This window comes from Lonchura striata, chromosome 11 (genome assembly GCF_046129695.1).
Source record: "Lonchura striata isolate bLonStr1 chromosome 11, bLonStr1.mat, whole genome shotgun sequence".
Classification (NCBI taxonomy): domain Eukaryota; kingdom Metazoa; phylum Chordata; class Aves; order Passeriformes; family Estrildidae; genus Lonchura; species Lonchura striata.
This window is the reverse complement of record NC_134613.1, coordinates 21,575,058-21,696,953: the sequence shown is the minus strand read 5'-3', so window position 1 is coordinate 21,696,953 and position 121,896 is coordinate 21,575,058. Positions and strand designations below refer to the sequence as shown.

The 121,896-nt window shown below is 45.8% G+C and overlaps 2 protein-coding genes across 4 annotated transcripts; both read right to left on the bottom strand.

The window, feature by feature from the left end:
- Nucleotides 1-212: 212 nt before the first annotated feature.
- LRRK1 (leucine rich repeat kinase 1) lies at nucleotides 213-70,605 on the bottom strand. Of its 2 annotated transcripts, none has more exons than XM_021552571.3 (33): nucleotides 70,417-70,605; nucleotides 54,114-54,277; nucleotides 53,068-53,239; nucleotides 50,621-50,803; nucleotides 49,859-50,007; nucleotides 44,989-45,215; nucleotides 44,372-44,499; nucleotides 44,072-44,235; nucleotides 43,220-43,357; nucleotides 39,507-39,619; nucleotides 38,324-38,400; nucleotides 35,023-35,152; nucleotides 34,376-34,488; nucleotides 33,234-33,448; nucleotides 31,096-31,260; nucleotides 29,016-29,188; nucleotides 26,968-27,088; nucleotides 26,567-26,726; nucleotides 25,690-25,966; nucleotides 22,566-22,737; nucleotides 21,041-21,204; nucleotides 19,756-19,895; nucleotides 18,106-18,355; nucleotides 16,506-16,672; nucleotides 15,238-15,435; nucleotides 14,302-14,579; nucleotides 13,925-14,119; nucleotides 13,000-13,151; nucleotides 11,318-11,435; nucleotides 9,930-10,046; nucleotides 4,064-4,896; nucleotides 3,410-3,511; nucleotides 213-1,615 (listed from the first exon to the last, which is right to left on the bottom strand). In XM_021552571.3, the coding sequence occupies exons 1-33, from the start codon at nucleotides 70,481-70,483 to the stop codon at nucleotides 1,438-1,440; spliced, it is 6,000 nt and encodes a 1,999-aa protein (XP_021408246.2). In that variant the 5' UTR covers nucleotides 70,484-70,605; the 3' UTR covers nucleotides 213-1,437. The 2 variants fall into 2 exon arrangements, with proteins under 2 accessions (XP_021408246.2, XP_021408247.2); XM_021552572.3 differs by lacking the exon at nucleotides 70,417-70,605 and adding an exon at nucleotides 69,480-70,279.
- A 7,132-nt stretch (nucleotides 70,606-77,737) lies between these two features.
- ALDH1A3 (aldehyde dehydrogenase 1 family member A3) lies at nucleotides 77,738-109,108 on the bottom strand. Of its 2 annotated transcripts, XM_021552569.2 has the most exons (13): nucleotides 108,936-109,108; nucleotides 105,509-105,613; nucleotides 99,928-100,068; nucleotides 97,665-97,794; nucleotides 96,372-96,433; nucleotides 93,403-93,531; nucleotides 90,998-91,111; nucleotides 88,458-88,560; nucleotides 87,318-87,502; nucleotides 82,188-82,352; nucleotides 80,507-80,664; nucleotides 79,147-79,221; nucleotides 77,738-77,810 (listed from the first exon to the last, which is right to left on the bottom strand). In XM_021552569.2, the coding sequence occupies exons 1-13, from the start codon at nucleotides 109,032-109,034 to the stop codon at nucleotides 77,738-77,740; spliced, it is 1,539 nt and encodes a 512-aa protein (XP_021408244.1). In that variant the 5' UTR covers nucleotides 109,035-109,108. The 2 variants fall into 2 exon arrangements, with proteins under 2 accessions (XP_021408244.1, XP_021408245.1); XM_021552570.2 differs by lacking the exons at nucleotides 93,403-93,531; nucleotides 96,372-96,433; nucleotides 97,665-97,794.
- Between the last annotated feature and the right edge of the window lie 12,788 nt (nucleotides 109,109-121,896).

The window sequence follows — 121,896 nt, the reverse complement described above, 5'->3', positions numbered from 1 at the left end:
AGAGGGAAATTTTGTTGCTGCCATACCTGATCATGAGCTGCTGGAGAGGCACAGGGTGACAGCCACAGGCAAGGCCAGGTGTGGAGACAGTCTGTATTCACAGCCCTGATTCCAGCTGTGCTCATCACAACCAGCACTTGAATCACGCTGCAAACCCCAAACACCCAGTGCCAGTTGGATTTCCAATAAAAACCACCAATGCAGTGCCATCCTGGGGAGGAATCAGTTTATTTTAAGATACACTCTGTTTCTAAAGAAGGGTATTTTAGCAGCCTGCAACAGAAATGTGAACCAGAGGGTTAACCTGCCCGTTCGGCCTTGGCCAGCCTTGCCGATGCTCACACAAAATTCTTGGGATAAAAAAAAAAAAAGAAAGGTCCAAAATTCAAACTGTACACCTTTATACAGGGTGCTTAGCTGGGGGCACTTTTTACACTGCTGTACATGCTTGGGATAATGAAGTGCAATTGGATTTAGAGCCAATCCAGCATCCCAGGCCACTAATGAAGATAAAATACAGGTTGTGGTGGGCAGAAGCTGCACAGATACACAGGCAAACTGAGCTTATTGTGTTCCTGCTGCTCCAGAGTGCATTTCCCAAGAGAAAGGAGTGGAGCAGAGACAGCTTATAAACCTTCCTGGTCAGGGGCTCCCTTCTCTTCTATCAGGAATATCTGTCACACCCAGTGGCTTTGCTCTCCATCAGCTCCATTGACAAGCCAGCAGTGCCATGAGCCAGCTCACTCATCCTGGTGCAGCGTTCCTGGCAGGTTGTTTTGGGCTCACTCACAGGAGCACTGCACCACTACAGCTTTCAGGAATGAGAAATGCAGTGGCCAGCCACAGCTTCTCACTGGTTCCTACACCAGGGTGTCTCTACACAGGGACTACACCTGAATTAGGACACACACCCTAACTGAAGGATTTGCAGGGAGGTGGGAAACAGCCCAACAGTGCCCACAGGGTTTCCAGCAGATACAATCCTCCTGGGGACAGGGTGAATCAGCCCACAGAGCCCGCACTGCCGGCCAGCAGGCAGCCGGGACTGAAATGTGCTCAGGCTCCCAGGGCAGAGCCCACGGAGCTCTCCTGGCTGACACACACACAACAGCAGCAGCAGCAGCCAGGGCATGCTGAAGGTGAGGAAGGAATTCAAAACGGGGAAGAACAAACTGGAAATCGGGGGATGAGCAGAACTGCAGCCACCTTTGCTTTCAATATTACAGGGGAGCGTGTGATGGAGCAGGGAGCTGAGAGCTGGCCCAGCTCCAGCCCTGTCCCAGCCTTGCTCACAGCAGCTTCTTCATTCCCCAGAAGCCCTGGTGGGGCTCTGGGAACCCCACAGTGCTCACTAGCAGCAAACCAGACACACAATCCCCCCATCAGCCCTGGTGTGGGCCGTGTCTCTGAGTCCAGGACGGTGCGGCACCACGGGCACTACCTTCTCTTGCGCATGCAGGTCTCCAGCCTGCCCAGCTCCTCGTAGGCCTGGTAGAAAATGTCAAAGTCTCTGGCACTCCAGCCCCTCCAGACAGCCAGGCACCGCTCCGTGTTCTCCTTCTCAAAGCAGCACACAACCGTGTCCTTCCCCACGAGAGCCGCATCCACCAGTGCCCTGGGGAAGGGAGCAGAGAGGGAAGGGGATTACAGGGAAGGGCATCACAGGGAAGGGCAGCTCTGCGAGCACAGCACTGCTTCGTGAGCTTCCTTTCCAGCTACACGAGCTTTTTACAAGCTGCAAATCCTTCAGCAAGGAGAACGTAACAAAGAGAGGGATCAGAAACTGTGTCACGTCAAAACCGAGCAGCTCAGTGACATGGGAAAAGGTTTTTAAAGGGATTCAGGTGCCTAAATATGCAGGTGGGGGGCTTAAGTCTGCCATGGTATTTGAAGTTGCTGCTAATCTCCTGATTTGCTAAATCCACAGACTCGTGTTCCTGCTGCCAGCTGGGCATTTTCAGAGCAGCTCCATCGTAACACAGCTGACAGGCTGCTGAGAGCTCCCACAGCCTGGAATAAAGCATGGAAGTGAGATGGAGCTGCCTGTGTCAGCTCAGGGGCTGAGCCCCGAGCCCAGAGCAGCAGGCACAGCTGTGGCAGCACTCAGGGATCCATGTGGTCCGTGCTGTATGTGCTTCCCTTCATGTCTCTGTTGAAGCTGGCCCTGCAGGGACCTCAGAGGGAGGTGGCTGGGCAGACAGTGACACTTCTCCTTTGCAGGGTCCACAGGACAGGACTCCAGCCCTCACTGGGCTCCTTCTACCACTCCCATAGCAGGTGGAGAAGGTTGGTCCCTAAGTGTTTCCCCAGAAGGGTGCCCAGCTGGGAGCCACAGGACTGTCCTTGGCCACTGGTTTTTATCACAAACTGCCCCTAGAAAGCCCCCTCCCTTTCCTCCCCTCCCTGACCTGCTCTGCCATTTGAGCAGCCCCTTCCCTTTCCTCCCCTTCTGCTCTTCATCCTGCTGCTCACACAGGGAGGGTCACTGGCCATGGTGCCTGGTCCAGCCAGGCAGCAGGGCAGGACAGGTGTGAGATGTGCTATCACTTTGCCTGAACTCCACACTCAATCCAAGTTAAGCAAAACCAACCAAGAGTACCTGTGGCCAATAAAGAGAATTCTCTCCTCCCAGCTAACTGATAAAGACACTCAGTTCTGAGTAGAGGAAATGGCAGGAGCTTTTGATCTCCTGCTGTGTTTACCTGGTGGTAATAAACGATCATTTATAATCCTTAGCACTGCTTAACCTGCATTTGTTTGGACATAAATAGTACAATCCCAGACCAGCATTTAAGTGATCGGCAGGAACACCCCCACCTCTCCAGCAGCTATTTATTTCCTTGACTCTCCTTCACTGTATGAAACATTTTAAATTAACGTATATAACTGCTCTCCCCTGTGCTCCAGGAGCCGTCCCCCGGCCTGTCACTGCCCACAGCACAAAGGTGCTCATTTAGAGCCAGAACATCAACCTGACCCATGTGAATGCAGCCACAGACAAGCGCCGTGCTCTGCATAAATACACCTCTTGTTCTGAGCGCGGGGCCGACTCTGCCAAGCTGCTCTGACCTTCTGCCAGGTGCCCTCAGAGCAAAGGGAGCCAGCACCAGGCAGGATCAGGCCAACTCTACCACATTGTGCACTGTCCTGTCTGTGTCATTACGGGGTGTTCAGTCTCTGTGGACTTCGGAGACCAGGCTGTAGTCACAGAGCCTTCTCCTCGCTGTCTGCCCCGCTCTAAGAGTGTGCCCACACTTTGATGTGCAACCAGCAACTGTGTTCTCCCACTGGGAATTCCACAGAGGCTGCTGGAAGCCAGGAGGAAGCTCCCAAGGGCTCTGAGGGCCTGCAGAGCCCCCTGTGGCCCCCCAGCCCCCCTGTGCCCCCAGGTGTGCCCAGCCAGCCTCACCCGTAGGGAGCCAGCTCCCCCGCCTTCAGCACCGCGATCACTCTGCCCCGCTGCGTGCCCGATTCCTTCTCCAGCCCGATAACGATGATGTCCCCTCCTCTCCTGGAAGAGAAACAAGGGAGAGGTCACATCCTCAGCACTGGGCATGTTGTCAGCTGAAGATCCATGCTGGATACCCATCCTCTGCTCCATGCCCACCTATAGCCATGGGGAGGAGGCACCCTGATGCCACAGGGGAATCCTGAATTCACTGCAGTGAGAGATCCTGTGACAAGCCAATTCAGCTTCCCAGAGGGTCCCATCAGCTCCACAGGAGGCAGCAGGACTTGCCAGGCAAGGAGGCTGCCTGCTGTTCTTTGTTTCCTCAGTAGCTGGAGAAACATGGCTTGGAGTCTGATCACCCCCTTCTCATTCTGCTGAAACCAACCCAGCAAGGCCATCCACGTGGCTGCTCTGCTCAACACTGCATACTTCCAAAAGGCATAGAAAATCCATGTTCCATGGTACTGGGAACAGAATTTCTTAATGATAACTTGACTTTGTGGCCAGGTGAATCATACTGGGAATGCAAAAGCTGCTGAATTAGCCTGAGTTAATCTCATGTTCAGCCAGCAGAGATTTTGACTAAGTTGCCTGGTTAAGTGACCCACTTACCTGGGGATCCAGATGAGGTCTTTTACAGGAAGAATCTTGACTGCTTGGAGATGCTCTGTGTTATCACACGCAGGCAAAGCATCATGATCCATGGAAGCTTTCAGCTCGTGGAATTTCTCAGACTCCTCAAAATCCGTGAAGGGTGCACTGGAAGAGCTCAAGGGTGAGCTGGGCAGGCTGGAGGGGCAGCGAGTTACCGCGTTGGGCGGCGAGGAGGAGTAGGAAGACACAGAGCAGTAATCGGTGAGCGAGTCCTGGTGGTTCAGGATCTGGGTGCCCACGTCCGGGCTGTACACGATGCTCATGTCCCCCGGGGGGCTGCTCTCCATCGCCTCGTGGCTCAGGGGGGCTGTGGCCGGGATGGCGGCCGAGGGCTGCTGGATGGTGAACATGTCTCTGAGGGGGCTGCAGTCCCCGCAGAAGTAGCGCGCGCAGAGCTGGTAGCTGGTGGCGTGGTACATCACCAGGAAGTTGCTTGTATCGTCCAGACACCAGACCACCTCCTCGCCGTGGCACTCGGAGTTGCAGGCGATGGATGTGATGACGGAGGGCGGGCTGAAGGCCTCCAGCCTCCTGCTGATCTCCATGGAGGCGCAGCTGACGACGAGGACCCCGGGGCCGTTGCTGTACCACACCTCGGCCCCGCTGTTGGTGACCTCCATGGCCCTCACCGGGTACGGGTTCTGCCGCGGGTCGCTGTCGGAGATGTTGAACTTGGACCTGTTTGCTGTGTGGGAGCACAGGTAGGAGCAGTTGTCCCCTGGCAGGCCCTGGGACACTGAAAACACGGCTACGAGTCCATCTGACAAGCCAGCCAGCACCACATATGAGTTCTGTGAGAAAGAGAGAAAAATTTCATGGAATTGTAGAACGGTTGGGTTGGAAGGAACCTAAAAGATCATCTCATTCCATCCCTCTGCCTTGGGCAGGGACACCTTTCACTAGACCAGGCTGCTCCAAGCCCCATCCAACCTTGCCATGAACACTTCCAGGGAGAGGGAGTCCACAACTTCTCTGTGCCAGGACCTTACCACCCTCATAGCAAAGAATTTTTTCCTATTTCTTTACTTCTCTATAATAGAAGAGTTTTCATCCCCAGAAGCTCTGCCTGCTTCTCACATTCTGCAAGAACACGAGTAACTCACCCCAGAACAGCGATAACACAACATAAAAAGAAGTCATTCCCTAGAAGCTGTCGCAGAGCCACACTCCTTTCACCCAGTATTACCTCTCTCTTTACTGGCAAGGGTGGACAGATGGACCTGGCATCCTGCCCTGAAGGTTAGCAAATTCAAGCTGGAGTATGTTCAGAGACAGCCATCATGATCCTAGGAAACCAGCTGTAGAAATCTGGCTCACTTCCAAAAAGGAGTACAACCATTGCTATCAATGTAGGTAGGAGAGGAATGGAAGAAATGCAGTAAAAATGGAAAGAGGGAGCAAATATTCTCACAAACAAGAGCATCCAGGGATTGCTCCACATCCAGAGTCTGCTGCTCTGAGAGCTCAGCTCCTCCCAGGGATGTGCTCTGGGTCTGGGATCCCTGGCAGCTCAGACATCCCAGCCAAGGGCACAGAAGCAGCAGCAGCTCACCAAAGCACCTGCCAAGTGCCATGAACAATTCTGTAGGTGCGTAAAACCTGTCCCTAAATGTACAGATGTGTTGGACACAGCTCCAGCTCCATAGCCATGCATCCCTCGTGTCCCAGGGGCAGGAGCTGCTGAGAAGGCCACGCCTCAGCAACTCCTCCAGTTAATCCCAGCGGGGCAAAATGCTGTTAAACAGACTGGGAAATTGATCTCTTGGGAACAAAACTTCCCGTGACCTTGGGCCTCTACCAGAAACTCCCCCATCTGTGAAGCAGATAAAACAATACTTACCTCAAAGGCCTTTCTATTTCCTCCCTGTGGAGCAATAAATTCTAAAAAAAGACCATTTAACCCAGGACTTCTTTACTGTCTGGACTAAGCACAGCTAATCAAACAGAAGCAGACAGAGCAGCACAGAGCTGACACAACCTCTCCCCTCCTCAGCCTCTCCACAGTGGAAAGCCCTGCCTTTGGCATGCCCAGGGTGCCAGTGAGATGGGCTGAGGGCTCAGTCACCCTTTGCTGGGAATGCCAAAATTAAATTAAGGCATCCCTGTGCTCTTCCAGGGATCTTGATGCTGGCAGGCTTGGACAATAGTTCCCAGGCTGTAAATCCACAGAAAAATCAGTATCTTGATTTGCCCCAGCTATTGAGGGGCAGGTAGTGCTGGGTAAGTGTTATTTAATTGACAGCTCTGATTGTAAGGCTCATTTTGAGTCCTGGACAAAGAGACACTCTCTGCACACCAAGTATGAGTAAAACCATGAGAGTACTGAGCCCCTGTGACTAATCCAAATCACAGCAGAATTTTACTGTAATGGGAAAAACTAGGAAAGCAAGTGGAAAGTTGTGAAACGGGGCTTGGACTAACTCAGTCCAGTCCCAATTCTCTAACCACTAATTAAAAGAAACCCCAACGACCTGCAGTGCTCAGTGCCATGTTCCTGCTGCCATGTGGATCTGGTGCAAAGGCTCCTGGAAGTGGCTTTGCCAAGGAGTTGCATCAGTAGGTTGGATCATGGCACAATGCTTTGCACAAGCTGGGTTTTGCGTTACTTTTTCTTTGGAAGGGAGTTCAATTACTTAAAACTGAATAAAACAAAGCAGAGCAGCCCACATTTCTCTGGTAAAAAGTGGTCCAACTTTTTCAGTCTGAAGGACCCCGTACAAGAGGCATTTCTTACTAGAAATGGAAAATTTAAATTGAAATGGGAACATCAGATAGAAACTGTAATGTGGGTATGTCAACTTGAACTGCTCCTAGCATGACACAGGCCACTATTAAAATCTTCAGAGATTATAATTTTGTCTCATTTGATTTGATAACGCTGAATTATCCAAGCATAGTCTTCACAAAAAAGGATTTTGAATTCCTTGATTAGTGTCAGCTACTACAGAACAGAATCCCTATTCCCTTTTGGGTTCCACACGCCAAATTTCCCTGGCACTGAGCAGCCAGCACCATAACCAGGCAGAGGTGGGTCACTGACTCCCTCCTGGTGTTAACAGTGGAGGGATAACAATGCCAAATCCTCGCCTGTCTGGGATGGAACAATGGTGGAAGCAAATTTGGAAGGTATTTTTTCCATTGGAGTATTTATTGCTTTCTGTCTTGGCTATCAGGACCTGTTTCTATCCAGCCATTGCTGTTATCTCCCAGAGAGATAAGAAACAAGGAGCAGGAATTCAAATGCTGAGAAATGCCCTCAACCTGCCATCCCTCATGTGACTGAGCTGAGGGAATGACCAATTCTACAGCAGACCATGTCAAAAACCACCCCACAGATGCCATAATTAATTCTTGCCAGATTTTATCCAGTGCCTGTGAGGCAAAACCCCCCTGATCAGGGTATTCCAGCAGCAACCAAAGGCAGGCAGGGCTGCAGCCTCCAGAAACCTTAAGTAACTTTCTCAGAATTCATTTTCAACATTTGGGCTCCACGAGGAGCCAACAAAAACACAGAGCAACAAAACTGCATTTGAAGGCCCCGTGCTGCCAGCAGCCCCGCCGTGCCAGGAGGAAGGCCCCGAGCGGGGCCGTGCCGTGCTGCGATGAGCGGGGATGAGCCGGCTCCAGACGTGCTGTCCCACTGCCAGCAGGTCAGCAGAAATGGCAAAGAATCCTACACCAGGGCCTGGTCACCTCCTCCTCCTCCTCCTCTTGTCCCTGCAGGGTCTGGCACTGCTGGCTGCAGCCTTTAAATGCAGCTTTTGTTTCCACGTGTTCCAGGTTTCTGCACGAGGCCGAAGATTTGCACCCATTCAGGTTTCTCTCTCCCTCCACATCTCTTCATAAGAAAGCTGCAAACCAAGGCAGAATGTGTCTTGGTTTGTCCTTTTTAACCTGCTTATTTGCTAATCTGTTTTCTTTTTTCTTCTGAAAATTGTATTGTTTACGAAAAACAATCATCCTGGTGACAAAAGGCATGCAACAAAAAGCTTAAATTGTACAAGACTTCTCCTTGGCGGGTGAGTTTCAGATTCTGGGCCCCCCTTGCCTGCTTTCAAATTTCCATGATGCTTCCTTTGGATGAGAAACCAAGTTTTGGAAACTATTTCTTTTGGATCAACCTTCCCAAGGCAGTCGTAAAGAATTCCCCTTCCCAGCAACATCTCTTGGCAATTCTCTGACTAAAAGTTACCTCACATCTCACCAGCTAAAGGCTTTCTTCCCAGGGAAATGCAATTCTCTTCTCCAGTGACAGCAGTGACTGTGATAACTCTGATAGAGCTTGCTGGCCAGGCAGTGAGTGTGACAAGTGTAAGCTTTCCACAGAGGTTTTTTGGAAGAACTGGCTGGTTTAGTTCTTGCCAGCCTGGTCTGCACATCCCCAGGCTGCTGCTCTGGCCATTTCACTGCCAAACTCATACATAGGAAGGAGAGAGGAAAAAGTAAGTCCAATAAACTAAGAAGGAGTGAGCTAAAGGGAGGTGGATTTCTGCAAGGTTGGGTAGGGTCGGGGGAGGAAGGGAGGTGTCTAGACTCAATATTGCTATTGTAGGGCCTGGCATTATTTATGACATTTTCTAGGCAAGCCACAAACTGGAAATAGAAACCAGGAGACATAAAGCCACTCGTAACCCCTGAGGAATGGCTTTGCAAGCTGTGTGACAGTGGAAAAGCTGAAAGCAAAAGACTCCTTCGACTGTCCTGGATGGAACCTCAGCCAGCATGAAAAAGAAATTTGCCCTACACATCAGAAATGAAACTCCACAGTGGACAAATGCTGCAGATCTGGGAGCCAAGGAAAGCCAATAGATGCAGAGACATCCAGCCCTATGCCAACTTTACATCAATGCCCTACTTTAGCCCTACTTACACCATGTTTGGAAGTGCAGCAGCACACCTTACACAAACCATCTGCCTCAGACTCAGTCCATGCAGCAATCCCAGCAGATGAGCCAGAAATGGACAATGGCTCAGGACAGGCCTGGTATAAACCAGCAGCTCTGAGAGCTGCCTCGTGCTGAGCTCTCAGATACATCCCAGTCTGCTGGCATTTGCAAAGACTACACAGCTACCAGTAATGTTGGAACATAATTATATGTTTTCACTTGAGGTGGCTGTAAGCAAACCGGAGGTAATTTAGTTGGAAAACAGTTTTTATACATTTCCCAAGGCTTGCCTGCAATAGGCATCCAGGTCAGATTTCTCCTGCCAGAAATGGGATGGTGGCAATTCCATTGCTAGGCAGATAACATATAACTTCCTTTAATGCCCATAAGAGTAATTATCCATGTTACCCATAAGAGCATTAACCAAACCAGCTGTATTATCCAAGTGTTCTCATTCAAAACCAAAACAGGAGTGTGGCTGAGCCCAGATAACATTTAAGGATGACTGTGCACACAAATGACAGCACACAGCCCAGGAAAACAGTGGGTACAAGAGGTCGGATGTACCCACGTCCTGCATCAGCACTTAACAAATCTCTATTCTAATTATTGCTTCATGTCTTCTCCACTTTGCTTGATCAGCCTAAACCTTGTGTTCCAGTGAAGTGGAAACGCAGCTGGAACACTTCCTTGCCGAGGAATTTGATCTGTTTTGACTACTCTCCCAGCAGGTTTGGAAGTGCCAGCTTTGGTCCCCTGACTCAGGTTCTTGCCCGCACCTCTGTCCTCTGGCAGAGGCAGAAAGACCTGGAAACCTTCTCCTTGCAGTGCCAAAATGTTCCAGGGCATTGCAAAGTCTCTCAGCACCAGCTGAGTGTGGCAGCTTGGCCCAGCAGCAGAGTCTCATTACTGCCCTTTTCCTTTGGGCTGTTCCTTACCCTTTTGACAAGAGGCATCACCAGGAAGCAGCTCACAGTGGCAGGAGTATCTAAACCCTTCAGTGGAGTCTTTAATGGACACATGCCCTGCAATCCATACACAGAAATCTTCTGGTCCTGTGAAAGAGCACATCAAATTCTGTAAATTCAAACCACCTCCCTGCTTTTCATATCTTGATACCTGAGCAAGATCTAATTGGTTCCAAAACTAGTTTTTGTTTGTGTTTTTTGATATCCAAAGTGTGAATTTCTGTTTTCCATGGAGAGTCTTTGGCATGCAGGTAGAAAATGGGTGTGGGTGCTGCATTCTCCAGAAAAGGGTGTGGACAATATATGCATTATCCAAAAGTCACCAAAAATCACCAGTGTAGGGATTTTATCACCACATCCAAAAGCAGCATCTGACAACCCTGAGTGCAAAAATCCCAAACAACAAGTGAAGCAGGTTGGATGTTACTTTGCATTAACCTGTCCATTCAACGGACATTACATTTTATATGGAATCACACCTGCCACACACCTCCTAAATCTACTGTACGGACCGAGAGCACCCAGCAACACTTTTCATTCTGATCTAAAAGGCGGAAATACAACACTTTAAGATCTTTGAATTTTAATTTTTCTATACTTACTATTATATTAAAAAAAAAAGAGTATTTGAGCTTTACCTCTATTTGAGAACAGAAAAAGTCAAAATACCTTATTTTCTTATGGGGAGAAAAAAAATCTATACACACAGCATCCATGCCAGGGCAGAGTGAAATATCCAACACAAATTATTTACTCAGTGAGTGTAGCCTTTTTTCCCCCTACTATAAAATACTGAACTTCAGGAACATTTAAATTTTTTGCTGTTTTTTCTTTGTTTTGTGTGAAATGATTGTGTCAGAACTGGCTGACACTTAGCAGCCCTTTTTGATGGGTGGACAGGGGCTCTGGGGGATAAATCAGCCACTCTTATCTTTTTAGCTGCCATTCTCCATGGTGAACACAAAACTCGGGTACCCATTTCCCACCAACCTTCAAATCCCACAGGCCTCTTTCAAAACCCCACCCTTAAATGCATGTTTTCTGTCCCTGCCTCCCTTTATCACCCACAGATAAGGACATTTCCCAGATGAGCCCCTGGGCACAGACTGCTCCAGCCCAGAGTTTCCCCTGGAAAGCCGAGGTTCCCACGATCGCTCGGGGCTCTGGGAGGCACAGTCTGGATCTGCGTGTCAGGTAGAAACAAAACACCTGGAGACAGCAGATGCAAAATCACACTGCCCATCTGAGACACCCTTTGTCTCACACACTCTTGGCTTTACTAATTTAACAGGCCCTTTCTCTTCGTTAGTGTCTCCCCTAACGAGGCCCCTCTTGAGGGGAGCACAGGCAATGCTCACCTCCGTGGCTGCCCACAGGGAATTCTGAAATTTGAGTTGGCAGCATAGCTTCATTCCTGGGCAGCTCATCCTCTGCACTTCCATGACTCCTTTCTCCAGGTTGACCACCGTGTAGTTCCTGAAAGAAGCAAGCAACAATTTCAGCCAGCCAGCATTCCTCCTGCATGGGGCTGAGGGACTTGTGGCACTTGTGGCCAAGCCACAACACAACTGCCCAGATGTGGATAATGCTGAAAGGATCTACACCCCTCCAAACTCCTCATTTGACAGAAAAGAAAGATGTGCCATGGCTCTTCCTCAGGGGCAGATGTGCAATTGCTCCTGTGAAGATTTACACTCAGCTCTCTGACTTTGCACAGGGTTAGGAGGATGTATGTGGTCTGTTCCTGTAATTGAGCTGTGAGACAAACAGATCCAGCTGAACAGCAGTAATTAATAGCTGGGAAGTCTCAGCCCATCTTGCCCATTAGGTTCTCAAGGGAATAGCTGCTCTCCAAGTTCATTGCCTTGCTATTATCTGGCTTCATTGTTATTCCAGAACATAAACAGAGGAGCATTATTCTACAGAGCAAAAATCTGTAACCTAATAAAATTATTTATAAATATGACTAATTAGTAGCTTTTTGTAGCTAAAAGGATTTTGTCTGTTTGGGGAAGTTTATTGATTTTGGATGTTTGAAGAATAACTGGATATTCACAACCACATCTGTGAGTCCCAGATGTTTTACCAACTGTGGCACAAGCAATTACACATCCTGATATCTGTCACATGTGAGTAAACTTGTTATTCAGCAGTTTCCAGCAAGTGGATTGTCCAGTCAGGAAGCAGATTCACTGAGATATATTGCTGTGAATATTTGGACAACATCCATGTATTCAAAATACATCTGGGAGTGCCATGTGCTTCACCAGTTCAGCAGGAAAAGTTACACTGCTTGCACTGAACAACTGACCAAGGACCACAAATGGCAAATCAAATAGTTGAGCAACAAATCACGTGCCTTTCCCATTAGCGTAATAGTTAAAAATAATGAACATATTAATATAAAATTTAGATCAGTTTGTGCATGTTTCCAAATAAGACTGAGGCTATAAAAATCAGCAGCATCCATAAAAATGAACCTAAACTAGCTGAAGGTCACATGTGACTGAGCAAAATGCCATCACCTCAGTCACAATTTAATAACATTTTAAGCACATGCCTTCAGTCCAGAACACATTTTACTGGCAGTGCACACTTGGATGCACACACAGCTCCAGGCATGTGGTTAACTCCCGATGATTGCAATAGGATTTAAGCATGTGCTTAATTGCTTTGCAGAAGAGAGATAGAACTGCAGCTTCAATTAGGAAGGGTTTAGTGTTAAATGGCCTCATTAGGAAAGGCAGAACACGTCTGTTCTCATGTGCAAATGCTTCATCCTGTGTGTGTGAATCATTACACTGCCCTAATCTTCTCCCCATATTAACTGAAGCAGAGTTAAGCTCATTAAATATCCTTTATAAAGCAACCACTGTTCCCAATTAAAAGAGTTTGGGAAAACAGTGTTCACTGTATTCTTGGCGTTCATCCAAGTTCACTTTCACCTTCTTTACCTCCCTCCCAGAGGCAGAAGTGAAGATGCTGAAGGATTAAAAAGGAAAAAGAAAAAAAAAGGAATTGCTTATGTGAGCTGTCTCACCTGGTGTCCTCCTTCCCATCCCAGAGCACCACCGTGTACTCCTGCCCCGGGGAGCAGAAGAAGGAAGACTGCTTCCCACAGGGCAGCAGGTACATAAACGTTGCAAAGGTTGGATCTTTCATCTGCCCCACCACAGAGATGGCCAGGGGACGCTGAGGGGAAGGAAAAGAGAAAGGCACATCACACAGCATGAAACAGGAGAACCACAATAAACAGGAGGTTCAACAGGGCCAAGCACAAGGTCTTGCACCTGGATCAGGGCAATCCCAAGCACAAGCACAGGCTAGGTGTCTCTGGAACTGGATTATATCTAAGGTTCCTTCCAACCCAAACCATTTTCTGATTCTATGATTATTTATTAAAGATTGGTCTGTCATTCTCTTACACATTTTACTGATTCATTTCTTCAGGCTTACGAATTTTGGAAGCTGACCCATTGCATGATTGTGTAGATATTTGAGAGTCAGGCTGACCTTTGTTTGAAGGACAGCAGCTCTAAAACACCAACTGAAATTAATGAAGAATGTAACGCGGCATAATCCTTTTCTTGCACTTTGAAGCTTTTTCTTCCTTATACCTCCTTTTATAATCTTTGGGATTTTGAAGTCTTTGTAGTTGCACTCACAGCATGACACTGGAGATGTTTCTAGAAATTATGGGTAATGTCTTGCCCTGGTGAAATCAGCGGCCTAACTGCCACCGACATCAAGGGACCTTCTAACCACCACAGATGTTTAAGGCCACAAATCTGTCATCATTCCATTCATAAAACTCACATTTAAGTCAACAGAAATTCTGGGCCAAATCAGCAGGAGGGATAAATGGGCAATGGAGCTGCTGTGCTGCACCAGGAGCAAGCTCAGCCCTCCTGCACAAAGAGGGGCAACCAGCTCAGAGAACACAGCTCAGGAGGGTGGTCTTGTACCTTCTCTGGCTTAGTGTCCCAACACTCCATCATGAGAGCCTGCAACCTGTAGAGCTGCACCTCCTCGGGCTGCCCGAGGACAGGACGGATCCCTTTGGACAGCTTCTTTGCAATCTGGAGCTGGTGTTGTCCCAGCACAGGCCGCTGCCCCGAGAGCAGCTCGTACAGGACCATCCCATAGGAGAACATGTCCACCTAGACCAGAAACAGAGGGAAAATCAAGGCAAGGCTCCGTTGGTGGGCGGAGAGGAGAGCAAGGCAGGCCACAGTGGAAAAGCCAGTGCCAACCCCCACGCAAGGAGAAGGGAACTGAGCCACAGGATGGTGCCAGCCCCCAGTGCCACCACAGGGCTGCCCCACAGCCCCCCCCCAGTCACCTTCTCGTCGTAGACGATGCGGGGCCGGATCTCGGGGGCCTGGTAGCCCGGCGTGCCCTCCACGCCCAGCGCGCCCTCGTGGAACGACTGCCGCGAGATGCCGTAGTCGGAGAGCTTGATGTTGACGTGCTCCCTGACATCCAGGGACCACACCAAGATATTGTCCGACTTGAGGTCGCAGAAGATGATGTTCTTCTTGTGCAGGTAGGCCAGGCCTGTGGCGATCTGGTAGGCTATTTTGTGTGTCAGCATGTGTCCCAGCGGCACAAAGGAGGACCCTGGCACAAAGGAACAGCCCGTCTCCAGCTCCTGTCATTGCCATAACTGCTTCTTCTTCCCCCTCTCTCCTTCTCTTTTTAACTCCAGAGCAAAAACTGACAACCTTTTGAAACATCACTCAGTGGCACCATTTGAAATGACACTGTTTATGTTACTGTACGTGTCTGACAGTCCTATTAGATTCTTTTTTTAAACCCTTTCACTTCTAGGCCACTAAATCTTCTGGTGAAAATTAGCGTTTGACTGAAAGTTGACATGAAGCCAAGGTGCCAAGAGGGTCAGATGGCTTCAACTTATCTTGGAATTAGTGTTGTTCATTTGACAATGACAGCAATACAGATAATGATGAGATAATTTAGAGTACCAAACACCCATCTGCAGGGGGAAAACCACAGCACCATCCATGCAGCACTGAAGAGAGATGCACTCCATAATAATGTGCAGAGAAATTGAAAATCCAGGTCTCCAAAGTAGTTCTGAGAATCCTGAGCATCAATTTTTACTAGGCTCCCAAAAGCACAATACAAGAACAATTCCATCCCTCCCACTTCCCTTAGTGTGGAAAAAAAAAAATCCCCTCCAGCAAATCAAGCAGTAATTTAAACACCACTGCCCATGTGTCAGTGGGAGAGGGGTGGGGGCAGAGCCTGGCTTTACCTTTGGAGTTCTCAGCCAGGACAGTGGTGAGGCTGCCCAGCGGGGCCAGCTCCAGGGCGAAGCAGAGCGGGTGGATGCTGATGCCTATGAGGGACACGATGCAGGGGTGCTGCAGGGAGTGCAGCATGCTGGCTTCCTGACGGAACTCCGAGAAGTTCTTCATGGCATCCATGGCCCGCAGGTGCTTCAGCATGGTATCTGGCAAGAGACACAATCCCCCCTTGTCATTGCCCAGCTCAGGAAATGAGTCACAAACTCTTTGGAGGTGATCACTGAGGGAGGGCTGCAGGAGGAAGGCAGCTGGTGGGATTATGTCGACAGCAAGGCTTTAAGTTGAATCCTTATGCTGATGTATGAGCCACTAAGAGACACTGGCTATACGCAGGATCTGTCTGGTGCCTCAGAAAGCAAGAGCTCTCTTGGTCCTTAAACACCAGGCTCAGGGGTGTGTCTGGCACATGCTGTTCTCACATATCCCCTGGAGGACTTTGGAAAACCCGTGCTCCCAGCAGGGAATCTGTGTCAATGGCCCACTGCAGACCCTTTGCTGGAAGGGCTCTTCCCTACAGTTTCCCAGCTTCCTTGCCAGAAGAGACACTCATCACAGTAATGGTCCTGCTGCCACTGCACACCACAGGCTGCTCAGGCAGGTTGGCTCTTCCCGAAGGTGATTTGTCACTGAGACAGCAGCTGGCCTCCCTCACAGCTCAGGGATTCACCACATCCTCCCCTGACAAAAATGAGGAATGTGAGGCACTTTCTCCTTTCCTCTGTGCATGGACTGAGGCTCTGCTGCAAAGCTGGGCTCCACAGGAGAGCCCATCCCTGCCTGGAGAAGCTGGTGGGCTCAGAAGGATTCCCAGTTTGCTTCCTCCAACCACTGGCACAGAGTTGGTAAAACACTAATTCAGAGGAGGGGACTCACAATGCAAACCCAAGCAAACCCACACTTCTCATGGCCAAATAGCATGGGAACAGGAGTTGAAATCTCACCCCCCTTCCCAATCAAGGGCTCTGTCTTGGCACCCTGTAAATCCAACCTCTGATCTGCAGGAGAGAAGCCTCCTGCAGTGCCAGTGACCTTCATCATTACTCATGAAGAACTCTCAGATGCATCCTCCTCCTCCACTGAAACCCATCAGTTTTGCTATCTATTTCCATGCTGTGTTTAATCAGGTGCTGTCAGCACTTTGCTGACTCTTTGGTCTTAGCTTGGGATCCCAGACTGCAGATTCCCAAATTCCTGACACCAAATGTGTGCACTGTACCTGCAGCTGAAGTGGGAGAACCCTTGCATTTTTTAATCTGAAATCTCTTCACAGCCACTGGTTTTCCTTGGTATCGTGCCCGATATATAACAGTTCCACTTCCACCCTGGCCAAGAACGTTGTTTTCATTTTCACTGCATTCCAGTTTGCTATTTTCCAGGAACAGTCTGCCAAACAGAAATTGGGGGTTTTTAATTAAAGTTTCAAAGAAATAGCAAATTAATGTTTTTAATGTGATTTCCATTTTCACAAATGCCTAATAGGTTCTTGCCTTATCTACCAAGAGGACTGGACCACCTGAACTACCTTGGTCATCTCAGTGCAAATCCATGCTGGCTCACGTTGTGCAACAGATTTCCCACAGAAAAAAAGTAATTTGAGCAAAGAAGCACAAAAAGAAGCACAAAGAAGCTTTTTACTAATTTAACCCACAAGAATCAGACAGATCTGGAAAGCATGTACACTCCTTTTCCAAGCAGATGACACAGATACTGATACTTGTACTATTTATCTGTATTAATGATTTTCTTTTTTGCTTCATTTACCTCCTGTTCCTCTTTTTTCCACCGAGGCAGGACAGGATGTTTATGAACAGCCCCACATTCTGAAACCTGATTATTCAAATCAGCTTAGTGTTCCCAGGCTGCAATTCATCATTTCCCCACTCTCCCAGAGACTACTTTTACAGCTGTTCACACTTCAAACATCTCCACTCACCTCGCACCTGCCAAATAAATCTGCAGGAGATAACAGTGTGAGGAGGACTGGTGTGATGAGCTGATGGGGTGTTTGCCCAGAAAGAATTACCCCAACAAAGCAACAGGGGCCAGTGAGAGCACAGAGAGCTCTGACAGCAGCCAACAGGACCTGGTCTAGAGGTCCTGCATTGGGCACTCAGAGGTCTGAGAGAGCAGGAGCCAAAGGGGACACTGCTCTCCTGTCCTGCCTGCTCTCAGGTCTCCTGCTCTGCACATCAAGTAATGAGGGGTGTAAGACTGAGCCCATCTGGGAATGCACTTAAGCAGCTTAAAGATTTGGCAGTGCTGCAGTGGGTAGGGAAGAGTTCCTTCAGCTGTTCAGGCCTGCCACACACCCAACATATCCAGCAGTCCAAAGCTGAGCAGGAACCCCAGCTCAGTGTGAGTCCCCCTGTGGTGTCCATAAACTCACCCACCTACAGGCCCTACAAAATTAAGGCCATTTCAGTGCCAATTTTGTGATGCAGCAGCACTTCTTTTTTGTTTTGCCACATTAAAATCTCCTTTTGTGGGATCCCAGAAAGGCTCCAACTACAGAAAGTCCTGGCCAGAGTTCTGGGCAATGCAGGACAGCTGTGGCTTTAAAAAGGGACTTTCACATTGCACCACAGTGATCTCAAAGGACCCCTGGTGTGATGACTCGGTCAGCACACAGATATTGTCTAAGCAAGCTGCTGAACACCAGGGGTGCAGCTCAGGATGAGCTGCCAGAGCACGGATTGAGAGCAGATGGATTTATTTCCTGTGGTCAGCACGTCCCTCTGGCAGAGGCGACTCAGGAAAAGGGCCCAACCAAATCACACAGGTACACTGAAACTCAACCAAAGGCTATCACACGTTACCTGGCAGGAAAATCGGTCATGAAAAGCTCTGGGACCAGCTCTTGGAGCGACACAGGGATGTCAGGGTGGTTAGGACAGGTGATGTAGTCCAGCTCGATGGCGGTCAGGACACAATCCTCCATGTTGAAGTACTGCGCGTCCTCCGCCCTCTCGCCGCCCTCGCGCTGCTCCGGCCTGGCAGCTGCACAGATGTGGCAGGGCACATACTGCTCCATCAGCAACGTGCCATCGCTCTCCATGGCTGTGAGGGCTTCAGAGAGAGCAAACAAACAGGAAACAACGTCATCCACGCCAGCTGAGAGGGAACAACAGCTCCGAGTGTATTCCAGTGTCCGCAGCACGACCTGGACCCGCCGGCTGGAAATGGTCACGCTCACACAGCAGCAGTTTGCTGCAGGGTACTGACTGGAATAGAAAATAGCTTTGCAAAGTAGACAGGACAGTGCTGGGGAGACAGGGCTGTGGACAAAACCCAGCACTCACCCTGCTCTGGTCACAGGTAATGCACAGGCTTGCGAGGCAAATGTACTCAGGACTAGCAAGAATTATCAGTGTATGAATAAAGCATTGGAGAGACCCTTCTGCTTGCTGGGTGTATCTGTCTCTGCCCAGACTGCAAACTGCCAGGTGGCTTGAGGTGGGAATGGGGCTGGGAGCAGGTTGGCAGGCACAGCACACGGAGCTCAGCACTCACCTGCAGCACCCAGGCTGGGAACACAGGCCCTGTGGGGTCCCTCATGGGCAAGGTGCTCAGCCCCTCCAAGAGAAATGTGGGTTCTACCATGATTAAGCCTTTGGGAGGTTCACACCTTTCCCGTAATTACAGAGAGATTTTGTGGTGACGGGTTCTGTTAAATCCCCACAATTAGGGTGAACACAGGCTGAAGCCTTTGAAGTCGTGGCTCTTCTCAAGCTTCACTGATTAACTTTAGCATTATTTTAATCCAAAGGCAAATAAAATGTTATTTTATCTTTAGAACATGTAGAATGTGAGTATGTGAGAGTGCACCACTGTTTCCTCTACAGAGCCTCCAATTAAGAGACTTTGGCACTGCTTTCTAGACCAGGGTAGGACGACAAAGAGCACTTCAGATTTTGTTTTGGTTTCAAACAAAGAGTATTGGGGCTGCAAAGAGCCTGCTGGGTAACAGCAGGATCTGTGCTGAGCACAGGAAAAGCAGCTGCAGGAGTCAAGGAAGTTACCTTGGCATGGAGTCCTTGGTACCATATTCACTTAAGCCTCTCATATCAGAATTTTGTAACACATAGAAAGTTAGAAATGATGGGCAAATCCTCATCCCAGCTGATGCCAAAATGAGTTCAAGGGACAGCACCAAGCAGTTTAGGCCAAACCCTAGCCCTGATACAAGCACTGGATGAATCTCTTGAACTCCTGCAAGTCCTGTTTGAACTGCAATGTTTCACCTGTGACAGACTGGAAGACACAATGTCTAGAGCAAAGGGTGTTGGCAACTAATCTTGATCTGTCTGCAGGTTTATTAGCTTTTATCAAACGTTATTGGCTTGAGACTGTCAGAGCCTGAGGGGTCTTCAATTAACACACAATACTGTGCACCTGGAGAGCTCTGTCAAAGAACCCTCTGTTGAAAAGATGGAACACTGCACAGAAAATTACAGCTTTTCTCTTACCAGGGAACCACTGGTCTATCAAAGAGTTGACATGATCTGTGATGAATGCCATGGCTGAAAAGTCTCTCGCTTCTGACTGGGAAATTATTTTAATTCCACCACTTTTTTTCTTTTTCCAGTTCACATCAGAAGACTCAACACTGTGTGAGAAAGCCAAAAGATAGACCTGTGAAGCTTTTCTGAAGTATCAGTGTCAACAAACTTTCTTTCTGGCAAGAGACCTGAGTTACATAATAAACACAGATCATGAGTCATCGAAACACAAAGCAATCTAGCTTCGACGGTGATTTTCAACTCAGTCTGTTCTGAAAATGAGTTTCAGAAGAGAATTGCACAGAAATGCCAGTTCCTCACAAAGGGTAACTGCTATAGAAGGTCAGGCCTAGGGAAAACTGTGGCCTAAGCAAGCTGAGTATGAGAGCTTTGACAGAAATGCCCTATACAGAATGATGGCAGGTTGGGAGTTGTAAAATCAGTAATAAAATTCCAGTGGAATAATAATGATATTTCCAGAAACCGTTAGGAAAAGTTTATGAACATAATTTTTGCACAATTCCCATGGAAGTTCAACTCCCTGAAATACATAGGGAGCTAACAGCATGACCACTACCACAGTCCAGAATTCAGGATTCCAGCCTGTGGTTTGCAGTGTCTGGGTTCAAGTCTCTACTGAGCTTGGAAACTTGGGAAGGTCACTGTTTCCTTCTGGCCTCCAACCATGCAACAGCACCAATGGTTCCTCACAGTCCTGCCAGGGACTGAAGGAGCAAACGTCTTAAATGTCTGCATTTGTGAAACAACATGGACAGGAGGTTTTCCCCAGGCTTGCAGCCAGCAGACATTCTGCCTTGGCCAGGTTGAGGCATTTGTCCACAATCCCTGCTGCACAGAAGCACCTCCATTGACCTGGATTACTGCCACAAAGTGGTGAAGTTTTAAGATTCAGTGGAAAATTCATTGAGGTAAGGAAATCTTTGCATGTGAAAATGCACAATTGTAAGCTGCCAGAGCCCTAGTCTGAATTTCACTTTCTGTTCTCAGGCCTCTTCCAGTTCGTGGCTGCAACAACAGATAAGGTTGATACATTCAGACTTGCCAAATAATCAGTTATTTGTCATTTCTGTCAGCAGTTGTTACCAGATGAGTTATGTCCAATAGAAGAGCCTCCTCTTCTGATGAGTGAGCCCACAGCCTGGGTCAGGCCCATTCATCTCCATTCAGCTGATGTGTCTCATACACTCTATTAGTCCCCTGTCACACATGCTGCATTATGAACACAAATTACCTAAGATAGCCTCCATCAAAGGTAACGAACAGACCTTCCTGCCAGTAAACAGTGTGAGTCCTTTTGACTCGGAACGTGCTGCAGCGGTTCCTTTGGGTGCCTGTGAAGCTGTAGATGGTCACCTTTTTGTTTCTTGTCTTCGTGTTCTTCTTGTTTTCAAAGAGCTGAAACAACCAGAAAAGCATGAAAATTGTGCTGAAATTTCTCGTAAGGATGTGAGTTTTGCCTGTTTTAATCAGGCAAGAAAGTAATTTCTTTTTCACAGGTGCTGTTGTACCTTTTCCAGTAAAAGTGACTTCTGCTCATATAAAATTTTGTGATGGAATGGAAATACATGTGGTAAAATTGATTTTTCCACAGTGGAAATATTTTTCATGCCACTCAAAAAAGAACAATTTCATATCAGTGCATAAAGCTAATTCTATAACTGCGACATTTGCTGTATTTATTCTACATTCACAAAAGTCTTATAAACCTAAAGCACTAAATGTTCTAGTGAATGATGAAGTCTGCCCTCAATGCAGAGAGTTAACTTTTCCACCTGTTTTAGTGGGAGGAAGATGGCTCTTCTCCAAGACACTTCAAACCAGCAAAATGTATTTCTGTTTTAAAACCAAGAAGTTAATCTGCAGGACTCCGCTGGACTCATTGCTCCAACATTTATTTGCCTGCAGACAGGTCTGACGCCTGGCATCCTTTCCACTCCCTTCATGAGGACTGGATGAAGCCCCTAGGAAAGGTGCTCTAGGATTATGTAGTGCCCAGGAGGATGTAAGCAAGGGATTGCCAAGACAGCCCATTAAAAGAGGTAAAGTTATTAAATGGCTTGAGAAGCCTGGAATACAGAGGACGTTCCAAAAACAGGTATCATGTTTTCCATGTTTTGCACATCACTGACAGACCACAGTTTAATGGAGAGCTGCTAAGAAGATACCAGAACAGTACTATAAATATTTTGCAGATATTTATTACAGTTTCAGATAGAAACTGCTGCAAACACATCTGCAACAACATCAAAATTCACTGAGCTCTCAGAAGCTTAATGTCACTTATTGCACTTGCACTAATGGGGTGCCTCATTAAGGCAACAGTCATGTAATTTTCTTCCCATTTAAACCCATAGAGATTCAGATATTTGCCTTTGCTGGAGCTATTCCAGATCTCCTCTGGCAAAGGCGTGAGGGAGTCTGCCCTGGTGGAATGGTCATGGACAAGAGCCACAGGCAGAACTCCAATTACTTGTAATTGGAAGATGCTGGAGGAACTGAGACCTTCCAGGGGATCACGTTATAAAGAGGCTGTGAAGAACTCAACTTTTCTCCCCCAGTGCCAATGTGTCATTCTCAATGACACCTACTGCAAAAACAGAATCAGACTTTCAGTGCAGAGCCTCGTCTCTCCCATTTTACTCAAATAATGGTACTGAAGTCTGTGTCAGAAGCGAGCGGGATGTGAAGAGACATCCCACTCACACTGAACCCCTTCAGCTGTCTGCTTTTGTTTGCAGACAGACACAGTAACCTACCTGGAGGTCCATCTCTGCCAGGCTAATTAACATCCGGGCTATGAACCTTTGCCAAAAGCCAACGGGGACAAAACTCATCTTGAAGACCCTCTGGACCGTGTTTGCGGTCTGGTGGCAGAGCCCGTGGATATCTAACGCTGGCTTGGTAGGAAGCAGATGTGGGAGGAGGTAGCTGAAACACATCAAGTTCAACAGCTCAGATTCTAGCTACAGCTTTTAACAGTGAGTACATTGTTAGCAGATAATAGGGCGATTCAGTCTCCAAAGAGATTTTTAATGGCACAGCCTACTGCATATAAAAAAGCTTTTAGACTAAAATGCTGCAGCAATACATGGAGAAATTAATTTACACTATGAAAGCAAGCAGAGGCAAAACAGACATTACATAATTCAGCCAGGGCTATTGGAAAGGGCTAAAATTGATGTAATGAGCATTTGTATACTCACAAATTAAATGCATTAAAATATAAGAGTCATTAGAACAGCTGTGATGTCGAGACTCATTTTTTTGGTACTATTCTGCCCTGGTAGTAAGCAGGGAATTAAGAGCTGTGGAACAGGAGATCAGTGCAAAAAACAAACTCCAGCAGCTCAGGTTCTGGAAGCCCAGAAGTGGGAGGAAAGGAGTTTCAGGCTGCAGGGACTGGGCTGCTCTGCCTCAACCCAGCCCCAGAATGAAAGCACCTCATGGGTCAGCATGACAGGGATTCCTGCAGCTCCATCCTGCAGCTCCATCCTGCAGCTGATGGATCCCTGTCACATCCTTGACAAACCTCCAGAGCAAGTGCTCACTTTGCCAGGCTATTGCCAGCAGAGAAATCACTTGTCTAGCTCAGATTCGTCTGCAATCAGATTGCTAGGTACTTTGCCCAAGTGTGAAGGAGACTTGATGTTATCTGTGCCTGACCAGTCAGCAGTAGCAGAGTTATACTGGTGTAGGGGACCACAATGTTTTCAAATTATTTTCAGATTTCCCAGTAATCCCAGAATATTCATTTGTCCTGATCTTTCATATTTGAGAAGTTAAACGTCCTGGAACACTGCAGCTGTTTTGAAAACCATGAGCTTATGGCTTTCAAAACTTGCCAGTAAATCTCCTGTCAGTGATACTCTTCTGTACCAAACACATCCCAGGACACCTGTACAATCTAAAATGTTATTTGCTTATAAGCAAACACACTGCTGTTTTATCAGTGCTGGGCCTGAGAAAATGCGTTGGCATCTGGGGCTCATCGTTGATGGGCACAACGACAGCAACAAGGCACATGGCCAAGAGACCTGACCAAAATAACACTGGCAGAGACTCAACACAACCAGAACTAATGCTGGGTCAGAATCCACTGCTTTAAAGCCTCTCATGTTTTCTCTCTAGCAGCTGCAGGATTCTGTAAAATCTGAAATATCAGCTCAGAAAAAACGGCCATCATTAGACAACAGCTCTCTCCATGAGTCACACGTGATGACATATTACATGATCAAATTATCTGTTCCATGAAACATCTGTGGAATGTAAAACTGGCAAAAGTTTCAATTATAAACTCCAGTAAGAATGGTCATGCTTTTAAGTGTATTTTAAGAAGCAGAACACAGTTAAGTTACATGCACCTTAGGCAGAAAAGCAGAGTGCAACAAACTAAAACTTCTTGCTCTATAAACGTAGTGGATGCATCATCAGACAGCCAATAAATTTTCTCCAGCACATCCAAGAAAAGGTCTAGGAGTATAAGAAGGGCCAATGAGGCCCTTCTGGGCCACAACTATCTAGTGGATTATAACACAGATGGTGATTCTACGCTCTTGAACAACAGCCAATGCAAATTTTGAAAATATGTGAAACATGCCCCCATCTACCCTTTCAGAACAAAAACTGGCAGCTGCTTTCTCTACTGACTGCACAGAAACCCTATCTGGCAATCTAGACAATAATTGCAGCAGCACAGTAACAAATAACTGCTCTGTGTCTGGCTAGTACATTAAATTAATCCAACCTGCTATAGCTACAGCCCGTCAGTGGGAAGAATATTCTGCTAATGTGGCTTGGATCGCTCAGAAAAACATTGGGCAGGCCATGAAAAAGCCGTTTCCTTGCTCCCAAGGCACAGACAATATAATTGCCCTGGTGAAAAATGGCAGATAGCGACAAGGAGTCCAAAAGGCATTTTGGACTGAGCAGAAACATTGCTGCTTTATCTGTGTTAAGCCTGAGAAAATTTGTTGGCATCCGGGACTGGATAAGTGACAGACATAATGACAGCACAGAGAATGCTGCACTTGTGCTGGCATTCAGAGCTCCCCAGAGGCTCAGGGCGATGCAGCCGCGCTGTCCTGCAAGGGCAAGGAAGTGAAATGCAAATGCCACATCAAAAGTGCAACACAGCTCTGGTCTCACCGCTAGCCCAACAACAGGGCTGTCGCCAAGCAGATGGGAGAGAGAAAAATTGCAGGGAACTCTGCCCAGAGGAAAAGGGACTGGGGGGCAGAGGGGAGGAGGACTCATTAACATTTAAAGAGAATGAGGTTTCTTAGACCATTTCTAGGAAAACTATTGATCAACACCTATTGAGGTTAAAAATCAAGTAAATCACATTGTTGCCGCAGCTACGCTTTCCCAATTTCACCAGGAATAAAATGCTGCTGCTTTCAGGGCTGACACAAGTATTGATTACTCAAAGTTTTCTGCTACACTGAAGCGAGAATCCTTCACTGGAAACAGGCAATTTCAGCCCATCTATATTTCAGGCCTGGCAGCTGTGGCCTCACATCCTCTCCCAGCCTCAGCTGCGCCGGCTGAGCCCCTACAGCTTCCACCTGCTCGTGGCCACATCCCCAGCGGTGTCTCTGCCCCTCTGGGCTGGTGGCTGAGCCTGTCACAGCCTCAATGCACCCACTGGACAAAGACTGCTCTGGGAAAGCTTTCACACGGGCTGGTTTGGCCCAGAGGATGCTCAGTGCAGGAAACACAGCCCCAAGGGATGGGTGTGTTCCATGACACTGCTGAATGCCCTCAGATATCTTCTCAACCCTGTCAAGACAACCACTTAAGAGTGGCAAAGCCTGTTAATATCCACTGACTAAATGGCCGTTCTTCTCCAGGCTGAATAAATCTCTCTCATTATCAACATACCTGTTATTGGCCACAGGCAGGGCGATCTCAAACTTGGCCAAGAACTGGAAGTACTGCTCTTCAGTCTGCTCGGTGAAACCTGTCCCAACCAGCAGCATCCTGAGGTCCTCTGCTCTGATGACTCCATTCTTAGCTACAGACTTGGAGCTCTTGATGTTGAAAATCCTCTGTAGACACTCTGAGAGCCAGACAGGGTCAAGGAAGTAGAGGTTCCTCAGGCCATGGCTCGTGTCTGGGAAGTGCAGCAGTGTCCCTGTTTCTATGAGAAAATTAATGGCTGCAAAAAAGTAAAGAACTGGGGGTTAGCAATAGACCAGGAAACCATGTAAGACTATGAGGCAGTTTGTGCAGTTTTATGCATTCCAGATACATCCAGCACGCAGCCAAGCTAAGGGAGTAACATCTATCTGAGGAGTGCTGCTATCTGACACTCCACTTGTAAAACCCATATCTCACTTCTTCACAGCCAGTATTTCTGTTCCCATGACACCTCCCCTTCACCCTCCTCCTACCATCCTCACAAGGCAAGGCTCTCTCTGCCTCCTGCAGAGCAAGGCCTCCATAAAGATCACAAATTTGGGGTCCTACAGAGAAGCCAGACTTGAAACTATGGCAATCCTGACTCTACACAGACTAGAAATGAGACACAGCTTGTTAAAAAAAAAAACAACAAAAAAACCCCCCACACTAAATTAAATCAGTAACCTCAGACAACCTTAGAAAATTCCCAGTCCTGTCCCCAAAGTTCCACTACTAATTTTATATCTTACCAATTTCCAAAGTCACTTCTGGTGTAATTTGCATTTACTATTTGTGGAATGTTTCAATTGGACATACATATTAATTTCCAAGAAACTACTGGTCTGCTCTGACCTACCAGTTTGCAAGTCTTCATAGTCTTTGATATCATTTCCAGGTGTTTGCTCGATCATCAGCTCTATTTGTCTGTCTGTTAAATATTGCACATCATCATTCTGACTTCTTCTATGCTGTTCTGCAAGGACAGCTTCTTGGAGGCTGAGGTAACTCCTTGGTATCTGCAAGCCATGTGAGAAAACCAGCAGGATCAGGATCAGCCAGTAAGGTATGAACTGGCTGACATCTTCCTTCCACAGGGATCTTTTAGTGCTGTCTTCTCCCAGAGCCAGACTGCCATTTTAAATATTCACGTGGCTCCTGCATCAATCCCTTACTCTGTCAATAACTCCCAAAGCTCACCTCCCAAGCCTCCCAAAATCCCTGCTTTGGTAAGGATCACCAAGACAGTTCAGTTCTCACCAATCTCCCTGCAAGTTTCTGGGAGCAAATTGAGCTGCCAACATCCTTCATGTTGCAGGTGACGTGAAAAATCAGCTGCCGCAGTCCCTCGAGGCCTTCCAGAGTCTTACACGAGAGCTCACTGCAAAAGGCATGCAAGGGGAAGGTTATCAATCCTTATCAGCACATTGGCTTCCTTTCCAGGCTCACTTTCTCTTATCACTGACTTTAAATTTCCTGTGTCAGCTGAATGGGAGGAAGGCTGTCAGTGAGTATTTTTAGAATACTTTAGAGAAAACACACAGAGTCGCCTGGAAAAGATGTATCAGGCCACATCTGTATTAGCCCAACCTCTGCTCTGCTTGCTTCACTCCCTGCACTGCTGTCCCCTGTGCACTGGGATGTCTGGGGACATCCCTGGCAGCCAGACCAAAATCATCCCCCTCTGTCCCTCCTGAGCCACACACATCCTGCAAGGGGCTGTGGGGAGGAGGAAAGTTCTGTGCCCCAGCAGCCTCTGGAGTCAAGTTCAGTCCTCCCTGCCCCAGATCAAAGAGGCAGGATGATGACTACCAGACACCTTTTCCACCCTCATTCCGGTCCTTGATCAGCTGGATCCTGCAATCTGGGAATTGATGCTTAAATCCTAAAAGCTGGCCTTCATTATCTCTTCAACAGCTAAAAACCTGCTCTCTTCAACTCCTACTAGTTTTAAGCTTTTTGTGGGCTGGAAAAGAACAGCTCTGTTCCACTTTCCCCAACAAAGGGTCTTTCTAACTGATCCTACACATGTTCCCATGGCAGACAGAAAATCCTTCTTTAATGAAAATATGCTTTATCTTAAACCTCAGCCCTGCATGGTGCTGGGAAGTGTGCAGCTCACTGGGATGCTGGTTGACCCTGACCACTTACAGAAGCACCCAGGGTCACCCACAGAAGGATTTCACTCCTCCAGCCCCAGAGCTTAATACCATGCTTATTCCAGGTGGATGATGGGGTGTGGAGAGGCACAGGAGGAAGGAGGTCTTAAATCAGGCTAGGAAAAAATGCAAGGGAAAAGGAAGGTGAAGAGAAATGTTCAGGATGCCTGTCAGGGTGAAAGAAAGTTCCCTTGAGAAAGAATGATCGAGATTGCGTTGTGATGCTCTGAAGTGACAGCAAAAGAGGCTTGAGGTGACACAAAAAAAGTTTTCTCCTTCTCATGGTGAGTCTTTGAGCCTCACAGTGGGCCCCTGGTGCTTCTTCTAATGGGGAAGAGCTGGCTGGGATGCCTGACAGTGCCTGCAGAGCAGTGTGTGGGAGGTCAGCTGATGCCTTTGCCAAGCAGCAGATGGGGAGTGCTGGGGACATCACAGTGCCCTTCCTCACTTGCCAGCTGCCACCTGCTCTTGCCCCAGGCAGTTACTTTTACATTGTTTGGTGCCAGCCTGCTGCATCCACGTTCACCTCCTGGCTCACAGGCACACTCTGTTCCAAGCTGGAGCAGCCTCCTCTTCCCAAGGGCATTCTCTTGGAGCAGTGTCAGACAGTGTGGCCTGAGTGACACACACCTCCCAGGCAGCCCCAGCCCTCTGTTGTGACACCTGGAGATGGATGGGACAGGTTTGGACTGCCAGGGGCTCAGGGGACTGACCCCTCCTTGCTCAGCCACGTGAGCCATGTTTCCATGTCAGGTACCACCCACAGCCTCCCCTCAGCAATGGCCCTGGCACCCTCCCTGTGACAGTCACGCTCTCACAGCATTAATTAGTCAATCTGCACCTTCTCTCCTTGTGACTAATGTGTCACCATTGAACAGGGAGAAACCTGAGTGAAGGGGAAGCAGTAAACAGGCTGGTCAAGGTCATGACTTTAGAGCTTCCAGCTCTCAGACTCATCATCAACCCCCTGAGCAACACTGACCTTCTCTCCCATTATAATATATTATCTCAGTCAAAAATAGATGAAATGCAATGCTGACGAGTCTCTAAATTGGTTCCGTTGCCAAGGAGATCAAGTATCTCAAAATCACTAAAATGTCATAAAACAAAGAGTAAGTGACTGAACTTCACAAAGGCACAAGTACTCACTGCAGGTGCTTGAAGGTGATATCTGGGAAGCCAGTTGCTCTGGATCCAGAGGGAGAGCGACACAGAGCCAGGACATAGGCCCTCAGGGTTGCTATCCTCTCCACACGGAATTTCGTTTCAATCAAATCAAGGTGTGTTCCTACCACCAGCACCACGGAGTTTGGAGCCTTGGCCTGCAAGAGAAAACACCGGCAGTGATCTCATCCAGATTACATCAGTGAGGACAGGTGAAAAGTGTAGTATTTAAGAGGAGGGAGTCATACATATTAATAAAATGGAATACCTATATATATTTATAGAATAAAGGCAACCTGTCATGGCAGCTTGACAACAGCTACGAGTGATCTGGGTATTACAGAAGTTCTGCAGAGCATGGCTCAATCATCTGCTGCTACTGCAGAGCAGGAGACTGTCCCTTTGGGTTTTTACATCATGGTTTAACACAAAGGGAGTTGCTGTGAGTCAGTAAAATGAAGGGAACCATGTCTGCCCAAAGTTAACTTAACCTGCAGCCAGAAGATCTGACATCCTGAAAAAGGCTGATCTGGAATGGATACCTGGGGAAGTCACACAAACTTTTTCACTGGAGGTACATAGCGAGATGAGATAAACTTCTAGAAAAGTCTCAATCTACTTAATCCTGAATCAGAGCAAAGGAATTGATTTAGTGATCTTGTGGTTTCTTCCAACCCTTCCATGAGTGTTTTACGACCCTGGAAGGTATCCAGATCTCAGGGAAAATGTTGCCAAATACAATGGGATTGCACAGGGATTAAGCAGGGATCATTTGCCCATCCAAATGACTTTGACCACAGAAGAATACTCAGAGGCAGAAAGATTTCCTTCTTTGCAGACATCCATTTCCCTCCTGTGATGCCCACTGAACTCTCCCAACCTGAGTGACACCGAACAAGCCCAGGAGTGGTGGCTGCACCAAGCCACACCAAAGGGCCCCCTGGCCCAGTATGGAGCCAGCCCCCTGGCTGCTGCTGGAGGCTGATGGAGAGCACAGGCACAGGGCAGGATGGAAAGATGTTCCCTGGTGTGTTCTCCCAGTACGCAGCAGCCTGCAGCTCACTGACTTCCTCAGCACAAGGGAGTATCTCAGAATTAACTGATGGAGTTTTCATTCACCAGTTTGTCTTTCCAATTTCTGGTAACCCCAGCACACTTTATTTCCAGCAAATTCTATAGGTTAGCCATCCAGTGTGTTTAAGATACTTCCCATTGTTTGCTTCAAACTACAATTTCACTTGTTCTCTCCCAATTCTATTGTAAAGGATCACGAACAAAGACTCTTTTATGGTTTTCTCCTTCCCCATCATGCCTACATAAAGCTCTGTGCACTTTTCCCTTCTTTTAACCATCATGATCATATTTCTGTGCATTTTTCCTGATGTTACTATGTGCTTGCTGTAACATGCGTTTTTGAAATATAATAATTTTCCTTTCAGCTTTGTTACCTGGTTTGGGTTTTTGATTGCTGCTGACCATTAATATTTTGATAATTACAAGATGTTTGTTTTTCGAGAGGCACACATTTTTGTGCATTTAATGTTAAAATAATTATCAAATCATAAAGAGTTACAGGCAATTATGAACATGGTGTTGGAAAAATCAATCCACAGCAATTAATCAGCTGTGAGTCTAAATGAGAGCTGTTTTGGAAATACCCTCCAGCTTACCTGAATCTAAAGTGTTAAAAAATATAACCTCAAGACTAATGTGCGTCTAACCCACACAAGAAAGAAAATGCTTCAAACCCCCCTTGGAGCACAGTGTGGTCAAACACTAATTCCAAAATAAGTATGTTCAGCCTTACTTAGCAAGGGTTTATAAATCAGCTTTTGTTTCGTTCTCTGCTGTGTGTGAGGGAGAACAAAGCAAATGATAAATTTAAACCATTAAATATAGCGATACGCCTACAGCGTAATGGAAAATGAATTCCAAATGCTGTGCAAAATTCATAGCTTGGGGAGCTTTTAAAAGCAGAGCAAAAAGAATCTGCAATATCACATATCTGTGTGCTGAGCTGCTACTTGATAAATAGATATCCCAGAGCCCACCAGTGACTTCTTACCTCAATGTTCAGCAACCAGAACTGTAAGTTTGCCACAGCTTCTTCCCCCAGTGCCAAGTTCCAGACCACTATGTACAATGCTTTGTCTGTGAAGAAACACTGATTGACTGTAGACATGCTTGCTGGGCCTCCAATATCCCAGACATTGAACTCCACTGAATCAACCTACTTAGACAAAGAGAAGTGTTCAAATCAAACCGTGGCAGTAAATCACTGGGAGATAATAGCTGAAGTATAAACCTACGCCTGCATAATGTATGACACAAGAAGGGGTTCAATGTCCTAATTGTGCCTCCAGGAAAGATAAATCAACAAGCAATTGTTAAGCATGGCTACCACTTCCCCACAGGAAATCAAGACTAATTACTTGCTGCTAAAACGATAGAGGTGCCCTTGATGCTGGTAAAACTCCAGTTAATGCTGTGGATTCTCCAGTCCAAACAAGGATCTCATTCTGAGCCCTTAATTTCCCTGCATCTGTAATAAAAACTGTTTCATCCTTGCCTGTGCCATACTCCACAAGACCACTGAAGCTGCTTATCTGCCACTGCTGTGGGGAACAGGAAACCCCTGCTGAAATCACTTCCACTGAGCTCAGACCGAGCTGAGCCAAGCAGAAGGGAGATGCTCAGGAGATGGGAAGCTTCACAGGCCTTCCATAAACACCTCCTACATGTTGCTCCCAGGCTTCTGACGTCTGTGCCACGCCAGAGATGGGCCAGAATCACAGTTGCTGTGAATCAGACTCACTGATTTCTGGGGGAATGCTTAAATGGAGGCCTCTCCAGTTCTGGCTCTCTTCCCAGTATCCCTGCACCCATTCCTCTGTGCAGCCCCATGACAGCAGTAAGAGGGAGCCTGGCTCTCTGCTTCAATGCTATTCAGGCTCCCAGCTGCAAGCAGGAAGTACCTGCACACCTGGGAAGTTCTGTCCCTAAATCACTTGGCCCTGGAGAGTCAAAAACCCTGAGACTGAACACAAAACCAAACCCTCCTCCAGCCACCATCCTCAGAGCATCACATAACACCCAGTGGGCTCTGTTCAGGGGACTGGGGCCAGGTCCTGACTGATCCCACGTGGAAGTTACCCTATGAGATTTCAGCCAGGAGCTCAGTATCTCAGCAGGGCTCTGATTCTGTGCAATCTGTGTGAAGTCTCCCAAAAACAGCTGGAAGAACTTCCATATTGTTGAAACCGAGCTCTAACCAGGACAAGGACTGCTTTGTTCATCCAAAAGACCTTCAGCTGTGAGTGTGTGTGTGGACAGACAGACTCGGAGATAGGGATAAAAGCCCGTTCATTGTCTTGATTCCACTCCAGGTCCCTGGTGCTGTCTACACTTTTATTCAATTACTCTTCAACACAAAATGCACAAATCCCTTCTCCCACCAAATTCTACCCTTCAAGGAGTCAGCCTGTGTTGCTCTTTTCTTTCTGTCTCTAGCCTTGCACTCTTTGCTGTGGAACAGCTGAACACAGCAGGCTCCTCTCCCCTTTCCAAAACAGTCTGGCGGTCATTGCTCTCATCTGGGAAAGGGGAGTGATGTGTTTGCCACCCCTCAGCTCTGACAAGACCTCAGGATGAATTCTGCAACCTCTAATCCCTGGGCTACTCTGCAGGCAGTGGACAGGGCCACCTACAAATGCTTGGATTAAATCAGCTCTCCAAATGAGTTCAGTATGACACACTCCATGAATGAGCCACCTGAGATCTGGGTGTTTAAGATATGCCTTAGACATCCCTGCATCACACCTTCTACCTTTATCCCTCACCTAGGACAGGTCTGGTACCAACAAAGTCCAGCTTTAGGTACTGATGTCCCAAATGAAAGCACAAGCTGCTGCAGAGAAGGTGACTTAAAGCACGCTGTCAAAATTAGTGTCTGCTTGAGGCAGGAGAGCCAGAATTTCAGCCTAGCCAACACACAGCTCTCTTCAGAATACAGTCAGGAAAACAGAACTGCCCTCTAGTACCAGCTGGAAACAAAACAGAATTGCAACGGGTCTAAAACCACATCCTACTGGCGAGGCAATGGAAACTGCTCTTTGCAAAAGGACAATTTCAAATTTCAGCCCGCACGGACCCCGCAGGGCTCCCACATCCCACCAGTCCTGCAGATCTCCGACCGCTTTTCACCTTTGCCTTGTGCCCCACGGGTTTGGGGAGCTCCCACTTGGTTGTGCGGATGGTGGCATCGCTGTGCATCATCTGGGGCACCTTCCCTGTCTGCAGGATCTCCACCAGCGTGGACTTGCCCTGCCGGGGGGGGCCGATGACGATCATCTTCATCAGCTTGCACTTCTCGGCGCGCCGCAGCTGCGCCCGTAAATACGCCAGCACCGTCTTGGGGCCTGCGAGCGGCACAGAACGGGGTGGGCACTGCAGCCACCAGCACCCAGGGACAGAACAGGGTGGGCACTGCAGCCACCAGCACCCAGGGACAGAATGGGGTGGGCACTGCAGCCACTAGCACCCAGGCACAGCACTGACCCCACCCCGCACACACACACCGTGCCTGTCAACTCATGCTTCCCCTGAGGTCTGGCTGTGGGCTGAGAATAAACAAAGAAACCTCCAGCACACAGACCTGAGACAGAGACCCCAGGAAAAGGTCACTGCTCGGAGGCTCCACAATGGAGCACTGTAAGGAGAAACAAATGCTGGGGCTCCTGTGCTTCAGAAGCTGAAAGGAAACATAAAATACTAATTCAGTATTGGAAAATACTCAGTTTTTCCCTCTGCTTTTATGTTTCCAGTTAAAGTGAGATTGAGGTTTCAACAGTATACTGCTGGAGCAGGAATAATTCCTAATAACTTTGCTCCCACAGGATTTTCTGATTAAAATGCAAAAAAGAAAAAAAAAAAGAAAAAGAGACAGCACTGTAATAGATCCAAAAACCTAGCAGTTCACAATAAAGTCACTTCAATGGGACTGTGACTGCTCATCCTAAACACTTCAGTCTTTAGAGAGACCATCTAAATATCCTAAAATATCCACATTCAGGAAGCAAGCCACAGAATTTATGCATACTGCAAATGAAACACTGCATTTATAAGTCATAATTTTAAATTATCATCTGCCTTAAATTGACTATTACAGCCAGAGCTTAGCACTGATAATCAAATTTGTAAATACGAGTAGGTTTCCCTGTGCAATTCCAGTTAACCCCATGAGGGCTCAGGCATTCACTCTCTGTTCCTGCTCTTGACCATTAAGAGGAAGAGATTTTATTGCACATTCAGTCAATTTAATAAAGAATACACAGTATTGGCCTTACCCTCTTTTCTGATCTCTGCAGGAACATTACTGATATTTAGTTCCTCGATATCCAGCTGCCAGAGATTAGCCAGCTGTCCAAGTTCTGGAGGAAGCTCTCGGATACCAGGGTTACTGTACAAAAACAAATAAATCTACCAACAACCAGGCTTTGTGTGTAAGTAGCTGCTCTCACGGACTCTCAGATTACACTATTCTATCCTTGCAGAAATCTTCCATTAACATTTTAATAAGACTACTCAGCACTTTAATAGCAATTTCCATCCTAAAAGTGATGTATAACCTCAATTTATCCTCTGAGGCAGACAAATGCAATCATCTTTGCTGGATAGTTGAGGAAATAAAGGCAAAAATGATGAGTTATTGAATGTAGCACTACAGAAACTGACAGCAGAAAGCCAGAATGAACTAGAGGCACATTAGATTCCCAGGCCTGTGTTCAAAGCATTAGATCATCTTCCCTAACTCAAAAGACCAGCCTCCTCCTTATCTAAAGCAAACCATGGGCACAGCTCTAACAAGGGGCTGACTATTTCCAGCTTTCTGACTTCAAAAGTGCTGGACACCAGGGGTGGGGCTCCACAGAAGACTGGTCACTAAAACAACATGGAAATAACACTGCAAAGATTTTCCAGGACATGGACTTACTTTCCTAAATAAAGCTCTGTTAAACCTTTCAGGAGGCAAACAGACTGTGGGACAGAGTCCAGCTGATTGTCATTCAGATAAAGAACCTCCAGAGAATCGCTCAGAAATGCTGGAAACTCCAAAAAAGGACCTGGAACGAGACAGGAAACAAAATGCACCTTTTAAAAAAGAAACAACAAAGCAGGCATCAAGGCTCTGAACCAAGAGCTTCACCTGAACTTTGTAGGCAGGACATGAGGTCATGTCCATTGGCAGGAGCCACCAGCAAGCAAGAGCAGAAAAGCAAATGGCTGTCAGTGACAATGAAACACCAATGTTCACATCTCAACGTCCTAAAGTCACAGTGCTAGAAGGTGACAGTGTCCAGGACTTATGGGGTGCTGAGGGAGGAACTCCAAGCCTGCCAAAACAGCTCTGGGGATGAGTGGTAACACCCTGTGAACTACCCCTATTGCAGCCTAACAGCTGGCACTGAGAGAGCATCCCATGGGCACAACTGGGTCTCAACATGGCACTGAAAGGCCACACCCACTTCTCAATGTGTTTTTTTTTTCCATATTACCTGAGAAAAGCCAGTCAGAATTTATGTTCAGGCCCCCATGCTGCATCCCACAGTAATTTATGGTGGATCAAAGTCAGTAACAACAGGGAAGAAAACCCAAACTGGAGATGAGAGACTGATCTATGCTGTCTCTAAAACATGTTGGTGTTTGTTCCTCTGTTTTATTTTAGATAGAAGGACTCAGGGAACTTCCTCCATGCCTGAGGAGCATCTTGTGTATTTTGAGAGAAACCAAAGCAGTAAGAGCATCAACTGCATGGCTGAGTTGCTGCTGCTGGAGAGGTTCAAACAAAGGGAAGTTCTTCAAGTCCCAAAGAGCACCAATTCACTCCAGAAATGGCACCTGGGATAGCAGCACAAAAAGCTGCCATGGACTGTGTTGCTGTATTGAGGGTGTCACATTTACCTACCAAAGAGCATCCTGAAATGAAGGAAAACCAGGCAGGTTTTGAGTCTGAATAGGAAAATACAACCAGCACCATCTGCTGCCTCTATGGTCAATCAAAGCAACTCCCTGAGATGCAAGACTCTTCCTTCCTGAGAGATGGGACAGTTCCACTTCCACCAAAATCTTTCTTTACAAAGAAGACGTGAGGAACTGTAATTAGACTTAGTCAAAAAGAGGAAAAAAAAACTGGAAGAGGTTTTCTCAGGAGAAAACTCCCCAGTTCTTATAATAACACCACTTGCAGCCTGAGCTGTGATCAGAAAAGGAGCAAGATGAGAGTCCCACAGTCTGCAGGGGTGTTTCATATACCTGACAGGACTGCCTGGTGTGGGCAGTGTCACAGTCTGCCTTTTGAGTTTTCAAATTAAAAAATCATCTTTGGGATTATTTTAGGAGAACAACAGGCTTATTCATGGATACAACTCACTTCCTTTCTGGCTCATCGCTGGACTTAAACTTTGCATTGTTGCTCTTCAGTAGGTACCTGGGCACAGACAGATTTAGCCCTCTTGGACATGTAGGAGCAAACTCCTAAAATAGCAGCAATACTCTGAATTTACCAAAGAGTCCCAGGTGGAAAGGAGTGTACTATATTGGAAGCAAGCTCGAGGTGTTTATGAATTGTAATTATTTATTCATGAGTTATTTATGATTTCTCTGGCTTCAGCTCAAATTTTCTTTTAGAGAACTGTAGAAAAATTAAAAAAAATCCCATCTTGAAAATGTATTTTTGGACGAATAAACGCTACCAACATGCATGTGCAAGAAGTTATTCTGAGACTTATCAATCAAGTATTGCAAGCACCATAAATTATTCTCTTTAAATAACCTAGACTTCAGTAAACAGCTTTGTTGGTAAATCATATGAAAACCTGTCCACCCCCATCTCACCAGGAGACTTCTGTGAGCAGCTGATGTACTCCAGCTCCTGTTTTCTCTTGATGTTTAAATTCTTGGCCACATCCTCTCGTCTCACCAAGCTACACTTGGCACAGGAACAGAGAGAGAAGGATGAGCTGGCTTTGCTCTGTCTCTGTGGCTGCTCATCCATGGCACCAGCCAGGTGGGCTACTCTGTGCCCCCTGCTACCTGAGGCCACCTGAGGCATCTCCAGATTGCACCAGGGTGCAAAGTGGCTGTTCAAATGTCACTGATGCAGAGCCCATCCTCTTCTGCTTTCTGCAGGGGGTTATGCTGTGTCTGTATCACATAGAGATATTCATTAGGACAGCAATTCCCTTTTAGAGCTGGTTTCAGCTGCCTTCACCTGCTGCTCCTGCCCTTTTTTCCTCTCTGGGAAATGCTGTTGCAGCACTTCACAGCAAAGCTCTGAGGATATGTCAGACTCCACAGATCCATAAGGTTCAGACTCCTTTTCCAGTTGTTCCATAGTCCAACAATGTCACAGCACTTCTATTTCCATTTCCTGCCTGTGAAACAGCACAGACCAAACTCTTCTCCCCCTCGAGGGGCAACACACCTCACTCAGCACAGTAGCCTCCACTGCCATGGACAGGAAAATGAGGCAGGATCAGCCTGGCCAGAGGTCCAGGTAGAGCCTCTGCCTCCCAGAGCAGCCAGCTGGAGGCGAGGATCTGCAGCCTGAACCTGCAGCTATGGCTGCACATGGTTCATTTACCAATTTCACCTCAGGCACAGTTTTCAGGGGAACTGAGGGAAGGATTTGCTGCAGGAGGGCCTCTTCCACCAGCAGTCGAGGGCTGCTGGGATGTGATGCTGGCTCTGTCTCACTCTGTGACTGGCAAGGAATGCTTAGAGCCAGGCATTCTGCAGGCAGCCAGAATGAGAAAACTCCCCAAGTGCTTTAAAATAAAACAACAAACAAAAGAAATGCAGATGAATCCCACAGAGAGCAGGAAGCAGTGCAGTATCTTCTGATATCCCTTTGTTCTCTCTGGGATTTCACGTGCATTTCATCAGCTCTGCCCCAAACTGAGGGTACAAATCACAGGCAGGGGAAAATGTGCCATTTACAAAGCAACAAAAACAATCCTAAGAGTCAAAGGGATAATTATGGATTAATTTCCTTTCAATATGCCACTTAATGCTCTGGCTAAAAGGCATAATCTTCATGAAGGAGCAAAAGAAACAGGTTTCACTCCATCTTTCTATATTGGTGGGATCAACCAGCTGCATAATTTCTTTAGAAACATTTTATCTGAACATATTTCCTCTTAATGAAATGTAGTTGCACTTCAAATTGCAGAGGACTCTGCTCTGCTTTTCCTCCAGCCAAACTGCAGATTCCTGCTCACCTAGCATTGCCTTACCTGCCTCGGGGCCACCACGCACCCTGTTCTTCGTGGTGAAAAAGGGGATCCTCTTCGTTTTAAACCCCTCATCACTCCTGTGGGTCAAAGAAAACAAGGACTCATGGGGAAAAGATCTCAGAAAGGTGCTGAGCTACATGGGGAAGAGCCTGACCATGCTCACAGCTCTCACACGATCCCACCTGCTCTGGAGAGATGGGATTGAAACCTGCTGTGCAATCAGACTTCCACTTGTCCAGCCCTGTGGTTTTCTCCTGGCAAATCAACAGAGCTCCTCAAGGCAGTGCTCCCAGCTCCCAGGGCAGGAGCACTTGACCCCTGGCTTTATGGGTGTCAGGGTTAAGTGGTTGTCAAACAGCAAATTGAAGGAGTTTCACCAGAAGCGCTGGAGAACCGACCTGCTGCCACTGCCCGCCTTCCCCAGGAGTCAAGGAGAACATGACCAACCAGCATGACTTTGGAAATGCACTGGGACATTCAAAAAGTGGTAATTTGTCTTTTGCAAGTGGCACAGAAACTCCTAAGGACTCCAAAAACTATGTTGGACAGGCACCCAAATGAGAAGATATCAGCATGACACAATTCAGTGCAATTTTGGACATGATAAAGGACCTTTAACTCTCTATGTTAAACATCCCTACTGGAATTTCTAAACAGAAGAACATCACTCATTTACTGGATGAGCTTATTAACATCAGTCTTAGAATCACAGAATTCTTTAGGATGGAAATCTTCTCTATGAACTTGCAGCTGGTTATACTCCATTTAAAAAACAAAGACTTTCCATTTTTTCCATAACAATACTCCCACACGAACTAATAACTGCAGTCCAGCCAGATGGTTTATGGTTAAGACATGATCCCCACAAACTTGTATTTGTAGTGATGAACCACACACTGGGCTGAAGAAATTCCTACATGCTCAGAAATTAAAATGCCATTATCAATAATCTATCCACTTAATAAATGATACAGTGTGTTAAATGCCCAAAGAATTCAGCAAAGGATAATTCATCACTGTCACAGACACACAATATATTTGGGGACATGGTATGTGGGTATCAATGCCTTCTATGCAGGTGATTAATTCTCTCCTGACACCCTTTGTGTTACACAAGGGATTGGGTTTGCTATTATTTCTTCAGCTTTTGTTTTCTTAGCCAAATCTTGAAAGCAACACTTACTTCCCAAGCTGGTTTTTTGAAAGATCCAGCGACTTAAGTTGTTTGCAATTCCACTTATCCTGCGAAGGCAATGTAACTAACTGATTTCCCAGCAGCTTCAGGGACACCAAAGCCTAGGAGAGGAATAGCCTGGAGTTAGGGAGCACCAAACACACAGAAAGAGCTTTTTAAGCATGGCTATTAAATAACAGAAACATGAAGAAAGTACATCTTATTCATCAGAACATCCTGTCCATGCTGCCCAGCATGCAAACATTTCCTCCCTGTCCCCAGCAAGTTCTGCACGGAGCAGCACTGCTCACTCCAGGGAGATTATTGCTCCACTTGCTGACAGATGCACTTGGAAACAGCCCATGCAGGAGGACATCTTACTTCTTAGTGAGGAAACCTTTCCAAGTGGAAAAGAACACTCTGATTTACCAACACAGGATGCCACGTAGGGACTACAAATATATGTCATAAATGTGTGTGTCTGTACAGAGTGGGCTTACACCTGCAGTACATGCACAAAATCGAGGTGCAGAACATGAACCACTTCACACAAGGAAAAGTTCCGATTGCTTTTTTATGACATCTCTATTAAAATGGACAGGATTTGTATTCACTTTCTGAGATTTATACAAGTTACACTTCTCCTTTTTTTTTCTCCTCTGAGCAGAGACAAAAATTTTAAGAACAAGTGAAACTTGACTGATACCATACAGTTAACACCATAGAGATAGGACTCAGCTGGAAATAACAAGTTAAACATAAGATCTCCTTTGAATTTAACTGAAATATAAAAGAAAAAAATGCAGTTCCCATTCAGCTTTGTAAACTTTATGCTCTTCCATCTGCCCTTAATAATGCTGAGGCTCAAATGATCATTTTCGTTTGGCTGAAAATCCAATTTTCCACTGAAAAACAGTGTTGTCTGTAGAGTTTCCGACCAGGTTTATCCAGCAAGTCCCCCCACCATGAAAAACTGAGATAAAGCAGAATGTCAGCTGAATTATCTCCTGCCAGAAGTACAGCAATATTAATGAATTATACCCCATGGAAATCATGTTTTACCAGCAGAGACTTCAGCGTCAAGTGTGTTAAATGTTTTATGTGCTCCACGTTAATATAAAAGGTTCATGCCCCTTTTCATCAAGCAGGATTAACAGGGTCTCACAAAGCAGTTTGTTGGCTTCCTCCCCTTTTTTTAAGACTGGAAAAATATGAGGTGTTCATGTGACATAAGTGATGGACAACCAGCAGTGGCTGGAATGGGAATTACTGTGCACAACGCTCCCTCTAGTGATGGAGAGGGGCGGAACTGGGCTTTGCTGGCATCCGGGGAAGGTGAAGGGAATACAAAGCTGCAGACAGAGTGAGCCACCGAAAGGAGAGGGAAAACTGTGAAACTGAAAACTGACAGCCAATGCTTTTGCCATCATTCGTGCTCCCCTGGAAGGAGGGCCCAGGCTGTCCTTGGCTCTCGGTGTGGGGCTCTCTCCAAGTGTCAGCATGGGGCTGTGCAAGGACAATGCCTCAGACTTCTCCCCCAAACACCACCCCTGGGCAGGGGGAGGGAGCAGAGGGAGGCTGCATATCTCAGAATTAGCACAAACTGTGCTCTGTGGGCTCTAACTGGGGTGTTTCTTTTTCAGTCACTGTGTCTGTGTGCCCCCAGACACTGACCAAGGCCACTCTCCAGGGAGCTGAGAGCCTGGGCACCTTCTCTCCAGTGGTTCTGTGCATGGGGGGAGAATTAGTGACTGTCAGCTGGCTGTGGTTCTTCATGACTGAAACTCTGGAGATCTCTAATCCTTTTAATTGCCTCTTCTCTCTAATTTTCCATTTTTACTGCTTTTCAGTGTGAGAACAGGGGCCTCCAGAAGGGACACAAGAGCAGTGGCAGACAAGCTTCCTTCACAGCTGCTATCACAGCATGCAAAAGGGTGTGAGATGACATTTGAGTGAAGGGATTGCAGCATCCAGATTAAGGTGCCTCAGTCAGGCCATGATGTGGAAAAGCTGACCAGAGTCTTATCGAGTAACTCCACCCAGAGGGGGCCAGGTGTCTTCAGGAGAAGCAAAATAGGAAGAAGAAAACTAGTCTAAAGAACTAAGACATGGCTTGGTTGGCTCCTTTAGAAGGAAACAGCCAAGAAAGCTGGAAGGTTTCTGTTTCTCTCAACACCACGTTTCTGGAATACACATGGTATTAAGGACTGAGCTGGTCCCAGTCTTGAAGTTCCTCTGCAAACAATGCAAAGGCCAGTGATAAACTACACTACACTGCAGCTACAGTGACAAATGGCTGTGCCATGACATGTGCTTTCAAGTCACAGGCCTCCTCTGCTGTCTGCTTTTCCCAGGGAGAAAGCAGTTCACTGCTGTTCCTACACAAAAATAATACATTATCTGTAGGAATACTTCACTTCCCATTTCTCCCCCTTCCCACATCTGCTTCTGGAGAGGGCTGGAGCATGAGCACAGCATGTGCACCCACAGCAATTCTACAATTGTTCACCCACAGCAACTCTACAATCAAGGAGTAGCCCAAGCCAGGGGTTCCTCCAGGCATGGGGTTTTACCTTCAATTGCTCACCACACTCTGGCCCTCAGGGCACTGAAAATGCGTGGCATTTATTTCTTTTATGAATAAAATGCTGAAGAGATACAGATAAAAACTGACACTATTTAGGGCAGCCAAGGCTCACTAACTTTGAGAACATCAGCAAAGATTGTGCTGAGATCTCTCCCTTTGCACTCTCTGAGCAGCAGCACCCAAGAATTGTACCCTGGAAGCACCACCTAGTGTTTAATATCTGCCATGGTGGCTCCCACCCCCTGGGATGGTTCTCAAAGCATTCAGAGAAACCAAGTTTTGGAGACAATAGTCCATAGGATTTGTTCTGTTTCAGGAGAAATGCCAATTGGAAACAAACGGCCACCAGAGAGCAAAACCAAATGTGCAGAGATCACTGGAAAGAACTGAGGGAACTCAACCCTCTTGGTCCAGCAGGAGTAAAAGGCACCTTTGCAGCAGATCCTGAGATCAAGACTGGACATGGATATGAACCATCACTTCTGCATCCTTCCTACAGAGGCCAGTAGGAAAAAACATGGAACTTCTTCACACAGATTTACCTCTGTTTCTCTCTCCACAAGCCCGAGTTTCACAATCTTGCAGGGAAGCTCGGAGGAAACCCCAAGTTCTGCTTAGTTTCACATCACCACTATGTGAAAGCAGAAATTCTGAAGAATTTTGACAGAAACCCATGGATCTGTGGTGTCCACAGGAAAGAATTATTTAATCTACAGCCTTTGAGATTACAGAGGTCCCAGGTAGCACTGTTTAGGCTATTCAAACATGTTATTTTCAGCACAGAAAGACTAACTCCTAATTACACAACACTTTTTTCAAGAAAATGCACAACTATTTGCGAGTGCACTTGAGTACATCAATATTTCAATGGCTGGAGCTTGGAGCTACAATGCAGGGCTTGTCTTCCAAATTGTGCTCCCAAATTCTGCAAACCACAGACATCCAGAGAGTTCTCAGAAGTTCTGTGTCAGAAACTAGATATATCTTACTGGATGAGGGCCTGAATGTGGTGATTCAGGGGGTGACAGCTAGTTCAAACCAGCACATGGGCTTCTACCTTACCCAGGCAGCCAGTTTCAGGTCTGAGTCTGTATTAGGAAAAATAATGTGAGAACTATGAAGAAATGACACTTACTTCAAGCTGGAAGAGTCCTGCTGGAACTTCTTTCAGTGAATTCTCAGAAAAATCCACTTCTCTCAGGTGATTTTTCCAGAACACAGTCAATGCATCAGGTAGGAATTCCAGTGCGTTTCTAGAAGCTTTACAACATTTCTGGAAAACATAAAAAGCCCCACACTTACAGAGCAGCAATTAGCTCTTTAAATAATGTGTTAGATCAGCTGTCACATGTCAAAAGCTTTAATAAGCTAATTCTAGGTGGTTTCTTTAGACACCTTAATCTAGATAAACTATTTGGCATGCAGACACATAGGCTTGATAAGGAGATGCACTCAACTGCTGGTCAAATTCCTCGGTGGGCAAAAATATTCAAAAAACTCTTTTGAAAATCACCCACCCCTATTTGCTTTTCAACCACAAACAAACATTTCCCCAGAGGATACTGTTCCCTTGCTGCCCCTGTAAAAATGAGGAATAAAGTCACTGTGATGGTTGTGGATACAGATGTCCTAGTTTGCCATGGGTTTGGGCAAAGCTACTTCTGGTGAAAGTTGGGTGTTTTGTAAAATGATCCTAACAATACTTCTGCTCAGTGGAACTACAGAGAAATTTAATAAATCCATGTAAGACACATTTCTAAAACTTCTCCACCAATGCCATCAACATGGTGAGAACAGTGTGGAACCTCAGAAATATTGCATCTGAAACCCATCAACCAAATTTGGTTTATGGGGCAGGGGCACTCCTACAGAACAGCCTTTTAAGCCTCTGACAGCTTTTTAAGCATCACAGTCAATTTTTTTTTCTTTTTGCATAGTTTCAACAGTTTTTTTCAGCCTCTACCTCTGTTAGAGCAGTTCAACTTACCAGGGGGCAGGCCCAGGGATCTGGAAACACTTTCAGCTGATTTCTGGAAACATTCAGTATGTTTAGGGACTTGAAGCAGTATAGAAAAACGGTTGGAAGTTCCACCAACCTGTTGTCAGAGATGTCAAACTCCTGCAGCTTCCTTAAGCCAATCCAATTAGTTGCTGGAAAACATGAAACATTGTGGCCTTGGTATAAGCACAAGAGCTTTTAAGCCATATAAGCCATTATTTTAACATTTTGGGGTTCTTCCCTGTGGCCCAGCCTTGAAATACAAGCCAAACACTGGACTGTACGTACTGTTTTCCTCGTCAAATAACTTCTCCATATAGTTTTTGGAAGCGATGAGTTTTTTAAGGTTTTTAAGATGTAGGATTCCAGTAGGGAGAGTAGAGAGCCTGTTGCTGGATACATCGACCTCAAGTAACCTGAGAGTACAGAAAATCTCAGTCAGGCATCAGTAAAACACTAGCAAAGCCTACTGTTGCCATAGACATCTGTTTTACCAGGACAGCTTCAGTCCTGAATGAAAGCAGCTGAAGTGTGCCTCACAAGGCAAAGCATAAAACCTTAATTAGAAAATTAACCCTCCCAGGGAACAGGGAGAGGTGCTCTGGATAGACAGCAGATTAAATCTTTGGTATCAGCCAGTAAATGTCACTCTGAGCCAGCTTAGAGGAATGGGGCTCACCAGAGCTGGAGAAAAGCAGAAGCAACATGAGACAGCACAGGAATAAAAGTCTCCACAACTGTCCTGACAACAAACTTGGAAACCCTGAGAATGCAGAGGGGCAAATCCTAAGCTAAACCTCGCAGACCAAGAAGCTCCTGCAATGTGCTCTGCCCTTACAGAGTCTCCCTCAAGCCCAGTTTGAGGCTGCTCTCCCTGCAGGCTCAGCTTGGTGTGGAGCACACACCTGGTACAGATGATCTCATCAGAGGACTGCACACTGGGTAACTCTGTCAGCTGGTTGTCAGCCAGGCTCAGCTTCCTCAGGTTGATCAGCCCCCATGGGATCACAGAGGGGAGGGACACCAGGCAATTGGCAGAGAGATCAAGCTCAGTTATCTGACAGGAGATATCGATCAGCCAGTCTAGATCCACCCAGGGCAATTTGAGGTTTGACCAGTTCACACACAAAGCCTGCATGTGTCAGAGAGAAAAGAGAAAACCACATTAGTGAAATCCCAGTTGGTCTCAGCCTGTGCTACACCACTGGGAATCTGGCAGAGCAGAGCACAGGCCATAAACATTTTGCTCACTTTCCAATCTGCTTCTAGGAATTAAACTGACTCAGAGATTAAATCATGCCTGGATATCAGCAGCCCCTGCTGTATCTGCTCCATGAGTTCACTCCGAAGACCATGAGCAAGCTCAAGCAGGGAACCTGGGCCTCTTCACCAGTCCATATTATTCAGGGTCCAGCTTGGCCAGAAGAAAGTGTGAACACATAGTGGTCATCAATGCAAAGAAATAACCCAAGGCTTCATTTTCAAGATCATCTCATTGCATTCTAATCCTTGTCTTGAAATGCACATTTAAAAAATTTTATTTCCAAAATGTTTTCATAAACTTGTTGGTTTTGACATTACTCATTCCAAAACCAGACTCAATTGAATAATTTTTAATTCTCCACCAGGAGGCAGCAAGAACCCAACAGCAAATTTAATTTGCTTTCTTTTCCAATGCCCAGTATTTAGCTCTTTGGATTTTAACCCCAAATTTAGAATTCAAAGGAATGTATTTGAGGAAGGGAGAAAAAGGAAATAAAGGCCTATCTCAAATACTTATTTGAGACTCAGGACTGGCCATGTAGATCAGACAGTTCAAATGTTTTGGAGAATGGAACAAAGGGTAAGTACAAACAGATGCACTTTTTAGATATTGACAGTAGTTGTACTTAGTGTAGACACTGTGCTTTTCAAACCTTCACTCGTCATGCCTCAGGACAGCCCTGCAAATACAAATGGAAATATTATGCCCATTGTGCCACTGGGGAAACCAAGGCAGGGAGCTCCAGCTGTTTGTTCCAAGCTACATCCACTGCCATGCCACAAGGCACCCCTGTAAATCACCACAACCCAGAAGCAACAAGAAATCAAATTAAGCAGAGTCTCCACTACCACTGCAAATTGCATAGCACCCAATGGGAGCTGCACTGCAAAGCTTTCACTCTCACACCAAACATATCCTGTTTTACTGACAGATTTCCCATTCTGCATATTTAACAGCTTCCTGCTTAGAAACTCTTGGTTTAAATTCAGTATGCAGTTTTCTGAACTTTTCTCTCACCTGTAAAATGTACTACAAATCCCTTGGCTTAGAAAAGAAATACTTGTCCTTGAGTACACAAACAGTGCAGTAAAAATACCACCTTACAGCCTTCTTTTAGGGGCTGCAAGCAGGACTTTGTGTCTGTGCTGCTCCTCTTTGCAGACTGATAAACCATCTCAGTTTTGCATTACGATTGCTGTGTATCATTTCCCTCAAAAATGCAGATGCATGGCCTCAGGGTATTTAATATGATAAGGAGATACCTGTAGAATGCAGATAATGACTTCTCAAATCACAGACAAGATTGTGAAATCCAGCACCTGCTATCAGTGCTGTGGGTTGGTGTCCTGTATCCAAGGCAACTTTTTGAATCCCAGCAATCAGTGCCCTCCTTCCCATCCAGAGACAAGGACTGACAGTCTCTGAAAACTGGGGACCAGCCAAACCTGACTATCTGACTTAGACAGAGAACCAAATTCAGCTGGTACCACTAACCTGGTATCAATGGAGTTACCTTAGGGGTTTGATTGGCTCAGGACTCTGCAGTGAAAATGTTAATTAAGTGAAAAAAATCCTGACAGCAGTGCCACAAAGAGAGGGGATTTACTCCCCAACTCATACTTCATCATCTGCACTGTTTTCCCAGAAAAGCTGTTTCTCTGATGCCAAAGGTCTGTGATGCCAAACTCGCAGAGCTCAGGGCTCAGCCCAACCCTTCTCAGTCTGGGGCTGGTGGTGAACTCTGTGCTAAACCAGGGACAGAGTTCAGAGGATGTTAGCTCAGGGCCGACTGCAGGCAGCTCACTGCTCTTCAGAAGGCCAAGGAAAACCTCTGCAGACTCCACTCTCCTGCCAAAGGAAGAATTTCTCAATACAAGCCCTGAAGACTAAATTGAAATCTACTGCAGCAATGCCAAGGGATGCACTGAGGCAAAGGACTGGAAATTGTGCAGGAGCAAGAAACCCCACTGCTCTTTGGCAAAGGATCAACTATAAATATGAAAAATATTTACTTAAATCTGAGGCTGTCTGGTAAGGTGATTAAGAAAGGCTGTTGTGCATTTCTCCTAAATGACGTGACGTGCTCCAGAACCTCACTCCTGCTGCAGATGGGATAATCTGAGGACAGGGATCTGTTCCCTCCATCAACAGCCCTGCTCTGAATCTTGTGTGGGACTGCTGCAGGGCTCTGTGCTGCTGCTGATGTAAGTGAGATTACCAGGATAAAGAAATGAGAGGAGGATCCCACACATACATACATTTGTATGCTTGAATAGAAAATTATTGGTAAACTATTTCCTAGGGAAAATACAGCAGACAAAGCTCTTCTCTGGCCTGTAATGGAAAAATTAAATATATCTCACACTGCACACACTGGAAAATTACATTTATCTCTCTGCTGACTACATCGGCTGAAGTTTGGAATCTGTGTCTGGCCACTTCATTGCAAAGGCTCTCTTTGGCATTTGTTACCTGTTCCTGTAAAAATGGATCACTTCCCCTCTTTAGCAGAACTGTGGTTTGCTGTGGGTATAAATTTATGCCAGGAAAGAACACAAAAAGGAGAAACAGATATTAGAAAAATGAGATGTAAGTTCTCTTGCCTGAGAAAGGGCAGCTGTGCTGGGTGCAAGGGCTGTCTGGAAGGTGTGGCAGCCAAACCAGCTCTCAGGCACATTTTATGCATAACTCTGCATTCACTGCTGCAAAATCGATTGGAGCTCAGCTGTGCTCAAGTGTTTCCACTCAGAGATAGCACAGAAGGCACAAACCCTCCTGAAGTTCTGGGCTCACTCTGAAATGATCAGTGCTTGGCTTGCCCTCCCTATCCAAGGGGAGAACTTTGTGACATCCAGCTGGCTGCCACACATGTCCCAGTCTCCACACAGCCCAGTTTTGCTTCCTCCCAGTGCAAAATCTATCTCAGGATGAACCCTCTGAGACAAGGAGACAGCGCCGAGGCAGTTTGTCTGCAGCTGCCACAAAGCTCTGTTTTAAGAAGTTATCAGGGTGTGTGAGTGTCACTTCCCAAAGATCTGAGCTCTGCAGACAAACTAGGACAGATCCTCCCAAATCTGCCCCAGTCTGCCAAAATTAATTCAAAGAAAAAGCATTAAATAAGTAAACATATTAAAAATAAACAGCTACTAGGAGAATCAAGGTCAAGATTCTGTGCTTTTTCTCTGCTTTTTTTCTTTTTCTTTTTAAACCAGGGCCTTCTGGCAATTAGCTGATGTTTGAAGACTGCTCTCTTCTTTGCTCAGGGTGTGACAACAGCAAAGCTGAGTCATTTTTAGAGCAGCTAAGTTAAATATTTCCAGCAAATTCACATGGAAAACAGACCTCTTCCCTGTGATTCAAACATTTATTCCAAACTTATTCAAGCTGAATTCTCCAGTTGGATTTCTTTTTTCCTTCTTAAAGACATTTTATCAACTCTTATCCACATCTAAAATTCAGATTCTTTTTGTTTATCTGTCAACAAAATTCAGACTAGCACAAGGAGTGCTCGAAATCTACTGAGTGAGCCTAAAGCAGTCAAGTTCACTTACGTGGTCTAACACTCAGGCTAACAACAGGAACCCAGTGAGAGGATTCTGGCAGAAAAACAGAGAATGGAGAAGTCTGTAAATCTACTAAAACCTCTCTCCTTATTTTTACTTAACACCAAAGCAGAACCAACAGCCTGCAATGCTACAACCTGAGCAGACAGATACTCAACTGGATGGATGAAGGATATCTTTTCACTGCAAAATGTTTGTGACCTGATGAAAACTGTAAGCATTGAAAGCTCAGGGATCTGATGCTTCTATTCAGTGTGAGTTAAACTACATGTTGAGGCAAAAAAATTAAAATACCTGGTAATAAACTGCTGAAGAACAGTATAAATAATACAAAATATTGTGTGCCTCCCTATAAAGTAGTAACAATACCAATGTGAGACACTTTTTTACTGCTGAGGATCTGAAGTAGGGAAGATACTCAGTAGATCATTGCTTTGCTGATGCTCCTTGTTAACAAAAAGCCACCCAAGCCCATTTTTACCTTTGTCTGACACAGAAGGGTTCCCATGCTCAGCTCTGTGCCATGCCAACACTTGGGGACACCACAGAGCTTGTGGCATCACCCTGCACAACAGAAACCTAAAGGGAGTGATGACCCTGGTGGCACAGAGGGGATCTGTGCTAGAAGCAGCTCAGCTTCTTCTCTTTAAGGCTTTGGGCCCAAAACTGGTGTTTCCTCTCCCTAGCACACCCTGGCTCACATTTAAATTACCCGACAGAAGCTGTTGCTGTGTCTTGCACAGTGATGCCACTCAAAGCCTTGATGTTTCACACCCTGTAATTCAGCACCAAAGCCACTTGCAGGGCTTTCTAAAAGGGCAGCAAACCACAAGGCTCTTAGTTGATGAGAAGAATCAGCAGCCACATGGCATGCAAGGACAATTATCAAGTATTAACATGATGCCCCTTCAAAACAACATCTCCTCAGGCAGATAAATTGTTACTTACTGTTTTTGCTGGAGCACTACCTGGTAGTGGGGTTGTCTCAATGAAATACTTCCTCAGAAGGTGTTTGCTGGATTCAGGACTGTCCATCAGGATGTAGGAACAAAAGAAAGCTCCATTCCGCAGCAAAAACACGGCTATATCTTCATTCCCTTGGGAGAAAAGCAGACTGTTTGCTCCCTTCACATCGGGTAAATGAACCAGCAAGGAGCTGAACAGAAATCCTGGGAAATAACCACTTCTGAAAAAAAACAACTGTGGGGTTGTGCAAAAAGGAAACTGAACTGTGTAAAGTCTGTTTCCTCCAGCAGCAGGACTCAGTTTGGTCAAACTGAGACAGCAAAGACACTGTGTAAAAGTGCTGGCCCAGGCTCTTTCTTTTTTCTCTTTATTCCCATCTTATTAAACTATACACACAGCTGTCCTTTGAAGTGCAAATTATTCAGCCTAAATCAAGCATGTGTCCCAGAGTGTCCATAACAATAATGCTTTCACTTGCAAGGATTTTGGTTTTTAAGGGTCTTTTCCCTAGGAGTTTATAGAGGAAAGTTCAGCCTCTCAGTATTTAGAGCAATCTAACTTCCCAAGGCCCTGACTCCAATTTGGCTGAGTCGGCAGATTCAGAGCCAACTTTACTTTAATTCATCCTGCTGGAAATCCAACTCCAGACAAGCCATGGATACCATCCTGTGTGTGAACAGCTCAGCCCATTCTTTGAAGACCTGGCAGAAAAGGGGCAGAACGTGGAAGCTTGCAAATACAGACCTGCCTTTATAGCAGCGTAGAGGGGCAGGCGGATGAGGACGGGGAATTCGTTCCTCCTGACTGCACAGCTCTCTGGGTCAGCACTGTAGGCACGGATCAGGAGCTTGACAATCTCCAAATGGCCCTGCTGGCAGGCTATGGCCAGCATCCAGTTCAGGAGCTGCTGGCAAGTATTAGGACCTACTGAAAACATAAAAAACGTGACTTAGTTGGTGCCACTGGGCTGTGATGTGTGAGGATTTGGGACAGGGTGAAGCTCCCGATGACAAAAGGAACAGATTCCACTGCAAAAGTGTGTTAGAAAAGGGTCCTAAGATGGTCAGGCACAAAGTTTTCAGCTTTGCTTAGTGTAACTGTTGTTCTTTACCCAACCAGCCAATGGGTGAAATTTGTCTGTCCCTGACCTAAGCATTCATAAGGCAGCAACATGCTGCTAAAACACCACCAGATAAATAAACATCTGACCCCAAAAAGGAATAATGAGGACTGTCTTTGCATCCAGATCCAAGCAGACATTAGATCCAACACCTGAGACTGGCCACTTCTTCCAAGTTCATGAGAGGGGATACAAAGAATGGGGAAAACCAGGTAATCTTTCATGTTATTGGATGAATAAAACAAAACAAAACAAAAAAAAATCTTCAGTCAACAAAAAAGGAATTGTTTTAGCTTGTTTTTGCTGCAACCTGAAGTCTCCCACAAAAACTTTCATTTCCCCTTCAAGTATTTCATTTCAGGTCAATTCTTTACTATTAATTCATAGTAAAGTCAGACAAATGTCATTTAAGGCTAAAAACTAAAACACCATGTTCTGATTTTGGCATGAATTTGCTGATGTTTTAGTCATTCTCAAACTGCTTTTTTTTTCAGAAATAACGTTTTCCTGTAGAACACCACTTTCCTCTAGCTGTGCCTAATTCTGTAACTCAATAACCAGGACAGAATTGTCTCTGCTAACAATAAGCAGTCCCCAAATCTCCTCTGATTCCCTGTAATACCTCCATATACTTTACAAATTCACATCCTGTCTGAAACACTTACAGGAACATCCAAGTTTTACATGTCAAGGCTTTTTTGCAGCTTATCCATGTGGAAATTACATCTCTCTTTGCATTCTTAACAACTCCACTAAATCCCTCATCCTCCTGGTACAAAAAATGGGCTCCACTTAAGCTGTAAGCCACAAGTAGTTCTCACTGTTCCAGGGAGAATCACTGCAGTGCAAAAGCCAAATTGCAAATTTAGGCAATTTATACCTAAGCCCTGTGATTGGTTTCTCTGTAACTTCCCAAGAAAACAGCTGGAAGGTCCTGCATTAAAATTTCTGAAAGCTGCTGTTTGTACAGAGCTCCTCCCCTGGCCCCCCCGAAGAAAGAGTTGGAGAGAATTTGGTCACTTCTAAACTGAGCTAAGTTTCCAGAAACTACTTAAGTCACTTTTCATTACTCAGTGTATTATATTAATATAATTTAATTTTTGCTACTAGGTTACACAGCTTCCTTTCTGGCTGAAGGTAATATTGCATTTAACTGCATTCCCCAAACAGGAACATTTATTTTGCTTACCAGTGTTCCAACAGGACACCAAATAAGCAGGTTTCCCAACAGGTTATTCCTGTTCTCAGTGAGGCCACTGGCAACTATTTAGCCCCAGTGAGGAGCTAGAGCTATATTCAGGTTAAATATTGCAGAAGGCAGCTTAGATCTTGTGCTACTGCAGTGTTTGAGTCAAGGATTTACCCCAGATGTTATGCAGGACTTCTGGACCCCAAATGCATGTAAGGTTCCAGGGAGAAGCAGCTGCCAAGCTCACAGAACACCGAAAGAGCAACAGGGACCCAAACACAGCTCCTGGTCCTGAGTCAGAGTTGTGCTCTGCCCCCCACCCCTACTGCTACCTTAGGAATCGTGTCCGAGTCAAAAAACTGTCTCTGCTCCAAAATAATTCCTATAATAAAACTTAAGTAAAATATAATTATTATTCTAAAGAAGGAATTCCCCTGAAAGTCAAAACAAAATGTCAAGCAAAGAACGAAGTGGGCGCCAGCTGTGCACCCAAAGTGTCCCTGACCAGTCAGGCCACTCTCTGCCAGCACCACTGAGACTGTTGGATCAGCAGTGGGATGATGCTGCATCCTGGAAATCCCCTAATCTCACTGTAGGGTCTGGGATGTTACCCAGCTGTGAGGCCTGACAGGAACGAACTGTCTCAATGGCATCTTCCTCCACTTCCAGTCTGCAAACATGGAATATTTTTATGTATGTGTTTCTCTTCCCCAGGAGGAAAGTTTCCTTCAAGCACAGCAGAGATCTGATCCCTCCATGCACTTTCCCATGACTAAACCCCTCCCTTTCCTAGGAATGCCAAAAACCCCAAATGCCTGCTTGGAGCTGTAGCACACAGCTCCTGAAAAACCCGAGGAGAGGCAGGGTCAGCCCAGGGCTTACCACGCAGGGAATCCAGCAGCTCTTTCACGATGTCCTTGTGCCCAAAATACGCAGCCACCACTGCTGCATTGTCATCGTTGGGCTCTGTTGGTAACACCACCAACGCCTCCTTCAGCAGGTACCTCACTGCCTGCAGATCCCCATATGCTGCTGCAATGCCTAAAAGCTGACACTGGTGAAGGAAACACAGCAGAAGAAACTCTGTTAAAGGCAGCAGGCAGAGAAAGAGCATTTCTAGAGCTGGATGGGTTTATTTGTGCCCACGCCAAGGCATGTCCACTGTCGCCGTGGTTAATTGGGAATGTCATAAACACTAGTGGCCATTGTAATCACTGTTGATAAATTTATTATGTTAATCTGTTGGGGTTTGTACTTTAATTTTTTGTATGGTTTTTCACATAATTTGTTGGCCTTTGTATTTTAGTTTTTTGTATTGTTTTTCACATAAGTGCCTGAGGCACAGAACAGTGAGTATAAACTCATTTTTCATAGACCAACAGAAAAAGCATTTGCACAGTTCAGCTGCAAAATGCAGTATTACCTGTTTTGGAGACGGCCACTATGGTTGGACTTGACATGCAGGGACCCTCCCAAAACACCCACATCAGCTCTGTGCAAAGAGCAGGCTCAAAAGGCAGAGCAGAGCAGATGGCACAGAGTTTGTGATAAAATTCCACACACAGGCAGTAAAATCTTCCCAGAAGGCCACTAATGATCTTTGCACTGATGGGGGAATACATTTTTTTGGTAAATCTATAAACAGCTTCCTTTTTACAGGGAAAAATGCATTTCCCTGTTTTGGTGACCACAGCAGCAGCACCCCTTCTCACACAGCCTGTGTTCCTACAGACACTGCTCCCTGTGGTCTGTCTCATCATCCTGATCTGTGTTTTCAAGGGCAAACAGAGTCCCTGAGCATGTTTCTGCGGCGTCCCACACAACCAATTGGATTTTTTCCATGAAAAAAACAACAGAAGACAGCAGCATCTTGAAACTTTGGCATCTTTGCCAATAAAATCTGAGAGAGAGCAATAACCCAACCCAACCTTTTCCACTTGCAGCGCAGTCTCCTCACAGGACAACCTAATCAACTCTTGGGCCTTGCTGGTGTCCCCAGCTTTGTAGGCATCCTGGATGCTTTCTGTCACAGGGGTCTGGGTGACAGAGACGTCGCCACTTGTGGACTGTTTGCCACCCATGTCCACAGTTCCTGCAGGAAAAACAGCAAAGAGAAGTCAGGGAGAAGCGCCTGCTTTTCACCCGTGCACAGCTGCAAGGTCAGTGAATCCTGGGAATAAAAGAAGTTGGTGATTTTCAGTGGAATTATTTATTGTATGCAATTAAAAAAAAAAAAAAGAAGAGCCTGATAAAGGAAAGTGATAAAATACCAAAGTACTTCCCAACAGGGACATGAAGCTGAGAGGGACAGAGTTCCCCAATGGCTCCTAGAGGTGGTTTCCAAAGGAAGTGTGGAAGCTCACACACAGGAACCTTCATCTGCCTGGCACACTCCTCCTCCTGCTGAGGAACCAGGGAAGAGAAGGAATTGCATAGGACTGGTACCTGCAGGAATTCTGACAAAGTCAGTAATTTGAAAGGCAAATCTGGCATTACTGGCCTTGCTTTAGTCACACTTCACTCCTGACCAACAGCCTGATAAAATCCCACTGTCCTCCAGAATTTTCAATCAGAATTTTAGGCACCTCTACAAGTGTAAAATAAAAGAAATTGGAAATATTTACTCTGGGGAAAAAAAAAAAAAAAACAAACAGTAAAAGGAGATTTTTGCAAGATGCCCAGTGTCACCTTAATCAATTCTGGAGAACCTCCTAGACCAGTCTTTCTTTTCCTAAATGGTGTTGGGAGCCAGAAGAGCTTTTATGTGTCAGAGATTAAAAGCTGCAGCCATTAGAGAAATGCTTTGGTGGGTGGCTAATGAGGTAGGCAGGAAGTCTCACACCCAACCATTCCCCAACTACCAGTACAGGGAAAGTTGCATTAAAGTCACTGAAATACAAGATCTTTTCAGGTCCGCTCCTGAATAACAATCAAGACAGAGGAAAATAGCCTTTCCTACTTGAAAACAAAATGTATTCTCCCGTTAAAATATCATGAACTATTATTGCTTATTTGCAACTGATTAATACAGCACTTAAGCCCACAGTTCTTCACATGTATTAAAGAAGGATTTATTTATTTTTTAAATAGACACATATGTCATGCAGGGCCTTTTTTAATGCAGCCTGGAAAGAGAAGTAAATTTGGTGCAATCTATAACTGTCAGTAAATATCTTTGAATAAAGCAGTCTGAATCACCAGTAGGTTCTGACTAACACGTCTCATCAATTATTTAAACAAAGCTCAAATCACTCAGACATTGGAGATGGCTCCAGAGCTTGGTGCCATTAGAAGTGTGCCCTCACCAATAACCTTTCCCAGATGATGCAGAACCTGTGAAGGACAAGGAGCAGAAATCAAGACCCATGAAAGTGGGATTAAATTACAGCACAATAAACAGCATCTCAGAGTACACATTAATGGGTGAAGTGTTTCCATAATTCTGTAATTTTAGGGAGTACTTGGGAAAATAAATTCTTCCTGCATTTGGTTCACTCTTTTAAAGCAGACCACACACCTATAAGGGATCAGTAAGAATATCCCATATGATTTAATCTTCATTTTCATGGACACCAAAGATAGGGAAAAATATTCTTAGGCAAGTATATTTAAAAGATGATAGAAGGGAGAACTTTAGAGCAAAGTAGTTCTCCAGTCAAAACAACTCAGAACTGGACTAAGAAATTTCAAGAAGTACAGATCCAAGCAAACACTGCAGTTACTGGAACAAGCAGCCTCCCCACTTGGCACCCTGTGATGAAATCCTGAACCTAGAGAGAAGCTCTGGAATTCCCCTAGGAGGAAAAAATGCCTCACATCAGAGATACAAAACAGCTGGAAAGCTCCTCAGCTTCCTGCTCAAGGAGGACAGCAGGCCAGGGCTAACAGAGCAGAGCAACTTCAATCTGCTTCCTAAAAATTGCAGAAAGGAGGGACAAATTTTACTCAATTCCAGCCTCAATCCTGATTTTGGGGACTGTCACTCAAGGCCCACACCTGCAGCCACTCCAGATGTAAAAGCACATCCTTTCTGCCAAAGGATTGAGCAGGACCATCTCTCTCTGATTTTAAATCATGGCCTGGGAGGGTGGAGGTACAAGAATCTCAGGGTCAGAGATCCATCAGATCCTGGTGTCACATTCCCCTCGAGCAGAGAGGTCTCCAGCCACCCTCCCAGAGACAGAACCCTCCTTAAAGGAGCATTTTCCACCTCTCCTGCTGGAGCTGCCCCACTCCAACCAGCTCAAGAAGGGTCACAGGGTTGTAACTAAAGGAAGGAGGAACTCTGTCTGCTTGACCCAAATCCCAAGATCACTTCTGTGTTTTGCCAAATGACTACTTCACAAAATAACTCAGCCAGTGTGCTGGGCTTCCCCTTACATTTTTGCCCTCCCCAGAATTTTGGAAGTCCTTTGTAGTGCAATGGCTCAGCCACAACCCCTGGTGCCACCAGCACTGGAAAAACATGGGCTGGCCATGAGTTAGGTGCAGAATTCTGAGATCTCCAGGAACTAGAAGGTCACAGCTGGCTCTATGGAGTTTATTCCCAGAAGAATCTTCAGTATATTCATTTTAGTCCTTAAACTCAATTTCAGTCTTGTTTTAGGCAAATTTGTATTGATCAAATCAAAACTGCTAAGTTTTGAATATCTGAACATTCATCAAGTAGAATTTAATAAAGGTTTCACTGAGTGTAAGAAATCTGGGCAATTCTACTGTTTGAAACCAATATTTTTATACTAAATATTCTTGGCAGCAAGATAATGCTACTCATCTCTCAAATTTCTTACACCAAAACTTCTTTCTATGATTCCATTCTGCAGGGTAAATTGACCTCCTGCCTTAGGCCTGAGGGAAGAAGCTGCCAAAGGTCTCCAGCAAGAAACAGTCCTTGTGACTATCAGCTGAAAGACTGAAAACAGCAAAAGTGGTGAGATACAGGTAAAAAAGTTTGCCCTTAGCCAACAGCTGTACTCACAAGTGCTGCCAGATTTGAGTAGAGCTTTCAGAGGTTAAATGAGAGAAGGTTGTCTATCCATTCCCAAATTCCCAAAAAGTACAAATGCCATCCAAGGCAAAGCTAAACGTCTCAGCAACAAAATTACCCAGTTCACAGAAGACTTCCTGGTGACTTAGTAAATGATATACTGGCTTCTGAAATACTAGGGCAAATTAAGAAGCAGCATATTCTATAAGGTTAATTTACACTCACCAGTGGGGGGAAAAGAAATAAGGAAAACTACATTTTACTGACTAAAGGCTGGTTTATTTCTACAAGATGCATGACTGACCTATCATCAGCAGTGGCATTCGTGTAGGCTGGGAATAAAGTTTTGCCAATACATGCACCAGCCATTTTTAGCAGAAATCTGGGCCGAAATCCAAAGAAATCCTGCTCTGCTTTTAACCTCATATGTCTCCTGCTCCTTGCCTGAGCTCTTCATGGCTCTCCTGTCAGAGTCACCTCACTCCCACCCAGCCTTGAGCAACGTGAAAAATAGGAGAGCAATACTGGAGCTCAATAACACTGAACCTCTGCTTTTGGACTTGATTGTGCAACACGCTGAGCCTTTGAGCCCAGATGCAGCAGGGTTTTTAATTCTTAGATTTTATGGATTTAGGAACCAGCTCGTGCATGTTGCACGACAGGGTCTGTGTTCCTGCAGAATGCACATCCTGTGTGCAAGAGATTATATCCCAGCAGGACTTCTTGGGTATTCCTGTACTATCCAAGAAACTCCAGAAACTTTACACACCTGGTGCCAGCTTTTTTAGTTTCTGCTTTATGGCACACAGATATGGGCAGTTCCTGTGCTGGCACAGGTTCCTCTGAGAGTACTGCCATAAAGCATCACCAAAAAGCAGATTAATGAAGCCTATTTGAACTGAGGAACCTGTGGGTTTGCTTCCTCTAACACCTTTGAACATCTATGAAAATAAAGCAATGGGGTTTAGTCCTTAATATGCAGCCTCTGCATCTCTGCATCATATTTGTTTAACCTCTCCATAGATCCACAGCCTCTTTTCTTTTCTTGCTTTCTACTAAAAAAGCTGTAAGCGAACCCAGGGCTGTTTGTGAGGGGAAAAGGGGAGGCATCTGCTGACACTAAAAATGAATCTATTCCTGGCACAACAGCTTGTACAAAAACAACTAACTTTAGAATTATTTCTCTCTTCATTTCAATGATTTATGCTTTGGAAATATTTTTTATGTTTGGCTTTGCTGTAACAACCCTTTATAAAAGCTAAGGGCAAGACTAGTTTTCTTTTAAAAAATATTGCAATGAAACCAGAGGTTATCAATAAAAAAAGCAATGTTATTTTATTGCCATTAAAAGGGCACAAGGTATCACTTTTAGAGTGCAACAGACTGGTAGTCCAGCTCAGAGAAACAAAATAAAAATAAGCCTTTTTAGTAATAAAGAGTACCATGAGAATTTAGGGTCATGTGTAGTTAGACCCTGTCACAGGCCTTATTATTACAGCAGGTGAAAACAAACCCTCTGAAATTTCTAAATTGACAGTATGCCATTAGTAAAAGGGGAGGGTTTGCAGGTCAGTGCTGTGAATCAGCAAACAGCTGCATAACAAAGCAGCACAATGCACAGATGATTATTGTCTTTATGGCCCAAATCACTGCATCTCTGACACCTAAACTCACAAGAGTTTGTAAATGCCACATTAGGCCCTTCCATAACCAGCAGATCTAATCAGCAACTAAGTAGGATATTTTTATTTAGCAGAGGAAGATATAAATTAGATGCTCTGCCCAGGATAAATCAGGAAGCTAACCTCCTCCAAAACCAGCATTACAATAATAATACAACTTGAAAACTGCTACTGACCTTGTCATAATGTGTGCAGGTATTTCCAGAGCCCGGAGCAAATCAAGCTGATGCTTTAACACAGCATCCCCCGCGGCGATGCCCAATCCAGCTGTTAATTCCTGGGACTGATAACCACCCACCTCTGCTCCAGCACCAGCAGCTCCTGCAGTGGCCACTGGATGGAATGGCTGGCTGGCTGCTCCTTTGTCTGAATTAACTACCACAGCTTAGCCCTGACAGATATTTTCATCTCCATGTCCCATTACAGTGAAATCCAAGCCTCTGGTGCAGAGGATGTGGGGATGGGGGTGGGCAGGGAGGCTGAGCTCAGACATTAATTCCTCAACAGCACCAGATGGCTACAGCTAACCCTCACCAGCTTAATCTTTTGCCATTTTGACTTCTGAGCACTGCCACTCCACAGCTAAAAAATGGAACAGGGATGAGGTTGAAGATGTGCTGAATATTTAAAGCCAGCACCTACAAACACTCCAAAACTCACCGGTGTCACTGAACATTTTTCAATACTACTCCACAAAAGCTCTGCCCAGCTGCTTTGCAAAATTAATGGAAAGCCATGTTATTTCTGAGTCTCTGCAACAGATTGATGCATCTTGAGCTGCTTTGGAAAACTTTAGGTTAACAAACTGAGCAGCAGCCAACAGGAAGCCTCCAGTGATTTCAAATGATGATGGATCTGCCCTACATTGCACTTTCCAATTAGATAGGTAAGAAAAATTTTTAAGTCCTCTGTAAATTTTTGAGATACTGAAAAATACCATCCCAAACCAGGAAGAAAACCCAAGCCCCTGGGTTTTTTTACCCTAGTGGGTAAAAATGCTTTATAAAGCAAAGGTATCTTTTGTGTTCCTTCTCTAATTAGCCAACACTTCAAGGTTTCCTTTTTTTAAAAAAGTTAAAAGATTTTGCTCATTCATTTCTTAGAAGATAAAGCCACAGACCAAGATCTCTTGTGCCCCCCACCTGCCCAAATTGCCAGAAGCTGCCTCAAAACCATCCTGCAGCAAGAAGCCAGTGATCTGCTTCAAATTTTATCAGATTTAGGTAAAATACATGTGGCTCAACCAATTCTGCTTTAAAATGTTCCTGTCAGGATTCAAAAGTGGCCAGAACTACCAATAAATCTCCCTGTGAGAAGGCACTGAGAACAAGGTGGTTTATCTGGGAAGTTCCAAAATCCCTACTGGAGGGCCTGTGCCAGAACTGGGTCATGGCCCCTCTGACCCTAATTAATATTTCCCATAAAAAATGGGATGTGACAGCTTCTCAGGACAGTGGGAGCCCTCCACACACTTTTTCTACCTATTTCCTGTGGTTCCATTTCCCCCAAACATCCATTATTTCAGCTAATTAAAGGAGTGGCTCTGCACTAAGCTCTGCACTAAGCTCTGCCTGCCAAAGGCACTGGAAAAGATTATGTACTGAACACAAAAGCCACCCACATCTACAACAGAGCTCACAATCAATGCTCACTGCCCCAAAAGGAGACTTAAAACCCCAAAAGAAACCAGATATGGAACACAGAGGAATGCTTCAAAGGCAAAAATCCAGCGCTGAAGGGATTTTTTTCACTATTACTGCAGATTTTTGAGAGTATTTTGAAATTGTATGTGCCAGCACCACACATGCATTGTGCTGATCTGCACTGAACATTTTCCAGCAAGCACCCAGGGCATGCTGACAATTTTAGGTACACTTGTGTCAAGTGAACAATTATCACCAGAATCATTGGAAATTTTCTATTTATAACATTTTTAACCTGCAAAGAAAAAAAGCATTTGGTAATGCAAGCCTGAAAGGAAAATATTAAGTCCCGGGTGGAAAAATGCTCTGGATTCCTGCCTTTTCTCTGGGCTCCACAACAGAGTTATGAGAAACAGACGCTTCCAAAGGCTTTAGTTCCACACTTACACAATCATTTTTTCATCATCCAGGATAATGAGGGAAGGGAGAACAGAAAAGCCTCAAATCCTGGTAACACCAAGACTCAGCAGTATCTGGGCAGTGCCAGCACTGCCAGATCTGGGCAGGCTCCTGCATTTGTGTGTGCACCTCCCAAATTCCCGGGACTCTGGGAATTGTTTGTGCTGTCCAAGAAGTTAAAATGGAACTGAGCTGGTTATTCTTTGCTGAAGTACAAAAGAGGCTGCACAAAGGCACTACAAGGCAATGGGGTCGGAGAGAGCACAAAGAATTACACTGGAATATGAGTGTCAGAACAAACCTCTCATGGCACTGTGCAAACCAGGCTGGAAGTGTAAAATAGATCCAGGGTCACTAATGATACCTGCAGCTATCCATGGAAAAGGAACAAGGGGTTGGGACATGAGAGGACAGGATGTTCTCCACTGGTTGGTTGTGAAGAGCAGTTCCACTTCCACTGCTGTGGGCTGTACCTGGTGGGAGAGGAGCAGGATTCCCTCTGGGCAGGGAAGGAATGGGGCAGGGATGTCCTCCAGAAAGCACAGGACAAAAACTGGCTCTCACAGAGGGTGAGAATACCCCCAACCCTCCAGCAATGCCCTCTTTGGGGTGCAAAGCATCAGCAAAGCCCACAGAGAACAGTGATGCTGTTACTTCCACCCCCAAAGAGAAGCTATTGAGAGCTCCAAGTGGCCAGAGAGATGCTGTATTGAAAATACAAATGACTCAGCTCTGGAGTGAAAGTTTCTATTTTTGTCTTTTGGCCTCAGTGATTTGGTTCCCATCCTACAGCTTGAATCATTCAAAAATGTGCTTCTGCAGGCAAGGCCAGCTATGCCACTCTTGCTTTCCAAATTTTAAATTGGAAGATATACATTAAGCATGCAGAAGCATGACAACACTTTTGGATTTTCTTTGTGTCCGCTTCCAGGCATGGCTGGAAATGAAGGATTGTTAAATGGTGAAAGGTGTCTCCAGGGAGACCACTCCTGTCCAACTGAATCAGATATTACAGCCATGAAACCAAACCAAGATTGGATTTCATCTGAAACGTCACAAAATAAAATTTCATGGCTAACTTTCTTTTGAACCTTTTCCTTTTCCCTAAGCTTTCATCAGAAGGGAAAAAATCCCACACACCAATGTTTTCTCTCTTTCAGAGAAATAATTTGCTCCAAATTCTTCTTCTAAAGAAATTAAAATATTAATTGTTCACCTTGGGGAAGCATTATCTCATGGCCAGCCTACTTCTGCTGCTTAGACACATATTTAAAACTTGCTTTAGAAGAAGGAAATGCTTTTAGGCCCAGCTCTAAGAGGCCACATGTGGGGGGCTGAGGAGGGATTTGCTGTGTGTGAGGGAGAGGAAGATGGGCCCAAGGTCTCTGCTCAGGTCTCTTCTTAGCACTAATATTCTACCAGCTCCATCCAGCAATCCCACACCTTCTCTGAGTTGGGAAAAGCAGCTCCTAAGCTTGTGCTTCACATTAGTAACACATGTAAATACCTTCCTCAACAAAAAACACTCTTACAGCACTGCAACCCCACTGCTGGTCAAAAGTAAGAGCACAAATGCAGCCAAAATCTGTCTCTCCAGAAAGACAGAAGGTGCAGGAGTGTGACACCAGGACACTGACCCACACAATCCCTCCAGCTACTTTGACTAAAGTTTGGAGAATGAGAGAATATTTTTTAGTAAAAGAACTGATAGGTTCAGGTGATACATCTAAGGGAAGAAGCCTTTCAAGAGATTTGAGGGGGCAAACATCCCACGCAGCAAAATCCAAGCTTAGCACATGTTAGACACAGTTCAACGAGCTTCTTTACTGCGCCTGCTTGACTAATAAAATACTCCTTGCTACCCTCACTTCTCATTTATCACTAAGACAACCACTCTGGACCAGTTTAAGTGAAAGTGTTGCATGCAGAGAAAAAGAAAATGCAATCAAGATATTGGATATGATTGGCATGAAGAGACTTGAAGGGACAATTTGGCAACAGCAGAGCCAAGGGAAGCGCAGACCTGGGAAGAGCACCAGGAGAAAAGGGATGGATAGGTTATTCTGGAAAAGAAAACAAAAAATCCACACAAAACAGTGAAGAAAGTGGGGCTTCACTCCAGCCTCTACTGAACTCGGTGTGAGCACTTCCCACTTCTGACTGTCCTCCCACAGGAGACAGAGAAGATCCTGGTTTCCAGGACAGGCTGGCTCAGAGGGAGGATCACCTGAACAGCTCTGTCTGCAGCAGAAGAGAAACCTGATGGAAAGGCCTCTGCTGTTAGCCCAGACAGCCCCAGAGCTTTAATGGGGCTACCAAAAAACCCATAAAACCTTCCCCTACTTGTGACAAAACCTGCAAGTGGCAGAAATGCCTGCTTTTGCAAGGAGGTATTTTGTCTTCCTGGGAATAGCAGCAGCCATTTCAGTGAAGGGAGGACAAGGACTCTGCTTGGCAGGCTCCTGTGTCCACGCTGTGTCCCCACTGCAGCTCACAGCATTTTTGGATGTCTGCTGCAAGGCAGAGACAGCAAAATGAGGAAGGGCACAGTTCATCCCCTTCCCATTAGCCTTGGACAAACTCCAATCCATTGCATCCAAGAACCTGGTCCTATCCATGCAAATGGCTTTGATTTGGCAGCTTTTACTCCCACCCTCCACTGTGAGAAAGGTCCAAGGTGCAAAACATGGGAGAATTACGACCAGGATTACAAGCTCACTTAACGAGCCAGGCATTTTGTTTTGCAGATTATGAGATCTGAAAAGGGATCCTGTCCATTAGTGTTGTAAAAAAAAAAAAATTAAAATGTTCCTGTTTGATGCAAAAATAAAAGCACTTTCAAAGGCTCTTTCATGTGAAAGACAGAAAGACGTGCAGGCAGATTCTGGAGGAGGTCTTGTCTTCAGCAATTACCAGCACTCTTTTTGAATCCTACTCCCCAGACAGAACTTTTATATGAAGTAGATAATTTACACTGCAGAGTGTATCAGCTCCAAACCTTGTGGCTTTTCAATTAAACAGCAATAACCTCCAGTCCAAAAACTCCTTAACCAAGACAGGAATAAAACAAACAACCCAAAACCAATTAACTGCAGGTGAAGCAATTCCAAAGACATACTTGCTTTTAAAGGATTTAATTTTGAACTCTTCTCAGGTAGGCATGTCAGTTTTCCAAGCAATATTTTGATCATTAAAACAAGAAGTGATGCAATTTCCACAGTGACCACAAACATACCAAGAATATTTGAGCTAAATTTATCCAGACTTCTTGTTTGAGTCACTGCTTTGGTTCGTTATTTTTCCATGATTTTCAGCTATGCACAGAGAGGAGCTGGGGACAGCCTGGGACTGAGTTTTCCCCAGCAGTATCTGAAATGCCACCCTTGATGCCTGGGAGCCACACTTTGACTATCAGAGAGGAAATGAAGCTGCTCCTCCAGCTCCCAGCCCCAGGTTCCTGCTCCTTCCCGCTCGCCTCCTACCTCCCACTCTTCCTGTGGCAGACTGACCCCTCACCCCTGGGTGACTCTAATGGGGCTTGTCTCTGCTGATGAGAAGTTCCTGAAGTTCACCAGGGATCTGCTGCCCTCTCCAACTGGAGAGGGAGAGCCAAAACAGAGAGGATCTGCCCCAGGTTTCCCACTGTGCATCTCTGTGGCAGACCCCAAGTGCTGCAAGCAACACAAACTGCTGAGTCCCTGAGCCCCTCTGACTGCAGAAGGGATTTTGGAAGGGTGAGAGCTTTTCCTAAAACTTAAAGACTTTTTAAATAGGTCCTCTAAAGTGAGGGTAAGGTACACACTAAAAAACATTGAGACACTTCTGTTGTGAAAATATCAGCAGCTTACATAAAAGAGCTGCTGTTGTGGTGATACATAATCATGCAAATAAGCAATGGCTGACCCACTAATGAGCACACAGATTTGGATTAAGGGGAGGAATTAAATATCAGCCTGACTTGATGTAAAATCTGAAACAGAACCTATTAAGAGACAGACTCCATGGTTGAGTCACCGTCCCCTGGGGGAGTTTAAAAGCTGTGTAGATGTGGCACCTGGGGACACGGTTTAAGGGTGGGCTTGGCAGTGCTGGAGGAACACTTGGACTCAGTGACCTTGAAGGTCTTTTCCAGCCTTAAAAATTCCACGATTCTAACGATTCTATGATTTTATACAGCAGATTGGGAGTTGAATAGTATAAAATCCATCTCTCCCCCACCATCTGCAATGCAAACAGCTCCTCCCAGCTCGCTGCCTTCTGCAAGCACAGTCCTGACAGCCCCATTATTGATCAGAGCAGTGAAAAACAAACAAACCACAGACTTAATGCTGTAAGGATCCCTGAAGATCCCATTATGTCAGTGCAAAGAATGTAATGGGTTTTGGATAAGGCCCCCATAGGCTCTGGGGAGGATAAAACCCCATAATTCATAGCATTTTCTTAATGCAACTATAAAATCACCTGCAACATCTCTGTCAAAACACTGTATCAATTACAGGCCTGGTAAAGGCTGAGCTGGTGTGAACACTATCAATTGCTTTTTTCCCACTGAAACAGAGGACAGCAGTTCCATGACCCCAGAATCAACCCTCACCTGAAAGCTCCCTCATAAATCACACCTCAGGAACACTGTAAAGAACTCCCTGTGTACAAGTGCTAAGGGCAAAGGATTTTCTTTGCTAACTTATCACCTTATCTTTGGTATTTTCCAGGCTTCTTGATAGAGTTGTCATAAGTTACATTTCAATGTAATACACCACAAATACATTTTAACGTGAAGGTGTAAAAATAAAGCTGTAAAACAGCAGATAATTCCAGATGCAGCTCAGTTGAAGATCAATGCTTTACTGCTGCCTGTAAATCAAACTGGCTTTCAGGTCAGACTCTCTGCTCAATTAACTTCCCAAGGTCTTTACTGCACCACTGGCTCTCCCAGCAGCTCTGCCCTCCTTGATACAGCCCTCAAGTTCAAGAGCAGGCTGGCTTTGATGGTTTTTGTCAGGAAAATTGTAAATGCCTCAGCATTCCTTGCCCCTTTTTGACACACAGGTTGGTTTGGAAAGATGTTGTAACACCCAGCTCAGCACAGGAGGGCAGGTTTAACCACAGGCATGCTCAGCTGCAGACCAGCCTTCCGCAGGAGCCCTCGGCCCCTTGTGAGATTGCACCACTTCTGTATGAAGAGTTTATTTAAATATTTAAAAATACAAGCCTATTACTGCCTTACTGGTGTACTTCCTATTCCTACTGAGCATTTCCTACTTCTCCTTCTGCAGGGCACTCTGCAATCAGACTGACTCACGTACAAAACCTGTTCTATTTTCTGCTTTTTTAGCTTATCGGAACCTTTTCAGTCTGCTGTTTGGACTTGAATTTACTCACAGCTTAACAAACAGGAAGAAAACCAAAAAACCTTCCAGGCTGACTTAGTCTGATTATAGAGAACTTCACATGACTGACACACTCTGCAGCTCTCCAGTGCTCTGTGTGCTCAGTTCACCTCCCAGATCCTCAGATCCTCTCCTTGTCCTTCTCACCCCACCCCACAAAACACTCAGGGTAATGTTACTACAGGAAGGTGAGTGGATGGAAAAAGCAGGACAGGGGCTGTGAGTAGATTTTTCCCGTTACTCAGTACAATGTGCCCCAAGGCCCAGCTCCTAGTCCTGTCCCCACACATGGCTGATGGGAAGGTTTTAAGGTTTACATGGTGATTTCATGAGGAACAAACTGCTATCAGTGGTGCTGATTTTCCATTCCTCCTCTATTCAGCGGGAAAGATTTTTAAACAAAGTTATTCACACCGCCAGTTCCTGCCCTTCACATTTAAGGCAACAAAGGTGCAGAACTGTGAGGAAATCATAGAATCAGAGAACAGGCTGAGCTAGAAGGGACCCATCAGGACCAGTAAGTCCACCTCTGCACATATCCTGCCCTGATGCCAGCCAAGAACAAAGCTGGAGGCACAAAGTGTGTCCCAGGAGGATAAACTGCTCCATTTGCTCTTGGCCAACCTTGAAGTGTCACCACCCAAACTGTTGTGAAACTTTCCCTGTAAAATTGCACTTGCTCCTGAGCAGTCCCTCCTGTTAAACGAATCTAACTTTTCCACTTCAACTCTTGCTCACACCAGAGCCTTTTCCAGGATCCAGGAAGCAGCAGGGCAGGAGCAGCTTTCCCTGTGAGTCAGATCTGAGCTGAGCCATGGGTGGGGTTGCAAAGGTCCCTTCCATTGTGGGCAGATTCTTTGTGATAAAATAGAAAGCCCTGTGAGCTGCAGGGTCACCACAGCACCTGCAAGGCACAACTTTAGGAGCCTCTGGTCCACTCCAAATGACAACTCCAGTCCTATGTTCTGGTTATTTGTTTGGTCCCTTTTCCAGGCACACTGTCCATGTCAATCTGTGCTTCCCTGGACAGTGGGAAGTCATCAAGTTACAACTGATTTGCCTCAAAAGAAGTTGTGAAAGTGCATTTAGTTAATATCTGCAAAGCTACTATAAAGCTCCAGGCAGCTCTCCTTGGCATTGTTGTCCCTAATTATGTAATGTTAGACACCTTTCACCATAACACCCCTCTTCAGGGCTCATTTCTAGATTTAGCAGGGGAGAAGAGACACCCTCTGGCATGTTTGAAAGATAATCCAATCCCACCTCTGAGACACACACCAGTGGCATATGAATGTCCTGGGACTTTGAATAAAATTCCCAGTAAGAAGGAGATAAGCTTTTTAAACAGAAGTACCCTTATGTTTCAGAAGACAATGATTGTTCTACACCTCTGAGGAGCTCCTAGAAAACCACACAAGAATTAAATCCTAGCTATGAAATTTTGTAAGATTCAAAGAAATCAATCAGCCCATAGAAAGGCAAAGAATCTTTATGCTTTTCTACACATTCATAAAGTGATGCCTTTGGGCTTCCATTGTACTTCCTACAAAATTCCCATCATGTCACCTCCTCTGTATTATGCAGAGCTCTTTAACCAAGTTTTTTAAAAAACCCAGACCCTGTACTTCATGAGAGACTGCAGCCACCCCCATATCCCTGCTCAGTTTCTTTTAATTAGGACAAGATGAACAAATCCAGGAGAGGGGGAAGCAGGGTTTGAGGAGGCAAGGGAGATGCTGAGTACACCCACAAGGGAGCCTCACTCATCCTGTGTTCTGGTGACAAGTCTCTGAGGGCTTGGTCAGCACCACCAGGTCAAGCCCAGCACCATCCCCAGAGGGCAAAGAGTGTCCAGGTCTGACACACAGCTCACCCATGCCATGGGAAAGCTGGCATCCTGCTGGGATGCAGGGAAAGCTGGCATCCTCTGCTGGGATACAGGGAAATCACTGGCAACCAGGAGGAACAGCAGAGCAGACACCTGAGCAAGGTGAGCCCCTGCACCCTGTGTTGCATTTTCTAACTAAGAAGGATGCTGAGTGTGATTTTTCTCCACATACAATTGGCCAGGGCTTTATAGCTGCCAGGGAAAAAAAAACTCCTGAAAAATTCTAAGGCTTCAGATAATGAAGGTGCACAGGGAATTGCTGGAAGGGGCCTCCAGCCATGCTGATCCAGCTGACCCACCCCAGAGCCCCCAGCACCACCGTGCTCTGGTTAAATCCCCCACAAGCCAGTCCCTCCTGCCTGACAAAAACAAAAAGACTCCAAACTCTGAGCACTAACGAGGTCATTGGTAGGAAAGAAATGATCCGGGATTTCACTCCCATTCCCAGCAGCTTCTGCTGAATGGGAGCAGGAGGCTGCATCCACAGTTCCTCACCGGTGTAAACAATGGGCTGGCATGAGGAGGCTGAATGAGTCACCGTGCTCCTGCTTCAGCCCCTGTAATGGGATCTGAGCCAGAACAAGGACCAGTAACTTAAGGAGTGGACCAGTTAGCTAATGACAATCATTCTTGGCAGGACCAAAACAGTGAGTTTAAGCATGTACAAAACCCTTACAATGAGCAAATCCACCAAAGCAGTACTGGTGCCTTGTACAGGGATCTTAAGCTTTACAAGGATCCCTTTCCCAGTTTTCCAGCACTGTAGACTATTTTAATATAACCCAGATATATCCATATAGAAGAGTCTACCAGAGATTTGCATGCTTCCAGCTAACCAGTTTAACTGAATATAATTACATAACAGCAACGTGTAATAAAGTTCTCTGAAAAAAATCTGAATTCAAAATGTAAAAAATTTCACTATCCCACTTTCCACTTCATTATTCACTCCTACAATAATTTATTTATTGTATCTTTACACAGAGAGAAAACTTGCCAGATCACTACTGCAGAACAAAGATTTAGCAATTCTGAACAGTTGTGAACCGTTAGCGCAGATTAAAATTCTTTTCATGGTTTATAGCTTAGTATTCAAGTGGAGATAATTTCTTCCAGAGAGAAACTCAGAAGACAGAATTTAAGAATTTAAAAAATATTCAATAACCAAGTGTTACAGAAAGGTACAGTCCTAATTGCCAACAGCAAACAGAAAAATCAGTATCACAGAACAAGCAGAATACGTACGGAGAAAGGAAAGAGTTCCCAGAGCTCCCTGTGACGCTGGTGAGGAATGTCTTCAGACAAGACAAGGAGGCCTCTGAATAAACTACCAGGTTTTGCTTCATAGTTGCTGATAAAATCCAAAATAAGGCTGCAAAAACATTAGCTTCTGCTGGAGCCTGCTTACTCACTACAAAGCGTCAAACACACCTTCTTCCCACACTTCAAACGCAGATGCTGCCTCCTAATGAAGCACTTGCTGCAAGGGGGGAACACCGTTACACAAGAACAGGAGGCTATTTCTTGCTGCAGAAACATAACTGGGGTTTGACTCAGAGAAAGGCAGCAGTGCCTGGGAGCTGAGGGTTGCAGTGAGAGAAACCATCCAAAAATAATTTGCCTGCTCAGGAAAAAAAAAAAAAATTCACAGGAAGCAACCTGAAGCATATGTCCCTTCTAAAAGGAGAATTTCTTTATTACATAAACACAAATGTTCTAATCTAGCCCAACATAAAATCACTGCAAGCCACTGAATAGGAGCTGAGGGTAAAACTGGAGCAGGTTAATATCTGTTCAGGCTGAGAAGAGATGCTCTGATTTTAGCAGCTTTCATATCCTGAATGCCCATTGCATCAGTGACTGGGAACATATTTGCATTCACACACTGAAAAAGCACAGATCTTGTAAAACATATTTAGGAACTGGGGAGACATGATACATATATTGACTAATTCCGTAGGCCTTTGGAGAACATCCATCTTCAGGGGAATGCTATTCTTACCACCTCCATAGTTCAATATCACTCTCCCTGGAAATAAAATTCCAGACTGTAAATTTTCAAAGATCAGGGCTGAAAAAACTTTCACATTTTTAAACTTCATCAGAGCCCAGTGGCTACCAAGTTGTCTTAGAACCTTTTGTTCCCAATCTGAACAGGAAAGAAACAAATCCTGCTATTTACCATTCTGTGGATCCATGTTGCTCTCCCTGCAAACAGTGGATTCCTCCGTTCCCACACACCAGTACATTCTGGGTGGCAGTTGTGAAGGCCCCACAGACAAACTTTCCACAGCACTTCAGACTGAGCAGTGTTGTCAAAGCTGGATGATCCCCATCATGTGAATGCAGGAGCAGAGGCTGCTAGTGAGCACCATCCTGAAGAAACATCATTTATTCTGTTTAAAAATAAACAACAAAACAAATTAATCATTCCACTGTAGAAATAGTGAGATGTTTATTCCTCTCTACTATTAACACAGTTGTCCAAATGTCACACAGCAGAAATACTCTTATCCTATAAATATAATTATTTTCATAATAGCTTTGTTAAGAGCATAACATGAATTAACAGAGGGGACTAACAATTTCTGCATTACAGAAAGATAATGTTCCTAATTTTTCACCACCAAAGCTGCTCAGTCTTTGGGCAGAGGACAAGGGGGTGGACAGGGGTCACAGCTGCAGTTTCAGATTCTCCACAAGCTGGTGTAAAGGCAGACCATTGAAACCCTGCAGTGCAGCTGGAAAAATCCTAAATGCAACCTCAAAACCTCTCCCATCCACAAAGACAACCACAGCTCTTGTAAGACTGTGAGAAACTGAAAAACACTGATGTGGTTACTGAGATAATCCTCTGTAGGAAAGAGAAGAGGGTGAAGAGAAACACACCAGCTCTTGTCCCCTCTGCCAGTCCTTTTTGAGAACTCTCTCACCCTGGAAGCATCAGGCTTCTTCACTCAGGGAGGCAAATCAGGCCCTCAGGAGCTATTAAAGGTTGGCTTCTTGTGAACTGCCTGGTATAACAGGCAGCAGAAAATTGCACAGCTCAGTCTCCCGAGGCACTTCCAACTCCTTCCCTTTTCACAGTGGCACAACCACCCTTCAACCTCTTCGTACAGAGGCTCAGGCTCCTGGAGGATTTGCAGTGTTTGTCCAACCAGCATCAGAGCTCCTTCATTTTCTGCTTTCAGTTTCAGTCAGTAAACGCCTCTCAGATGTGACATGATGCACCTCAACTGACTCCTACTGGTTCTTCTCAAGTCTGGTGTGTGATGATGAAGTTCTGATTTGAGGCTCTAGCTCAGCAAAGCTCATAACCCACCTCCCACTCCAGCCAGCAAGGCCCAAGACCCTCCCTGACTCTCGCTGAGCAGAGCTGACTTCCTGAACTGGGATCAAAGGCCAAGGGGAATATAAAAATATGCTGATCCATCACTACTATCCGGGAAGCTTTCTGCTCCTCCCTCCTTACACAGGGTTTCAGCCAACAACACTAAAAATCACTACATCCTGTTTCAGTTGTTTTTAGGCAAATATTTGAATTTTAGGTGCACTCAGCTTCTGCTGACCTTGACTTTGCAGTGCCTGGCAGCAGCAAAAAAGATTGGCACCCCTGTGCCCTAGTCTGGGCACAGGGTGCTGCAGGAGGCTGAGATGGAGGTGATCCTAATCCCAGATCCAAGCCCACAAAGTGGTGAATTGCACTGTGTTGGTGAAGGACTGAATTCTGCCCTGGAACTGGTGCTGGTGCTTCTCTCCTGGCCTCAGCTTCCCTTGACAACGCTGGCAGGAGGAGCTGGGACCACACATTCCTCCATGCCACAGGTGGGATGGCCCAGGCAGAGGTGTCAGGAAGGCTCTCACACCTCCCCAGAGCTGTCCAGGGTGTTCACTCTGGCAGTGGAGGGGATGTGATGCTTCCAGCAGCTGCCTGCCCTGTGCCCTTGATGCACTGAGCAGCTCCAGGGAGAGTAAACACTTCCCCATGCACACTCTGGCCCACCAGCTCTGCAGCAGATGATGGTTTCTGAGGCACTTCCTTGCTCTGAGACGGGGACAAACCATGTGCACCTACAGCAACTGTACAAGAAACACTGAATGGGGGCTAGCATGGACCCCTGAGGCTTGAAAACCACTCCACTCCTGATTTTTTGCTGTCTACTCAGCCTATTCCCCAGGCTGAAACTTTCCTCTTATAAAGTGAAAGGAAAAATAATTTTTAGGAAAAATAGTGGTGTGGTTCTGGTAATCAGTTCCTTTAACTGCAAGTAACTGAATGCTGTAGCCATGTATATGACTGCCACACAGCGCCCATGTAATGAGGATTTCTGTATTTCAGGACCTTTTTGTATAAATTTTTTTAAAACCCCTACAGAACTTTACCTTAAGCAAGGTGCACTTGCTGTAAGGTTACAACTGTAACGTGCAAACACCACACGTATTTGATTTAGAGAGTCTATGTGCTCTGCAGAGTCTCGTTCAGAAGGAGAGGGGCCATGCAGAATACACCTGAACAGGTGTAAATGGGATTTACATCCCATTTCACACATTCCCAGCCCTGACACCTCCTACTGCACACACCTGAACCACCCACTCCCCTCCCCTTCACCATCCCGCCCTGTCTGACCCTGTGCATTGTGCCTAAAAACAGGCTGCCAGAAACATCGCGGTTAGCCGAAAATGGCTTGCTAATTGATAAAAACCCCTGATAAAACTTCAGTGCTTTACCCAAACCACCTGTTGTTTCTGGCAGTCCCACTGGGGCCCGAGAGGCCCAGGTGGAAGGCGCTGGGGCTCTCCCGCCCGGTGCCCACGGCGAGCCTGGGGCCGCGGTGCCAGCCCAGGGACCCCCTGCCCGCCCAGGGACCGCGTCCCTCGTCCCGGCTGAGCAGCGAGAACAAAACCATCCCCTTCTCGCACAGCCCGGCCGGCTGGGGGGTCACCAGGCGCTACACCCCGTTTTGGGGGGTCTCTCAAGCCTTTCCAGCCGCTTCCCAGCGGGCTGAGGCGTCCCCTCACAGCGCGTCCCGCCGGGCGGGGCGGCCGCGCCGCTCCCGCGAGCTTCTCTCTGAACTTTCATTTTCTTCAAAAACAAACTCCCGCTCGCTTTCCCCCTCATTTCCACCTGCAAAGCCCCGGCAGCCCCCCACTCCGACTGCCCCGGCAGCGGGGCAGGTGCCCGAGAAGCGGCAGCAAAGCCACGGTACCTCCGCGCCCCGGGCCGGCGCTCCGGGCGCTGCCGCCGCCTCCTCCTCGCCGCCCGCGCCCCGCTCGCTCCGCGGCCCGGGAGCGGAGGGAGCCCGGCGGCAAAGGCAGCGGGACAGCGGCTCCTCCTCCGGCCCCGCGGCCAAGGGCGAGTCCCCGGCACGGCCCCTCGCTGCCCCGAGGGCAGGGCTGGCCCGCGGCAGGATGGAGCTCCTTCCCCCGAGCCGACCCACACGCCCGCCCGCCCCCGGGCAGCCCTCGGGCTCCGAGGGTTGAGCTGTGTGGGCAATGCCAGCGTGGGAGTGGCGGTGGCTGGGGAAGAGCGCTCCCGCAGTCCCGCAGGGCCCGGCCTTACCGCGGCGCTCTTTGAAAGTTGCTCCTTCCCCGACCGCGGCGAGCTCGGTGCTCGCTGGAAGAGCAGAGCGAGGTTGCCCCCTCGCTTCGGAAGGAGCCGGCCCTTCCCCAGGCTGACCCGTTCCTCTCCAGGAGCCTGACAAGCCAGGGATTGCTCCGTTTACCCCACTCGTCGGATCAACTAAGGGAAAAAAAACCCAATATTTCCGCGTGCCTTTTGCTTTGCTGTTCGCAGCCATTCTATAAATTAAACACAGAGGATGTTTTTAGCCTGCTCGGTACCCAGCGATGGGTCACTGCTGGTCACCCGGGGGTGGATGTGCGCGCACAGAACGGCTGCGGGAGCCTGGGGGTTCCTTTGGATGGCACAGATGGGTGTTACCGGTGCTTTTCCCTGTGTTCAGGCCACCATCACTCTGCGTCCAGTTGCAGGCATAGGTAGAGAGCTAGAACGTACCAACACTATTGTTTTCTGGCTTTTAACACAGTTAAAAAACAGCGTTACCTGTTTTCAGCACCTTTCCACTTCTTAGCCAGCCTGCTCCCTTTTATGCCTCACAGCCCAGCTCTTATCCAGACCTTTCTTACCTCATTTTTAGCACAATGTTTGAAAACACCCTAAATTAACTTTTTCCTTTATTATGATAGAGCCTCTAATTTCCTCTGGCAATAATTTACCCACATATTCAAGCTAATTTCCCGCTTTTTCCCCTCCCCAAATCTCATCCCACTCTTCCTTTTGTCTCCATTGATTGTGTCACTCACAGTAATGCCTCTGTATCTTCAGCCTTTCCTTCTCTGGAGTCTGAAAGCTTCTGAGTGATGCTGTCAGTGAGTGGAAAATTCAAGGAGTTTGGCTTGGCCTGTGTAGGGAGCCCATAGGAATTTCTCACACATCAGATGGGAAGAGAGTTAAAAGACAATGGAATGTTCTTGCTCTGTATCTACATTGCAGATGAGAGAAATAAAACTGGGCTGGGAACACATTCAGCAGAGCCACACTGGTGCTGGATGTGTCTCAAGGGGTTTAGGGAGCAGCCAGAGCAAGGCAGGAAGCCCCATCTGGCTGCAGGAGCCAGAATGTCTTGAAACACTTCATTTTGAGGCTCACCTCAGAAGGAAAAGAGGATCCATCCAACTTTGTGCTTGCCCCTGCCAGCTGCAGCTCTGCTCTCCTCCCTCTGCTTATGGTAAATGGCACAACTCAAGCTTTTATGTGCAGAACTCTGACTACACTTAGCACTGCACTGTTAAAATTGGCTGATTCTTCCCAAATTGCAAAACTTAATCCAAGCGCAGATTCCCTCAGTCTCCCAGTGAGATACTAATCCTCAGATACACCTGTTTCACAAAGTTAAACATTTATTAGGAACAAGAACTATTACAAAAATGATATCCATAGTCTAAATATATACATGAGGTTTAAACATAAGATTTTCATGTACCTTTAGCTATAAAAATACATTAGATTAACTGTATCCTAATTTATAAATATAGTTCTTTTCTTTAAAAAAACAACTAGTATTCATATGAAAGCCTTACTGTGCAATGGAGGAATATACATACCCTCTAAGGGGCTATTTTAAAGTTAGTGTCTAGTGTTACATAACTTACAAAATTCAGTGTGTAGAGTCAAACCCTGATTTATACAATAAGAGATACGCTGACTTTTTAAAAACTTGATAGGGGGGAAAGAAAGTGAAATATATATCATACATATAAAGCCAGAAGAGAAGGATTTTAAGAATTTCAGATTATTTCAGTTTCCACCACTGTTTATCAAAAACACAGAGATACATCAAGATAAACAGCCTTTTACTGTTTGCCTCACCTCTCTGCAGCCCAAGGAAACCCTCAGGTGGGCAAGACTAAAACGTTTGTCTGAGAAGATGTTTGCACTCTTAAGTGTATTACAAAAATAGAAATTTATTTACAATGATCCCATTTGGCCTTTCATGGGGAAGGGAGGACATTTTCATCACTGGATGGGGAGATTTTCCTGCCTCACACCCTGTAGGAGGACAGGCTCCTGGTTACACTGTTGGAGGTATGTCATGTCAGAAATAAAGTGATGTTGAAGTGCAATTTCAACATTCACCAACTAATAAGGAAGTTTAGGCTCATGCAAACTTTTTTCCTTACTTATCACCGCCCACCTTCCTTCCTCCTCCAAAAAAAGCTCCACTCATGCAACAGAATTTGTTGCTGTCTGAGCCTATCTGTGAGCAAAGGAAGGTACTGGCTAATCTTGGCTTGCAGCAGAGGAGAGGTTAGACCTGCATTTCTGCTTCAAGCTCTGACATCTGGAGCAGCAATCCTCATCAGTGCTCCCTGGAGATCTGCTGATAAGCCATAAGGAACCTCAGTGGGTTTGTTCTCAGAGGACAATCCCAGAGGGATCAGCTGAACTTCCTAACAAGCTGTCACCACTAACTTTTGCAGACCTGGGACTGGCTGTGCCTTTGCCAGGGTTCTCCAGCAGAGTCAGGAGGAGAGGAGGAGGGAAAGCAGTGAACCCAGGAACTGAAGACAGCCTGTGGCTTGTCGTTCATCTCATGATAATGAATCTCATAATAATGTCTGGGCATGCAAAGAAGTTACTGCAGGAGGTGCTAAGGCATGAGCTTGGTGTGACAGCTACTCCATGGACAGCTGTGAGCAAGGGACAATCCAAGGCAGTTTTCTCAGTGAAGGATCAGCTACTCTGTGCTGGCCATGAGATGACAGCACTCACAGGGACAGTGCCTGCGAAGCTGCTGACAAACTGAAGTCCAGCCACAGCTTATTCCATGGTAACTGGCTTGTACACCCTCCTCTTTAGCACTCAGGTGTGCTTGGGAGCACCTGCCTCTTCACACTACACTTCCAGGAATGTATTTTAAGCTACATTCATACAGGATAAAGAAGCAGTGTGAAGAGCTTCTGAGTTTTACTCTCATAGTAATAGTCCTGGCTCAAAAAACAAAGAGATGTTCAAAAAGCCTGAAAGTTGCAGAGAAAGAGAGTGCAGGACAGAGCTTCCTGCAGCTCTTCTGCTCCCTCCCCCACATCAGGACTGGTATGGGACATTTTCTGTGGGGTATCTACCATACTACATGCTCAGCATCCAACTCGGTGTCACCATGGTAAGTGCAGTGCAAATTCCCCTTGAGAAAAGTGCTGTAGTGAAGGTTTGAGATACAACTGTGACTCACTGGGAGCCAGAAGGGTCAGCAAGTCAGGAACTTGCATTTGCAGCATGTGTAGTGTGTGCACACCCAAACATCAGGTTCCAAGGACACTTGAAAGTCTGGCTCTGTTGGGTGACATAGTGGCCCCAAAGGAGTCCTCTAGGAAACCCACAAATCTCATTCAGGGCTAAAATATCACCGGGATGGAGAATGCACATATCTTTAGAGAGACCGTGATAGCTCTTTCAAAGAGAATTTCCTTACAGATCCTTCCATGAAAGCTTGCACTCCCATTCCAAACTCCAGCTGCAATCTTCACACAAACTCCACCAGCTCCAGTCAAGTTGTTCTAACCCTTACCACTCAAGTCCATCTCTGCCAAGGGAAGCCCAAGTGCCTCTGAAGGTATCTGCCAGTACCTCTGGTGGTACCAGCAGTCTCTCTAACATGCCAGTGATGTCCCTGTCCTTCAGGGGTACAGTTGGGAAGCAGATGTCCTGCCAACACTGTGACTGACCAGCTTTTGAGTCACAGGGAGCAGGCAGATGTACAGCCAGGGACTTGTGGAGTACAAGTGTGTCCTGCCAGTAGAACCAGAGTCAGTGAATCAGTTTTTGAAGAGCCAGTTGGCAAAATGCAGCCCAGCAGATTCAGTGTTTCTAGAGGAATAAAGACAGGTGTTTCCATTTTCCTTCCCACCCCTCCCCTCCCCCTTGTCTGAACACGTCCCCCATGTGTCACATTCAGAGTGTCAGCATTTCAGGCCTCCTGTTCTCATGGACTCTTCTGGGAGAGTTTAATGGTGACTGTTTTCACTTCGGTGTATTCTGCCAAAGCATACTCCCCACTGCAAAAGAAAAGAGGAGGAAAGGGACAAACAGTTTTTGAATGTTAATGTCCCTGAGAGAAGAGAGCTGTACTCATGTGCATTTTTGACATCAGGTCATTAAAACCAGATCTGAACAATTTACACCAGCTATCCACTTGTCCCACCACCTCTAATAACCACCAAGTACATGCACATAAGTACATACAATTACACCCTGTTGTGAGAGAAACACAGAATGCTTTGGTCACTGTAACCCACAGGATGACACTTGTGACCCTGCCTATGCAAACTAAGTGCTGCTGTGAGAAGCCATACAAGAGACAGCCACATACACACAGCTATTGGTGCTTTGACAGCAATTAAAGTTATTTTTTCACCAAAAGAAAGCTTCTATCTACAAGATACCATGTCATCAGGAGGGCACAGATGCTCCAGAAATGCATATTGATGAGAGAGCCCACCACTGCATTATGTCTTGGTTGGTGACAACTGGCTCTGTTCCCATGACCTTCCCATGGGAAACCTCTGACATCCTTTAATTAGCCAGGCAGTCAGGCAAAGCAAACCATAAGGTCTCAATATATATCTGTGTCCCATCTGAGGATTCATTTATTTGCTGTGCTTAGCAAATGAGGCATGTGAACGTCTCAGAGCAGCAGATGTACCAGAACAGTTACTGGAAATGGTTTCTGGGATTAAATCTGGCTTGTGAAAGAAAAGGTGTGTTAGATTCCTTTGAGGAGTCTGCTGAATGGTTTAAGCAATCCTGTCTCCTATACAAGATGAAAATTAAGATTTAAGACAGTGTCTCAGCTCTGTGACTAACTCATGGAGTGACCTTGGTTTGAAAATGTCAGCTTTAGTAACTGTTAAGAGCTGAAGTGTCTGGTAGCCTCTCTGTAACACCAGGCTGGGAAAGAGGGACAGAGGGTTCTTGTGTAATTAGCAGCAACCTTGGAAGGTGGGATGGAGAATGATTTGGGAGATTATTCCTTCCCACCTGAACAAGGAGCAATGATACAGCAGCCGGGAGAGGCACGGATACCACCATGCAGGTTTGGGGTGGGTCCCCAGCCATGGTGCCATACTTCTCCTTTTATCTAAAAATCTAACTAGTATGGAAAAACGCTTCCAAGTGGACTTGACTGAACTGCAGATATTAAAAGCTTATAAAGCAGATGAAGGTGGTCCTAAAGGAATGCTTTACATCCACGCTCTACTGGCTTAGCACCTCCCTGTGGAGCATGCTGCAAGCCTGATTAAACTTTAAAAGCAAATTCAACAGTGTTTTCACAGTCACAAATGTTATTGCATTCACCACCCACACAGAAACAAAATGCTGAGCAAAACTTACAGTTCTCTGCCATTGCCTGACATTTTAAAGCCACCAAAAGGAGCCTGAGCATAGAGAGCATTGTAACAGTTGATCCTACAATAAAAACATCAATTTTAAAAAGACAATTCAATACCAAGGAAAGGCAAGATGATGACAACAGCAACAATACAATAAAAGTCTGAAATCTCTCAATTTTCTCTGTCATACACTTGAGAAATCAGATTTTTGCAATAAAATCTTCTTTTGCTGCAGAAACAGAAAACATCTGAGTAGTTCGCAGTCTGACCTACATCTCACCTCATATCCTATAATGGCAAAGACATCCATGTTTGAGCTAGAATTTATACCATGTTCAGAGTCATGATTAAAATAAATAGTTCAGGCTATTCCCTAATTTGTTAAGCACATTCTGTAATGAACATGTTTACTCAGAAAGCTGTCTAAACACTCACAATGAGGCCCCAGCATCCCCTTCCAGGTATAGAAAATATTTGGACTGTATCAGACAATTGTGTCACAGTAAAATAAAAGCCCTGGGCCTATTTCTATGGATACTTGGTAGAAAAAGCTGATGCAGACACTTCCCCAGCATCTTAGTATGATCAAATGACTGAAGGTCATACAACACAGGTATGGCTTGTGCTGGAAGTGTGCACCTCCATGTTCAGCACATGTATCCTTCAAAGCTCAACATCCCATTTTTATGTAAGTATTTGAGGCTGATTCTTCTGGTGCCAACTCTTAAAATTAATCCTCTGCATCAGAATCAGATACCAGATCAATTTACTGTCTTGAGTGGGAAAGAAATCAGGATTCCATCTTTAAAACCATTCTAATATAAAATAAGAAATTTTGTATGCAAAAATAGCTGCTTTTTCTTTGTGACAGTGGTGTGTTGCCATCTACTGTCCAAACTGGTTTGTGCAGCAAAATCCCATCTGGTGCTAGCTAAAGATCATGAGAATTGCTTTTTGCTACATACAGGGTTTTGGAAGGCACAATGTCTGGTGGAACTTACTACAACCCCAACAAAGAAATACCTCGACTGAAGGAAAACCCAGTCCATTTCTCAACAGGCTGCCTGGGCCTCACCACTTCATTTTGAGGAATGGATGTTGCTTCTGAGCAGAACATGAAGAATTAGGCAGGCTACTAATACATCTTAGCTGCAGCATTTAGAGAATCACAGATATTCTGATTTGGGACGGACCCACAAGGATCATGAAGTTCAACTCTTGAATGAATGGCACGTACGCGGATGGAGCCCACAACCTTATCAGCAATTTTATTATCTTACCAACATGATTGCAAGTCCAAAATTCCTCTCTCCTCACAGGAAACAAAGCCCCAGCCCACCCTCTGTTCCCAGCCTGCTCACCAGACTGTTCCTGACTGCAGAGCTGAAGCCAGGGTTAAGGCTCTGTCCAGGTTCTTGGTGAACACCGCAGCCGTGAGTCCATACTCGGTGCTGTTGGCTCTTCTTATCACCTCTTCTATACTCTTGAACTTCATAATTGGCTGAACTGGCCCAAAAATCTGCAGATATCAATTAAACTTTAGTACAGGAAAGCATCTGCTAATCATGGTCATTTTGAAGTAACCAGAATCAGATGCTATGTTTGGATAATATATTTAAAATGTTATATCTTAGCCTTCTAGGGGTCACTGATATAGTGTCTTAAAAACTAATTAAACTTCAAATGAAGCATTATGATGTGCTGAAGTAGTTAATAAATGTTAAGATCCAACAAGTAATGGATCATCTGTAACAATCAAAATAAGCAGAGTTAGATCTGGACAAGTTACAAATGATTCATCCTTACTCTATTTACAACTCTCCTTTTGAACTCTGAAGCTGAGTGTGCTCAAGTAACAATTAATTTATTTCAAGGACTGCAAGTTTTCTTCCTTGGTTTTAACCCTGATTTTGTCACTGTATGCATTTTATTTGCATGCAGTGCATTAACCACATCTATGTTTGACCACAAACTTGACTTCCCAGGCTGCCAGTAGAGGCAACAGCCATACAGAAGGCGTCCCAAATTTTGGGATGGAGTCTCTCATCAGGTACAATATCAAAGGTGGAGCCCCTTCTTGGTCTGCAGGCTCTCACAGCACAATAAAGCCCATTGAATATGAGAAACAGATTAATTGGGGTCACTTTCAAGCTCATACAAGGGTTTATAAATGCCTTTGTTTTGGGATATCCAGGTTCTTATGTGGAGCCTTAATCCTAGGCAAAGGATGAACGTGCATTTGCAACAAAACTGCCAGTGAATGGAACTGGATAAGCTTTGTGAATCATGGCTTGGGATTTGGAGTCAGTTCATTAAGAAAAGGTTTGTCATGGGAATTTCAGCTCTTTTTCTCTCTATTTTTAGCATGTAACTCATGCCCTGACTGACTGATATCTTTCCCAGGTTCCTTAGAGATTCTGTGGCAGATCTGAGACATTTAAACATCTTGCCAGGAGTGAACAGCAAGCAGCCTCATAAAAAGCACTAGGCTAAACTTTAAACTACAAATGCCAGTTAGACTTTGGCAACTATTTATTTTCCATTAGGGAACATGATGAAAAGTAGATTAACTTCTCAAAGGAATATCACAGCATCTAATCATATGCAGCTTGTTCAACATTTCTGGATATGAATAATGAAAGCCAGAGTATTAGATCTGCACTTAGCTGGCTTTGACCATGTTTTCATATAGGAAAGAAATAGTCAGTCTCAGGAGATTTTGCCATGAGAATGGAATCTGGGATTGTTTCAGATGCTAAGGCTGTTTCAGAGCACTTCAATGGCTGTTCCTTTCCTCCTTACCAGCATCAGATCCCAGAGTTCTTTTCCCATCTTTCTGCAATAAAGCAACTTACAAAAGTAGTGGAGCAAGAACACACATTTCACTGGCAACTACAGGGTAAATAATTGCTCCAGCCTGCCACAGTGTCAGTTATTTTTACTGGGTTACTTATATTTAAAATTAAGGATTCAGATAGAACCCCCTCATCACCACTATTTCTGATTCTGAAGCAGCATCTTTCTAGGTGATTCATACTGTACCTCTTCTTTGGCAATTCTCATGTTGTCAGTGACCTCTGAAAACACTGTAGGTTTTATAAACAGGCCTCTGTCTTCAATGGCAAGACCTCCACACTCCAGCTTAGCCCCTTCTTTCTTCCCACTTTCTATCAGCTCCAGGATTTTATCAAATTGTCTTTGGTCAATCTGTCAGACACAAAAGGAAAAGAAACAAACAGCAACATCTTTATTATCATGGTTCCAGAGAGGAGTCATGGAATGTGGCCCAGGGGCACGTTTGCAGGGCACTGTCAAACTGGGTCAGTTTATAGCTCACTTTAGGATGTGGCAGTCAGGGAGTGAGCAGGGAGAAAGAGAAGACATGGGCATAGCTCTGAGCCACAGAAAACAGAAGGTGAAGTGACATGCAACAGTTTAATCTAATCTAATAGTTTGCTGCCACATGGAGGGGTCTCCCCCCTTTCCCTTCCTCTCTGTCCTGGATGTGTGCTCCCACAGCTCACCTCACTTGAGCTCTGGGATTTGCTCACCTTCTCCAAGCACTGGCTCATCTCAGTAGCAGTATGGGAACTGCCTGAGATGGATCAGAGAGCTCAGCAAGGGATCTGACCAGCAAAAGAATCAGTACAGGAGAGGGAGGACCAGGATCTAAGAACTATTAACTCAGTTTTGCTGCAGTGTGCAGCTTCACCTGCAGCTCTCCATCCCCAGCTGGAAGACCCCAGCAAGCTCTGCCTCTATTTCCTTCCACAGTGCACACTACATGAACAACCTCAAGAAAAGCCCTGTTGGTGGGGTGACTTCACACCAACTGCTGCACCAAAGCCTTGCTTTTAAAATCAGAATCACTTTTCACAGTTCTTAGAAACTGGTATAATCCTACAATTTTTTCTTTCTCACATTTAACTACCTTTTCTAACTCCTCCTCCTAACTATGGAGTAATCTCAAATAGTGTCAGCCTTTAACCAGGGATTTCTGTAGGGGTGGGGAAAGGCCAGCCCAGTGACAGGACCCTGAAGCTGCACAGCTGCACCAGGTCTTGGAGGACACATCATGTACTCCACAAGCACAGTGTGTCCTGTGCTGGGAAGAGGTGCAGAAGCCCACAGCACTTCCACTCGCTGCTGACCCTTCTTCCATGCTCCATGTGCAGCAGTGGGCTACAGAACTGCAGGTTTCAAACAAACAGACCTGGCTCTTGACATGATGTGGAATTAAGTGATGAAACTCCTCATAACAGCTCACTGGAGATGGTAAAACACATTCAGAGATGTTGTTAAAAAGAAAAACTCAATAAAGAGCTTGACAAATTTATTGAGGTGATTAAAGAAAAGACTCCACCCACTGGTACAAGGTGTCCTGGAAGGCTGAGGGATTATTCTGATTGCCAGGTATCTCCAGATGCTTGTTCTGGCTCAATCCCCCTCCCTAGGCATCTGGTTTTATTTCAGCAGGGCCAGTTGCCAGTTGGGACTGTTTACACAGAGTGTTCCACACTTGACTCCTCCAGATTAGAGCCTATATCCTGTCCCTAGTTAATCCTGGCCACACACAATCCAAGTTTTCATGCTTTTAGACAAATATCAAAGGGGCAGGAGGGTGTCCTTGGGATACTTGTGGTACACAGTGGAAACAGAGCCCAGCACATCTCCAGGCAAACAGATGTGTGAGTAGCATGTGCACTGTGGGCAATGTGTCCTAAGTGCTTTTGTTCTCTCATGTGTTAAGGTGCTACCCAAGGACACAATTTATGCTACTGCCTGAAGAAATGTGTGTCCTCCTTTAGGATACAGTGTCATACAGAGTTTGGCAGGTGTCAAACACATTGTCTGTTTGTCTGGTTGCTTAGTTGCCAAGTGTAAATAATTTGAAAATATCTGCAAGTGCTTTCCATCCTGGCATGTCTGTGATCCAGACCAATCCAGTCCATCCACTTCACATCACAGAAAACAAAACAAGGATATTTATACAGCTGTAACTTGTTGCAAGGCAAACTACAGTTAGATGAAAAGACAGTGGGGAAAGAAAACATTTGTAAAAATGACATGCAAGGGTGGAACTGTTTGTCATTGTAACTAGAGCTTGCAAGGCTTGTTTAAATTCTGTCCCCTACTCCACTATTATTTATGGTTCAAGCATTGAATTCTATTAAAAACACATGATCTGGTAAAGCAAATTCTACTATTTGTTCATCTAATTCAATAGAGAAGGAAGCTTTTGAGGATCACTGCAATACTGAAAATCCAAGAACCCCCAAATCTTCATCTCTTGCTTCATTTCAGTCAAGACCACAAGGAGAATTTTTTCCATGTGCAAACCTAGTGTTTGTAATCCTACAAAATAGCCCACAACTGTGTCCAACAGGCTGTTGGACACAACCCTTTTTACTTAAATGTTTTGTTTTCACACTTTAATTCTAAAGTGCATGTCTACAGCATAAGGAAAATATTCACTGCCTTATAAATCAAATTATATGTTTTGGGCTGAATAATTACTGACTAACAAGTACCACAGTTAGTGCTTGTTTTATTTCTGTAGACTAGGTCTTGCAGTCCACAAATCCCAGTATTTGGGCTCTAAAATAACAAAACTAGTCTAGTCTTGTTAGAATGTAATCCCTGTTCTAGTGCCCCAGGATGTCAGTCTCATCTAATGCAATTTGCTGTTCACAGTTGTACAATGCACTGGTTGACCAGTTTGCCATCTGTGCAGATTTACTTTATTGCTTCCCATGATACAGCTCCCAGGAATCCAAAGTTTAAAAATGCCTGCATTTGAGGTTGGCACTCTACTCAAACAGTCCTGAGCACCCCTCAGGTTTCTTGTGGTGTCCTTTGAATTCCAGCCAGTCAGCACTGCCAGACACATGTGAGTTTTGGAGAAGTCTCATCAGAGGCATGCCTCATTTCTGTCTAAATTTAATGCTGTTTAAAGTTGACCTAACTTTAATCAGAGCAGTACAGTTTATATCAGCATAACCCAATAACTGCAGCTGACACAGTCTTTTCCCCACTGCCATGCCATAAGCATCTATGCCAGTGAACAGTAATCCACATCAGGGATTTCTTCCTCACTTCCAAAAAGGCTGGATTAGACCTGAATCAGCCAGTTCCCCAATATAGTGCAGTGCAATGTAGGAACAAACAACTGCATATGGGAACACTTTTCTGGGACTAGCTTATATCAACTTCAAGTTCTTGTGGAACAGGATTGTCATCACCTACAGCTGATGCAGGACCAAAGAGATCATGAGCTACAACCACTGTCAGCCTGAAGATTGGCTTCAACCCCTTCCCCTTGTTGGGTTCTAAGCTGGTGACCATCCCACAATGGGATCTGTGCAGCATTGTTGTGATACTGTTGTGTATGTTCACCCTGACTTACACCAAAGGAGAATGAAAGAAACAGACTGGATCTAAAGCATCTGATGGGGAGAGATGAAGAAGAAAAATTATTTTTCCTGGTGATTCTTCCCTTATCTATCAGATCAAGATAAAAAAACCCTCACAGGCACACAGGTTACTTCAGGAACAGGAGGCGGGGGAAATTATCTGGAAGCTTCACATTTGAAGAGTAACTTGTGGACAGGTGTGAATTTTTGCTGCTTTCAGAGGTATTTTTAAGTCCTTGTGACACTGCATCAATTCTCTCCTCTGCTTAAATTTCTGTATGTGCCCACAACATAAGCTCCAGAGAGTGAGGAGCCATAGCTACAGAGGAAGTGGCTGTCCCTTTGAACTGGCAACCACATAAAAGCTTTTGGATTTACAGTTTCCTCCCACTCCCTCAACACCTTCCCATCCTGGTCTTCACAGTTGCATACACAGAAGTTCAGGTGTGTGTGGGTGTGCTCTCTCCTACAAGTCTAACAGGTAAGCCAGAGCAGGTAAAGAGAACAGATGGGCCATAGTTAAAATCTGACCAGACACTGCTATTCCAACTCACTGTTACCCTTAATTGCAGGTCTGTATGCAAAGGGTCTGCCTTGAGCCACAGCAGTGATCCCAGAGGATGGAGCTGTGCCATAGCTGGAAGTGCTCTGGAGCTGTGCACCCTGGAAGTGCACTGCCAGCCTGGCAGAAGCTGGGAACACTGATGAAGTTAAACAAGCAGCCCAGTTCAACATGCTCCAACCATTGCAGGGTGTTTCACCCTTTAAAATTCACAACTGAATGGATTCAGGAGCTATTCTCATGAAATCAATGTTTGAGGGTCAGCTCATCTCTGCTGGAACCAGTCTCAACATGGGATTCTTTTCCTAAGAGTCCTGAGCAGTTTGAAATCTCTAGGCAAGCTACAGGGCTGGATGCAGCCTCAGCATGAGCAGGGGATGTCCATGATCTTATTTTCCCTGCATGAGGGCAAGCAATGAGGTTTTGCCATGCATGAATCATGTGCAGCTTCAGATCCAGATAAGGAGAGGCAGATGTCCTCAGAGCCACCCCTTCTCTGAGGGAACCTACAGAGACATCAAGGAAAAAAAACCCACAGTGCAGTACTGAGAAAAAGAGGCCTTGGCTGGGAAACTTGCTTTATTTTTGGTACCAAACAGTGGGCCTGTTAGGAGATCTGACCTAAGGATCATCTTCCCCCAGAGTTCTCCATCACAACTCAGATTGCCTCAAAAGGAAAAACTAAGAGGAAGGCTCTGGAAGTATTGAGGAGGCTGGTTCTGACAGCAGTTTGGCATGTTTCTTCCTCCTAATTCAGCTGAAACTTTTCCAAAGGATCAGAAAGGCAGCAGAGGAGGAGAGGGAAAGTGAGGACTCAGGAGTCTCTGGGCTCTAACTGCTTGTCATCACCCACACAGCCAAGGAGCTGAATAGCCATTTAACTGCACTCTTCTGCACAGAGCTATGGCTCACTGCAACATGCTTTGTGTTACTGCACCAGGGAGACAGCCCCTTCCATAAAGCTGGATAAGAACTGAATTAAATACATTTGTGTTTTTAAAAAATTACAACATAACATTTCAACAGTTGTGATTAATTGATATTTAAAATAGAGAGGAAAAATAAAGCCACGATACATTACTCACCCCTCGGCACTTCTGCTGGGACCGCATCCGTAAGGATAATATTTACACAAGGAAAATTATACAAAACCACAACCAAAAACCAAACAACAACTTTTCTCAGACACACAGTTACCTGGGGCCCTTGTTCAGTTCTGGCATCAAAGGGGTCTCCAACCAGTCTCTTCTTGGCAAACTCCACGCTGCGCTTGACGAACTCGGGGTAGATCTGCTCCTCCACGAAGACGCGGGAGGCAGCTGTGCAGCACTGCCCCTGGTTGAAGAACACGCCTTGGTGGGCACATTCCACTGCCAAGTCCACTGTGAAAAGACCCAGGAGGGAAAAGTGTTACCACATGCACAGTTCCAGCATTCCAGTGTTGCCAGACTTGTTGTTTTTCCCTTCTCTTTGGAAAACCTCCTTTAAAAATGCTGACAATGGTCCACACCCATGGAAGGCACTCACAGGGCCTCACTGCCCCCAAACCAGATCTTTTATTGTATCCACCTCCCTTCCTGCCTTTTGTCTTGAGGTCTAGTTGGTCATAGTTCCTGATACTTTCTTCCACAAGGACTCGCTGAAGGCAGTGACCAGTTTTTCTTGCTCTGGGAATTCTTGCTACCATGCATTGGTTCTTAAAGACAAGTTTCAGTCATGATTGTTCAGAAAACAGCATGCCAGCTTTGGCCAGCTCCTTGCAATGCTCACAATTAGCAGCTGGCACAAATACCACTGATTTTCAATGTGTGCTGTAAAGGACGGGAGAGGATTTTCCAACCATTTTGGTGGTCACAGGTTACATATATCTCCTAGTACTACTGAGTCATGTAACAAAATTGCAATGAAACACACAACGTGAGCCCTGCAGACCATCAGGGTGGAGGTGAAGGCTGGATTAGATCAGGTCCTACAAAATTCCCCTGTCACGGGAATGTCTGCAGAGGGGCTGCTTTGCGTAAAACTGCTCTCCCCAGTGCTTGGCTCAGGCTTTGCAGCAAACCAAAGAGAAAGCCCACAAATAGCAAACACCCAAGTGCAAGATTTAACTACAACTGCAGCCATCCCAAAGGAAGGCAACACAGGCCATGGGAACAATCCCCACGTTGGAGAAGAGCTTCAGGAATGCAGAACTATATCCTGTCCTTGGGCAGAGGTTTCCTCCAGCCTTTGGGGTGGAAAAACCAGTCCTGTGAACTGCCAGAGGACAGCAGAGACACACAAACCCCACCACCCTGGATCCTCTTACAGCAAGCACAGCCAGCAGCCCATACTCACAGTCTGCATCTGCACACACAATGCAGGGGTTTTTCCCTCCCAGCTCTAATGTCACCCTTTTGAGGTTGCTTTTAGAAGCAGCTTCTTTGATCAGTTTTCCAACCTGTATCAGACACAAAGAGGACACGAGTTGTTTCCCCTAAAAATCTCGAGTGTGATTCCATTTCAACAAAGGTGGAAGAGCCTGGTTGGCAGCTGCAGCAGGTAGAGGCCTGGGAGACCACTCTGAAATGCTTTGAGTTTCCTGCTGCTGTGATCTGTTGGGTCAAAACCCGCCCCAGAATTAGGGACTGGTTTAGGCAGGTCTGAAAGGGCAGGCTGTGTGGGAGAACTACATCTGTATCCTGAAGGGAAGTTATTTACTCTGTTTTCAGAATTTCGTAAACTAATTCTGTTAGAAACAGTATGAATTAAAACTCTTCAGGACCTTTAGTTTTTAGGGCAGGGTAATTTCTTAAGAATGATGTAATATTTGAATATTTGAATTTGCTCATATTATAACTATGTTCTTGTATTTTACCTTGGCACAGGGAAACCTTACCTTTACTTTTGACTAAAACTACTCTTGCCCTGGTGTGGAGCTGTGAGGAAGGAAAGCATGGGGTAGCTCTCTGGTAATCACAGGTCTGCATTTCTCAAGGTTTGCCCTTGTTACTCAAGCATGACTCCTGAACTTAGGAGAGACCATCTCTAGTCACTCAGAGCTTAGGCCTAGAGACAGCAGAAATAAGTGATGCTTCCCAGCTTTGCAAGAGGCATTACTGCAGGCTGGCTGGCCAAAGAGGAGTGAGTTAATAACCTAAGAGAAGAGATCTATATGGGAAAATTCTTGTGGAGTTTAAGATCAGGATTTCCAAGCCAGCACTGAGCCCAAGCTGGGGCTTAATAATTAAGTCAAAATATATTTTGAATTAGCTTCACTTCCTGGCTCAGAAACAGTAGCATTGTGCTGCAAATGCTGCAGAGATGCAGCTGAACTCACAGATGGGTGGAGGGGGAAGAAAACACTTCTAAATTACACATGCATTAGCAAAGGATCTGTCTCCCTTAGTGTTTCCTGCACACCCATGGATTAGGAGACAAGCACAGTGTCTACAGGAATTTTTTTGCCTACAGGCTCCAGCAGCTGAGATTTTCCTTCTGCCACTAATCCACTGGATAGTCCTTTTTCATTAAAAACCCAAACAGATTCATGTGGGCTGGATGAGTTTATAAGCTCCATTGTTTTCACACTGCTAATGTCTCATCTGGGCTAAAAGTTTCTGATCTAGGATTTGGAGACAAGTATGTAACTGAGGAAACTCCAAGATCAGACCAACTATCAAGAGAGAAAAAGCTCACAATGAACTTCTACTTTATTGTGTTCCGTTTGTTCCCATGATCCCTGTATAGAAATAGAGGCTTAGCACACCTTTTCCTGTGGGATAAGCACAGGATGTGCACAAAGCCACTAGATGGTAGTGTTGGTAAATGCTGCAGCTTTTGAGTGTTTGGAGTTACCTTTACCGACCAGGAACACCTTTCAAGGTAATTTGTCATCATTATGTATTCACATCACACTCTGCAATTACGAGGGCAGACACAAGAATGGATGAATTCAGCAAATGCTCAACGAGAATAGTGTTCCTCAAAGAAGTAACAGGCTGAATTTGCCTCAGCTGCCCCCACTGGTGTGAGCATTTCCATTCTTTGGACACCTGCCTCTATTCTAGAGGTGCAGATCTACTACAAGAAACATCTAAAACAGTCCACGGAAAAATGTTCACTTTTCTAAGCAAGTTTCTGTTTTGAGAATTTTCAGCAGTGATTACTGCAGTCAGATTTGTTTGCATGTCTCAATTCCTCTCAATTCCATGGTCTTGGCCAAGCCATATGCATTTTTCCCATGTAGGTATGGAAGAGGATAGCTGGAGGTGATTGATAGTGCAGAGGTCTTGGGGCCACCCCTCTCATAAACAAGCCAGACACATCTATTTACAGGAAAAAAAATCTAAATAGAAGGTGCTTTACTGTGCAGGTCTCAGAATGAAGCTCAAATGTTAATCCCCTCCACGTCAGCAGAGAAGGCCTTGGGCACGAAGCCATGTTTTTATTTAAGTCCTAGTTTCTCAGAGGTAACTAAAGCCAAGGAAGAATTGTTCAGGGCTCTGACTGACATGTTTTCCAGTTGCAGGGCAGGACTGGCAGGCAAACATGCCCAGAAGCTCCACTGGGTCAATGACATGATGTTAAATCACTGCCAGCCTGCCCTGTAGACTGCCTTCCCTTACGTCAGAGCCCTTTTACTTACAGCTCTTACAGAAATGTGGTGGTTTGGCAAAACCCAGCTCTCAAGAGATGCGGGATTATTACAAGCACAAGGATCTGAATTAGGCAAATACCAAACACTTCTGAGAAATCCTGTCACATAGAATGTGACAGAGGAAGTGTTGGTTATACAGAGGTCACTGACATTTCATAGGTCCAGTCTTACCTGGATGACAGTTTACAAGAGAATGCAAAGAGGAACAGCAGGTGTCTTTGAGAAATCTATCACCTACCTTGGTTGATCCAGTAAAAGCAATTTTATCAATGCTGTCATGGGTAGAAATTGCAGCTCCAGCTGTGGGGCCATAGCCTGGTACAATGTTCACCACCCCGGGAGGGAAACCCACCTGAAACAGTTTAAAAACAGCTCTGTAGGGAATTTGAGAGCACAGCTCATTTCTCAGGAAGCCTGGATTAGTTGTACTATGCTCCTCTGAGCTCTTACCAGATACATCCCTGTTTTCCAGACTTTCCAGTAACATGGCTGCATGCTACCAGCTGGAGTAGACGTGGGTGAAGCTAACAGCCATGCTTAGGAAATGCCAAGTTTCAGTAAGAATTCTTGGAGAAGTCCTAGTTTCAAGTCAAAAGAGAGTGAGTCTTTTGGCCAAACTTGGCCCCCAGCTACTGCAGTGCAGCTGCAGCCAAAGGGTAAATGAATGGAAGTTTGTTTTGAACAAAGGTTGACATTTGTGGTTCTTCAGGGACCAGAGGGATTAAGAAGTCAGTAAAACCTCACTAGATGATGGGGCTAATAAAACAGGAGTACAAAAGCAGATGGTAACAAGACTTATGCAAGTTTCCACCACATTTACAACCTAGATTTGCCAACTAGTAATTTTGCCAAAATAGACAAATGGCAAAACTTCAGGTGAAATTCTAGTACAAGAAGAACTGAGGGACTTGGTTTGGTTTTACTTTCTGAAACAAGAGTTTCAAGGATTATTGCTCTTCTAGGTTAGCCTTCCCTTACTACTCATAGCACAAAGTTGTTTTCCCTGCAATTTCCAATGATGAAGGTCCAGAATATAACACATTTGCTTCATTTCCAATGACTTTTTAATACAAAATCTCAATAAATGCCACTTTTTAATAGAGAAAAAAAAAGAAAGCAATTGTTTATGTACTGTCTGCAAAAAAATTATCCTCACAAGACTTTTTCTCCCCATTTTTTCTTTTCATAAATTGGAAGGGCAGTCTCATTTCTTCTATGGATGTGACAATGACAAAAATGCATTTAATGGAGTTTGCATCTTGGCTAATGAGTTTTCAAGCAAATACTGCACATCAAACTGTGCAAGTAATGATGTTTGGAGTCAGCAGCAAAGCCACAAGGAAGTAAAAAATTGGTTCAGAATACCCTGAGCCAAATTTTTTTTTCTGTTTTTCAGCAAAAATGAAAGCCAAGTATTTTTGGTTGGCCAAAAATTATTTCATTGAACGTAACACATAGCTTTGTGTGTGTGGTAACATCTTCTACATCCTTTTAAAGATGAAAACAAAAAAACTTAACACATTTTTCTTAAAAACTTAAAAGAATTTAGCTAATTTTGGGCAGAGAAAGGAGCATCTTCAAATAAAATCATTGTGCACTAATTACACTTCTGCCTTGAAGGACAACAGCAACATTAGAATTTGAGCTGAAAAAATTGAATGGTGGTTTTTTGTGGGGAATGCTATGCCAGAGTCAAAAACAGCAGTGGTGTGGCAGGGCTCACTAGAAGTCATGACAATTGCACCCTGTGCTCACTCACTCATCTTGTGTAATCTCATTAAGCCAAGTAACTGTAGGAGATACTTAACTGGTATTATTTTTCCACTTCCTTTCCTGATGGAAGAGCCCTAAGTGTCAATTATCAACATATCTTTGTTTTCTTCCAGGCTAAGCCAAGAAAGGACAAAATCATCATTTGACTGAGCCTAACAAACAGACTGAGAGGGAAAAGTCCAATCTACAACTCCTTTAGTTTTCCTCAGTCAGTCACACCCATAGCTATAGGAAGCTGATGTATTGAGCAGTGCTGGAAGGTTCTGTGCCCTTCCCACCTACTCTGTACAATTAACAGACCTGCTGGCACACAAGATCCTACCTGACAAGCCCTAAACCAGCATTTTAAAATCCCAATCTATCATCTTGCTTTTATTTCAGTTGACTTTACAGGCTAGACACAACTAAATTGTTCTATGAACCACAGAAATTACAAGGAATTGTTTTCCAGGGCACTCTGTCTTGGTTGAATTATCCCACTTAAAAACAACAAACAACATGGCTGTCTAATCACATTCTTTTTTTGTTCCATTGTCTAATAAAACTGAGCTTTTGTCTTTCCCTCATTTGGGAGAGGGGAAGACAAGGTAGGGGAAGAAAAGCATCTTTTTTTCTCTCTGCAGCTTCCTGAGAAAAATGCACAGGTTTTGTGATGTTTGCCACCTCCCAGCCAATCACAAAGGCCTTTGTAAAAAAAGACTGAAGACAGAGGTTGTTCTCACTTTCTTTTGTGAGCCCATTAAAGCTGGAAGTCTGTTTGTTATGCTCAGACTCTTTAAAACCTAAAAATCTGGACAGCCAATTCAAAACACAGCCTTGCTTATGACCTTAAGAGAGCAGAACCTCGAGGGGCTGTTGAGATCTCCTCACCTCCTTGATCAGAGAGCCAATGTAGAGCGACGTGAGCGGAGTTTGCTCAGCTGGCTTAACCACCAGAGTGTTTCCACAGCACAGAGCTGGTGCCATCTTCCAAACCAGCATCAGCAGGGGGAAGTTCCACTGCAAGAACACAAGTCACTGGTCAGATCAGCCTGCCACAGTCACCTACTCACTTCCATGCAGCCTTTTTCCAGCTCAGGCAGGAAAGGAACTGGGAGGAAAGCCACAAAGAGGAGCGTCTGTTTATAATACTGTGTTTGCTTGGGCTAAGGAATAACAACTTCCTTGATTTCCCCCTGAGATCCCTGACATTGCTGGCAGTCCTTACATTAATCCTGTAAGCTGGACAACCTTCTGCACGATGTGACCTCATTCTTTCAAGAAGTTTGATCACATTTTGTGTAGGATTTTGGCTCTTTACAGATACTGTGTTGGAGGCAGTTTCCTGATACATCACTTCTGTACAGCATCTGTATGTGGGGAATTACAGAATGCAACTACTCATTGAAAAAAACCTTTTTTTCTCTGTTAAGCACTAGCTGAGTAGTTAGGAGTTATATAACATCATTCAGTTCCAGTTTATAAATAGGAAGCTGCAGTGAGTTGTTCAGTCATGGAAATCTAGGGGAGGTCTCATACTCCCTTCATATTGTAAATTGTTCCTTTCCAATTCCTTTTCTAATTTGGAATTAGGAACCAGTCCACATCAGTTTTCTCTGTGCTAATCTCTTTCATGGTCATGTATATTTGGGGATCTTGTAATCTAAGCAAGAAGTGGAAAATCTAGCTCACTTTGAATCTCAGAAAGGTCATTTGGCAGCAGAAAAGATTTTTTCATTAAAAATAATTAATGCTGCTTCAGGGATGATGGAAGCAGGCCAACAGCAAGGGGACTTCTTGTCAAAACTCAAGCCAAGGCCCTTCAGCTATCAGCAAAGAAGCCAAGTATGTCAGGAATCCACAAATTCACACTTACAAATAAATTAGCAGTGTAGCTTTTGAGCCATGAGTTCTATTCTAACCCTGAGACAAAGCAGAATTTGGTCTCCAGTGTTATCTTCAACTTGCTTCACCCATTTCCCCAGACCTGTTCCATTTCAGTGATCTTCTCCAATGGCCACATCCCATAATTTGCCCATTTGTCTTTTTCTCCTAAGTTTTCTTGGAGGCCTGGCAGCTTGAGCCATTTACACCTACACTACTTTCTACAGTTTCAGAGCATGAAATAGCTCCATTAGGAGCTTTCTGCTGCAGAGTGGCTGGTGAAAGTAACAGTACAGGACTCCAGGGATGCCTCACGATATCACCTTGGGATAAAAATCAGCCATATGCTGCACTCCCTAAGAATTTCTCTAGCTAAATAAAAATATAATGTTATTTAAATATAGTCAAGCCACAAGAGAAATGGAGGCCCTGTTAATTGGTATAGGAAAACATAGCCAGAACTTTTTTCAATCAAGTAGGAAATACAAACCCACAGGCTGTTGGTGTTATCAAGATTGAACTGAGAAAAAAATTGGAGAAGATTTGTTCTAAATAAACTGAAGACAGATGTGGTTTTGTTGACCCCAAACATTCTTTATACAAACACAGCGTTGATCTTAAGTCAAATTTGTTTCTGTGCTTTCAGTTGTATTTATTGCTGGTCTAGGGTCAACCTGAGATCTTACAAGCCCCACTCTGTCCCCTACAGTGACCTTCCAAAGCATCCCTCATGTAGGCTTTTAAAGGGATATTTTCCAAAGCACTGCTGAGTGCCAAAGGTGGCTGACAGTGACAGGGAAATACCTTTTAACTGGTGATCAGTGTGAGGAACCTGAGATTTTGATCTTAAGTCATAAATTCTGCTCAGCAGAAGTCACATTGCTTGCTCAGCCAGAAAAGCTGAGCAGTCACCAAGAGAAATGTTTGATAACCTGCTTTGCCTCACCCTGAACACTGCCAAAGAGACCATGTCCTCTCATCACCTGGGGTACAAATTGAGTCCTGCTGAAGGAAAAAGCAGAATTTCCCCAGACATCTCTGGGATCTGGTCCAGAGCTGGTATTCCCAGGGTCCAGCAAATCCAATGTCCCACATGCATTTCTTTCAGTCTTTAGTCTTATCTCAAAGGTCAAAAGTCTTCATGAACTCTTACTGGTCCAAGTACCATATAATCATAGAACATCCTGAGTTGAAAGGGATCCACTGGGATCATCAAATTCCAACTCCTGGACCTACACAGGACAGCACCAAGGATCCCACCACAGGTCTGAGAGCATTGTCCAAATAAGTCTTGAGCTCTGGCAGCCTTGGTGCTGTACCCAAACAGAGACTCTTGACACAGCACCATTTGCTTCACAAACTGTAGGATACCACATTCAAAGCATTTTACAACCAGACAGGAACAAAATCTGTCTCCCATGAGCTGTAAAGTCTTCCTGGCTGTCTGTTGAAACAGAGCAAGCAACACATGCTAACACTGGAGGCATTCCAAGAGCTAGCCACATCGTCCCCTCAGCAGAGAATAAGACCTCAAGGAAAAGAAAACTCTATTCAGTGAGATTTAATCCCAGAAAGCTCAGAAAGCAGCCAGACATAATTAATTGATAATGGATATGATTTAAAACCCAAAACTATGCATCAGCACGAGGCAGCAGAAAGCCAGCACTCCTCATGACGAGATGGTTGTCCCAGCAGTGTGAGAGTCAGAGCTCTGACTGGTCTCTGGTGACTGGTGTCAGCCTCGGAGAGCAACAGAGCATCTGATTAGGAGACCCACCCTTCCACTGCAGAGCACTTCTGTTGCCAAGAGCAATTGGCATGGGGGTAAAACACAAAACTACATCAGGCCACTGAGATGGGAGTTCCCTGCAGAACAGCTGTGCTAAGCCAGCCAGCAAATGGCTGCAGGGTAGGATGGAGTGCACAAGGAATTTCCAGTTCTGTGGGAGATGCAGGGCACCAGCACTGTCACTTACTGGAGTTATGGCTCCACAGACACCCATCGGCTCGTGCCGGGTGAAGCAGACAAAATTTTCATCTGCAAGACAAGAGAGTAAAAGGGGACAAAACAGTCAAAATCCTCATTTTACAGAATGCGTGCGAGGCAGCTGCACACAAACAGGTTGGGGACAGAACTAAACCCCTGTTAGACAGAGAACACTGTCTGTTCCTCCTGACTCATGCCTTTGGGACACCCCAGTCAGATGAAGATCTGAGTACAGGTCTTGTCCCAGCTTGAAAGCCAAACACCACTCACAGTCACACAGGAACCTTTTAAAACCAGGGTTCAGTTCCTTCTGCAAACTCCCGGTGTTGAGGCTGAGGGGAGGATAACTCTTTGTCACACTGAAGAGTAAACAAGTTTTGTTCAGACTGTGTCCTACTGAAAAACACAAAGCACTTGTCTCCCCGAGGGAGAGAGTTTTAAAACCCATTTTATACAGGAATCCTGTTCAGTGTGACAGGAATTACACTCCTGGTAAGAAATCATAAAAAGATGAAACTCTGGAACTAAAGTAGTACCATTCACCTTAAAATACTGCTGTTACTTTTCAAAGAGAAAGCAGGAAGAACATTTGCCTTTCAAATTCATTCTTGCTGAACACCTAGTTTCATTTGGGAAGATGTGACAGAGAGCAAGAGCATTCAAATCAGGACAAACAAGTGATTTCAAATCAGAACAAACAAGCAGTGTCCAGACAAGCAAAGCTTTACACCACTCTGAATGAGGGTGACAAATCTCAGTTTATATGACTGACATGCTGCCTTTGCTGTCTGCACAGGCTGAACTAGCTCAGCCTTCCAGAGCCCTTCCTCTGGTGACTAATTTCTGTCTGCAGTGTCTGTCCTTCACACAGCCTCAGTGATCACCCACATGCAGGGACAAAAGAGGCCAAATTGTAAATACCCCATATTGCCCATCATGCCACAAGGACATCCATTCTCTTAATTGTTCTCACCAAAACCATATTTGAACTTTTATACCTGGACCAAAATGTTCACTCTGTGTGACTGCTCTGACCAAAAGCTTCTCTGTTAAAAATGAAACAGAAGAGCCCACACATTATTTTCCAGAGATCTATCCAGGCATTAACTACGTTCTCCCATTAGTTTCAATATTCAAACACATCTGCTTAAAATGCATCCTGAGATAGAAAGGAAGTGCAGGCTATTTTTGCAGGTTTTCAGAAGCCAGCCTTTCCATGGATCTCCTTCCCCCTCAAGCCTGATCCCATCCCAGCTCTGAAAATGTGTCTGAAGGTACTCACCCACTGGAATAGTTCTGCCCTGAATTTTATCAGCCCATCCAGCATAGTACCGCAGTGTTTTTATACAGCCCTCCAGGTCAATGAAATAAGCCTGCAGAAAAGGTTTTCCTGTGTCCATTGTTTCCAGAGTCTGAAAAAAACCAATTTGCAAACAATGTCAGAGAAATCTTTTCTTAAAAAAGAGCTTTTAAAAACCCTCTTCTCAGCTTTATTGTGCCTTGTTCTGAAGACGTAGAATGTTCTTCCCTCTTATTATATTTAGAGAATGAGCTTGTTAATACAAATAATGCAGAAGGGAAAGCAGACACAGTAACTCTCATGTGTACAGGAATTGCTTTGTTCAGGGGCACCTTCCAGAAGCCTCTAGCAGGTGAGTGTGGGTGGGATACAGGCTGGGGTCTGGGGCACTGGTCAGAAACAATATGAGCATCATGACTTCACCCTAACTGACCTTCCAACACAGATGTTCTGGAGTCCAGATGGTGTCACTGAAGTCAGGCAGAGCTACTTCCCCTCTATTAGAAAAAAATCTTAATTTTCTACTTTATAAGCCTAAACCCAACCTCTGAAAAGCCTCTTTTGTCCAATGATAAACATACTTTTTACAGAGTTCTGGTAACCTTTGGGCTCATATCTGTGCTGAGCCCAGGGCAAGGCAGAAGTTGCCCCACTGAAGCTGCACTGGTGCTGATCAGCTCTAAACAAAGTCCAGGCTGAGCCTGTGTCCTTCACACTGTTCTGGACATTAGCTCAGGGAATGCTTTGTTCTCCATGCTCAGGTCATTAAATGGGATATTGGTGCAAATGGCCAGCACATCCATAAAGGAAGTACTATCCCTTGGTAGATTGAAACATCTTTGTTTACACATGAAGTCATACCCTGTCATGCTCCACAGACATTAGGGTCCAAACAGCACTTGAACAGACATTCCTCTTGGAATGGCAAGAATTGTTATCCACTGAATGTCTGCTAAAACAACTGATTTTTATAAGTCATTGCTCAGCACACAGCCAGGACAGCCAGGGCTGGTTTTCTGCAGTGCAAACAGCAATGCCAAACAAGCCCTCCCAGAGAGAAGGACAGTAGAAAGCTTGAAGTGTTTTCTGGTTAAGGGAAAAGGGGGGTGCTCCAAAGTCACATCAAAAAGTGAGCAAAAAATAAACAGTTTATTCACACACACACACACATATATGTATTCTTTTCTTCTCTCTTACTTGCTGCCCAGAACTGTCTTCAGAATGGAATGTTTTGTTTTTGCCCTGCTGAAACTGAAAGCTGTCATGTGGTTGAGTGACACTGTGTTGGGGAAAGAGACTCAGCTCAAAACAGTCACACAGGTACAGGCTCCTGAGCACATCCCACAGATGTCAATTCCCACTGACCTCAGCAGGGCACTGGCTCAGTTACCTGCACATCTGACAGCATGGAATGTCATAAATGCCTTTCCCTGAAAGTAAAAGTGCAGCACTGAACTGGAGAGTGCTGGGATCCAAGAGCTTAGGTGTGGATGGACAGCAGCCCCAAGCTGAGGATCTCTGGGTGGCATTTGGAAAGATGTACAAGGCTGTAGAGTCCCAAGGCTTCTACCAACTGAGAACACTTTAGCTCAGGTTCTTATCCCTTTGTTCTGCACCAGCAGGACTCCTCCAGGACAGAATCATGAAGCCATTAGCAACAGTTCTTCAGTGCAAAAGTCCAAGTTAACACAGCTTCACAGATATAAAGAGATTTTCCTGAGCCAGAACATTCAATAGGGAAAGAAACAGTTCCCACTTATACACATTTTAAACTTTGGATGATATCCAGCAAGAGAAAGATTCTCTTCCCCACCCTCCATTTTAAGGGAAGGAATTTGCACAGAAGTCAAATACACCTGCATTTTTGTAATAAAGAATGAGTCAGTTGTGGTGGTTTGATATGATTTGGTTGTTTGGGTGTATTTTTCTAAATAAGAGCTGGGAGACAGCTATAAACATCAATGTTAAAACAAAAAATATTGCTTTGAAAATTTAAGTATTAATATATTTAATCACTTCAATAACTAGCTAAAGTTCTGCAAAAGTCAGCTATGTAGAACTGACAGCCTACAGTTCTGCCTAAAATCCTGCAGAAAAGGAACAAAGCCATGACTCCTGTATGGAGTCTTCTGCCCTTCATGAAGAGAGGGAAAAGAAAAATATTAGGTAGATATGGATACACCAGAGGGATGAAGCAGAGTTGTGAGCCAACTGTTGCTGGCTTATCACTGCTCCCAGTACTCACTGCCAGGATGACTCTGTCCCGCTCCAGGAGATCAGCCAGCTTGTGCAGGAGTCGTCCTCTGCTTGGGGCATCCATCTGTCTCCACGGAGAGCCCCTCTGGAACGCTGCCTTCGCTGCCTCCACTGCATTATCCACATCAGGCTACACAACACACACACAAGAAAACCTCAGGTAACAAGGAAGGAGCTGGACAATGGCACAGAGTGCCCCCCAGGGTGCTTCCTGGCTGGTGCTGTGGTGGCCAAAACCAAGTTGTCCAACAAAACCATTTTCATGTCATTCCTGGATTTGAGTTCAAGCCTGGAATATGTTTTATGTTTGGCCTGGGCTCATAAACAACCTTGAGGTCTGAATACCAATTGGGTCTTTCAAGGGTAATTTAATGTAACTGACTTGTTTATAAAATAATCCAGAATCGTGTTCCTGCCAATACAGGATGTGACACTGGGGGAGGATGAAGAATCATGACAGGCCACTGGCCTACATGAATTAGCCTCCTCTAAACAAGTGTGGGCAGGAAAATCCCCCATGAGATCAAGATTTTACCCAGGGAAGTAATTACAGCTCAGATCCCACCATCCAGTTCCCCTGGAGCCCATGCCAAGGCAGTTAACACACTGAAAAAATCACCCTTAGAGCCTAGAACACATTCCCAGAACGTTTCCACCAGATGGGAAAGGTTTTGCTGTTCAGTGTTCTGACAAAGATGTTTCCCCTACACACACTGAGTGCCATTGTCCCTTCATCTCCCAACAGCTTTACCATCCTCTGGACCAAATCCAACTCTGCTTAACAAAGTTCCTAACCAGAGGGGGAGAAAGTTTCTCTCTTCTCACACCATCACCCCTGGAGCTTTATTCATTTGCTCTGGCCATGGTAAGACCTGGACTCCTCCCACCACCTTGCATACATTGATTAAAAAAGTGAAGCCAAGGAATCCAATGGAATCTATGGGAACACTGCCACCAACAACCACAAGGCCAAGGCTGTACCCCAAGCATTGATAAAGCTTTGGACAGATTCCCGCTGTATGTACGGTCTGGCACAGCCCAAGCATCACTTCAGCTGATGGAGAACGTGCACCTCACTGCAATATCTGGCTCCAAAGGGTGGGGAAGGGGGAAGGGAGTCAGACCTTGATCATTCCTCCCAGCACTTCACCAGTTGCTCTCATCTTTTCCTAATTGTATCCAGACAAGACTTGAGGAAAGGTAATGAGCCTCTGCACTGATCCAACAAGGTCTGGCCACATCCCCCTCATGGGAGGGCATGTGTGGTGCTCAATCAAGAAAAAATGTTGTAGGGAGACACGCTGCCTTCATGGTCAAAACTACAAGTCATCACCCAAGGCAATGGCACCTCACATTAAACTTGGCACCATTTCTTTACAAAGAGATCACACAGCTTTGAAACAGTCTGACCTATACTGTCAGGAAAAGAATTCCATCCTTTTGGAAGAGCACAGATGGGAAGCCATTGGAGGAAACTTGTGCTGTCAAAGGATGGCTCTGGTTCAGCAAGGGCTGCTGGTGGGGCAGAGGTGTGCAGAGCCACTGAGCACACACAGGCAGGTCCTACCTGGGGCCGGCCCGTCACCCACAGCCACAACAGGGCTTTGAATGGCTCACTCTGCTGGAGTTGATCTGGATTCAGCTTGGCACATCACAAAAGCCAGAAGGCACCACCAGCCACTGCACACTCATGTATCCCCCATCCTGCCTGCTGGAATGAAGGCTTAAACTGAAAGAAGGCAATATTTTATGTGACAGAGCAGGCAAAGGAACATAAGTGTGTCAGGTTTAAACAAGCCTTTCCTTAACAGCAATTAATTAGTTCAGCAACCAGGCTGGGAGCACAGATGTGCAGGGAACTGGGTCTGCAGTGGCACAATGCCCTTGGTACGAGGGTCTTCCCTCCACCCTGGCACTCAGAACAGGAGTGAGATGACTGTGTGGGAAGAGGATTTCAGTGCATGCCCAAATCTTCCCCAACCTCTAAAAATGGGAGCACACGAACCCTGCTGCAGTGCCTGTAGAGACAAAAATGAAGACAACCATCTTTCTCAGACATTCTGGGTACAAATAGTGGTTTAGAGCATGCAGTCACTGTCACACAGGCAAACAAGCTTTCCCTAAACACCCTCCTGGTAGCAGCACCAAGTGATGTCCTGAGAGCCTTTCTGCACAGCCTCAATAGGCCTGAGAGACCAGCAAAAACAAGGAAATCCTTCAGGAAGGCTGAAATGCCATTCTTAATCCATCCTGTTATGACTAGGCATTAGGGGAGTCTGAATGGCATGTTCATTGCAGGCATGTTGCAATAGGTAGGCACAAGGTGTGACAAAGTGACTCTGAACTGTCAGGGTGCCAGGAACACCCTGTGGTGCACAAAACCACAGTAGGAGGAGATCCATGCATCCTGGTGCTCCACTCGGATCTATAACAGATTTAATGAGCATTACATAAAAAGCTCCACCAAGAATATTAAGATTGCAAAGTCTTTACAGTGTTGGGAAATGCCTGCAAACCTTCATACCCACCTGGGGTGTTTGAATTATGATACAACCCCCAGTTACACAATCACATACCTTCCCCCCAAACAAACTGAACACTGTTCTTTGTTCTGAGCTGCCTTGTCCATCTTCCTCCTCTACCTCAAGGCCTGCTCATTGCTGCTCCTTTTTTTCCCATCCTCCTTTCCTCTCTCCTGCCCCAACAGCAGGCTGCAGAGCACAGTGAAGACCATCACCCCACTGGCTCTGTGAGTGGGGAAAACACCTGCAAAAAAGCCTTGCTCTGCTTCAATCTCAGGGTGCCCCAGAGTGCTCCAAGTGTGGAGACATGCCAGGAGTACAGCACACCCACTGGGGACCCTCTTTCTTCAATTCACCTAATGACTTCTTCAAAAAGCCTCCCCTGTGCACATCTTTGGAAAGACACTCTTCTGACACAGGGCATGAGCATGTCACAGTTTTTTAGTTACAAGAGGTTCCCTGACCTGCTCCCCTGCAAACAGTCCACAGATTTAATTGCTTTAAGTTCCAAACTTGAATTTAAAACAGCTACAAACACCATCCTAACAGCCTGAAACGTCCAAAATTGTTATGGAGGGCATTGCAAGTCTGCTGTGGTCTTACCTCAGTCTGCCACTACAATCTGAAGGGGACAGGCTGAACAAATCCTTCTCACAACCCTTCAAAGATCCACATGAGATTGAACTGTTTAGAAATGATCATGACAGAAACTTGACAGTCACAGCTGTGGACCTGAAGCCAATGCTCTGAGGCAACTGAGCTGGGCACTCCTTTGAGGAAGGAGCACTTTTCCCCTGTTCCTGATGGACATCAGGAAGCTGCTAGAAGGAAAAAGCCTGTCCCCAAGTGTTAGGGACAGCACCAGAGTTACTCTTTTTTGTATTATCAGCCTGGCAAGCAGTTGGACACTAAGCTTTTATTTGTGAGGTATATTCCAGCATCCAGTGGAAATATCCACCATTTTATTTTCAGGGTGTCTTTTTCCACACAGACTTTTCTTTATCCCTCAACTGTCCCATCAAGGACAATTCTGTAACTAAAGAATAGACAACAAAACCTTTGCTTCTAGGCTTATAAAGAATTGGCCAAGTTTCAGCACCAGACTAAGCTATCATCACTGAGATATCAGCTGCCAAATTTCCACCCCTCACGTGCAGCCTAAGCAAAACACTCTGCATGGCCAGGGAAGGGCAGGTTTCTGTTCAGGGTTTGGGAAGGGGAGTTTTGCTCCCAGCCTGCTGTGAAGGCAAAACCAAACATTGGCAGAGCACAGCTGAAGCCAGTAGCAGGAGCTGCCACCCCTGCAGTGGCACTGGCCAGCACAGCAAGTACAGTGGCACATGGGGACAAGGCACTGGAAAGCACCACTGAACACAGCTCACACACCTCACCAATTCCTGTGGTGACTCCAGCAGACTGGAGGTACAACCCCACGAGGGGATGAACCAGAGCAAGGGAAGCCTCAGGGACCTCAGTTTGCCAGAAGAGAGTAGGACATGGTCAAGTGTCACCAGAAGGCAAACAGCTATTTGGGGATGGTTATCACACATCACTCTTTAATCCAGATCCAGGTCTAATCCCCACTCACTGTCCTGGAAAAATCTAGTCAGAGCAAAATATTGTTTTAAAAGATGAGATGTACAGAAGAGGCTTTCAGCACCCAAAGCACAGCTAGCTTACATTTTTGGCTGCAATTTTCACTAAGAAATCAATCACCTATACTGAGGATTCAGGGGAAGAGAGCTCCACTGACTGGAAAAGCTCCACTTCCTGCAAGCCAGAAGCTGAACTCAGACAGGGACAAATCTCAAGGAGGCAAAACTGGCCTGTTAGTTCTGTATAACAATTTTTTTTAGCCAACACTGAGAAGCAGGCACAAACTGCTCATGTAATACTCTACAGCTGATTGAGGAGACACTTAGCTCAGGGAACAATAACAACGTCATGGTTTCTGCCTATCAAAATACAGTTGCATCAGAGTCAGCTTCAATTCCACTGTTTACATGCCACTGCAATTAAACACAGTTGTGTCCTACCCAGTCAGGATAAAGAAATGACACATAATGTTTGGTTCTGCCTCAATGTGTAATTGCCCCACGGATGCACAGATCCCCAGTGGCAGTAAGTCTTGGAGGCTGCCTCACAAGCACTGGACAAGCTTAAATATTATGAAAAAGATGTAAGTGCAGGCAGAAATGGCCACGCTGCCCATCACTTACTGCCCACAGCAACGAGCTACCAAAGCCCTGGCACAGGCCAGCAGCTGTGAATCACCTTCCCATGACTTCCTGCACAAAGCCAGATGTTGGCCCAGCTCTTTTCCATAGGTCAGACCAGTTGGCCCATACACGATGAGCTGTTTTGGACAAAAAAAGTGTCATATGTTCCTCACCTCAGGCTGTTACCAAACCCAAGCAGTTACATCTCAGGTTACTCTGCAGCACACCAGGGCCAGCCAGGGACTACTAAAGCTCTTGAGATACTGGTTTGGTTTTAGTGAGAGCTGCCACATCTGTGCAGGAGGCCAGAACCCACAATATCAGCTGGAAAAGCAGCACCACATCTCCAGCAGCAAGTGGTCAATGTTTGTATGACCGAGCATAAATTCCCCCAAGCACTCATGTTATTTGTGTTTAAAAATGGGGAGTTTCAGTTCAGTGTCTCCAACAGGCTGCCCTGCAGCTGGGGTATAAACCACCCCCAACACAGAGCCCAAATCCTTTCGGGGTGAGCACACACCATCATTGCTATTTCCTCAGGCTGGCTACTTCCTTCCAGTCTGTGGCACAAGAATGATGCTCATCCTCATTCCTCTGACAGTGTTCAGCAGCCAGTTCCTACCAGGGAAAGTGCTTCTGACAAGCTGGCCAGGATTGATGCCACCCAGCCCATGTACTTCTTGAGCAGCACATCCAGTGTCCCAGACCTCCAGCTCAGGCTGGCCAGATGGACGTTGTTGTTAAAAGCCAGCTTTTCCTTTATGTGCTTCCCTACAAAAAGAAATCCCCTGGAAAATGTCTTTTGCACTGCTTGTCCAACAACACTTACCTTATCTCCTTCCTCAATGTCACAAATTTTTTGCAGCGTTGAAGGGTTGTAGGTGGGGAACTTCTTTCCACTTGTAGACTCGTGCCATTCATTGTTAATAAATATCTGAAGAGAGAGCAAGGGGAGTGGGATGGGCAGGAGAAAGAAAAACTGATATAGACAAAAAAAACCCACAAGTGCACCTCAAAGGTCCAGAGTCTCTTCAGCTTCCATCCATGGCAGAGTCAAGTGTGCTCAGTCTCTCTCCAAGGGACACTGCTGGCAATACAGAAGCATTTCTCCAAACTTTGTGCACCCAGTTAGTTTTGAGCCAGAGGAAGGCAGAGCACAGGTTCCACAGAGAACAGCACTGGGATTTGGCAGTGAGAAACGGGCAGTTTTTGAAATACATCTCCATGGGAACAGCAAGCAGACACCAAGAGAAACTTGTATAGTTGAGGCAGAAGGAGCCCCTTGTTACATGTTGCTGTACAATTATTATTTGGCCGTTGGTGCCCTGCCCTGGGCTACCTCCACAGCTTGATCCCCCTCCAGCAGTGTCCACAGGAGGAGGCTCTGGCTCGGTTCTACCCCACCATGCCTCGTCACAGGCCAGATCAAGCCTCCCACGTCACTTAGAGTCATCTGTGACAAGATTTAAGTGTTTCAAAATATTGCATTTCCAGAGCAAGAACAAACAGTCCCAGCATTGCGTAACTGAAAATGCATTAAATACTGGAGTGTTGTTACTCACTGTAAACAGAACATGAATACCTATATACAATTAATTGATTCAACATGCATCTTATCCACGCTGTGATCTGACTTGGCAGTGTTATATTTTATAAATATACTTTAAATAAGATTAGATGAAGTAATCTTTATTAGTAGCCTGCTAGTGGCTGCAAGCTAGTACTTTTATTTGGAAGCCATCCACATTTGCAATCTTGTTTATGAGTCTCTACACACCACCAGGAGATTAATGTTGCATCTCTTACATTCGGAATTCCCACTGCTTTGGGTCATAGTTTTCTTTCCTTGGGCAGTTTTTCCTGAAAGGAATTTTTCTTATTATTACTGCATAAAGTATCCAAAGTATAATTGGTGTAGAAGCTGCACTGCTGGACCCACCTGTTTCACACAGGCTGAGAAAAAGAAAATTTCACAAAAAAATGTTGCCAAGCGAAGTCAAAAGAAAAGATACAACGTTAGAAATATTAACTCCAGTTTAGGATATGAGTGCTCCCAAACTACTCTGTTATCCAAGTGCTACATTTTAACATTTACACATTTTAACCTCAGCTTTTCTTTATTTCCCTAATGAAGAAAAGTTGCATTATAAATGTGGGAAATATGACAGGAACCATAAAATTAAAGTATCAGGTATATGCTCACAAACTAAGGGCTGGAGAAGAATACTGATTTTTCCTTTGCATTCAACATTAATTCTGTGGGAAAGTGATGTTCCTACCAAGCAGTAAAACACAAGAGTGACAGGATCAGGCTGTTTTAAATGTAACATATACACTACCATCATTCTGAGAATCCACCACACATCACGAGTCCTTGGTGCCAGGAGTTGAAATCAAATTGAACAGTATATCCCCAGTTCATGCTTCATAGCCAGAATTTGAGACAAGGAATTGTGGACAGATCACTTCCATCACACATCCATGACAAGCACTAAGCTGCTCTATAAGAAAGATCTTTGTTGAAAGACTTTGCCTGTCCCCCAGCCCCATAACTGGTAGAACCAAAAATAAAAATCTCCTCTAAGCAGAAGGAAGCATGCTGTCAGCTGTAAACATCTGGTGAAACTCGGAGCTTGCACAAAACCCCTCACAGTTTTATGAAAATTGACTGCTGCTCATTATTTTCTCAGATGCACTGGGAGCATCAGATCAAACATCATACTCACACTTTTAATTTATGTTGGTTTCCACTTTAAGGATTCTACCTTGACTCGTTTAGTGCTCACAGTCTCTGGCAAAACTGTGGAGCATAAACTGTGTGTTTGAAAACATACACGGCTGCAGGATAAGATCCCTAAGGAGTGTTTAAAAGTGTTCACAACAATAAAAATAACAAAAACCAGAACATTTAGATGTTTAAGAAGAACTCAAATGGCCGTGTCCATTTTGGACGCAGGAAAGAGCTGTTTGCGCAGCATTACGCCATTCTGCAATCAGCAGCTGCAGATCCAATTTACTGCTATCTGACAAATAAAGAGTAGATAAATTTTGGATGTTAAAAAATTAATCTAGCCCACTGATTGCTCCTAATTGCTAGTCTGTTTCAGTACTTTGGATGCATAATTCAAATCAACACTTCGCCGGATAAGCTATCGCTGTTCACTCCTTTTTGCTACAAGGGAATAAGCTTCAAATTTTGTTTTTTCTCAATACTTAACACAAGAATGCAACAGCAACACACTCATTCAGCCCCTCCAGCTCTTTTAGTCCAGGCACAAAGTTGAAATTATAGCAGCCAAGGCTCCTCGGCAGTAACCAGCCGGGACGCTCTCCCCACCGTGCAAGGCAGCGGGTCAGGCTGTTGTGGAACAAAAAGCGACTCGGCGATCGCAGAGCTACAGCTGCACTGGGAGCAGGGATTTCTGCAGCCCTGCTCTGCTCCAAGCCAGCCCCACCTCTGAGGGACAGCGATATGAAGCTTAGGAGCCTTTGGTTTATACCAAAAGGTCAGGAGCGACTGTTTAAAGGGAAACTCAATGGAGAGGTGAGGGTTTGTGTGGGCTCAGTGCCCGACTCCTCATCCCGTGGGGACGCCATGGAGTTGGGACCAAGAGCCACCAACACGAGCGCTGCTCCTCTCGTGGAGCTGCAGGATGGCTCCAGTGCCACGGCAGAGCCTTTCCCAAGGCCCAGTCCTGCCGGACACCACCCAAACCCACCACTGGCACCAAGCCACCTCCCCGCAGGGGAGCTGTGGGTCAAGGACGCTTGAACACAACCCAGAAGCGGCTCTGAGGGATAAAGCCTTCCTCGCCCTGCCCAGGCTCACCCCATCCAAATCGGATTGTGCTGAGCGCCAGCCGGGAGCTGGAGGCGTTCATGGATGGGTTAGGAGGGGAAGATGGTGTCAGGCACCACAGCAGGGAGAGGAGCCCAGGGCACCTAGGGCAGAGCAACAGCTTTGGCGGAGTTATTTGATTAAAAAGAAAAAGGTAGGTTTTGGGCATTATGGACTGGGACAAGTGCTGCTCCATTAGAAACGCCACTGTCATCTCCTTGCTCAACCTCAACCCCCCATAAACCTACTATCTCAGACAGCAGAAGGAACAAAAGAAGCTAAGAAAAAAAACCACTGAGGGCGAAAATTTTGTATTAAAAATATAACATCTCACCACCACCCTGACTCCACCAAATACATCAGCGACACCACGGCGAAGCCCACCCGCCGCCCAGCGCCCCATGCCTGGCAGGCTCACCTTGGTGTATTTCACCTCCAGGCTGCGCAGGGGCCGCGGCAGCGGGGGCACTTTCCTGTCGGGCTGCCCGTTCTCCACGGCGCCGTTGAGGGCTGCCATGGCCCCGCCGTCGAGCCCGCGCGCCTTCTGCCCGCTGACAGCGCCCGCGCCGCCTTAAGAGCGCCGCGCGAGCCGCCCGCCCGCCCCCATTGGCCGCCGCCCCCGCCCCGCGCGCCGGCCCCGCCCCGCGCCCCGCCCCGGCCCCTCGCGCGGCCGCAGGTGACGGGCGGCGCCGCGGGGTCCCCACAGCGCTCCCGCCCGCTGTCCCCACAGGGCTCACAAGGGCGGCTCGCAGGATCCCAAAGGACACCCCTCAGCATCCCAAAGGGCTCTCCACGGGGTTGCAAGGGATTCTACTCAATGTCTCAAGGGATTCTCCTCAGGCTATTAACTGTTCCCCGCAGGGCTGTCCACAGAATCCCAAAGGGCTCCCACCGGGTTCCCCTCAGGGGTCCCACACAGTCCCTCAGGGCTCCCCAAAGGGCTCGGACATTGCTCGCTCGGGGCTCGCCGTGGTGTCCCCGCAGTGCTCCCCTCAGTGCTCGTGCAGGGCTCCCTCAGAGCTCCAGGCAGGGATCTGACATTGCTGCCCACAGGACTCCGCAGGGCTCCCCATGGGCTCCCCGCAGCCGGGGGCAGTGAGGGAGGGGAGCAGGGTGTGCCCAGATGGGCTCTGGGGAGTAGAGCAGCCACCCTGGCCAAAGGGTGGCACTGGAGTGGGCGTGGGAGGATGTGCCCTCTGCTGCCTTGTGCCTCTGCATCTCACCCAAACCCACCCAGATGTCATTAATGGGAGGACTCTTGCAAGGGTTTCCATGGGAGTAACACCACTGTCTCCCAGCAATAAGGGCCTTTTTCTGCTATTCCTGGTGTTCTGACATCCTTACCTATGCCTCATCCTTCACTCAGTGCCTCTGGAGATCTTTCCAGGACTGATAGTAAGAGAAGAACATGACATCAAATGTGTGCTGTGCATCTGACAGCAGCTGCTCCACATTCCTGTGTGTGTGCAGGAGTCTGGGACCAGTTTGCCCATCCCAGTCTGACTATCCCAGTCAAAGGACTCCAGCCGGCTGGGGCAGGACCAGACCCTTCCACTGGAAAGTCCTACACTGATAACAGCATATTCGTGTCCCACTGGGGTGGAAATACTCAGCCAACCTCCAGCATGGTGCTCATAGTAGTGTACTTGGAGTGTCGAGAAAGATGCTGTCTTTCGAGAAGTCTTAAAGGATATGGAACATGTCTTAAGTGACAGAACTAGGCTCTGAGCCTGAACAAGTTCATTATGTATTGCTTAACTTTATTCTGCATAAAATATGTGTAAGTCTTTGCAGGCTGAGGGCCAGGACACTCAGAGCACCCTCACACCCCCACACACATGGAAGATAATATAACATATTTTCCATATAACAAGTGGCAAGATGCCAGAAGTTATCTTCCAAAATGTTCTGCAGAATCTGTAATCCCCAGCAATAGTCAGCGCTTTGCTGTTAGAATGCTTAAAAATACTCAGAGCTTCCAAAGGCAGATAGCCTGTGATATCACAGTGGCGTAGATTTAGTGCTGATTCAGGAGGGAAACTACCCCCACTGCCTGCAGCTTGCAGGATTGCAGAATGTTTTTGGAAGTCCTCTGCCCAGGTGAAAACCTATCTGATGGTGATTGGTGCAGAAATGCTTATTTCTAAGCTGTCCATTTTTAACTGTCCAGTTGCTATTTCCCATAAAAGCTACAAATCAAATGTACCCCCAGCTAGAAGAAATCTCTTAGCCATATCCCAGCGTATTCCTAGTCCCAGTGGAGTTTATCCATTTCTGTCTGTACCTTGCCCACAGAAACACTCAGTGGAAGTGGAAATTCCTTTTGCAATTAGAGGACAAAATATCAGGATGAGGAGAATGATGAATAAGAAGTTCCAGAACAAGTGGTGTCTAAAGAGTCATTCCAGTGGGTTGTCTCATGTGGAATGACCTTGTCTCTTATCTCTGATGAGGAAGATTTTATACAAGACACTCCTGGGAAAATTATTGCCTCTTCAAGTTAATGTTGGTGCAGTGTGAGATACATCTAAGGCAGAAATTCCATGGACAGGGTTTGGGGATGTGTAAGACTTTTAAAAGGTTGTACAAAGTGAATGAATGGTGAGTCAGCAACATATGAACGAGCTGAAATAATAGACTTCAATGGATACACATAGCTGTGTGCAGTGTTTCCTCTGATAACGTCACAGGAAGAGTAACAGAATGTTCTGCTGTCAAAGAGTCTTGTGGACACTGACTGGTCCCTTGTTGGGCAAACTCAATCCTGGCATAAGGGGAAAGTCCACCAGCCCCAGAAGAGATGTGTCTTTTGTCACCAGATGTGTCTTTTGTCACCAGATGTGTCTTTTGTGCTTCTATCAGATCACAAGGGAGGAAATACTCACGTTAACAGACTTTTGAGTGGGAGAAGCCCTAAAAGCATCAGCAGAGCCCTGATCAGAACAAACGTGAGACATTTTACATTCATTCCTGTGCCTCAGGAAGGGCATGCCATCACTAGGATAGAGGGACTGAAAAAATGGGTTTTACCTAAGTTTGTAAGAGTTGATCAGTGTGTTGGAAACACAAGCAGGAGGAAGAGCGTCCGTCTATGAGAGGTCACGTCACTACTGAGTTACCCTGTTGTGTTCTCCTGTCACAGAGATCTCGGCAGTGTGTCCTTAACCTGCTGCAGTGACAGCAATGGCTGTGGATTGCCTGGAGCTGCTCTGCAGAGCTGCATCTCACAGCGAGTTTTTACACTGCCAGTACACCTGCTCTGCTCTGCCAAGCAGAACAAAGATCACCTTCCCACTGTTGGGATGGACATGTGCACTCTTAAATCTGCCACCGTGAGTGAGACCTGACCACAGCTCTCTGTGCTGTCCTGCCTGCCTGGGCCAAGCACAGTCCTAGGACATGTTCCTACTATGATGTTGCTGTCTCCCTGTCTTTAAGGAAGCATGTAGGAATTAATTTCTCTTACTTCCCAACCTTATTTAACCTTAATTAATTCCCCTTAATGAAGGGGATATTGCTGGTGGTAACTTCTCCAAATACACTCTGACGTATCTTATGCCCTGGCTCCAGCCCAGAAGTGCAGGGAATTGTATACAGATGGTCAGTGAAGACATCTCCAGATTACCTGGAAATAGGGTGTTTCTAGACCCTAGATCCTGTCCCATGGATGAAGACAGACTTGGCAGTGGGGCACATATTAGAGAGCTGTGTTTGCCCAGCCAGTGGTGCTGTAGCCATTGACAGATATTCTACAAATTGATCAATTGATATTCCAAAGATTTTATTTTTTTCACCAAGACCTCAGCCTGTGCTTCCAGCTGACCAGAAGTGCTGTAGCTGTGTAGAGCACTCAACCTGGCACAGAACCAAAGCTTATCCCACTTATTTTCCATATACCCTGAAGCCCATGCACACACAAACATAAATACGTGTGTGAAACAATATACTCTGAAAGGCTACTGAGGCTCTACGCTCCAGCATTCAGCAGCCTGGAGTGTCCAGAATTTGCCTGGTTTTCCTCATCCAGATGAACTGTAATTGAGTTATCCACGCCCTTTTCCTACAGGCATCCCCCTCTCTCTGCATTGGCAATCTTGCTGCTCCTGAGGGAGCAGCTCCCCTCATGATTTATTCTCCTCTTTTTTAATGTGCAGCGAAGGGGCTTTTTACTGCCTGTTATTCAAACTGTGCTTTGGGCACAAAATTATTCATTTCCGTATGGTTTTTCCATGGTGCTCATGACAGCAGTGTCTGAGAGTTTCACATGCACTGTTTCCTTTTCCAGTCATTTTGAGAGGATGCTGACCCTGTATTATCAGTGAGGAAAGAAGGCAGGCAGTGATGAATAAAAGAAGGGTCTTCATAATTTCATTTTCTCGATGTGAGTCACCCACAGCCTGAGTGCTGATGACAGATATTCAGAGCTCAGCTCCAGCAGTCACTGCACAATCTACAGACCTCCCACCCTAACACCCAGGTAAGGCAGAAAGTGCTGGTGAGTGCTTTTCTCCCCAGTGACTTTAATCTGTGAATTTTCTGGGTTTTGGAAGTTTATCATTCCTGTAACTTTTATTCCCCATGTGTAGTTCTCTAGAGTTTGAGTCAATTCTTCTAAGAAAACTTAAAATCCATAAATTTCATCAGTCTTGACCAAATTTGTCATTATACAGGTGAGGAGCAGGATGGACTGTTTTAACTGTGGTGTGATTGGCATCTTGTGAGCTCCCTGGTAGCAGAAGTGACTGACTGATAGGGACTGGCCATCTGAAGGCAGTGAGGTGTGCTCTGCCATCACATTTTGATTTACTTTATTTTTCCAAATATTTTCTGGCTGCAAGATAATGATAATTAAAGTGCTGCCTTCAGCTGTGCAACACATTGCAAATACCACCAAATTAATGAAGAATCTGCCATTTTTTTTAACCATAACTAGTTCTAATCAGTTTATCAAAGTATTCACATACAATTTCAAAAGGATTTGAATCCAGAGAGGTGCCTTAAAAACTCAAAATAAAAAAGATCAGCCTGTCCTGAAGATACCATGGAAATGGTATGTCCTACATGAGGGTTTTTCTTGTATCAATCTGACCTTAATTGATTGGGCTGTGCTGGTGCCTACAACCATCCTCCACTGCTCACACTCCAAAATATATCCACATTGGATATATTTTGGAGTGTGAGCAGCCCCATGAACTCAGCACCCTCCCATATTTGTGCTCTTCTTGTGCCCTGTGGGTTTAAGCTTCAATTTTAACATATGTGTCACTGAAGAATAGTTTCTTTCCCTGCTCCTTTCCACCTCCAAAAATCCTGTTTGTAAAGGTGGAGAGAGGTGATGTGAGATACTCTAAGGTGCTATTTGTGCAAACATTTGTAATCCTAAACATGACCTCATGATGCAAACCAGGACTCTGGCGGCTCAAGACAAAACACAGCCTTTTTATGCTTTGTGCTGTAATTACTTCATGAAGCAAAATCCTCAGTCAAATTAATTTTCTTCATGCATATCAGAGGTATTAAACTGCGACTGTGCACAAGGATTGGCCTTTCCTTTAGCCTGGCTCCAAAAGTAAATTGGAAAAGTAAGTGGCAAGGAAATAACAAACAGCTGAACATTTTGAAGCCTTTTCTATTAAAACAAGGTCTATTTCATCTAGTCTTCACTTCTCCCTGCCAGGCCAGGCATTGGAAGATGAGGAGAATGGGAGCAGGTATACAGAAGCAAGTGTGAGATAACCTACTAAGATAGTGTCTGTGCTGTGGAGAAGTTCAAGAACCTGTTTCCTTACAAACCATTCAGTGTGTCTGGCACCGCAGAGCTGATGGGAACCACTCCCTGCATTGATCTGGCCATGCAGACCTGAAGATTATTTGCCTACAAACAGCTATTGTTTGCAGGATTGGCAAATGAAAGAAACAAATATGTTTTCTCCACAGATCATTTTGCTTCCTACTTTCTCTTGATAAGAGGAATTTAGGGACAGTTCCCAGGTTATGGAAGCAGTGGTTATCTAGGCAGGAACTGAGAAGTCTAAAATGTGCTTTCTTCTGCTGCTCCTTCCTCCCCTGTCTCTTTGCTCTCACTCATCATCACATCTGTTCTGGGCCCAATGCCCGGCAGTTCTGCATTAACGCCTCAGTACACACAGGCTCCCACAGCTGAACAGTTCGCAATGCAACGTACCCAGTGCCGTCATGTCTTCCCGAATCAAGCTCCTGCAAACCAGTTTTGTTTACGGGAAGAATCACTTGGCTTCAGAATGCTACTTGTGAGCTGTGCCCAGCTGACTCGAGACACTCCAATGGTTTTGCAGGGCGTCATCGTGAATCTAGAAAATGCAGAACAGAGCAGGTAAACAAACATCCTTAAAGATGATCCCGTCTCAGACCTTGATCCTGCAAACCCACACGGGCTTAATGTTAAGCACATGAACAGTCGCAGATGACTTCAGCAGAGCTACTCACATGCTCACAGTGCAAAGCATTTGCCAGATCAGAGCCTTTATGTCTAATTGCAAAATAAAAGGCAAGTCTCCCAGTTCTATCAACTGTAATGAATTGTTATTAGCAGCACAATTTAAAATAGCTGCGGGGCAAATCCCTGGCAGACCACTGGGGATAAAGTGATGCAGACTTGTTGCAACAGAACCTGGAAATACTTTTTCCTGGATAAATTGCCATGCCAGTCATATGAAACACTAACGCTGTGATGTGAGGTTGTTTTTGTAGCTTTGACCTGTGCAAGGCTTTTTTTTTTTTTTTTTTTTTTTTTTTTTTTTTTTTTTGGTGGCTATTCTCTGCACAATTCCTCTCTTTTCCACCTTTTTGGGTTGAATTCTGCTGTTTGAACCAGAAGTCGGGAAACTGCTCTGCTCCTAACCTTGGCGGTACTTTCTGTGAAGATTTGATGATGTTACGGTGTCCAAAGGCACCTTACAAGCCCCAGTGGGAAAAGTCAAACCACGGCCCCTGTCCAGCAGGCTCTTTGGCACCAGGTCAGCATGCACGACCCGGGGTCCCATCCGTGTCCCCTCGGGCGAGGGGCTGGCCGGCACAATAGGCGACATTGTGTCCCGTCGCTGCCACTAACGGCGAGGCTGGGGACAGGCGAATGTGGGGGCACAGAGAGCGGGACCCACCCGTGTCCGCTAATGAAGGGGCAGCCCCGGGCCCTCATTAGGAGCCCGCCGGGCCGTGCCCCGGCCCCGCCGCCCGCCGCCGCCGGAGCCGAGCGCGGAGCGGCCGCGGCGCTCAGCGGGCGCGGAAGGTGGCGCGGCCTCTCCGGGCTGGCGTTTGCACCTGGGGCTGCCGCGGTTTAATGGACTTTAACACATGCAAACAAGAGCTTTTGTGTGCGGGCACAAAGGCTGCCCCGGCGCGGGGCTCTCCCCAACACTGCCGCATTGTTTCCCCTCCGCTGCTTCTTGTCACCCTCCTTGTCAGAGTTTAATGAGGACAACGAGGTTTCGCAGGCTCATTTCGCACTTCAGCAACTTTCTAACACTTCCCTAACGAGGGAGAAGGGGCCGGAGCGATCGGGGGCGCAGGGGAGGAGCAGCCCCGGGAGAGACCCGCAGCCCCGGGGCCGGGGCAGGTGCGCCCGGGGCCGAGCCGGGATGCGGGACCAAGTCGGGATATGAGACCGAGTCGGGATGCGGGGACTCTTTTCCAGCCCATCTCCGGCACCTCGACGTGGCTCCATTAAAAAACCCGACTTACTGCGCGATTTAAGCTCGGCCGAGAGAGCGGGAGTGTCCCCGCGGTGCCCGGAGGAGCAGCGAGGCTGCGGGGAGGCGGTGGCCGCTGGCACCGCGATGGGCAGCGGCAGGGACCGGCCCCGTGGCTCGCTGTGAGGCATTTCCCGAAGCACGTAGCTTTCCCGGGAGCAGGTAGCATTCCCCGCGCTCTCCGGGCAGGTTTCTCACCTCGCGCCGTCCCCGCCGAAGCCGAGCATCCCTCCCGTAGGTGAGGAGGGAGCGGGGCGGATGCTGGGCTCCTCTCCCCTCGCCCCGGGGCAGTCTCTCCCCACCCCGACCGTGCGTTCGCCCAGCGCGGCCCCGGGACAGCGGAGCGGGATTCCGCGGTGGCGGGGACCGGCGGGCGAGGGATGCCGAGCAGGCTCGGTAACACTGCCCAAAATCCGGAATTGCACCGTTCAAAGCCCTCGAGGTGTTGTAATCGCTTTGGGCTTTGGGAGAGCGGCCTCTCCTCCCCAAACGCAGCCATCCCCCTCGGGGTGGCTTTATTTCCCCTTCTCTAGACAGGCAACTGTCCCAGGCAGACCGTGGTTGCAGTTTTCCGTATTTTAAATTGAGATTTTGGGGAGGATTTGCTTTTAGCCTTTGCGAATCCTCGTTTCTGCCTTCTGTTCCCACGACCGAAATCTCCCCTCCGCTTTTTTTCTTATTTCCCTCTTCTGTGCGTGTGAGAAATTTGGAAAACTGGAGGAGTCGTTTAATGCAAAGGGATTTTAAAACACGAAAATATGCTGTGAAAGAAAAAAACCCCAACACCCCAACCACTTAATTAGATACTTACCGAAGGAGCCATTAGAGCCTGCTGGGTATAACACAGTTTATACGTTCTCTGACCACAAAGAAATTCAATAATTACTATTTTGTGACTCACAATGGGATGGGTGAAGGATGGAGTGTGATAAACTTAACTCTGTTCCTGAGCTTTTTGCAGATTAGCCTTTGGCATTCACTGGTAAATACCAAGTGAATAGAGACTGTGTGACCACAGTCCCTTGAATTAGGGACAAACATTTCCTCTGTGCATTTTAAATAATGCTACTGCCAAATATTTTGTTACCAGAGATCATTATCCTTTTGAATGAAAACTCGAGGAGTAAAGGCATTGGTTTTGTCTTTGCTGGTGTGGAACAGACTATATGATATCTAGAACAGCAACAAGCTTTCACAAATTGCTATATGATTTCTACTGCCAGGTTCTGTGATATTGGATACGACATAAAAATAAAAAAGCCGGGCAGATAGACACAGAAACTCACAGAAACCACCTGTATATTTTGTTTCAAAGGAAAATCTCAGCTATTGTCTTACTGGCTCTGGTTCTGTTAGGCCTTGGATCTGCTTAATCTTTAAAGCTATTCAAACAAATTGAATGATACAAGGCAAGTCTTCTATAATTAATCCGGATTCTTGAATTTTGATACAAACTTTTATGTAACCGAGAAGTTTCTCTCTTTTCCTTGAAAAGACATTAAATAGGCACTAAGTCCTTCTGTCAAGAGTGCTACCGTGAACAAAGTTAAAAGGAACAAACCTGGAAATCTTCCCTTCATGAAGAAGAAAGAGATGCAAACATAAAGTCACGGGAGAGCTGGTACTGGTGCCTGGACAGAGACCAAGGTTTAAAGTGGCCCCTGTGCTGCAAACCACAGAACACGAACACAGGAATGATGGTTTGTCCCAGGCACAGCTTCTGCAGGATGTTATTTTGTCAGTTTATCCCAACCTCGCAAGGATTCAGTGCTGGCACTCAAAGGTCTCATTTGAACCTTTTGAAATGTTTATTCTTTCACTACTACAGTCCAAAGAAAATGGAAATGATGCCACCGAGTATGGAAGAACTCATGACGTCCACAGTCAGCTGCCACTGTGGATGATGAAGCTTCAGCTGTGGTTTGCTCCTTCTCATGTTATGCAATTTTCTCTTGGTATTTGGCAGAACTGCTTCAGAATGGATACTTTGCAGAGCTGTGCATCTTGTGATTAGGCATTTTTGAAATCCTCCAGTGTAGACTCCCTTGTAGGAGTCAAAATTTTATCTGGGTTATCAGGAAAATAAGAAATTATGTTGGGGTTTTGGGGACAATTTTTTTGTGATCTGGACTGTCTGGCTTCAGTGGAAAAGCAACACACTGAGAAAGGTCTGTAGGTCTACACCTGCAAAACTCCTAGACTGCAGATACTGATACCCACTGAGGCCATTGGTAAAACCCCAGCATAGGTTCAGGTCAACAGCTCTGCAGGTTGCCCCACTGACAACTTCTCCTTTCTGACTTTCCATCTTTCCTTACACATTTTTCTTCGGATCCTGTAAAATACACTGAAATAATGAAAACCTTTTGATTTTGAAGCTAATGTCTATGGCAGTGATGGTTTATACAGTGCTGTTCTACCTCCAGGGAATTACCTGATGGGCCAAATGAGTTGGGTTTGCTTGAGTTTCTGAGCAGCTGAGGGTCTGTCTTTCCATGGACACAGACAGAAGTGGTGCTGACTGTATGGAGAGAGCAGAAAGCTGTGCCCAGGGTCACATGAGCTGCTTGCAGTCTTGTCCTTGGTCACATCAGGTGACTGCCTCTCTGCTGAATGTCCTACCCCTCACGCCAGGCAACAGTTCCACCTTTTACTCATCAAGGTGTAGTGTCAAACCATGGGCCCAGGATGTTGGAGCTCTGTGCCAGCTTTTCACCTCTCACACCACCAGTGTCTCCAGAAAGGTAATGCCAAGGCTTGTTCTCCATTCCCTACAGAGATGTCACATCCTTGAGGTTATCCAGAGACCCTGTGGAGTGAGGCTGTTCCTTTTAGGATGGGGAAATAAAGAAAATACAGAGCCTGGTCCCTACAGAAAGAGGAACCACCCAAAATTGCTCATGCAATGGCCCAGACAGGTGTTTTTTTGGGTGCCAGCAGCTGCCAGGTGCTGCTGACACTCCCGAGGCCAAAGCCACTGGGTCTTGTCACAGCTGCTTTGCGCGCCGGCCGAGAGGCCACTGCTGATAACTCTCTCCAGGTGTTCAGCCTGAGAACAAAGGCCCTTTTCAGTGGCTGCTGAGAAGGAAGAAGCCTCCTTGCTGGATGGAAAATGGCTTTCCTGGATGGCAATATTTGGTTACAGTACGATCTGTTACTTCAGAAGAAGCCCCACAGAAGGGAGGGTAATTTGACTCAGGCTTGTAAAAAAACATTGTGGGGACTCTTGCCTCCCTCCCTCTTCTCCCCAAAGTTCTGAAACAATATTGAGTTGTGATGTTTCATACAAGCAAAATAAAACTGGAATCTGGGATCAAAATGTGCCTCATCTTGCTATGACTATTGCCATGAGGGTGAGCTGGGTCATCATCCTGAAGAACCTGGGCTCTCTGCAGAGCCCTTACTTGGCTGGGTAGCACACAAAACAGTGCTTCTGAGTACAAAACCGAGCTGAGAAAAGCTGTGTGCTGGCATGAACACAGTTCAGGAGAACCTTTCCCTCAATCCATAGACCTGAATTTCAGTGCTTGTGTTGGAACACCTTAATCAAACATTTTCACAGTGAAACTCACACTGTTTGCACAGAGACACCTGAAAGATAATTTGGTCCTGTGGATAAGGATGAGGAGGTGTGTTTGGGTATTTTGGGGTATGTTTTCCAAGTAGCTGTGCATCCTCTGTTTTGGCACTGGAGGGATTCCCAAAGGGGAAGGTCTGGTGGCCACCAGCTGCAGCCGTCTAGAGGTGGCGCATTCCCCCTTTCCCACAGAAGCAGCTGCCAAGGGAAGGAGCACCCCTTGCACAGGCACTGCTCTTGTGTTGTCCATGTATTTTCAAAACCTGGGTTCCTACCACCAGCTGAAGGCTTTCTGCACCCTCCTACAGCCTCACCATGGTTATAATCTCCATGGGATACTCCCAGCATGTTCCTTCCCCATGGCTGCTCAGCCTACCCCTACATTATCCCTACACCCCATAAGCTGTTCCTCCAGGGAACAGGGAGTTGATTGCCTCAGATGTGTAGGAGGTGACTTATCTAAAATTATTTTCTCCACATCTTTCAGGTAGAAGTGAGAAGGACAATCCATGGAACATTCCCACACTGATGAGGCATTTCCCATCTCTGAAAGAAACACAGAAGGATGCTGTCCTCACCCCAAATGTATGTGCTTAGTGGAAGAGCAAGGGCATGAAACCCCTTTTAAAATATCTACTGTTCATGCAGAAATATATCTCTACATAATGCTGAACTTCTCATTTTAAGTAAGCAGAGGAACAGTAGCACAGATATTGCAGTTTTCCATCAAGCAGTACAATTTCCTATAAAAGACAAGGCTTCCCTAATTCTTCAAATGCACCAGGTAACATCTATACAAATAATGGGATTTGGCTGAGTACAGTTAAATATATTTGATTACTTCCCTTTTATCTAGTTCTAGGTTTACTGTACTTTTCCTTGGATAGCAAATAAGAAGCTCTTTTCTTCTAAGTGACAGCAGGGAAAAGAGTCAGGTTGCTAATTTACCTGAGATTCAGGAGTGTGTAATGATAGATGTGTGCTGGAAACTACAGAGGGGGCTTTCTAATTTTGGGGGGAGGAGAGAGGGAGAGCGTGAGATTCGTTAATCCTTCAGATTGATGGTGCTTTTGCTGATGGACTTTCATGGTTGTAATTACACACACATCAGGAAACAAATGCAGTGAGAAGAAGAGCTGACAGGAGGCTGGGACCTAACAAAATCTGTCATACAGGAAGCAATTAAAATGGAAAATCACCGTTCTCCAGACAAACAAGGACACAACATGCTCGTGGTTAATCACAGCATCTTTCTCAAAGCAAAGGTTACAGACTTACTTGCATGGTGTGGGAAGTGAGCACACACATGGTCCAGGAGCAGTTTGGTTGAAGAAACAGAAATCCTCTGTGGATGTCCAGCTCTGCAGGACACCAGTGCTTCCAAGGACATGTGCCACCTAGGTTTTTGCATAATAGATCTCCACCAAAATCTTTTTGAAGAGATGTGAAGGAAAGAGGCAGGTGGAGAGGGAGAAGTGAGGATGGAGGGCAGGCAGGCACAGAAGGGTCCCACCAGTGGTTTAGGTTTGTTTTGAAATGGGTGTTTTCAGCCCAAAGGAAAGCAAAAGCCTGGAGCATGCCCACAATGCCATGATGGCCAGATCAAATGGCCTAAAGCACCAGCAGCTTTGGGTGAAAAGTCACACTCTGGGTAGGGAAAGGAACCTGAGCCCAAACTGAGTTTGCAGTGCAGATGTGCTGTTGGTCTGGTTTAGGAAATTCTTACCTCCTCCTGTCCTGGGATTCTTTTGCCTTCTTCAGGACTCTGGGCAGGTCAAGTTCAAGCCAGGGTTTCACTTGAGGAGGTACATTCACACCAGCCAAGAGAAAAGCAGGGCTGCAGGGAGAGGGTCAGTCATGCACAGGTCAGTGCCAGGGACAGTTCAAGTGATCTGAAGCAAAATCATCTAATTTTAAAAAATATTTTAATATTCTAGTAAATGATGCCTTCTTTTTGTTCCTTAGAAGATTCAGCCTGCTAGTTCTTTCCTGGCTTTATTTTAGCTGGTTCAGATATGAAGTTGGTTATCCAGAAAAGCAGAAAGATGCCATAATTTCCTCTAGGGATGTTTGTG

Bases quoted from the DNA above. Each gene is read 5' to 3' on its own strand.
- LRRK1 (XM_021552571.3), bottom strand. From the start codon at position 70,483: ATGTACTGGTGTGTGGGAACGGAGGAATCCACTGTTTGCAGGGAGAGC. The intron at 22,738-25,689 runs GTATGTTGATAA...GATGTGTTTCAG, and splicing joins CTGCCTGTGGCCAATAACAG to CTACCTCCTCCCACATCTGC. The intron at 18,356-19,755 runs GTAAGAGAAAAG...CTCTCTCTGAAG, and splicing joins GATAGACCAGTGGTTCCCTG to CCCTCACAGCCATGGAGAGC.
- ALDH1A3 (XM_021552569.2), bottom strand. From the start codon at position 109,034: ATGGCAGCCCTCAACGGCGCCGTGGAGAACGGGCAGCCCGACAGGAAA. The intron at 97,795-99,927 runs GTGAGTACTGGG...GGTTTTTTTCAG, and splicing joins GGGACAGAGTCATCCTGGCA to ACTCTGGAAACAATGGACAC. The intron at 91,112-93,402 runs GTGAGGAGATCT...AAACTGTTTCAG, and splicing joins TTGGCTCTCTGATCAAGGAG to GTGGGTTTCCCTCCCGGGGT.